Source organism: Arachis hypogaea, chromosome 2 (genome assembly GCF_003086295.3).
Source record: "Arachis hypogaea cultivar Tifrunner chromosome 2, arahy.Tifrunner.gnm2.J5K5, whole genome shotgun sequence".
In the NCBI taxonomy this organism is placed as follows: domain Eukaryota; kingdom Viridiplantae; phylum Streptophyta; class Magnoliopsida; order Fabales; family Fabaceae; genus Arachis; species Arachis hypogaea.
Window position 1 is genome coordinate 1574914 of NC_092037.1, and position 141554 is coordinate 1716467.

Sequence of the window (141554 nt, forward strand, 5' to 3'; positions counted from 1 at the left end):
TTTTTAAAAATGGTAATGAAAAATATTTTAATTACAATACATAAGTAAATAGGTAAATAAAATCTTCCATCTAACATTATATCAAAATTAAACAAAAAATACATAACAAATTTAATTATTTTAAAAATAAAAAAAGAAAAAAATTGTAAATTAAATTTCTATTATTTTATATAAACATACTATTTATATACAGATTTAATTTTTCTAGTATTTATATATAATTTTAGTTTCAAATTATAAATACTAATGTACTAATTGATTCAGTCTTTTATTATTAAAAATGTGTATAAAAAAATTAGTTAAGATAATCAGTTATCTATAATTTAATTAAAATATTTTAAGTTCAAATTTTAAAAATAATTTTTTATAAATTATATATAATGAATAGTATTTTAAGAATAAAAATATTCACTAATTATTTTTAATTTTTATATCTTCATATAATTAATAATATTTAATAAAATTTATTTTGAGTGTATATCTTTTTGCCTTTATTTAACCAGCTCAAACATATAGTGTATTAAATAAATATTTTAAAATTAACTATAACATATGATAAAAATAAAAATCAAACTAAATAGATATTACAAACATAAATACTGGCAAAATCCATTTAACCCAGCTCCAAACACAATCACAGTAAAAAAATTTCTTAATCCATCCATCATTTAACTACTTCACATACTTTTATAAATTTATCTAGCAATTCTTTTCTTTCTCTAATCAGGATCATGAAACTCATCTTAATCGGAGTTTAACTGCCACCTGTTACAACCAATTAGCTGCAAGCCCACAAATAATCCTAAACCTAAATAAGTGAACAAACCTAGCAGTCACTCAACGACATAAGGAACAAACCCGCCGCACCGTCACGTGCTCGCCATCTCCACCCACCCGTCATGCCGTCACGTGTTCGCCATCAGAGTAGATGAATAAAAACGATTAATAACTACATTAGAATTGATACACTTAACACTATATTAAAAAATTAAACAACGCATGACATGCTATTTTTTTATTAATCAAATAATTATAATTTAAATTAATTTTAACAAAATAACTTAAAACTATAATTTCAATTTTATCATATGCATGGTACGGATTATTATACTTGTAATAACAAATTATTTGATATATAATAAATTAAATTGTAATTATATCATTTATTTTTTAACAATCTTTTATTTATATTAGAATCAATTATAATAAATTAAATTTTGAACATACTAATGTTCCACTAATAAACTAAATATAATAATCTTGATTCACGGGTCGAAAATGCTATCTTACTATATATATGATCGACATATAAGGAAACAAAATAAAAAAATATATATGTTTCTTATAATAAGTCAATAAGAATCAAAAGTTATTGTTTTTCTTTATATACCACCTTTCTTAGATAATCAGAATAAATAGAGTGAATCAAACCATTTTTTATTATCATTATTATAGAATACAACTTTCACCTTTGTCATGTCCAAGCTCATCTTTAGCATTGCTCTGTTGGTATTGGTCCAAGCCATCATTTCAGTTGATGGCATTCTCCATCATTGGTATTCTGATGCCAATGCAACCTTCTATGGTGACATGGAAGGTAGAGAAACCATGGGTAAGTACATTAACATTTTGTAAAAACACTTTTTCATATTTAAACTAGAATTTTTATAAGTAAATACTATTCTATTCTCTTTAAAATAATATGCAAGTTACTTTTTCTGATATATCATATCTTAATGGGTGTTTATTTATTTCAAATTTTTAGTAGAATTTGTTGGATGATTAATTTATCTAATAAAATAAAAAAATAAAAAATTGATTTCAGGTCATTGAAATTGGTTGAAAATTTAACAAAATATTTAAAAAATAATATTATATATTACTCTTTTACTTTTCACAAAAAAATCTTTGTTTTCTAATAAAAATTAAATAAAAATCCAGACCTTCATAAAAAATAATTGCAAACTAACTACATTATTTTAAAAAAAACAAGATATAAAGTGTTTCAATTTCTTTCTTTTTTTTTTCATATAATTCGAAACCAAATTGTATAGAATAAAATTTTAAATTTAAAGATCTATTTGATACGATAATTTTTCAAATTAAAAACTTTTACGGTGACACTAATTTGTGTTTTTATTTTTAATTTTTCACATCAATATTTTAGTTTAGAATTTAGTTAATATAAGAAAATTTTTAAATTAATATTTTAATAAATATATAACAAATATCTTAAAATAAATATCGAATTAGAATCTGACACATCAGAGAGGGTAACTTACATATTATTTTAGAGAGAGTATAGTAGCATTCACTATTTTTATAATGTTAATAAATTTATTTATAAAAAAATAAAAATAATTTTGTATCTATAAAAAATGAATAAACTACCATTTTAATTTATGAAAATTTAGAACGCTAATAAAATTATGAATAAAATTCATTAATTAAGTATTTCTATATATAAAAACTTTTTTTTAAGTACAAAGCTAATTTTTTTATTTTAGAATAAATGTATTAATATTCTAAAAATTTATAGATAAAAACGATAATTTACTCTTTATAGCGTAATATTTCACCATCATTTTCTTTTTATTTATGTGTATTGTTATATTGTATAATATGAAGGGGGTGCATGTGGCTATGGTGATCTCTTTGAGCAAGGGTATGGTCTTATGACCACAGCTGTAAGCCCTGCCCTATTCAACAATGGTTACACATGTGGATCATGTTTTGAGATGAAATGTGTGAACAAGCCCAATTGGAATTATTGCAAAAAGGGCTCAAGCCCAATAAGAGTAACCGTAACAAACTTATGTCCACCAAATTATGGACAAGGTGATGGACATTGGTGCAACCCTCCATATAAGCACTTTGATTTATCAATGAAGATGTTCACAACTATGGCAGAATATAGAGCCGGGATTGTACCTGTTTTATATAGAAGAGTTCCATGCCATAAACAAGGTGGTGTCAAGTTTCAGTTGAAAGGGACACCTTATTGGTTGCTTGTGTTGGTGTTCAATGTTGGTAATGCTGGTGATGTTTCTAGTGTTAGCATCAAAGGGCAAAATGGTAAATGGCTTACTATGTCAAAAAATTGGGGACAAAATTGGTTAATTGGAGTTAACTTGGTTGGACAAAGTTTGTCTTTTAAGGTCACAACTAGTGATAGGAAAACTTTGGTATTTCATCATGTTGCTCCTTCTCATTGGCAATTTGGATCAACCTATGAGGGCAAGCTTAATTTTTAGAGTAAATACCTCACCCGACTCTGACAATTACTTTGAAAGGACAACGAGACCTCCTAAAAAAAATACTCAATTCGGCCCCTGATATTTTTTTTGGGACTGATTAGCCCCTGTGGCAAAAAAAAAACAACTTAGATTTTTTTTGGCACAAAGACTTTGTTGTCCTTTCGAGGTAATTGTTAGGGGTCAGATTAAATTTTTTTTAAGATCTCGTTGTCTTTTGAGATAATTGTCAGAGGTTATTTTGGGTTTTATTCTAATTTTTAGGATTATGTTGATTTAGAATCTCAAATGGTTTAATAATGTTATATTTAGTTTCTAGTGACAATGCTTCATTTTTTGTATTTGAACTTGTATAATTTATGGAATAATTTTCTTTCGCAAATAAAACAATAATAATGATTTATTTATCTATTATCCTAAGAATATATTTTAATAGTTTAAAAATTTTTAAATTATTTTTTATTTTTTAAATAATTTTAGTTTATATAAATATAATATTAAGAGTATGTAAATAAATTTTCATTAATATATAATTATATTAGTTTGTTAGCTTTGAAAGCAAAATTTGACTTAAAAAACGCATGGTTTTTTTATTTGTAAAACTTTTTTTTTTCAAAAAATTTTACCAACGCCAGTTTAAATATAATAATCTTGTTGCACGATTCTAATTTCTTTTTTTTTTTTTTCCAAAATTGCAATTTTACTATATATACGATCGTATATATAAGGAAGCAAAATCAAAAGATGATATGTTTTCTTATAATACATCAATAAGAATCGAAAGTTATTGTTTTTCTTTACATATCCTCTTAGATAACTAGTAACTAAATTAAAAGAGTAAGTCTAATAATTTATCTATTGTCATTATTATTGATACAACTTTTATCTTTTATTTTGATACACTAACTTTATACGTGTATTCAACCGCATAATATTACATCCTCAAAAATAATTATTATTTTTAAAATAAATATTTTTTTCGATTCCTAACTATTTTTCGATGAATTTCGCATCTCTTAACAAATATAAAAACTCAAATCGATTTCTATAACTATGTAGTAGAAAAGAGGAGCAATGGCCTCTTTAATTTTAAATTTTTACATATAAATTATATATAAATTTTAGTTTAATCCCTTTAAAATTTTATTTTAGTCTTATTTTATTGTGTAAATATTTTTTACACTTCTCTAATATTTTATCTAAGTCCGCTCCTAGTCCCTATCTACTTGGATATATGTACGTCCCTGCCATCAGAGTCATTTGCTGATGTGTCAGCAACTTATCCAAGTAGATTTCTCTCTTTTATAATTGAGACAAATCGCCCTCTAAATCTTTGTTAAAACACTGCGTTTCATAAAGAGGTGTTATCATCTGAGTATTCATAGTTGTTTAGAATTTTTTTTTTATTCTTCATTATCTGTAGAGTGAAGATAAGGATTTTTCTCCTAAAACAAAACAAAAATGAAAATTTTTTACCTTAAAACAAGAGCAACCAAAAAAAAGTATGTTCAAATTTTGTGCGGTATTAAATTCAAATAATATTGCATATGTAACATAATGACATCTAGGTGCTACAAATCTTTTCTTCCCATAGTTTGTCTTTTTTTCTATACTCCTAGTAGAACCCAGAGTCAGACTCCAGCACAAATTCTTTTCAGCTTCACTGCTTTTTTCTATGGTCTGTGAAGAAGAGTCTCTGATTTCTGTAGCCATAGTCTTCTTAAGGAGAAAAATCCTTAACTTCACTCTACACACAATGAAAATAATGAAGAATAAAAAAAAAATTCTAAACAACTGTGAATATCTAGATAATAACACATCTTTATGAAGCAGTGTTTTAACAAAAGTTAAGTGAGCAATTTGTTTCAATTATGAAGGAGGAAAAATTCATGTGGACAAGTTATCAGCAAGTGATCTACTCATAATTGGTTGTAAGAACTAGAATGTACATATATCAAAGTAGATAGGGATCGATTTGAGTTTTTATATTTGTTAGAAGGTGCAAAATTTATCAAACAAATAGTTAAAGACCAAAAAAATATTTACTCTTATTTTTACAAACTGCATACATAATTATCTAAAAAGACGGATGTGATTTTACGTCTGAATAAATATCAAAATTAAATTTTTTTTGTTCGGTCATATAACTTACACACACTCACCTACATTGTAAGACATTCTATTTAAGGATTCTTCATCTAGTGTCTTCATTGAGACTTGAATCCGAGTGTGGTCAACCACCTTAGTCATGCCTAAACCTATCTTTCTCATTGTTCTGTTGGTGTTGGTCCAAGCCTATATTATTTCATCTGGTTGGTATTCTGATGCTAATGCAACATTCTATGGTGACATGCAAGGTGGAGATACCATGGGTAATTAAATAACTAATCATCTCTTAATTTCTTTGTCTTAAATCATCGTCATCCTCATCAAATTATATCATCATCATGTATTTAATAAAATTGCAAAATTTTATTTTAAAAGACTACAATTTGTTTCCTTGAACTTTGACTTATGTAGTTGGTGACGTTTGTTGCTAGTCACGAGTTTAAGCTTTCATACTTAGAAATGAAATGCGTAGTTTACCTTTTAAAATTTCAAAATGTATAGTTTTTTCCCTATGAAATGTTTCATGTAGTGTAACTAAGATACATTTTCCCCCTTTCAAAATTACCCTTCTACTAAGGTTTTTTACTAAATAAAAAACATCACTTAAGAAAATAAGTAAAAGAAATTTTGCAGAGGGCATTTTTTCGTATTTAAACTACTATTTTTATTTATAAAAGATTTTTTATGAATGAACAAAATTAATTTTGTATTTATGAAAAATGAGTATAAAGTTTATAAAAGTTTATTCATAAATAATAAAATTAGTTTTGTATCTATAAAAGATGAATAAATTTTTATATATAAAAATTTAAAATATTGACAAATTTACCTGTAAATAAAATCAATACTCTAAATTTTTATAGTTGAAAATGATAATTTAATCTGAAAAATAACTGGAAGTCCTAATTTATTTTCTCTTTATTATCTCTATATTTTTTAAATAAAAAAAAGTTTTTACATATATATATATATATATATATATATATATATTAAAAAATAAATTATGAATCCTAATCAAGTAATCATTACTCATTTACTAATTTACTCTTTTATATAAAAGTTTGTACCTATTGTAGAAAATTCTACTATGCCAAATGAGGGTGCTAAAGCATGCGTGTCAAATTAAGAGTATATATACGTGTATTTCGTAGTATGAAGATGACTTTAAACTTTGATTAGTGATAAGCAATGGCTACAGAAGTTGGACCCACACGAATAAGCTTTATCTAATAATTAATTATAAAAAAATTATAATTTTGATGTTAAAATTTTATAATCGCAAATAATATTAAATATATTTAGAGCATTTATGGATTTTTTTATTGTATGGGCTTGGACTTATACTGAAATAAATATATAAGTGGATTTAGTATGTATGAAGTGTGCCAAATATATTGCATTAATAGATTAAAAAAAAAAACATTTCACGCAATCCATATGATGTGAATGGCGTGCCTTCGTTCCTGACCCCAAAAACAAGGAGATACTTTACTCTGAGTCTCTATCCCACTTCATGAGCCTCTCATCTCTGTCCAATACCACATCAGAGAATAGAGATATCAGCAGCTGAGGCCCAGCACAGTTGACATACCTGTCCGCCTCATACAACGCTGCACCAAATCAATCACTAAAATCAATCACTAATGTATTTACATATAAATATATATGTGGTTTAATGTAGTTTCATCGTGTATTTATATTACAACATGTATCTTATTCACATAGCTGATTTCAATGTATACAACTACACATAACATAATTCTAAGTAATTATTGTTCTGTAGAAGAGTGTACATTAAAAAATAGAAAACATGGATTGTCATTAACATATCATGTACATAGGAAAAAAATATTATTCTCTCTATAACTAATTTACAACACTTAATTATTATTTCTAACACAATAATTACTAAACATTATACATACAAATATACAATAAATACATATACATAAATTTATATTTGACTATTCTATGCTAAAATTCATAATTATTAAACATCTGAGGAAGGAATCCTCCTTCAGCATAGTAGAATTTTCCGTTTTATATAGAAGAGTTCCATGTCATAAACAAGGTGGTGTCAAGTTTCAGTTGAAAGGGACACCGTATTGGTTGCTTGTGTTGGTGTTCAATGTTGGTAATGCTGGTGATGTTTCTAGTGTTAGCATCAAAGGCTCAAATCTTAACTGGCTTACCATGTCAAAAAGTTGGGGACAAAATTGGTTAATTGGGGGTTAACTTGGTCGGACAAAGCTTGTCTTTTAAGGTCAAAACTAGTGATGGGAAAACCTTGGAGTTTGATGATGTTGCTCCTTCTAATTGGCAATTTGAACTAACTTATGAGGGCAAATATAATTTTTAGGACTATGTTGATTTAGAAATTTTTTTTTTTAACCAGAATGTTTTTTTTTTTGTTGTTTATGGTATCCCCTAACCCGACAAGTTAAGGATTAATCCATCGCGGATCTGAACTCCATTTAAAGGGATGCCGCTGGTCAATGAATTACTGCATACACAAGACAGATTCGAACTTCAGACACTTGCTAAAATTTCAGTTGGTTTGGTAATGTTATGTTAAGGTGACAATAACATTTCTTTAGCAAATAAAATAATAAATTTTTATGTTTCCAAAATATAATAATAGAAAGTTAAATTTTTGACGTATTCAATGCCTTATAAATGTAAGAAAAATTATTTTTTCAACAAATTGTAATAAATTATTTTCTATGATCGTAATCATTATTTTGATCCATAATTCATCAAACCCACCATGTCAAAGTTAAATTCATCAAATAATTTCAATTCAAGATGTTTAATTTTGGAGTGTCACAAAATCAAGAGTTAAAACTTACGTCTGAAGACACTATTATTAGATGAAAAATTCAAAGCTACAAATGAAAATGATGCTATAACAAAAAAAAACATACTCATTCAGTCATCACTTTGTTGATCCCCGTTTGGCATTTCTCAGAAATACTGAAATACTTTTTTTTTTTTTTTCCTTTTCTACTAATAAAGTAAATTACATTGATCCATCTTGAAAAATATACTCTATCCATTTCAAAATAACTTTTGCTATAATTTTTGTTTATACATTAAAAAACTAATACTCGAATACAAAATAAATCTCGACTTCAAAACTCTAATTTCTCAACATGCTTCTCAAGCATAGATATGAATGTGTTTCCCAAAATAATCAAATGGCCAATGCATCATCTCCATATATTAGTCCAACCAATCCCACCAAGAAAGAAAACACTGGGCACACTTTTTATATGGATAAAAGAAATGAAGGAATTTAAGAGTTTAAAATTGCAAGTCACATTATATATAATGAATTCTATGCTTGTCTTCTACCAACTAACAACAAAAATGAAATTCTTTAAAGAGTACAAAATGTCATCACCCGATTCACGAGTAATTTCCATAACTCTTATGCATTGTTTTCTTCGACGTCTCCATTTTCGCCACCTTCGGCAGCCGCAGCAGCCATCAGCTCGTCAAAGTTTGCAGTCTTCCCAAGTAATATTTCAATCTAAAACACCATTTATCACATGTAGCAGTCAGAAATCAATGCAGCAGATCAGAAGGATTAAGACAACAAACATAATCTAAAATCAGCAAGCATTGTATTTAGACTTTTCCACCCTTACCTTGGCCTTTTGGACAGGTCTCCCTCTCGAATCATCCTTTATGTCGACAGTTGATGTCATGATTTCTGCATCATGAATTTAACTTTTCGATCATTTGAGCCAAAAGAAAGAGGGAAGGGGGGAACAATTTCCCTCAACAACAACAACAACAATAATCATAAAATGTCTTACTCCTTTCAACAGCAAGCCCATTATTTTTCAATATTTCAGCAACAGTTACCACTGTGGCAATAGCTGCAGCGAAAAAAAGCAAATAATTCAGAAATATCAAAATTGCAATCACGGAAACAAGTTGAGAAATATTGAACTACAAAGGAACACCTTATAAATAAATCACTAAAGAAATCATGCATATATTCCTCATATTAATTTTGAAATGTAATTCTCCCATCCCAGGAAACAATGTGTTGTACTCCAAAAACAGTGAAACAACTTTACAAATATTGCATTTCCAAAACACAGTGCTGTCCAATACTTCAATTAGCTTACCAAATTTGACAACTATTACACAGATTTTTCAAGTTCCATTGTGAATCCTTGCTCAAATATGCTAGTTGCTACGAATTATTAGTAGACTTCGGAAAAACAAGCACAAAAAAGCACATATCGCAGCATAGACATTCATAACCCTTCTATAATCAGAAACTATTATACCGAGTTTATGAAAGGAGGAGATAACAAGATAATGCATCAGAGAAATGAATAACATCTAGATTCAGTGTCAAATTTTATTCTTAAATCACAATCTACTCATTATTATACCATTAGAACTAGCAAATAAAACCTTTTCTTTTCAATAAACATATAAGAGAATGGATTTGATGTAAGATGATAAACATTATAAACATTGTGCTAACAAAAACATAACATCTTTGGTTTAATGAAGCGTTTCATTATTTGTACCATTATTCATTTTGACACAATACTCAACCTCACACAAAGTTCACAAACACAATTCACAATTCACAACAACCAAAATAAACAATCCTCATTAGAAATTTCCAAAATGTTGAAACAGATTAAAGTTCCAATATACATTACCCATTCCTAGAGCAGAAAGCTCAACCTCATTGTGCTGTTGCATATACCTCTGTTAAAATAAAAAAATATAGAAACAAAATACAATAAATACATAGTAGCATCAATAAATACCGAATAAACTAATATAACCTAAAATCCTCAAAAGTTTCCAGCTTTATATAGAAAAAAGAAATTAGCCTAAAAAATAATTGATAATTGATACATATACCTTGGCGAGATTAACGTAGAAGAAAAGGGGTTTTTTGGTGTTGGAGACCTGAATGCGATTCTTCTTGTGGGATTCGGAGATGTTGATGTTGTTCACTCCTTCTGTGATTGCTTCCATTGTCTCTTTCTGTGAGCTGAAGAAGCGGTAACAGATAGATAGATTACAAAGTACAGAAGAATGAAAACCCTAATTTAATGGAAGCGTTCCCCCAAATCCAATATATATTGAGATGAAATAATTATTCTTTTTTATTTTCTGAGTATTTAAAAAGTGCAATATGCTGCTGGTTGTTTAAAATAGTATAGTGTGTTGTCGCCAACGAAAAAAACTGCATGAAACCAAACATTGATACTCTTAATTAATTAATTAATTAATCATATTAACTCTTTTATATTATATAACTTAACATGAATTGTTGCTTCAAATTAAAAATAAAAAATTTATTGTAATGCATTAGTGTGGTAACTTTTTTTATTTACTAAATGTATTTAATAATAATATAATTAATTAATATTAAATTTAATTTGTTTTTTTAGAATAGTTTAGAATACATTATAGAATCAATTGGCCTATAACATCCAAAAAGATCAAATTACAAATAATCAAATATAACTACCTTCCCCTTATATTGTATCATGAGTGATAAGGATCGATAGAAATGTTTATAGTTTGACCCAACAATTCAATTCGAATCTAATCAATTTAGATTAAAATCTAATCTTCATTAGATCTATTTGAATTATAATTCAATGACAAAAATTGATTCTTATTAGTATGTATTCATTTATTTTAATTATAATATTTAATGTGTTGCTTTTCTTAACTATGTGAATCTTTAATGGGTATATTTGATTTTTTAAATATGATGAACTAATATTGAAATTTTTTTAAAATTTTTAAAACTCTTTTTGGGTTGTTATACAAACTTAACATATTTAATATTTTAGTTTTTACTTTTTAGACTTTTTTTTTTGGTAAATTTACTTTTTAGACTTTATTTAGACTCAATTTTTTTTTTTTTTTTTTGGTTTCCCACGGTATCCCCCAACCCGGCAGGTCAAGGACTAATCCGTCGCGGTACTGAGCTCCATTTAAGGGTTTGCCGCTGGCCAATGGGTTGCTGCATGCACAAGGCGGGATTCGAACCCCCGACACTTGCTTAAGCGGACTAGTGAGCTAACCACTAGACCAACCCAACTTGGTTTATTTAGACTCAATTTTATTCAATTTAAATATGATTTTATTGTGATCCAAAAATAATAAAAAATTGAAACGGGCCGAAGTGTGTACATGTTCCAAGGCCGTAAAGACACCAATAATATCTCCTTCTAACAAAAAAAAAAAAAAAAAAGGGCAGAGACCGCCGTTCATCTCAGCCGTTTCGAGAGCAGACGGCGTCTTGAGAGACCACCGATCCAGGGACAAGTTGGAGCGCGGTTGGCAATCTCTGTGACGGCGACGGCAACTTCAGTCAGTCCTTGTGGAGGAGTCTTAGTGGTGGTTCTTTCTGTTCATATAAAGTGGTATGAAAGTTGCACTCCATCTGTTTGATGTTTTGCTTCATGTATATTATTGTCATAGTTCACCTCAGAAGTTGAATATATAATGCCATATACTTAAAGCAGCTAGGAATTCTATGATTTGCTAGGTTTTTGCATAATCCCTATAGACACAAAATGGGTAAAGCTAAAAAAGGACCAAAATTTGCTGTGAGGAAAAAGGTTATTACCACCAAAGCTATCAAAAAGTGAGTTTTTCTATTTTCTTTTTCTAAATTTCCTAGTATGTTTGGTTTAGCTTTATTTTAAGTCGTTGTTTTTAATTCATATATCAATATTGGAATTCAGCTACAAGCAGGAGGTTTTGGACCCAAGAAAGAAGGATCATGACAAGGAAAAGCTACCCAGAAACGTGTAAGGCTTCATGACTGTCAGTTAGTTCTTTCTTTTTTCAATTGTATTGATCTATTTTGACTTCTCTTTTCAATAACACATGGTCTGGATTTACTTCATTTAGGCCGCGCTATTCTTCGGCACTTTTCTTTGAATACAATACTGCATTGGGACCCCCTTACCGTGTTTTAATCGATACCAACTTCATCAATTTCTACATCCAGAATAAAGTCAGTGTGCATTACTTAAAATTTTTTATTTTATTTTTTGTTCGAATAAAGTTCAATGTGTTGATGATGATAGTCATATGAATCTGTTCTCAATTTTGCTTTACTTAGAATTTTTTATTTTTATTTTATATTTTATATTTTTTATTTTGTTCGAATGAAGTTCAATGTGTTGATGACAATAGTCATATGATTCTACATGTAATGTTGTTAACATGTGAGGGATTTAAAACCAACTACTATCAACTGTATAATTTTCATGTGAAGTTTCCTAGTTGGTCCTCACAAATCTTTGGCATCGTTTATGCAGTTGGATCTGGAGAAGGAAATGCTGAAGTGTTTATATGCAAAATGTGAGTTAGAAGACAATGGTTACTTATCTAAGTTCATGCTGTGATAGCTTTGCCATGATTATAAAATTGTTTTTCTTTTTCACTATTGGGTAGTGAACATATTAATCTCAATCCCATGTTATCTTCTAACCCTTTCTCTTTGGTATTTTGAATTTTCAGGCACCCCTTGCATCACAGATTGTGTGATGGCAGAGCTTGAAAAGTTAGGGCAGAAATATCGTGTCGCTCTGAGGTAGATGGTTTATGTTGCGCCTTGTATTGTTGGTTATGTGGCCTATATCTTCACATGCTTGTGAAGTTGTGATCCAACAAAAAAAAAAAAGCTGTCTCTGTTTCTGCAGGCCTTCATCATCACCATGTGCTTTATTAAAACTTCGGTTTACAAAGAAACAAACCATTGCTCCTCTGAAATACCTAACTTTTCAAAAGAAAAGTAGAGATACCCCATGAAATTTTATTCATTTATCAATTTTTCTTTTAAAATTGTAAGAGGCATATTGAGGCTCTGATTGAAATATATTAAATCACATTGCGTGAAACATCTCTTAAAACGATGAGGGTTGCGGGTAAAGAAATCATAAGACTCAGTGAACGTTTTCCTTTGAAACATTGTAGTTCTGGGCTACTAGCTTGCTTATGCTACTATGGATCATATTTCTCTTATAGGCCATTTCTTCGATTTAGATAAGAAAGAAACAACATTATTTTTTTCTTAGTAAACGACCTGGAAGATGTACATTCTGACACCTTAATGAGTCCTCAAAAGATTAGAGTTTAAGGTATAACGTGTTTGAACACAAATCTTTACTAGGTCTAAAGTATAGTTTTACTTTTCTTTTATTTTCTTTTTGGTGATAAAATATTATTATAGTATCATCTTAGTGTGTAAGTTTTTATTTTTGTACATGACAGGATTGCAAAGGATCCTCGATTTGAGAGAATACTCTGTACTCATAAAGGGACATATGCTGATGACTGTATTGTTGATAGAGTTACTCGGGTGTGGTTCATTTTACATTATTTTTTTAAGTATATGTTAAAAATGTTGTTTCAGAATTATTTTTAAGTAATTGATTGCAAATAACTATTTATTTTTTTCCTCCCAATTTATTTACAAAAACCATTTTCTTGTAAGCAGAATAAGTGCTACATTGTTGCAACTTGTGATCGGGACTTGAAGAGGAGGATCCGGAAGGTAAAGTCATTAATCATTTTGCTTTGCTTATCTTGTTTCTGAATGCAATTGTGTGATCAATGAAGTTGGTTTCTCTATTGCAGATTCCCGGTGTACCAATAATGTACATCACGAAACGCCAGTACTCGATTGAGCGCTTACCTGAAGCAACTATGGGTGGAGGTAAATAATCTAAATTTTATATATAGCACAGTATAATTTGTTTCATTGTCTGTTGCGAAGGGTTAATGTCTAACTTGAAAGAATATGTATACCGTCATCTATTCTTTTGGCTTAGGCTTTGTTTTGTGGACTAACTTTAACAAATTAATAAACAAAAGATAAGCAAAGTTCCTTGTTTAGCTTGTATTCCAAATCTGTTTTGTTTCTAAAATAACATCCTTGCTTGTTGATGAAATTTATAAACACAAATTGGCGTTTTGTTCCGTAAATTAGTTCAGATCATTGTCTCTCTGCCTCTCTTATATGTTTATTAATCTTTAGTAGTTAATATTCAGATTTCATCAGGTCTTGAAAGCAGTTGAATTGTTATTAGAAATACCAGGGAATAATCATTCTTCTCTTTTTTTTTTTTTGTTGTTTAACAGGACATGATTGTTTTATGTTTTAATTTTTGCTTTTGCTTTTTCCCTAACTTTTGAACACAGTCAAATCTTTTTTTCTTATTTATTTTCATATTTGGTACTAAACCAACTGAACTACGGTTCTTAATACAGCACCAAGAATATGATGGAGTGACAAAACTGGCAAAGTTCTATATACTAGTAACTCATGTTAGATCCTGCCACAGTTTTCATCCTTTTCCAGCGGCATGGAATTCAAGATGAAGCTTGACATGAATTTGAAGGAACTGTTAAGTTGTTTGATGAAATTTTTCTAGTGTAGCTTCATAGTTATACTTTATCAAATTTTTTGCTAATATATGTAAGTTAAACCTTGGAGTGTCTCACCTACTTTCATTTTCTCAGTTAATCAGTTGCAGACGATTAGAAACTGTAAAGTTGAAATTCACTGGTCTAAGCTTTACAAATTGTATGAGAAAATGGAGATAGCGTATAAGCTTCATCACGTTGTGGAATGTTGAGACAAATTGTATAAGCTTCATTTTTTTTTCTTTTCTATTTCCCTCATGTATTTCTTTTTGTTTTCATGCAGATTTCATTAGAATTATTTTTTCTAGAATAATTTCTATCTAGTTTTTTTTTTCTGGGTTTTATCCTCTGTTGTCTATAAACAAAACTTAATTCTAAATCTAAATAAATCAACTAAAATCTTAAACTTCAATTTAAATTTAAATGATATCAAATGCATTATATATCTCTAACTTCCTATACCAAAACTTATTTTTATGAGTTTATATATCCATGTTGTATTAAATAATACCTTGGAAACTTTATTTTTGGGGATTTAATGTTTGACTCTCATCCTATTTAAGAGTATTTTTTTTATTTTATTACCTTTTATTGAAAGAAAAAAAAAAGTCCTTAATGTTAAAGGAACCCAACAACTAAAAATAAAAAAAACTCTAAAAGCTTTCATAGCAGAACTGGTGCATGTTGACTGGAAAAAGCATGCACAACTCACTGTCAAAGAACTATCAAACAAAATGAATTCATAAAGTAAGTTTCTTTCCAGTCTTTTCTTTTTAAACCAAAACTTCTTATTAATTAGGATGTGGAATTGCCCTTTTCCTCAATATGAAACCATTGCACTACACATTAATATTTAACACTAACAATAATTTGGATCACTCCGATGAAGTCAAATGAGAAGAAAAATGGGGACAACTAGCTAGCAAGCTTTGTTAGATGAATGATAAATAACTCAATTCCTAATAAGGTTAAGATCAACACATGTTTATTTTTTATTTTATTTTTTTTATTTTATTACTATTATTTATTTCTTTTGAAAAAAAAAAAAAGTGGTAGTCGGAAAGTAAGTGCATCGTCTCCCACAATTTTACATATAAAAAAATATGATGATATGCATCATAGGTTCAAACATCATATATTGTACTTTATGTAAAAAAAAATAAGAATACATAGTTTACTTTTGTAAAAAAAGAAAATAGTATTATTCCATGTATTTAAACAAATTTTTTATTTTTTAAAAATATGTTACCTAAATTTCAGAAAATTAAAATTATGTTAATTTTTCAATAAATTTTTATAGACATATACATACCTAGTATTATATTATGTGCTTGTTTGGGCGCCATTATTTTGATAAAAAAAGATCTTTTTTTAATGAAAAGTTATTTTTTTTTATTTTTTAGTGTGTTTGGTAATTTTTAGTAGTAAAAGTAAAAGTATTAGAAAAATAAAAAAAACACATCTTTTTTGAGAAGCTGTAATTTATATCTTTTTTTAAAAAATCTTTTTTTTTAAAAAAATATTTTTTATATAACAAATAAATAAATAAGTATTTTTATATTATTATACCCAAATATAATTGATAAATAAAAAAATCTTTTTATATATAATACCTAAATATAAAATTATTTTTATTTTTCTATAAGATCTTCTAAAAAAAATAATTAAAAAAAATCTTTACCCAAACAAATTCTATATATGAAAAGATATATTTTGAGAGAAAAATAGATACTAACTCTTTTATATCAACTTTACATATAATAGATATCTGTGTTACACCAGAAACTTTTTCAATTTAAACAAGTTTAATATCAATTAATCCACGGATAAAGACAAGTATACCTCCATATCTTTAAGCAAGGTTTCTATTATTAATATTCGAACTCTATTATTAAAAATTTAATTAATATGTACGATTTGAAAAACTATAACTATAGATAGCATGTCTCCACATGTTTAATAAGTGCTTATTATAATTAAGAGTATCAGAGCTAAGCTATAATATAGAATGAACATTCTAATACTTAACAGAAAAAATATTTATATATATTAATTTGTAAAGATTTTGAATTCACTTAAAAATATTTGTCTAATTTTTGGTTAATACTCTTTTGATTCTCTAGTATTGCTCTATTTGTTTATATTTTAAACGTATCGGTACGTATAAATTTATCATCATATCATAACAAACACCTAAATAATTTGATTAATTTTATTAAATTTTCATCTAAAAATTGTCAGATATCAACTTCACGTGAAGTGAATTTTACATGAACTTTCACCTAATTTATATCTATATTTATTACAATTTTTATACATAAATTAATATAATTTATATCATACCGGCTAAAATTAGAATCAGGAATTTCGCAAGTGTTTATTCCCTTCCCTTGTTCGATTCTCTCTCTTTTCCCCTAATAACAATTCGAAATGTTAATTTCCCTTCGAATTTCACTCTTATCTTTACTCTTATTCTCGTCGCTCCTCTTCATTTCTTCACCGATTCTCGCCAAATCCCGTTACCCAGTTTCCGTACGCACCTTCTCCCCTCTAAATTCTTCAATTTGAATACCTTTTTTATCCTATTTATTGCTTATTTTGAATTTTGTTTGTGATTTCATATGTATATGTATATGCAGGATGCTGAAGTGAGGCAGAAGAAGCTTCAGTGCTATACTGATATTGACAGGTTGGTGTTTTCACTTTGTCTTCTTTAATTAAATTTATAAAAATATTACCAAAATAGAAAATATTTAGTTGTCAAGTAAAAGTGGAAGGTGATGTTTTGTTAGCTGTTGTATATTAATTCATATGCTATTGTAATGAAGCACAGTTGCTTTGAATTTTAGTGCTATTCTGAGATTTAACATGTGCAATTTGGTTTCTCCATTTTAGGGTAAGGGTTTCCTTTTTTACATTAGGACTAGTAATTATGTTTCATACTCACTGCTTACTTGGTCATTTGAAAGAATGAATTTGATTGGATGACAATATAAGTGTATTCCTAGTAAACTCTTTTTTTTAAAAATTATTTTCTTGAATATTTAATTAGGTTTTGTAGAATATTTGTGGAGTTTTGGTGACTATTGTTGATTTGCATTTGGTACTTGGTGACTGCCATGTTTGGTGTTAGGCATTTTTCTTTGTTTTCTTGGATGTTTGTTTTGGATTTGAGAATATATTTGATATTTGGCAACTGTTGATTCACATTTGTGGTTTTTATTTTATTTTGTGATAGTGGGATATGGGGCTGGCAATGCAAATCATCTAACATAGCAAGGGAGAATTGTGCCTTGCGATGCCTTTCGCCGTCTTGTTATGAGCTTATATACGAGAGTGACCCGGTGAGGCGAAATTCTGCATGATAACCTTTTTGAGTTTCTGATAGTATCGAGATTCATGCTTGTTCTTACGTATTGGAGATTCTTTCTATTGTGTTTTTATGTGTAGCTTGAAGAGGGAGAAAAGGACTTCATTCGAGGCCAAGAGTACAAATACTGTATGCATAGGTATGCTCAGATTCTACAACCTGATGCTGATTATATTTATTTATTTTATTTATTTTTAATTTTTTTATGAGTTAGCAAAAGAGTTGTTCTGCAATGTTGGAGCCATGGCATTATGCTTGTGGGGTCATAGACTTTTCAATTTTATGTTTAGTTACTGTCTTATTCCTTTCCATAAAATGAATATTCTGCTTTCACATTAGAAATTTTTAAGACAAAGATGCAGAAAAATAAACAGAGAATACTAGTTTATTATAAACAGTTTCTTGATTGGATGTAAGTCCTTTTAGGTTTTGGTGATTAGCCAACATTAAAAATATTTAATATGGCTGACATACGGTTGTAAAAATTATGAGTGACAAATTAGTTTTGTTGTTTTTTTTTTTTTTCATAAAAGCAACTCGTACTTTTCTTTAGGGATATTTGACCATAGTGATTGAATTAGAAAAAGCCACTGTTTCATAAGAAAAGCCACCTTATCATTCCAGAGGGAGTTATAGTTCCTAGGGAAGGCCAGATTCATAACTGATGAGAGAAATTTGAATGGTCTGTTGGAGTTTTGACCTATAGTGGGAGGTATCATTCCTTGATGCTACTTCTACATCTTTACAGGGTCTAGTTGTTACTATTCTAAGTGTTGTACCTGTTCTCCTTGTCATGGTGTATCAAAAGAAGCCGAGAACTTTAGATTTTGAACTTTTTACGTGTGTACTTCTATTTTTAAAAGCTTTTCTTTTATAAGTAGATCCTTGGTTCCTTTTTTAAGTGCATGACGTTTTGTCTTTCTTCCTTATTTCGTTGATGCTCACTATAAAGGAAATACTGATAATCAGATATGTTGTGAATAATCTGTCCCTGTATTGTATACCAATATTTTATCCCTGTATTTACACTTCTGACTGCAAGTGCATAATGCATTGGAAGGTTTTATATTTTAGCAGTATGGGTTCTAGTCACATACTACCGAGGAAAAGAGTATAAGCTTTTGGTTGTTCACTTTGAAAACTAATGGTTCTCTATTCAGTATTTATTATCATGTGTCTCTTATGCTATAGTATTTCTCAGAAGGAAATGCATTATAACAGATATCATAAATAAGAGTAGAATGCAGAAAATGTGACCTCTCTCTCAAATCTTAGTATAACTCAAAATCTTTTAGATTTATGGTTTTGCTCCCCGAAAAAAAAAACACTCTAAAGTGAGAAAAATAGTAAAGTGATAAAGTAAGAGATTAATTACTATTGAATTTGTAACTTTATTATATGTTAGTTTTACTATCTTAATTTAAGAGTGATTAAACACTTATTTTCTCATTTTACCAACTTTCTCACTTTAGAGATGGGTAGGAAAAAGATAAATAAGATTGAGAGATTTGCTTCTTAAACTCATACCTATATACTGAATACTTTAGAACCAAAAACTTATTAAACTCACTTTTATTTATTTAAGTTGGTGATTTGCTTTGTAGCTACATGGCATGTATGGAGCAAGCTTTTGTCCTAATATTTTCCCCTATATCGCAGGTTGTCCTTGGGAGAGAGCCTTGAGGGTGTCAAGGGTGCATTTGATCACTAGCCATTGTATTAATTCTGAATTGAAGGCACAAGCTACGTACGGCTTATGGCAAATTGGCGAATTCACACTAAGAAAAGAACTTCATATCATATGCTATTAAGAAGAATGTCATGGAACCTTGAGAAACTTTCTGTGATTAAATTATTAAAAAGGGAAAAAATGCAAATGCGTATTGTCATAGTTTCGGCTTATTAGTTTGTATGAAAAAGTTGTTTATTGTCAAGAATGAAAGTATATAATTATAAACTCTGGATTATTATAAATTATTGCTATGTAATTTAGTTTTATTACCATAAAACTAATATACCGTTGCTAATATTTTACAAAATAAATAAAATTCATATAATAAATAATATTATATGAAATTGTTTATCAACGCATTTATATTGTTTTATATCAATAATTTATAAACGTGTAAAACAGGTAATTGAGTGAGTTTAAAAATAATGGTGCGTGTATGGAAAATTGAGTAAAAAATAGATATGATTAATGTTAAAATATTTGAAAGACTAGCTAACAGAGTGTAAAGTTTAGAAATCATTTAGACTAGTGGTTCCAATAAGATCAACTTGTTCTTTCTATTTAGAAATCATTTAAATTTGTTTTTATATTTGAATTAATATTAATGAATTACTTAATTAATTTTATTAAAAATATTATTTCCTAAAATTTTTCTGTAATTTTTACATTGTTAATTAGTCAAACTGATGAAAGGATTAACTTGATCTACAATATAAAATTATATGATTAATTTTAAAAGGTGAAAACATTCATACCTAGTTATTTTTATCTGAATTTGATAGTTAAAAATTATTTGATAATAATTTAATTAAATATGTTAAATCATCTAAACGGTTAACTGTTAAATCAACTATTAACTTTACATGAAGATAATTATATGTGACAAAAATAATCTCAAAAAGATGCTAACGACAAATAATCTCTAAAAAATTTAAAAATACAACAAAAGATCTAGATATTAAATATATAGTCTAAAAAAATTTTAGAGATTAGATTTTGATACAATCTTTTGCAAATATTATTAAAAAAATAAAATCTTTTTATTTTAAAAGTTTAATAATTTTATATCTAGGTGATTTTGTTTAAAAACTTTTTTATTGTTAATGACAAATTTTTTTAAAAAATAAAAAAAATTAAAGATCAAATTTTACTTCAAAATTTTTTAGATACTTTTTAAATATTTATTTAAATATTACCACAATATTTCAAATCAAATAAATAAATTATTTAAAAAATACAAATAAATTTTTTTACCTAAAAAAATATAATATTTATTAGAATAATTATCCAATTCGGTCTCTAAAGATTTTAAAAACGAATATTTTAATCTCTAAAAAAAATTAATATACAGATCAATCCCTATCGTTTTTTCCGTCAGACATATCAGTCTCCAGTCTATTTTCTGGCATAACTCATCAACAAAGATTGCTGACTTGACACGTTAAGTCACGTACGTTGCCGTTAACTGTTCACGTATGCGAGTAAGACAAAACAGTCCATCGGCTTGTTAATAAAAACGTCGCCGTATCCAAAATACTTCTCCTTTATCGTTCTTCATCATTGAAGGTCTCATGAAACCCTAGTTCTTCATTTGCAGGAATTGACACATCCAGGTTCAGTTTTGATGATGCCAAATAGAGGAAGTTCGTCTTCTTCGAAATGCCATGGAGGGAGACACAGTTTTTCCAGTAGTAGTGATCTCGTACATGGTGATGTGAAGAGTCTGAGAAACGTTGAAATCACGAAAGAACAATACTCAAAATGCTTATGCAGTTTGTATATAATAATTTTTATTCCAAAAACTCATGAAAATTCGAACAGGTTATTTTTTAGATTTCCACTATATAAGGTAAACAATTGTTGACATTCTAATTAGTTAAAATAAAAAAAATTGTGTTGAATAATGTTTGTGAAATAGGCAGAAAAAAATTCTCTCGCTGTAAGTTCTTTGCATGAGCTGGCTAGATTTTTGATATCCACTTTAATGATGATGTTGTGGAGGTCATGTCTAGTGCAAAATTGGTTGCAAATGTGTCACCCATTTGTGAGATTGAAGATGTTAGTTTGGGACAGAAACTAATAAAGTTACATAGTAGAATTATATGTTAGAGGTTCATCAAAATATAATCCTAAAAATTAATTCCAAGAGTAGAGATTTTAATGTAGTATCTATTTTTATGATTTTAGCATTGTTAGTTTTGGCCATGATAGGGGTTATTATTGCCTTGTAAGAGATTTAGAGTTGGAGGTATGTGTAAGCTTGCTTTTAGTTCAATATTTAAATGCTATTTCGATGAAGTTGCAAAAAAATTTGTAACGATTTTTTGAATTACATGATAGTAAATTAAAGCAAGTTTTTGTAATATGTATGCTTGTTAAAAAAATTTTCATTGCATTATTAATCAAAGCGTAATCACCTAATGATTTCTCATCTAATGTTATTTATATGTGAAGTTGATACAAATTATAAAGATAGTTACAAATAAATGGGAACAACATAATACACCATTATTTTTAATGCGAAAAATTTGGAAACCAAAATAATTTAGTCATAATTAGCCAAAAAAATTTTATTTGACTTTATTTATATAATTTTTTTACATTTTGATTTTTTTATCTTACTCTTTTATTACTCAACTTATCACATTATATTCTTAACTATTAGACGGTAACATATCATATATTAATAAGACCTTTTATAATTTGATTTTCATATATATTATTACATTAAAGACTAATCATAATAATATACTTTAAATGTCACTAATGTTAATTGATTTTTCTTTGTAACCACTAATTTATTGTTTCCTTATTGTTTCACTGTACCTACATAATATTATAGAGGTTGGAATAATCTAAATTTTAATTGTCATTAATTTTAATTATTTTTTTTGTAGTAACTAATTTATTATCTCACTTACGTAATATTTGTTTCATATTTTTTAAAGTGAAATAATAATTTATTCTGATTTTTTAACACACATATTTTTAAAATTTATCATAATTGGATTTAAAAATATCAAATACTTAAATTAATTTATTCAATTAATAAATTTACTCATAACATCCATAATTTCATACACATAACATCCATAATTTCATATTAATAACATTAATAATTTCATACTCATAATATTTATAATTTTATAGATATGATGTTTATGATTAATAAATTTTTACAATTAATATTACTAAATTTCAAACTATGTGTCTTATTATATTTTTTAAATTATTATCTCATATGTGCACTAATGGATTATAATTTTAATTATTTTAATATTTTTTATTTAATATTCATATGTATGTTTATTAATTAATTTTAATATAGTGAGTTAATAATTATTTTAAAAAATTTATTTTTAATTTTTATTTATATTTTATATTTTATTTTTTATTTTCTAATAGTCTATATGTAAAATATAAATTGTATAGTAGAAGACTAGAAGTTGTTAAAATTTTTTAATTTAATATTCATAATTTTATATGTATAATAACATCTATAATTTTAAACATATAATATTTATAATTAATGAATTTGTGTCAATTTATTATTTATTATTTTATTTTGTAGGTTAAAAACTAATAATTTTAGACATTTTTAATAAATAGAGACTAATCAAATATAAAATATTTTTATTTTTTATAAAATGTTTAAATGTGATTTGAGATTTTTCTAGGATTAAAAATATCAAAATTTAAAATTTTTATTTGAAAAAAATTGTAGAATTATGAATGTAATAATAATGAAAGAGTATTTTTTTTAGATTTAATTCACATTAAACTTAGAATTGACTTTTAGTGTAATTAAATAAGAAATTAAAAGATAGTTATAAAAAAAATTAAATGTGTTAATTAAGTCCGAAGAGTGATTTACACTCTCTTATAAATGTAAATATTATTGATCATGTATTTTTATTTATTGTCTATAATATTTTGACTACCTAACATTATTCTTCCAATACTAAATAAACCATTGTAGATGTTGTAAAATAAATAAGGAAGAAGTAATAAAATAAAATATAAATAGAAAAATACTACTATCAGTATTTACCAATACTATTATATTACTATAAAAATAATATATTAATATTATATTAATAGTATGTAAAGAAAGAAAGTAAAAAAGTGCTTTATATAAGAAAAGAGAGAGAGAAAGTATTTACTTTATTATTGCTGTATGTAAAAAGCATCTCATGATGCCTTCTATTTATACATATAAAGTGTCTTCATTTTCAACCTTCATTTATTGGATTTTGTCTTGTAAAGTGATTCATTCAGTCTTGAGAAAAGATAGCCACCCAAGACATACGTGGTCATCTATCTTTATCACAACACTCCCCCTTAGATGACAATTTAGGATTATACCTTACTAAAGAAAAATTCACTGGGAAAAAAACCTTAGTGAAGGAAAAAGAGTACAAAATCCTTTGTGATGGGGACTGCCTCATTAAAAACTTTGTCAAGAAAAATCCAATGGAAAAAAAACCTGTTAAATATATATATCAAAGCATTTTAATAATCTGTTCATGTATTGCTAAGACATATACGAAGTATATATATTACAAATTTTTAATCAATTCTTCCTAGATTAACAATAGAAGCCTCCTTTCCAATCCTCCATTAGAGCGATAGGACTTTTAGAGTTATCATCTTCGGATTTTACAGTTTCTTTAGGAGGCACACGATCCGTTATTTTCTCATTGTAAAGCTCTAATAACGTTACTTTCATGTTGTGCTCTGCATTCTAAGCCTCCAATATATCGAACATCGGTTTCACAGCTCCGGAGATGACACCAGCATCACTCGGCAATTCGCCATTCTGCACGATGAAGAGCACATAATGATAATTGGATTTCAATATAAAATATTTGAGCAGACATAAAAAGCAGTTAAAACAAGAAAATATTGAATATCTCCTGCATCGCCGATATCTCTTGCACTATTGGTATTTCCAGTTGGGGGTGTTTTATATGAATTTCTCAAAAAGAGGAACATTTCAAGCAACGAATTTCCTGTTAAAAATAAGAATATTCATTACCAGCCAATACATGATTTCAAAAAAGGGTAAGTCAAGAGACATTATAACTACCCAGGCATCGAGTCATAAGCCTGCACCACTCTCTCATAATACATAAAGAGATTGATACACGATTTTAATGGTGGGATTAAATAATTGGTGATAGTTATTCACCAATTTATAATGTTAATATTAAAGAAAAGATAAGATTAGAGTATTTAAATCAAAATAAAGTCTTAAAAATTGAATATAGAATTTTAAAGTTAAGATAGATGAATAATAAGATAATAATTTATAAAAACGATAAGAAACTTGAAAAATGGCGTAGTACACAATTCAATCGATTGGGTAACACAACCAATCGATTAAATTGGGCAAATCTATATTGCTTTTGCTTTGATGACTTCAATCGATTGAATTGTGAGACCTCAAGTTGCTTTGGAGCATTCAATCGATTGAGTAGTATAAGAAATCGATTGAATTTTAAAAAACAATTCAATCGATTGAGTAATATGACCAATCGAATAATTTTTGCGAAAACCATGCTCCATTGCAATTTTCAATCGATTGTTTTGTGATAACCTGTAGTCCAATCGATTGAGTAATGGAAAACCTGAAATTTAATCGATTGGTTTGATAATCCAATCGATTGATTTTCAAATAAACACGATTTCACAGTCTTGACGAACGTCACGGATCAAATATAAACTTTTAATCGATTGGAATAGCCAAAAAGTTTATTACGATCAATGAAAGGTGTTATTATTTTTTATTTTGATTGTTAATAAACATAATAGATGAATGATAAAATAATAATTTATAAAATAAAAAATAGTTTTTATAATTAAATAAGATATACAGGCTTAATTTGTAATTAAAATTAGAAAAGAACTATTTAGGGTGTGTTTGGCAAACACGTTGAGGAGAAGAAAAATACGTTTGAGCTTCTTGAAAGTTTCACTTTTATGTTTGGCCATTTTTATCTTCCTAAACGCAGAATTGATTCTGCTTCTGAACGCACGTTCAGGAGAAGTTAAAATTTGTAACATCTACGTTTCACGTTCATGGTTGCTTATTATCTTTGAAAAATTAGGTGAAAATTTTATTTCTTTTTTACCAACCCTACCCTTCATTTTCTTCTATAAAAAGGATACCGGTAACTATTACCTTCACAGTAATTCTTTGCAATTCTTCCTACTTCTTCATAGTTCTTCGTTCTATTTTTTTATTAAAATAGTTCAGATTTATTTTAGTCACCAGTAAATTGAATATTTTAATTTTTTTTATTATTTTTAATACTCATTTTCATATTTTAATTTTTATATTTTTTATTGTATTTTTTAGTTGTATTTTTTATTTAATAATAAATATTTGTATATTATTTGTGTAATATTCTAATTTTTCATGTTATATTTTTATGAGTTTTTTTTTATCATTTATTATATTATTTTTTATATGTATATTTTTTATGAACTTTTTTTTTTTATTTTTGTTTGGCTTTGTTCATATGATTTTTTATTTATTTTGTTGTATTTCTTTTATTCATATGACAAATGGTGTTAACTTTTTTAGGATATTTTTATTATTTTTTTGTTCATATGAATTCTTTTTATATTTATGATGTGTATGAAATTTTTTTATATTTTTATTTGATTTTATTCACACGAATTTTATTTACTTATTATTGTATTTTTTTGTTCTTATGATATATGTTGTTGATTTTACGAAATTTTTATTATTTCTTATCTGTGTGATTTTTTTTCTATTCTTTGATGGACTCTATTTTGTTTTGTATTAATTTTTTTTATTTTTTATTCCGACTTTGTAATTGTAATTATTATATACTACGTTTATTATTAAAATTTTGTATAATATAAATTATGATTCTATAAAAAAAAGACAAAATAAATAAAAAATTAATTATAAGTAACAATAAAGCTATAAATGATAAAAATTTATAGTCCAAAATAATACTAAATTAAGGAGTACTAACAGTACTAAAAAAATATAGAATATTTTCTTTTTGTTTGTAATTATAAAATTTATAGTACTCTCTTTTTATATTTTTAATTTTTTATTGTATTTATTTATTTATATAGTAAATATTTTTTATATTATTTTTGTTAGTATTCTTATTTTGCATATATACAAAAATTATTTAAATTAATGTCTCTTTCATAATAATTTTTTATCTAAAAGTGATTATGAGTAGTATAATCCAAATATTTATTTTACTATAATCAATTTTAATATAAAGATTGCCAAACATAAATTACGTTAACCCAAACTTACTTTACATTGAAATCAATTTTACAAAATTAATTTTATACAAACTCTTATTTATAAATTGTAATCCAAACACATAATCGTTATTAAAAAAATTTAAAAAATATATTTTATTATATGACTATTTAATGGTGCAAACTTCTACGACCATCGAATCCAGCCGTGCACAACTATATAACTTGAAAAGTGACTTCAAAGATAAGACAATGGACTTAAACAATTCTTTTCCTATCTTGTTAGTTTGGCACAGAACTCAGTTGATTGGAGAATACACAGAGAGAGTGTGTGAGAGAGAGAGAATCATAAGCCATGGCCGCGTTGATGATGGTTGGTGCCACTGCTACAGTTACTCCCTGGGCGAAGGTGGTTGCTCCACCCATCATTCTCCATCACCATCGAAGAATCACCGCCACCTTCTTCCTCCGAAGAGCTTTCTCACTCAAAGCTTCTTCTCTCTCTCATCAACACCAAGAACCTTCACCCGTTCGCGTTCGTTTCGCGCCTTCTCCTACCGGTAACCTCCACGTCGGCGGCGCCAGAACTGCACTCTTCAATTACTTGTTCGCAAGGTCCCTTTTTCTTATCTTTTTCTGGATTAATTTTTCTTTTTAATTTTTATTTTTTAAGTTTATCGTCTTCTATTGGTTTTTGGGTTTGGTTAGGTTTCTTTTGTTCCTATCCAGCATTTCGTAATATTTAATCTATATCCACTTCGATATCTGCATATTTTAATGGTGAAAGAAGTTAGAAGTTAGAAATGTGACATCAATATACCAAAGCTGAAAATTGTTTCAGGATTTTTTTAATCTTGAAAGAAGTTAGAAATGTGAATTTATATTAGGTTCAATTGTCAGTGTGTCTCAAAACTATCAAACAAAGTTTAAGTCACATTGCTACCTTAAGCTCAGGAAAAAAGAGGGGGTGGGATAACCCACTCCAAATTTCTGGTGCAAATGTGGAAAAATCGTTTAAGGAGTTTTTTGTTTGTAGTAATTGTTTTGAACTTCTCCTCTTCTTAATGCAATTCTTTTTCAGTATAAAAAAGGTAGTTGTGTTTTGGACGTTTTGATTGGATTTGACTTGAAACTTGCTATAATTTTTCTGATGTTTTGTACTTTTATGAATTGCAATTTCAGGTCCAAAGGTGGGACATTTGTGTTGAGAATTGAGGATACTGACTTGGAGAGGTCTACCAAGGAATCTGAGGAAGCCCTTCTTCGGGATCTTTCATGGCTTGGCCTTGGATGGGATGAAGGTATTTTATGCTGCCTTTCATTTTTTGTTTTGTCGTCTGAAAATTTCTATTTTTCATTTTAATTTGCAATTCGATAAGATTTGTTCATGATTAATTTCTATGATTGTAATGTGGTGGACTTGTCAGGCCCTGGTGTTGGTGGGGATTATGGTCCATATAGGCAATCCGAGAGGAACTCTTTGTACAAACAATATGCTGAGAAACTCCTCGAATCTGGCCAGGTTTATCGATGCTTTTGTTCTAATGAGGTATTTATCCCCCAAGCTCTAGATGACCCGTACTTGACATAGCTCAGGGAAATGTGATGTACACTTTCCTGCCCTTGTTCATTAAGTGAGGACTTGGCCATATGCTTTAAAATGTTTGTTATGTGAAATTTTCCTTTCAATGGGCATTTTCTGTCTCTACAATAAGAAACAGGACTTCTTGAATTGTGAAATTAGATAGTTGTGTTATTACTTCGGTTCAAATTCAAAATATGGTTCATGGGGTGGGGAAGGTTCAAATGCATTTGTGCTTCTTCCCATGTTAAGTGACTTGATTGATTGTTGAAAGAAGAGTTGGTGGGAATTAAATGGCTTTGGTGTTATTGATTGACTTCATGTCATTCTTCTGCCGTATTCTCACAAGCCATAAGTTGTTTTGTTTCCATGATCATGATCTTTAGTTCACCTTTGAAAATTGCATTGACGAGGGTCTCATAGTTTTTGGGGATATATACCATTTAGAAAGAAATACAAATACTAGATTATGAGGCTGCACCATTGGAGTTTGCTCATCATTTACTCTACTAATTTTGAAGAATTCATGTCTTCGATTGAAATTGTTTTAAGGTTAGTTCTTGACCCATATTTATTTTGACAGGAACTAGAGAAAATGAAGGAGGTTGCCAAATTAAAGCAACTGCCTCCAGTGTACACAGGTAAATGGGCCAATGCAACAAATGAGGAAGTAGAAGAAGAGCTGACAAAGGGAACTCCTTATACATATCGGTTTCGTGTCCCCAAAGGAAATTTAAAAATTAATGACATAATACGTGGCGAAGTGAGTTCTTACTGCCATTTCTAGATTTTACTTTATTTAATTTAATGGTATGATGGATGATTTCCTACCCCATGTGATAAAGATAACGTACTTCACAGGCATCTTTAGTATATGCATTGTAAACTTGGTCTCCAGAAGTCAACCGATATCTTGAAAGTATTTTCATCTCAGAAACAACTATTAATGATCCCTTTAGAAACAGCAGAATGATACACCTTCATGAAATTAAAACCTTATTCTGTTAATAAACATTTGAAAATTTGTCAGTCAGTAATGAAACAATGTAAAGTGAACAATATTTCTTTTAAATAACATAGACTTCCTATTAACTTCTTTTGGTAGTGTCTTGAAGGTTAGTTGGAGCTTGGATACGCTTGGAGATTTTGTGATAATGAGGAGTAATGGTCAGCCTGTTTACAACTTTTGTGTAACAGTGGATGATGCTACCATGGCTATTTCCCATGTTATAAGGTAGTGATTATAATTTCATAGTCAGTATTCTTGAATATTATTCACTAATTCTGTTTATTTGCAACTCAGAGCAGAGGAGCATTTACCAAACACTCTAAGGCAGGCATTAATATATAAGGTAAAAGTATATACTATATATACATATTTTGTTCTAGCATTATTCTTTCCCTTAAAAAAATTTCACTGAGTCGAACCAAAAGTGAAAATCTGAGTTCAATTGAGAACATATCGTTAGTGTAAGTTGGTATTTATTTTGGGAATGAGCTGACATAGATTATGTTGAAGAAATGGAGTTATGTTGGAATTGTGAAATTTGATGTTCTGAGGGAATAGATAGACCAAGCCAGTGAGGAAATTTTGGAGCTTGGAAAATTGGAATATTTGGAAAGCAAACAGTGATCTAGGGTATAACAGACTGCTTTTAGTCAGATAACATCATTTAATGATGGTGCCAATGGTGGCAAAACTGGTTATGTGATAAAGGTAAATATGCCTTGATCCACAATCAAGGTTTTGATCCTCCTTTTTTTCCTCCCTTGTTTATAAATGCTTGATCCATGATACATGATAGACATGATAGGGCTAAATGACGTTGTTTGGTTCATGTAGCTAACCCCACCTAGTGGGATAAGACTTTGTTGTTTTGTTGTTTAATGAAATAAACGAGCACACTGTATCTGGTTCTCTGCCTTAGAACCAGCAATGAGAGAATTTATGATTGATGTCAATTTTCTGAAACCCTAGAGAGAATGTTCACCACTCCGAGGAAGATAGATATCAACACATGGAGAACCCGTCCCTCCCCCCAAAAAAAAAACCGATATCGCTTACTAATCCCCTTGTTGCTTTACAGACATTACTTGTTCTAGTTAACTGATTTTCTTGTCACCGTTCATGAATGTGTTTGCAGGCTTTAGGTTTTCCCATGCCTTATTTTGCACATGTTTCCTTGATTTTGGCTCCTGATCGGAGTAAATTATCAAAACGACATGGTGCAACATCAGTGGGTCAGGTGAGATTGATTCTTCTTCATTTACACAATGTATTTGTCATAGAAGTTATGATTTGCGATCTCACTTGATCCCCCCCCCCCCCTTTCTCTCTCTTCTATTAATATCATGTTTCACCCCAATATGTACTAGTAAAGCTAGTAAAGCTTCTCTTACATGGATAATTAGTCCAAACTCTAATACCTGCTGTCTCACAGTTCAGGGAGATGGGATACCTACCTGAAGCAATGGTGAATTACCTTGCATTATTAGGCTGGGGTGATGGAACTGAAAATGAGTTTTTCACCCTTAATCAACTCGGTTAGTGGTTTTTTGTTTTTAATTCCACTATTGTAGTACTGTAAAGACAGTATGCTATTGAGAGTTGAGACTGATTGCTTACCAAACAGGAATTTATTTGAACATGTCTTTACGGATATCTTTTTTTTTTTTGTCTAACAGTTGAAAAATTCACTATTGAACGTGTTAACAAAAGTGGTGCTGTTTTTGATTCCACGAAGTTAAGGTAACTTTTGTTTTGATTTGCTTTGTATTTTGAGATGAGATGAAAACTTACGGTTGCTAATTTTATGTTCTGAATGTCAAGTTCCTGTTTTCTTACTCAAAGGATATACATGGTGTTTTATATGCATATAGTTGTTGAATGCATTATTAGTTAGTGTTGACTAAATCAAATCAAAATCAGATTTCTAATTTATTTCATGAATCTTTTCTGTAAATAGAATTAATTATAATATCTTTTCCGGTTTTAGTTTAGCTTATTTTTAGGGACTTTATGATTAGAAATCTTTTCTTATTTTAGGCTAGTATTTTTTCCATTTTCTAGTTATTTTTATTTCTGTAATTCCTCTATAAAGAGATGATTTCCTGTACATTTGAATATACATAATATTCAGACACTTCAAGTTGGTATCAGAGCAGAATCTCTGCACTGTGCCTCTGATTTATAGACATGGCTGACAGTTCGTCAGTCATTAATCATGAACAAAAGGAGAACACCACTCTTACTCCGTCAGATTTAAAATCTGAGCAATGGGTACTAGTTAGTGGTGACTCCCATTCAGTTCAGATCACCACATTTCGACTCAATGGGTCAAACTACCTTAGGTGGTCTCAATCAGTTCAGATGGACATTCGTGGAAGAGGAAAGATTGGATATCTCACCGGTGAGCGAAGCCAGCCTAACGTCACTGACACACAATATAATGTGTGGGATACCGAAAATTCCATGGTGATGACATGGCTGGTGAACTCAATGGAGGAGGATATCAGTAGTAACTATATGTACTATACCACTGCCAAACAATTGTGGGATAGTGTCAAGGAGATGTACTCTGATCTTGGGAATAAATCTCAAATTTATGAACTTACTCTAAAAGCTAGAGAAATTCAACAAGGGAGTGACAATGTCACCAAATATTTTCACACATTAAAGCGGGTGTGGCAGGACCTTGACCACTTCAATAACTACAAGTGGATTTCAGCCGCTGATGCCAAACACCACCAACAAACAGTGGAAGAAGGGAGAATATTTTAATTTCTTGCAGGCCTCAATGTGGAGCTAGATGAAGTTCGTGGCAGAATTATTGGAAGAGCAATCCTACCCTCAATTGGAGAAGTTTTTGCGGAGGTTAGAAGAGAGGAAACTCGTAGAGCTGTGATGATGGGGAAAGGCAAGACTGAACAGACTTTTTTGGAGTCTACTGCACTCTTAGTGGCACCTGCTGCACTTAAAAGTTCATCAAATCAGAAGCATCCCTCCAATCTTTGGTGTGACCACTGCAATAAACCTCGTCACACCCGAGAAACCTGCTGGAAGATTCATGGAAAACCAGCACATCTTAAAGGCAGTAAACCTGGTCCCAAAATACGTTCTACGCCAACTGCTCATGAGGTTGAAAAATCATCCTTGAGTAAGGAACAGGTTGAGCAGTTCATAAGGCTGTTAAATTCCAGTTCTGTATCTAGTACTCCTAGTGGTTCTTTGGCTCAAACAGGTAATTTTAGTATTTCTATGTCCCTTAAATGCATCTCAAACTTGAATGCACCATGGATTGTCGATTCAGGTGCATCTGACCATATGACCAGCCTCTCTCCTTTATTTAAAACTTATTCTCCTTCTTTTGAAAATGAGAAAATTAGAGTTGCTGATGGTAGTTTTTCATCCGTTGCTGGAAAAGGTACAATTAAATTGTCCAAAAACATTGACCTAAGAAATGTCCTACATGTACCAAATTTTTCTTGTAATCTTCTCTCTATTAGTAAAATCTGCAAGGATTCCAATTGTGCTGTTACATTCTTTGACACTCATGGTATTTTTCAGGACCGGACCTCGGGGAAGATGATTGGCAGTGCTAAGATGATGGACGGATTCTATCATTTTGAGGATATTTCGGAAGATAAAGTAGCTCAAGGATTTAGTGGTATAAGTTCTATGCCTATAAATGACCAAATAATGCTCTGGCACAATAGATTAGGACACCCTAATTTTCCATATCTCAAACATTTGTTTCCAAGTTTGTTTAAGAATATTGATTATTCCATATCTCAAACATTTGTTTCCAAGTTTGTTTAAGAATATTGATTATTCCTTACTTAAATGTGAAAGTTTGTTTAAGAATATTGATTATTCCTTACTTAAATGTGAAAGTTGTATTCGTGCAAAGAGCCAGAGTTTTTTATTACTCTCAACCTTATCATGCATCTAAACCTTTCCAGTTGATTCATAGTGATGTATGGGGTCCATCGAAAATAACAACTCAATTTGGAAAGAAATGGTTTGTGACTTTTATCGATGACCACACACGACTATGTTGGATCTATCTCATGCATGAAAAATCTGAGGTTTCTAAAATTTTTTAGTATTTTTCAAAAATAGTAGAAACTCAATTTGACACAAAAATTTCAATATTATTTCAATATTAAGAAGTGATAATGGTACTGAATTCTTTAACAAAAATCTTGGTGAATTTCTTCAAAAAAAAGGTATTCAACATTAATCTACATGTCCCAATACACCCTAACAAAATGGCATTGCTGAAAGGAAGAATAAACATCTCTTGAAGTAGCACGTGCCATTATGTTTGAGGGTAATATTCCAAAGTATTTATGGGGAGATGCTGTCCTAACAGCAGCCTATCTCGAATCGAATGCCTACGCGTGTGTTAAATTACTGCACACCGTTGGATACTGCACACCGTTGGATACTTTCAAAAAGAATTTTCCAGCATGTAGGTTGCATTCTGATTTACTTTTAAAAGTACTTGGTTGTACTGTATTTTTGTATACACCTTCACCCCGAAGTAAACTTGATCCAAGGGCAGAAAAATGCATTTTTATTGGCTATTCCCCAAGTCAAAAGGGTTATAAATGTTTCAATCCACACACAAAGAAATGTCATGTAAGCATGGATGTTACTCTTTTGGAACATGAAACATTTTTACAGAAAAATTTTCTTCAGGGGGAGAGTCTAAGTGAAGAAAATTTTTTGCATGAACCTTTATCCACTCCTATCTTACATATTGAGGATACAACTTTCACTGATCAAACAAATTCTAAAATAATTGCAAAAAAAGATGTGGAAATCAATTCTGAAATTGTGCCAGAATTAGTTGGAACACAAACAGAAAAAGAAATACCACAATCAGAAAAGGAGCTTCGATGTTATGTTCGGAAATATCCCAAGAAGAATAGAGACCAGCCATCATCTCTGTACCAACCCAATCTGAAAACCCGGAAGACGGCCCAACTGTAGTACCTGAGGATCTTCCAGATAAATCTGAAATTGCTACTTCTAATAATAATTTGCCAATAGCCCTTAGGAAAGAAACCAGAATCTGCACCAAAAAGGTACTCAAAACCAGCACCAATCATCCTATTTCCAATTATGTCTCTTACCAAAATCTCTCTCAAAAACATCGAGCTTTTACTTCTAAAATTACAAATCTGTTTGAGCCTAGGAATATAGAGGAAGCACTAGATGATCCCAATTGGAAATTAGCAGTGATGGAAGAGTGGCATGCACTCAAGAAGAATGAAACTTGGGAGATTATAGATCTGCCACAGAATGCAAAATTGGTTGGCTGCAGGTAGGTTTTCAACATCAAGTGCAATGCTGATGGAAGTATAGAGAGGTATAAGGCTAGGTTAGTAGCTAGGGGATTTACATAAACCTATGGAGTAGATTATTGAGAGACCTTTGCTCCGGTTGCTAAACTCAACTCTGTGTGGATTCTCTTATCTCTTGCTGCGAATTACAATTGACCTTTACATCAATTGGATGTAAAGAATGCTTTCCTGAATGGGGAGCTAGAGGAAGAGGTGTTCATGAAACTTTCACCTAGATTTGAGGTTGAACTAGGGAGGAATAAAGTGTGCAAACTAAAGAAATCTCTCTATGGATTGAAACAATCCCCAAGAGCTTGGTTTGAACGACTTGGAATGGTGGTGAAGGGACTTGGTTATATTCAAAGCCAAGCTGACCATACGCTTTTCTATAAACATTCAGCAGTTAATAAAACTGCCATCTTAATTGTATATGTAGATGACATTATTCTGACAGGTGATGATAGCTTGGAGCTAAAAGACTTGAAAGAAAAGCTTGCCAAAGCTTTTGAAATCAAAGAACTTGGCTCATTAAAATATTTCCTTGGAATTGAATCTGCAATGTCTAAGGAAGGCATTTTTATGAACCAACGAAAGTACATCCTAGATCTTTTAAAAGAGACGGGATTACTTGGTTATAAAGCTGCTGAAACACCTATAGAGCCTAACTTAAAATTTAAGCCAGCTGAACCAGAAAATGTAATGGACAAAGGGAGATATCAGCGGTTAGTGGGGAGGCTAATCTATTTATCCCATACACACCCGGATATAGCCTTTGCTGTAAGCATGGTAAGCCAGTTTATGCATTCACCTGGCCGAGAACACATGGATGCTGTCTTTAGAATCCTAAGGTACTTGAAGGGGTTGCCTGGGAAAGGGTTACTCTACAAAAACTATGGACATCTTCAAGTAGAAGCCTATACAGATGCAGATTGGGTTGGGAATGTCATGGATAGAAGGTCAACATCTAGGTATTGCACCTTTGTTGGAGGAAACCTGGTTAGTTGGAGGAGTAAAAAGCAGAGTGTTGTGCCACGAAGTAGTGCAGAAGCTGAGTTTAGAGCAGTGGCTCATGGAATATGTGAAACACTATGGGTAGAGAAAATCCTACAAGGACTAAGGTTCCCATTTCTCCACCAATAAGGTTGTATTGTGATAACAAATCTGCAATTTTTATTGCCCATAATTCAGTTCTGCATGATAGAAATAAACATGTTGAAGTTGACAAGCATTTTATAAAGGAAAAGATTGAGAGAGGACAGATTTGTATCCCATATGTTCCGACCACGGAACAATTGGCAGATGTTCTAACTAAAGGATTACCCAAGAAGACCTTTGATAGCATAATAAGCAAGCTGTCAATGAAGGATATCTTCAAGCCAGCTTGAGGGGGAGTGTTGACTAGATCAAATCAAAATCAGATTCCTAATTTATTTCATGAATCTTTTCTGTAAATAGAATTAATTATAATATCCTTTCCAGTTTAGTTTAGCTTATTTTTAGGGATTTTATGATTAGAAATCTTTCCTTATTTTAGGCTAGTATTTTTTCCATTTTCTAGTTATTTCTATTTCTGTAATTCCTCTATAAAGAGATGATTTCCTGTACATTTGAATATACATAATATTCGGACACTTCAAGTGTTAGTTTATTCATATTGGGAATTTTGAGTTATATATTCTTACTCCTAAAAAGCATTGTTGCTAAAAGTATATAATAAATATCTATTTAGGTTTCTTACATTTATTCCTTGTCTTCTATTCAGGTGGATGAATGGTCAGCATTTAAGGGCACGGCCATTACAGGAAGTGGCCCAACTTATTGGAGACCACTGGAAGGCATCTGGCTTACTCACAGTATCAACAGGGCCTTTTGTTGATGTGAGATTTGATTCCATATGTTCTTGATTCAGTCTCATTCTAAGTAGAATTCTATTTAATCATTTTCCAAGGCACTTGAATTTATTTAGTATGATTTTGTTGTGTCGTAAACCATTAGACTCAAGTAAATTAACTATCTAATTGATATGTGGTTGACTAACAGGAGGCAATTGAGCTGCTTAAGGATGGAATTGACTTGATACCTGATGCAGATACGGCGCTTTCTAACTTGCTTTCTTATCCAATACATTCTACTTTACAAAGGTATAGCCTAATAATGTATGTGATATGACTTCTTTAGTGAATCTAGCTTTGCTAATATTTAAGGTCAACATCCTTCAGCTAATCGACGTTGTCTATAAATTATATCTATTTTTTAGATGTAAAGTATGATGCATAGATTGAGATTCCTGATTGCAACTTTGTACATGTTGCTGGCAGCCATGAAGCAGAATCAGTCATACAAGACGATCTCTCCAATTTTTTTGTCAGCCTGTTGGCTGCCTATGATAATGGTGAGCTGGTAGCTGCACTTGAAGAAGGCCATGATGGTTGGAAAAAGTGGGTGAAAGCATTCGGTAAATCCCTTAAGCGCAAGGTAAGCTGAATTGAATGCATATTTGTATAAATAAAAGGATGAAGTTAGAGGAATAGCTCTTCATGAGAGAGATAAACTACTTTGGGTTATTGGATCGTATATCAGTTGACAGGATTAAAACATAAAATCATGTGATTTTACCTTTTAAATTGTGCCATATACGTATAGTTATATGGATTACATTCACTTATCTAACTCTTGAAATAAATATCAATGCTAAAATAAAGGTTTTTCTTAATGTTCCAGGGGAAATCTCTTTTCATGCCTCTCCGACTTCTGTTGACTGGAAAACTCCATGGACCGGATATGGGAGCTAGTGTGGTATTGCTCTATAAAGCTGGAACTACTAGCATTGTTGCTCCTGAAGCTGGCTTTGTGACACTCGATGAAAGATTTAAAATACTTAGGCAGATTGACTGGGAAACATTGTCTAAGGATCATCCTGTCAAAGAGACTGCTGGTTCTGTATCTAACTGAGAACTCAGTTCTGAGGTCTGTTTAACTAATAACACCATGGTTTCATTTATTCATTTTTTTTTTGCAAGTTAGTTTTTGTTATTTTATCTCTATATATTCTCTAGTTAGAACATATCTACAATCATTTCCTAGATATCGTCCGTTTTTTGTTGAAACATGTTCCATTTATTTCCAAATCATGAATATTTACGAGTAGGTAATTGTTGGTATTTATTAGTTAAAGTCTAAACGTCAAGTCTTGCAGTTGAAAAACTTGATTTAGTTTTACTAAATATAATATTCTATACACATATCCTATTTTTTTGCAAAATTTTCTTGTTCTGTACCCTATGTATTGTGCTCATGCCTATGCAAGGTAGGATTCAACCAAGTTAGATGTGTATTGTTGGATTAACCTTAGGTTAACATGGTCTGATATCCAGTATGAGTGAGATGGAAATTTTTCTTCGTTCCTGTTGCTCATGGAATTTTTTCTACATGGTGTTAACGTACAGGAGAGATTAAACTTGAAGCGACACGAGTAACCTGATGGTAGATTTAGATCAATTGAGGGAATGAGATGATTCAGATTGTTTCATAAAACGAGTTGGTTAGGAAGGGCTTATGACTATTGGTTCTTCTGCAGGTCATCTGGTTTTTGCTTTTATTGCTTCTGTTTATTTAAGGAGATGCAAATACATGTCTTTTGTTTCCTTTTTTGTTTTCTCTTTTTTTAACAATTATTACCAATATTGGTGTGAAATTTTCTAAGTGGTTTTAAGAATTTGCTTGTTATTTTGATATGTTAAACTGAATTGATTGAGTTCTCTAATTATGAAATAATGATTCTACCAGACGACCTACTAATACTATAATAATAATTGGTGCTTTGAAGCCTTCCAAAAGTTAGCCAAGTCAATGAAAACGTCTTTCTTCTTTGCTAGATATCTTACATGGCTTTGTTGGGAAAATTTTTTGATATTTTAACCTTGATGGAGGGTTACCTTTAAGGAATAAAGTGATCTATTGTCATTGTAGCTGTTTATTGTGTGGAATGTAAATTTAGGTGTAACTGTGCAAGAGTGAGAACATTTGCTGGCTTGAAAACTAGTATCATAGCTTGTTTAAGAAAGCCAAAGTATTAGAACTTATTTCAGTACAATTGTTTGTGTATAAATTATCTTAAGAGTTAAGAGTGGTTTGTTGAGTACATTGGCTCAACAGTTGTTTTAAGCTAATCAAATTTGTTTACATAGTACAAAACTGTTCTTTTTTAATATAAAATATTAAAAATGGTATAGAATGTCGGGGTATGCAAGATTCCATCTCGTCCATGTTCAAAATATATTTTGGTGGCTTTGGGTTTGTAACATTTGTTATTTTTATTCAATGTCATTTTGGACTTAGATTTAGGTTGTGCTTTGAATAGTTTATTTTATAACCAAGTTGGGTTGGTTTAGTGGTTAGTTTACTAGTCCGTTTAAATAAGTGTCGAGGATTCGAATTTTGCCTTATGCATACAATAATCCATTGGCCAATGACAAATTCTTAAATGTAGCTTAGATTCACAATGAATTAGTTCTTAATCTGTCAGGTTAAGCGATACTGTAAAAAAAAAAAAACTAAAATGGTAAATTAGCAAAATGATATTTGAAAGTTCATAGCTTACTTCAAAAGATGACTGATAAGGGAAAGATTTAAGTGTGATAAAAATAATTTTTTAAAAAGTAGTAACGAGTTTTATATTTGACAAAATATTTGTATATTTGATTCGAATTTTTATGGAAATGTTTAGATAAGTATTTAAGATGTATGTAAACAATTGAAGCAAAATTTAATTACCAATTTTTCTATTTTTATAAAAAGTTCGGCCATTTATGAAAAAAATAAAAATCTATTTAATGTAAAATCATTAAATTTAAAACATGAGAAATATTTTATTTTTTAATTATATTTGTAATTAATAATTATAGTTGGGACTTGGGGTCAGGGTGTTTAACATATTTTTACAGATCTTTATGTTGAGTTTCCTCTTATGACAATAAAGATATGGATAACCCACTTGTATGATATTATTGTCTGTTGGAAAGAATGCCATGGTTAGCACTTATCCCGGACATGTTATTTCAACTGCTATTTTTCCACTAGCGGGAAGGTAGAATTATAATTTGGTATATACCATGTTTATATGATTAGACTATTAGAATAGTATTTAATTACAAAGTTTAAACTTTCAACTGAAATTATTGGAGTCAAGAATACCATTATAGACAAATAAAGGTGACGCAAATAAGGCAAATGCTACATCATATGAAAAAATGAGACGGTATTCTCTCAAACTCAAATTATATTTGTTGTATTATTTTATTATTATGGTTAATATCACCTCAAATTAATATAAATTATTTTTTTTTATTATTAATACTTTCATGGTTATTATTATTATTGTGGTTGTTGTTGTTGTTCAAATTCTAGTGTGAATGGTGAAATATAAAGTATTTTAGATCCATTGATATTAGGGTAGTGCTAGGGAGCCAATGGTCTAAACGTACAATGTGTACAATGGGCTAAATTTTTTGTCCATGAATAAAATGAACATCATCCGTACTATTCAGAATAACCATCCCGATAAACATCTCATGTCATAAAATCACTCATCCAAAAACTTAAGTTGATTTTAGAGTTCACTAAAGATCAAACATTTGACCTTTCAGATCTAGAACTCTAATACTATGTCATGAACCCACTCATCCCAAAAGCATAACTTGATAGAACAATGTAACACTAATGATCATATCTCTAATACTTCCTAAACCTCAATTATACACATTGTACACTTAGGCTATTGGCTCCCTGCACTTTCTCAACTATTAAATGTGTCCAATAATATTTACGATTTTTTTTACGATATTGAACATTTATATCATTTTGGTTAAATATACATTTACTTTCTTGAAATTCGCTTTCTCTATTCATACATAAGTGTCCTTTAAGTCACCAAAAAATACATAAGTGTCCTTTACGTTCCACCCATTAAAATATCTGCAATCTAAAATAGATGTCATTATTATTATACTTGAAAAAAGATAATTCGATCGTAAAAATAAAATAAAAGTGCATTTTACCTAGAATAAATATTTATTTTATTTGTCAAACTGTTACGACAAATAGAGGAAAGGATTTGAAGACTCAGCTGGTAAAACGGCACACTAAAGCGGCATGGACGCGGGCCTCATTTTGAACATTGTATTTAACTATTTATTTTGCGAAATGTTCTTGTCCAATTTATTAACTTGTATATTCAAACACTTGGGTGATGATTAGTTCATTAGGTCGTTTAAGTAAATGTTAGAGTTTAAATCACGTATATTATTAATAGAAGAATGCTACATATACAAGTAATTTTTATTTACAAGTCTTACAAGTTGGGCCTAACACGCGCGTTACTGAATCATCTTCGCGTGTTTCATCTTCGTTTCCTTTTTTACGAAAAAGAAGAAGAAGAGACACAGAGAAAGAAGAAGAAGAAGAAGAAAAAGAGGAAGTACGAAGAAACAAGAAGAAAAAGAGGCACACAAAAAAACGTAAAAACAGCGTGAATATAAATGACTTGTATGATTTGTATGGAAAAGCGTTCTCTCTTTGCCTTCGATCGATCTCTTTCTGTTTTTTTCGATTTTCATGGTTTCTGAAATCAAACTTTGAAATTGTTTTGAAGATGATGGAATTACAGAAATACACCCAAAGGATTTAAGAAATACACACAAAGGATTTAAGAAATACACCCAATATAGGGGGAGACAATATAGGGGGAGACAGTATATTTCTTCTTGAAATCTTTTAATGTTTTGCTGGTTAAGGATGAGGCACATGACAGAGATAATCTAAAAAAAATCTAGAAAAACAGTAAAATAGTACCTTGAATAATGTTTCTTCGTTTTTTCTGGTGATTTTGATGAAGGAGAAAGAGAAAACGAAAAGAGGAGAAGAAATTTCAATAAAAAAAAGAGGGAGGAAGAGGTGGTGTTGATAGCGATGATAACGAGAGGGAAAAATTACGAAAAAAAAGAAAAAGAGACACGGAAAAAGAAGAAGAGGAAGAGGGAGCACGGAGAAAGAAGAAAAAGAAAAAAAGACAAAAAAAAAATATAAAACGGCGTGAATATAAATAATTTGTATAATTTATATTGAAAATCACTTGTATGTAAAGAATTACTCTTATTAATAAAATTCAAACTATTACAACATTCACTTAGAGGGGAAAAGGCTTGAGATACATAATTCCCTTTGTACAAGTGGGTCAAGACAATTTTCTTTAAAGAAAACTTTTAAAAATCAATTTAAAAAATTATTATATCAAACTTTTTTCAAGACAAATGAATTCCTAACAAATAAAGTATCTGAATAATTTGACGTCAAAACGTAACATTTAATGCGCCAGCTCATCACTCAAACGTGCCACTTAAACAATTTCTGTTACGGAAAAGTCGCATTGTCCTAAAACGTTAAGGGGCAAGGACCGAATTGAGCTCTTTTTTTTTTTTTTCTAGTTAGAAGGCACTTTGTCCTTCGAGGTAATATTCAGGACTGGTTAGGTGTTCACTACTTCACTCTTAATTTAAGTTCCCTTTTTATGCTTCAAGACAATTAAAAAAAAAAAAACTTTAATTTTAGTAAATCCCACATGAATAGACTGTATTTTTTTCTGCTTTTCTTGCACCGGCTAGAGAAGATTTATATTTGAATCACAACGCTGACAGCAGTTTATTAGTTACGCATAACAAAGAACCTTAAATCTACAATGAGCTGCCGAGTCAAAACATCTATCCTCAAGGCAAAATCATTTTTCCAAGGCCGCATGTCCTCATCGAATATATGGGAACCCCTTAACTAACAAAAGAATGATGTTATTTAAATGAGAGCAATAACAAGTTTGCAGCAGCAATGGCACGATAGATACTAAGGTCAAGGACAAGCTTTGTTCCACAAACATAAATATTTCAGGAGCAAGGAAACAAAACAACCGAAGTCTTCAAGCAGCAACTTGTCCAAAGAGCAGCTTTCGGATCTGCAATAAGGAGCAAGAAATTTCACTAATTTAATGATTTTACATGGTTAAACCTAGGACTAACTCCCCATTTACTCCAATAACTTCACAACCAGTTCATCACTTCATCAAACATACGATATTTGAGGGCAGAGCCAAAACTATCCCAAGACTAGAATATCATATAAGAAGATCATATAATTAGCTTTTTAGAGAAGGACAACTTTATGATACTACCCTGCCATGTGCTACAATCAAAAGGCATAACTAGGAGGTCACATACTTAAATTTAATGTGTAGAGAAAGAAAGGAATCATTATTTCTAAAATTTAGTGTCAATCTAAGAGTAAGTACAGAAGCTACTTCTTAGAAAGCTTTGTTTGAAGAGCTTAACCCTACAGTACCTCCCAGTTCCAAGCCTCATTCAATTTCCAGTAATTGACCTAGTTGTCCATCACTAGGTAATATTAACCTAACTTGTTTTATTTCAATGTCAAAGTTTCAAATTCCAATATCTTGAAAATAAACTAAATTTCTAGTTAGAGTAAATCGAAGTATTCACAATACAGATACTTCAGAGCAAAGCATTCAACAAAGACAGCACAAGTCACAGAAAAAGAAAATTGCTATGCATCAAAAAATTACCTCAGGAAGCTTTTTACGGAACACCACATCCAGTCGTGCATCAAGTGTATTTTCACACACAATCTTTCCATCTCGGGAAGCCAATACAACCCCACCAGAGCTGAACATCAACATATACAATCAAGTTTACTGAAACTGATATCTTAATATGGAGCAGCAAAATAGCTAATACACTTTCAGGAAACACATTCTGTCAAGTACAATTCTATAAACTAAAAGCATGCCTGAATGTATTGTATCAGCTAATCAAGAGAAGGAACAGTATGGAAAAGAAGCGAGGGCCTGACTACCAGAGGAAGACAGTTATTTAGGGATTTAAAATTAAACCAAACATTACCAGTAAGGTTCATGATCGTTGTGATGGCTGGGTGCAGGTGGAAGATACACCTCGCGGTCAACAATGATCTCTGGTGGATGAACATTTGCTTTGTCAGCATACTCCTGTGCAGCTGAGTCCAATACATGCTCTACCGAGTGTACATCTTCTTTCCGACATCTCAGTAAGACGGAAGGTTCTTTCAGCCTTAGCAAACTCTGTCAACAATGCTTATGTTATGTTCGCCCTCCACAAACTTACAAATAAGGTAGTCAATGAAATAACATCTGAATGGAATAAGATAATGAACCTATGATGACACTGACAGACACCATAAAAGACCATGGTTGCTTTCATATGAGCAATTGACTATGATATAGATTTTATAAAATAATTAACATCAGTTTCTTGATGTCAAAATGTAATTGCAAAAACATATACATAGAATAATAGCATCATTGGCTAAACAAATTTAATGTATAGAATTACTTATCAAAACTGCAAGATCAAACCACACTTAGTTTGATTTGCAATATTTGATTCTTAACTGACCTGAACAATGAGTTCTTTCAGAAGGTTTCTGTACACATGGTGATGATGGTTCACATTCAAAAGCTCCTTGGCCGCAGCTTCTTTCATGGAACCAACCACCTCATCTTGAGCTTGAAGAACTTTTATGCGAGAAGCATTCAACTGCATCGAGTACTCACTGCAACAAAAAATTATGCCATGAATCTTATACTGAGGAACTAGCACCATTTTGGAAGTCAAAATAAGATCAATACTGGAGGCAGACTAGCTTCACATCCCCAAATAAATTAATTAATTGTGCCTCCAAACTAAAACTCCGGATCTCACCCATTTCATTAGAATTTCTTATACATGATATGTTGGCAACAACATCATATTCAAGTAATTGTCACCGAAAACACACCACACCAAAAGTTAGAAAACAATTGAGCATCAAAACCAAGATCAATCAAAATCAAGCACAAAATGCAGGTAACAATTGTTATGGATTTCAGTGAACAGAACCACAAGGATGAAGAATCCACTAGACCATGACTATAAGCCTGGTGCAAAGATCATGACATACAAGGATCAAGAATAATGCAAATAGCCTTAATGTCCGCAGATCTAAAATTGAGTGCGAATCATGCCAATAGATGAAAAAATTCACAGGAATTTCTAGCGGTGTAAAAGGTGTATAGTATAGTGAGTTACATCTTCTTGCGAACTTCGACTTGCTTCTGTTTACGCTCGTACTCCTGCCTGATCTTCTTCTTCTCTGCTTCAACCAACTGCAGCTTCTCGATGTTGAATTCCTGCAAGGAAGAGAAGGCTTAGAAATTGCGATGCAGAGAAATAGTGAAAGTGATGAAATGGCAGTTAGCGGTTACTTCTTCAGCGGAGACGGAGATCTCGTTGGCTTTCTCCTCCGCTTCCTGGCGGATGAAGTTAACCATCTGCTGGATCTGCTTGGAGACATCTGCGTCGTTCATTTTCGCTGAGAGAGGAAGATCGATCGATCTCAACCTGATACTTCTTCGATGATTCACAATTGATGCGTCCCACACCTCTGCTTATTTCTGAATTTTGATCAAGACAAATTATACAGCGTGTACTCTACTCTCTCTCACGCCTATAAGTCTATAACGTTTTTTTAGTTTTTACTGGCCTAAATGAATCTTTTCTCGTTGTTAATCAAGTATAATTCTAGAGTGAAAACAAACTTACATCCATAGTGAAATTGATAACCGAGATATTTAGATAATACGGTAAATATCCAATTTAGTCCTGTTTATTCTAAATTAGGACAAAATTATTTTTTAAAAAAATATTTATACTGGTTTATGTTTTTTCTTAAAATAAATTATTGTGATTTCTTTATCATATTTTCTGATTAAAATTGAAGAAAAAAATTTATATGACAATTACCGGTACTGATATGATATTTGTTTAGAGTGAAATGTTAAGTTAGATTAAAAGAATTAGACTGAACTCAATTTATTCCCTGCCTTTTTTAAAAACGTTATTTTTAAATTAACAAGAAATTAAATGTGCTATCACTCACATAACTCCAAAACCCCTACCCTTATTTACAGAATAATTAAATTCTTGTAATTTTCTTTGCGTGAAAGAACAAACAGTGGATAAAGTAGCTAGTGGTAGTGCTGACAAGGGTGCTAACTAGACGATGCTTCTAAATGCGTAATTGATGGAGTCACTAACGTCGTAGAGTGGAGGTAGTTCTTGTCGCTATTCAGGTTAGTGACAAATTTTATGGTCTCAAAAATTAACAATATTTAATCTCTACTCCTAAATTGTACGTTGGTGTTGGAGTGTTCAATGATGTTGATGTTAGAATATTCAATGATTGTGCTTTTAAAAAAAAGTTTTCGTAAATGACATTTTAAGTTGTTTAATTAATTTGTTAAATAAATAATATTGCTTTTGAATGATTTAGATCACTAGCACAATCAGATAAAATGTCATAAACTGAATTTTTATTAGTAGTTATTTGTAGATGGACGAATTTAAAATAGTTCATATTTTTCATCATGGAGGATATTTTAAGAGGAATTCATAGCATAAATTGGATTATGTTAATGAAAAAGTGAAGAAATGACCATATTTAGATATTGATTTGGTGAACTTCTTTGATTTTGAAGCGTTACTGAAAGAGCTTGGTTACACAGATTACAAGACTATGTTTTAGTTTGATAGTATAGCACCTGACTTAGAATTTGACTTATATGTAATGAGGGGTGATTCTTAGATAAATGACATGAGAAATAACAAGAGTAAAAACAAGGAGACAAATGAAAGTTACATCTACTTTGATCATCCGGTTAGTATGACTGAAATTGTAGATGAGGAAAAGCAAGCTGAGAATTTTATTTTGAGTGACTTATCATCCACAAATGATGGGTATGAAATAACTGAGGACGAGTCCTACAAACCTCCTCCTCCGAGATATGATGATACAAATAGTAATGAAGATAGTGAGGAGCCGAAGGAAGAAAAGGTTGAAGAAAAAGAAGAAAAAAATGGTATCACCAAGGAATAAAGCTACTTGACGAATGGATTTTTGACGGTTTAGAATTTCACTAATGAAATCTCGTTGCAAGTATAGTTTCTAAACCAAACAATAATCCTTTCATACAAAAAGTTATTTGTCACTAAAACAAACCCCTAAATTTATAAACCGAAGTATTGGACCTCGGGTCGTTCTCCCTAGGAATTACAATAAAGTGTCTTGTTATTGGTTGTGAGTTATTTTGGGGTTTTTTTGAGATTATAGACAAGAATTATAAATGGCAAAGGAAATAAACTAACAACTAACAAAGCTCTTGGCAAGATATGAGAACTAGAAGTCCTATCCTAGTTATCCTTCTCAATTGTGATGAGAATTGTGTATTGCTCCCACTTAGTTAACCTCTAACCATGGAGGAAAGTCAAGTGGATGAATCAATTTGATTCCTCAAGTCCTAATCAACTCCTAAAGGAAAGACTAGCTTTAGAGGCATTCAAATCAATTAGCAACTTCTAATTATCAACCAACAAAAGAGTTAGATAACTCAAGAGTCACTAGTTACTCTACCTAGGCCAAGAGGAACAAAACCTACACTAAAATCCAACCAAGCATTTCATCAAGCACTTGGAAGGCACAAAAGAAAAGCAAAGCAAATTGACAACAAGAAGAGAATCTAACAACAATTATTGAAAGAAATTAACAACAACAATTAAAAGAGACACATTTATTATGAATTACCTTTATTGAATTGAAAGAGAGTAGAAGGAACAATACTAGATCTACAACAAAATATAAGAACAACATAAAAGAGACTACACCAAAAGAATAGGAGAAGAATGAATGTAACTACAAGGAATTGAGAAGATAGAAGTAGAAGAAGATGAATCTAAATCTAGATCTAAGAACTAAACCTAATCCTAATCCTAATTCTAGAGAGAAGTGAGAGCTTCTCTCTCTAGAAAACTAGTTCTAAAACTAAACTAAAACTAATGGTAACTAACATGTAAAGTATGAAAAGTATCTTGATTCCCCTTCAATCCTTGGCTTAAATAGCATCAGAAATGAGTTGGATTGGGCCCACAAGGCTTCTAAAATCGCTGGCCACATGTTGCTTTAAGTGAACTAGGTGGCAGCAACGGCGCGTGCGCGTACTTTGCGCGTGCGCGCCACCATACGTGTAGCAACTATGGCAAATCTTATATCGTTTCGAAGCCCCGGATGTTAGCTTTCTAACCCAACTGGAACCGCATCATTTGGACCTCTGTAGCTCAAGTTATGGTCGTTTAAGTGCGAAGAGGTCGGCTTGACAGCTTTCCGGTTCTTTCATTTCTTCATGAGTTCTCCAACTTTTCATGCTTCTTTCTTCATTCCCTTGATCCAATCTTTGCCTCCTAAACCTTAAATCACTCAACAAACATATCAAGGCATCTAATGGAATCAAGGTGAATTAAATTTAACTATTTTAAGTCCTAAAAAGCATGTTTTCACTCTTAAGCACAATTAAAGGAGAATATACAAAACCATGCTATTTCATTGAATAAATGTGGGTAAGAGGTGTTAAAATCCCCTAAATTCAATACAAAACAAACCGTCAAATTGGGGTTTGTCAACCTCCCCACACTTAAACCAAGCATGTCCTCATGCTTAAGCCAAGAGAAAGCAAAGGGATCAACATTTATTCAATGAAAACTAACTAAATGCATCCTAAACTATATGCAACTAAAATGCAAAATGGTTTTACCTACTTGGTTAAAAATAAATCAATCCTCTAAGTCATACATGCACAAGTAGGGTCAAGATCATATAACGATTCATGAATCCTACCACTTCGAATATCAAAATGAGGTTCAAGTAGACTTGCGAGAAGAACGCTCATGAAAGCCGGGAATCAAGGAATTGAGCATCGAACCCTCACCGAAAGTGTTTGCACTCTAGTCGCTCGGTGTTTGGGGTCGATTCTCTCAATTCTCCCCTAATCATGCTTTCCAAGATTTGTTTTTCTTCTAACAATCAACAATTATTCAATGCATGCATACATGTATCATGAGGTCTTTTCTTTAGGTTGTAATGGGGCTAGGGTCAAGGTAGGATCATATATGGCTAGTGGACTTAGGATTTGAATCTTTGATTAACCTAGACTTTTACACCTAACCTATATAATAACCTATACAATTAAGTACTACCCTAACTACCCATTCCTCACTTTTTCACATACTCATGCATTTTCTTTTCATTTCACAACACTTATGCATTGATTCTTATTGAGCTTCACTTTGGGACATTTTGTCCCCTTTTTATTCTTTCTTTTTCTTCTTTTTCTTTCTTTTTCTATTTATTTTTTTTCATATTGTTTTTTTTCTTTTTCTTTTTTTTTGTTTTTCTCATTTTTTTCTTTCTATATACAAGAGCATCAATGCATAAGGTTTTACATTTGATCAATACATGAGTATGTACCCAATTCTCAATATTTTCAACAAAATACAAAATACACCCCTTTTATTTACCCAATGTCCCAAGATTCCCACGCTTGAATGATACTCACACACACTAGCCTAAGCTAATCAAAGATCTAAATTAAGGACATTTATTGTTTTTCACTTTAAGGCTTGTAATGTGCTAAAATAAAAACAAGTGGGTTAAGCGTAGGCTCAAATTGGCTAACAAAGGAAGATAAAAGGTAAGGCCATTTGGGTAAGTGAGCTAATGGAATGATGGCCTCAATCATATAAATGCATGAATACACAAAATAATGGATATAAAGAATCAAACAAATCAAAGATTACATTCATAGAAAGAGAATAATACACACAAGAAGGAAAAATAAGTGGTTATAAGATGTAACCACACAATTAGGCTCAAAACTCACATGCTTGTGTGTTCTTAGCTCAAAAACCATGTTCCAAAATAAATTCTTTCAAGCAAGTTCCACAAATTTTCTTTTTCAAATTGGTAGGTTACCCTAAAATGGTTTCTTGGGAGAGAAATCATCACTCTAACCAAGTAGTCCTAATAGGAAGAAGGTAGTAAAATATGTACAAATTCTAACTAACATGCGACCTATTATGCAGTGCAATAACTAATCTAACAAAGAAAACTAAGAATTGGTGTTGAAAAGGAAATTGTTACCCATGGAGATCGGTCGGACGACCTCCCCACACTTGAAGATTGCACCGTCCTCGGTGCATGCAAAGAAGAGCAAGGTGGATGGGTTGCTATAATTGATGAGCTCCTTCAAAAAGTTGTGCGGATGACTTGTTTGTTGCCCCATTTAAAAACTTTCCCTTTCTCCCTCCTTGGTGGCCAACCTAAAAGGATAGAAAAGGAAAGGAATATTAAGCCTATGACAAAGATATCAAAGCAAATAGAACATAGGCGGGGGTTAATGCCAAGTAGGAGTATGGTCCTCTACTACATGGTAGCTACAACATGTAGAGGAGGAAACAATAAGAGAAAATGGCATATCAATGATACTTGATGCAAGAGTAAGGTCAAAGCATGAAGAGCATGATGAGCATCAAGTTCGAACAAGATAGAGTGGGCCATGAAAGACAATATAAGGCATATCAATGCACAAAGAACACAAGTGCATAAAAGATTGAGCATTGATTTGAAGAGAAACATCACCCAACAATATGAAACAAGTCAAGAAGCACCAAAGTAATGCAATGAATCCTCAACAATTGAGTAGGAAGATGCAACACCATTATTAAAATGACTAAAAAAACGAAAACATGCTACCCAAAACTAAATGAAAATGGGAAGAGTAGGAGTATGCGAATGTGATAAGCAAAAGAAAATGGAAAGGGAGAAAAAAAACACTTTTTTTTTTACCGATGCGTGCGCGTCATGCACGTTTACGCGTCAATGGGCATATTGGTTGAAGGATGCGTACGTGCCAGGTGCGCGCACGCGTGCATCGAGTTAGGCCGGAGGCATAATGGTGGCCCAAGTCTGGCACAACTCTCGGGTAAAAGTACCAGGAGTGCAGATTGTGCAATCGACGCGCGCGCGCACAGTGTGCGTGCGCGCGCATTGCGAATTTAAGATCATGTGCGCGTACGCGCCAGGTGCGCGTACGCGCCAGGTGCGCGCACGCGTGCATAGACTTGTGCCTTAGGCCCAATGTTTGCACAGTGCAGGCTTAACTCTCGGGTTTTTGGCTGGAGGTGAAATTTTGCATCCACGCGTACGCGTACAGTGCACGTCCGCGTGGGTGGTCGAAAAATGCTCAGGTGCGCGTACGCGTCATGTGCGCGCACGCGTGGATGGTGTTCTGTTTTTCAAAAAAATATTTTTCTAAGTTCTTACACCGATCCAAGCCTTTCAATCCTCCAAACAGCTACCAAAACGCCCTAGAACCTTATTCAACATACTATACTACTAACTAAACTTGATAAAACAATAAAAACAAGAAATTAAACGAATTCTACCAATATTTACAAAAGATAAAAATGAAAATGAGAATCTACCTACAATGGCAACTCAATTCACTTATTAACAAAACTAAAAGAGTGTGGAAAGAGTTTACCATGGTGGGGTGTCTCCCACCTAGCACTTTTATTTATTGTCCTTAAGTTGGACTTATGGGGAGCTTCTTATCAAGGTGGCTTGTGCTTGTATTCATCTTGGAACTCCCACCAATGCTTGGTTCTCCATTGTGCCCCAAGATTTCTTATGGATTGAGCCAAGTGTTGATGGAGTTCTTCACAAGCTTGGGGCTCCCAAAGTTGAGCATCTTCTTGTGATCCGGGGTCCCACACTTTATTTTCACACCCGTCTTGAGGTTGATCATCATTATTAGTCCAACCGGGTGGTGAGTAAGGTGAATTCTCTATGAAGTGCCCAACAATCCTTCTAGACCCATCTATTTGAGCACTACTCCATCCTTTATATCTCATGTTTGATGCATCAACCATTATGAGCCTTGATTTGCAACGCCCACCACAAAACCTTTTTCGCTTACGCTTCATCCCACAAACTTCCCTAAGTTGGCCATCCGTTTCAAGCAACCCATATTCAAGTGGGATAATAAAGCTAATAGAAATGAATTTCACCCACTCAAATGAAGGTGTAGATGGCAACCTAGGCAAAGTTGCTTCCAACGATCTTGACAAAGCGTATTCCACTCCCATCCTTCTATTTCTAAGGATTTCCACCTCTTCACAAGATTTCTCTAATTCAATCCTTTGTTCATTAATACTATCTAAGCCTTTTCCCTTAATCAAACTATAATTGGGAGAGTGAAAGAAGTTTACCTCCACAACATTTTCAAATGCACCGGGAGAAGGTTCTTCAAGTTCAAAGGATTCTCCACCATTAGGACTTGATGCTTGCTCTTCATTGCCATGGGAAGTCAATTCTTGCTCTATCCCATCCAAGTCTTCATATGGAATATGCCTTGGAAGGTGTGCACTTTCCTCCCTAGCATCAACTTCAATCATCTTGGAGGGGTTTTCTTCAATTCTATGTTCCCATGGAGGCTCTGCATCTCCTAAGTCTTCTACCGCTTCTTCCTTGTCTTCAACAATTAAAGCTTCCTCCAATTGTTCCAATACAAAGCAACTTCCTTCATTTCCCACCGGAGTTTCCAATCTCTCCTTCATGCTATGTTCTTCATTCGATTCTCCACATGTAGCCATGGGAGTTCCTTGAGTGTTCAAGCACTGGGAGGCTAATTGATTTGTTACCGCATCCAAGGCGGCCATAAAATTTTGCACATCCCTTTTCATCTCTTCTTGCCCTTGAACAAGAACACCAAGGGTTTCATCCATTAGAGATTGGGGTGGGTGGAAGGGTTCGTCATTTTGGGGGAAGGGTTCATAGTAGGAAGGTGGTTCTTCTTGGTAGAGTTGTGGTGGTTCAATGTTTTCCATTCTTTCCACTTGTTGCACAACACACTCCATGGTTGCTTGAAATTGATCCAATGCTTCCTTGAGATGATCCCTTGACTCTTGTTCCTCTTGGATAATATGATTAGGATCATGTGGCTCTTGGATCAATGGATATGAGTATTCTTCCATGGGAGGTTGTGGTGGAAAGTAGTATTCATCTTGTGGTTGAAAATTTTTGTATATTGGAGGTGGTTCATCTTGGTAATAATATGGAGGGGGTGGCTCTTGAAAATGTTGATGTTGGGGTGGTGGTGGCTCTATGTGTGGTTGATATGGCTCATATGGTTGTTGGTAGGATGGATATGGATTAGGGTCATATGAAGGTGGTTGTTGAAAATAGGCTTGTGAGTGTGGTTGAGAGTTATGTTGAGGATATGGTTCATAGGCATATGGTGGTGGTTCTTGAAAGTCACAAGGTGATTCACCATAGCCATTGGATTGGTATGCATCATGGAATGGCTCTTCTTCATAGTGCATTGGTGGGGGTTGTTGCCATGAGGATTGATCATATGCATATGGCTCCTCCCACCTTTGGTTATTCCATCCTTGATACATCTCTTCATTGTAATCTCCACTTCCTACAACATAGTTGTAATCGCACTCAAAGCCAAAGTGAGAATTCATGCTAGCAAGAGAGGGCAAAAACAAAAATAGCAACAAATAAAGAGAACAAACTAAAAACTAACAAAGAAGAAAAAAGCAAACATATTCACAATATTCACATATATACAATAACCAATAACACAACACCATTGCAACTCCCCGGCAACGGCGCCATTTTGACGAATGGATTTTTGACGGTTTAGAATTTCACTAATGAAATCTCGTTGCAAGTATAGTTTCTAAACCAAACAATAATCCTTTCATACAAAAAGTTGTTTGTCACTAAAACAAACCCCTAAATTTATAAACCGAAGTATTGGACCTCGGGTCGTTCTCCCTAGGAATTACAATAAAGTGTCTTGTTATTGGTTGTGAGTTATTTTGGGGTTTTTTTGAGATTATAGACAAGAATTATAAATGGCAAAGGAAATAAACTAACAACTAACAAAGCTCTTGGCAAGATATGAGAACTAGAAGTCCTATCCTAGTTATCCTTCTCAATTGTGATGAGAATTGTGTATTGCTCCCACTTAGTTAACCTCTAACCATGGAGGAAAGTCAAGTGGATGAATCAATTTGATTCCTCAAGTCCTAATCAACTCCTAAAGGAAAGACTAGCTTTAGAGGCATTCAAATCAATTAGCAACTTCTAATTATCAACCAACAAAAGAGTTAGATAACTCAAGAGTCACTAGTTACTCTACCTAGGCCAAGAGGAACAAAACCTACACTAAAATCCAACCAAGCATTTCATCAAACACTTGGAAGGCACAAAAGAAAAGCAAAGCAAATTGACAACAAGAAGAGAATCTAACAACAATTATTGAAAGAAATTAACAACAACAATTAAAAGAGACACATTTATTATGAATTACCTTTATTGAATTGAAAGAGAGTAGAAGGAACAATACTAGATCTACAACAAAATATAAGAACAACATAAAAGAGACTACACCAAAAGAATAGGAGAAGAATGAATGTAACTACAAGGAATTGAGAAGATAGAAGTAGAAGAAGATGAATCTAAATCTAGATCTAAGAACTAAACCTAATCCTAATCCTAATTCTAGAGAGAAGTGAGAGCTTCTCTCTCTAGAAAACTAGTTCTAAAACTAAACTAAAACTAATGGTAACTAACATGTAAAGTATGAAAAGTATCTTGATTCCCCTTCAATCCTTGGCTTAAATAGCATCAGAAATGAGTTGGATTGGGCCCACAAGGCTTCTAAAATCGCTGGCCACATGTTGCTTTAAGTGAACTAGGTGGCAGCAACGGCGCGTGCGCGTACTTTGCGCGTGCGCGCCACCATACGTGTAGCAACTATGGCAAATCTTATATCGTTTCGAAGCCCCGGATGTTAGCTTTCTAACCCAACTGGAACCGCATCATTTGGACCTCTGTAGCTCAAGTTATGGTCGTTTAAGTGCGAAGAGGTCGGCTTGACAGCTTTCCGGTTCTTTCATTTCTTCATGAGTTCTCCAACTTTTCATGCTTCTTTCTTCATTCCCTTGATCCAATCTTTGCCTCCTAAACCTTAAATCACTCAACAAACATATCAAGGCATCTAATGGAATCAAGGTGAATTAAATTTAACTATTTTAAGTCCTAAAAAGCATGTTTTCACTCTTAAGCACAATTAAAGGAGAATATACAAAACCATGCTATTTCATTGAATAAATGTGGGTAAGAGGTGTTAAAATCCCCTAAATTCAATACAAAACAAACCGTCAAATTGGGGTTTGTCACTACTCAAGGCCCAGATGGTGAGGTAAAATCTGACTCAAATAGTGAATTAATTAAGGGTGACCCACATATTGTGGATAAGGCTGGACCAAGTAAGAGTGGTCCAAGTTATTCTCCGAAGACAGCCAAGAAAAGGGCTTCAAAAAAATATTCAGATAGGAGGAGGACACATATTCTTAGGATGGAACAAGTGGGTGAGAGGTGATAGAGGTAATGGACTTCAAGCAGGGGATGGTGAGGGATCTGAAAATGGTTTAACTGGAAATACAGTGGATTCAAATTCTAAAATAGTTAAAAAAGAGTTAGACTCTAATTATGACGAGTCTTATGAGTATGAGAGTGAAGCATTTAACAGCCCAGTGTCAGATAATGATGAAGGCAAGACTATATTTGATGCATTTAATGAGGAGACAGAGTATAAAGAGGTTGAGTTTAAAGTTGGACAAACATTCATTACAATAGAAAGTTTCAATAAAGGATTATTTTGTGTATGAAAGGAAGGATATAGTATATCTAAAGAATGAAAAGAAGAGGGTAACGGCTGCATGTGCAGGAGAAGACTGTCCTTGGTTGATTCTGACATCTTGAACCAATGCAGGGGGTTCTTATCAGGTGAAGACTTTGGTGAATGAGTATAATTATACTAGCAATTTTGGTAGTAATCTAGCTGACAGGCAATAGATAACATCAAAGTTGGTCAAGAGGTTACGTACTTAGCCTGACTTAAAACCTAAGCAAGCTATAAAGTACATGATGAATATTATAACGTGCGCCTAAGTGGTAAAAATAATAAGTACGTCACTGAAGGCTGCTAGAAAGATAGTTATAGACAATGAACAAGTTCAATGTGAAAAAATTCGTGATTATCTGATAAACTTCATAGGAGTAATCCTGAAAGTACAACATTGATGAATGTGATACCTCAGCCAGAGTCATTGTCATTGTTTGATAGATTATTATGGTGGACAACTATTATCTGCAGTGGAAAAAGATGCCAATAACCATTTTTTGTTATTGTGTATGCTATAGTTCCTAACGAATATAAAGATACATGGAAGTAGTTCTTGTCAATACTTCAACAAGATCTAGGAGATTGCATTGAGTTAGGTCTGAATTTCTTCTCGGATCAACAAAAGGTAACCTCTAACTATTAATTTTGGTTTTAGAAAAACATATATCCTGTCTTGTTAAAATTTTTAATGTCATATACTCTTGTTTGTTTTTAATTTCGTATTTTCATGTAATCTGCTTGGTTACTTGTTGATGATTTGATACCTTGTACTCTGTTTGGTTACTTATTGTTGATTTTAATACCTTGTACTTTGCTTGGTTACTTGTCAATTTTTTAATGTCATATTTTGATGGAGCTTGATGATTTTGGTATCATGTATCATGGTCTATTAGTGTTTTTTTTAATAACCATTGATGAGTTTGATATCATATACTATTATATTCTACCATGTTAGTTTTTTTTTAAATCATTTATGAGTTTAATATCATATACTATTATACTATGCGATGTTAGTTTTTTTTAAGTCATTAATGAGTTTGATATTATATACTATTATACTCTGATATGTTAGTTATTTTTTAATGTCATGTATTTTGCTTAAATGGAACTACTGATATATTATCTTGGGACTAATTTAGGGATTGACATTGGCTTTGAAAGATATTTTTTCAAGAGCTCATCACAGGAACTGTGTTCTACATATCTAGAAGAACTTCATCATGCACTTTAAAGATGAAGAGACAAAGCAATTGAAATACCACACACAATGAATTTAGTGCTACAATGGAGAAACTGAAACAAGTATGTGCTTCAGCATGGGAATATATGCAGAAATTTGAGTTAGCTATTTGGTGTAAGACGCATTTTAGTCATAGGACCAAAGTGGACAATATCACTAACAACATGTATGAAGTTTGGAATGCAAAGCATAAAATAGAGGAAAAAGCCAATTATGACGATGTGTGAAGAGTTGTGGTACTACATAATGGGAAAGATGGAAATACATAAGAAGAAGTTAGAGACTTATATTGGACCTCTTGCTCCAGTACAACATAAGAAGTTGGATCAATTCATCAAACCTAAGAACCAAGATGAAGAGTTATTTGGGCTGGTGATTCACAAAGGATCTTTTTTTAGGTGCATTCCCAAAATCATAAGGTTGGTGTTAATATTCAGGAGAGAACATGCACATGCAATGTTTGATAATTGACCAATAAGTTTGATTTTATAATGATTGGTTTGTTGACTGGTAAGTTCGTTTTTATAATTATTGGTTTGTTACTAATTGTCTAACATCTGATTTTGATTAAATTGGACATTGTCAATAGGAATGCTTTGTAGACATGAAATTGCAGCATTGGCTAAAATGGGCTTTAAGGCTGAGGACTTTGTCCATAAGTGGCTAGCCATAGATGCTATCAAATCAATATATTCATATTGCATTAAACCTGTCAATAGTGAAGAGTACTAGACATTTACTAATGCCCCAAGGTCACTACCTCCCATAATCAAGAGAGTTTCTCATAGACCCAAATTGAATAGAAGAGTTAACCCAGTTGAGAGAGAGATGAGCACAACCAAGGCAAAGAAGACATTCATTATTACCTGCTCTAAGTGTGACAAAAAATATCATTACTACAAGACATGTACAAATGCACCACAAGATCTCAATTAGAAGTCTATGACTAAAAAGGAGAGAAGAGCACAGAAAAGGACAATAAATCAGAATTCATCAACCACTCCAGCAATAAACACTAATTAAGTACATCTGTCTACTACAATGTCTCTAGATTAGAGATTGAATTGTCCAAAAAAAATGTTCAGAAATTTATGTCTTAAATAGGTTTAGATATACTCTTAATTGTGCATTTTTTTAACTTTATTGAGTAGACATAAGAAGGTAGCAGCACCATCAATGTCAATGAAAATGTCACTAGAAGAGAGACAATATTAGATTCTGTGGTGAGTCCAATATATAAGAATATATATATTATATTGTTTTGTTGCTTGCTTTCTGTAACACATTAATGTGTCATAGACCAATGTAAGAAAAGCTAAGAAAAAAACTATCTAAAAAGTCTATGAGGGTTAAAGCAATAGCCCAAATTTAGAGTGAAAAAATTCTACTGTTACAATCTGCACTACAAACTGAAAAGGTCATTTTTTTATTTTTTTTTAGAAAAAATAAAAACCTGTTTGATGCTGTATATTATTACATATCAATTTCATAGAAACGTTTAGTTAATTAATTTAATAAATTTATAACAAACTGTAGGAAAAAACTCCAATAGCAATCCTAGATCATTTAGAGAGAAATACCAGATTGTTAGGTCTACAACTCCATGTATTGTACCCCTACCCGTATCAGGACTAGGGCCAACCTTATGGTTCAAATCTCAACTTTCACAAGGTCTAAACTTGATGCTTCACAACTCACAAAATCAATGCATTGGTCTAGTAGCTAGTATGACAACTCCAAGAAACACAAATGATGCAATTTCTATAGAGACGATGGCTACTACAACTTCAACTACTGCATCAAAACTTCTGAAATTTATACCAACACTTGACTTTAGGCTTCCAGGACTTAAGCCTCTTAAACAACATTGATAATGTTAATAGGGTTATACAAATGTGAACAGTTGTTTTGGTATTTTGGCTGTTTAGGTTGCATCTTTAAGACTTGAAATGATACAATGGTTCCAACATACATATTAGTTTTTTTTATTTAGGGCCATGTTGTTGTCCTTGCTCTGTCTGAACTATAAACAGATGAATTGCTTGTTAAGTATCAATATGAATATAATATATGAACTTCTATAATTTATATAAAATTAGTTGAATCCATGTTGCATGTATAAATATTTGTTGCACGAATTTGGATTAAGTTCAGGGAAATACCTTTGAATAATGATAACAGTAATTCATCTTCATTTAATTTCAAGAGTGTTTAAATACATGATTTCATCTTGTGACACAAAACCAAAATTATTCATCAAGTTTTCTATAAAGTTGTCCTGAACAAGTAGGCAACCACAATCTCACTAAAAAATGCAAAAATACAACAATCTAAACCCAAGCATTTACTTTCACGCATTTTTTATCTACTCTTCTCTAATTGATTTTCTAATCCAATCAACTTATTCTCTAGTTTTTTTACTTTATCATCCACCGCATCACTTAGGCCTTCAAATAGATTCTACTTCTACGACAATATCCCCTTTGAGATTGTCTTCACATCATACTCATTAAACGAAGAAACATAATCATCTAGCCATGCAAAAAATGAGCAATGAGCTTCTGCAATTTATAATTTGAATTAATTTTGTGAGACTAATAGTAAATACAGAATTGAACCAACTAAAACATTAATACCATGAACATACCTCGAAGTAAGGTAAACGAAAGAATAACCTATCTTATTTTTTGTCTCAGACATGAATAGAATAGCGTGAGACCCGCAATAGTACTTTAGCGAGACCCGTCTCTTCTTCCTTTGAGCTCGAACACTCTCACTAAAGTTTATGCTACAATTTGAATTATCACCTCCAATTTGCAAGTTCGAGGATGAGCAATGTACTCCACTCCCAATCATGGTACCCTAGGATTTGCTCTTGTTGTATCGAATACGAGTGAGTGTGGAGAGGTTAGGAATGCAGAGGACCATCCAAATTAGGTTTTATTTCTTCTTTAACAAAAAAAATGTCGTTTTTGAAGGAGGCATGGGGACAAATCGATCCTTATTTATTTTTCTTAATCCAACTTGGCACTTCACTCTAAACAAACGTCCACATCAGCATCAGTAACTACCACATAAGATTTTTTCGTCAACTTTGGTTAAGGGATACGGCGGAGGGGTCGCGATGACTCATTTTAGGGAGGGACAGGAACCGGTGTGGGTGTCTTTTTTAGACAAGGGTCGCCTTGTCCTAATTTGGAATGGACAGGGACCAAGTTAGGTGTTCACTCTGATAATTTAGTTAAATATGTCAAATGTCTAACCATTGTCAGCTATTAATAGGGGTGGCAATGGGACGGGTAGAGACAGATTTTTGCTCTATCCGATGCCATCCCACCCTACAATAACCCGGATAGAACTCTCATACTCGAAGGTAGTAAAAAATTGAACTCTAACTCGTTTTCGTGGGTACCTATCCCTATAGTTATTAAAATCCAACAAATAAAATTAAATCTCAAAATTTATATATATCAGAGCAAGCATTACCTAAATCCGATCTCATTCCTCCCCACTCAAGACTCGCCCTGCTAAAAACCTGCTCCACACTGGGACAGGTGAATCCGAATAGATAGGGGAGGAGTGGATACCCTGAGTTCGGATAATGTTACCATCCTTAGCTATCAACTTCATGTGCATTTTCACCTAATTCTAGCGTTCATGACAAAATATGAAAATCAATCGGCAAATGTAAAAGTTAGGAATAAGGATTGAAAGATTTGTTGCATAGTAGGATAAATTAAATATCAAAAAATTTAACCACTAAATTAGTTAGTGGTATAAATTATATGTTAAAATATAAAATATACAAATTTAAATAATATATATTTATACATAATAATTGATTAGATAACTATTTTTTTAAGGCAAAATGCGCATTTAAGCCAATTGGAGACACAAATTTAACAATTCAGCTAAAAGGAAAAACAAGACGTGAATCAACCAAAGCATATCTATATGTAATTCGAATCAGACTAGCTCGAAATATAAAAGAGAGTAATTCGAATCAGAGCTATTCAAATTATAGGGAGGGTAATTCGAAGCTGACCAATTCGAATTATGAATGCATGATTTCGTACATAGTTCGAACAGAGCTGATTCAAATTATTCATAGAGTAGTTCGAATCACCCTAACTCGAATTATATAGGGAGCAAATCATTAGGTAATTCGAATCAAGCTGATTTGAATTACTATGGGTATAATTCAAAATAGGCTGTTTCGAATTATGAAGGGGCAGACGTGTATAAGTATGGTGTGAACATGAATTCCTCTCATTAGAGTGACAAAATGGCTAGTGAAGAGAGTTTTGTAGTGTTGGTGCATTACAGAGGGTCAATTAAGAGAAAAACACGATCTGGTGTGAAGTTCACTGATAAGGATCCTCTGAGTATTTTTATGAGACCTATGACGAGATTTGATGAGTTCGTGAATTCTGTAATACAGAAACTTGGGCTGCAAGGCGTGAAACGGGTTCAGAAGTTATTCTATCGCATTCCGATTTTAATGCTGTGAGATGACGTGAAGTACGATTGTTTCATCATAGGGAGTGATGAGGATTTGCAGGTCCTCTTCCATTGTCGTTGGCAGTTTTTCGAGGTCAAGACACCTGAGTTGTTGGCAAAGTTGGTTGATGTGGTATCTAGTTCAGGGGGTTCGAACCAAAATACCCACACTATAGGCACGGTAGTCGGTTCTAGCTCGAGACCTATTGATGCGTCTTCGTCTGTGCCTGTGAATGCACCTCGGGACGAGCCTGTCGCCTCCCCATCATTCGTCGTTGATCTCAACTGCAGTGGTGACGGAGAGGTTGGTATCGTGGATAGGGTGCCAACTTCTTTACTGTGTGGGGCACCGCCTGGTATAGGTGATGCATTGCTGGATGATGATGACGATGATGATGTGGAGCCGGACCTCATTGCTGATGACAGTGGCGATGACATTGCAGCGAGTAATCCAGCTGGGGTTGGCGGTGGTTCTAGCTCTGGAACACAGCAGTACACTCCGCACTTTTCATCTTTAGACTTGTATGCCATGAGACAGGAGGGGATTCCTAGAGAACCCACTGGATTTGGTGCTAGAGATGCCCAGGGGACTGGGGTCTTACAGAGTTTCAAGTTGGTCAACAGTTTAAGGATAAAGAGGAGGCTGTGTTAAGCGTGAAGACGTATAGCATCCGACACGGGGTACAGTACAAAGTGGTGGAGTCCGATTATCGCCGGTACGTAGGGAAGTGTTCTGAGTTTGGAAATGGGCATACATGGTTGATTAGGCTAAGTTTCCGGCATCACAATAAGGGTATTTGGGAGGTAAAACGGTACAACGGACCTCATACCTATCTCGCAACGTCAATCTCGAGCGACCACAGGAGTCTTGATTATCATGTGATCTCGGTTTTCATCATGCCGATGGTTAGAGCTAATGCATCCGTCTGTATCAAGGTACTGCTAAATGCGACGGAGGCACACTTCGGGTTCGGCCGACTTATAGGAGGGTCTGATTGGTGAAGCAGAAGGCCGTCGCCTATATTTACGGTGATTGGGATGAGTCATACAACGAGCTGCCGTGGTGGGTCTTAGGAGTTCAGATGACGATGCCTGACAAAACCACTAACAAAAATCGCTAACAAAATCACTAACAAAACCACTAACAAAATCGCTAACAAAATCACTTACAAAATCGCTTACAAAATCACTAACATCATTCACTAACAAAACCACTAACATCATTCACTAACAAAACCAATACCAAAATCAATGACAAAACCACTAACAACATTCACCCCCTAAACCACTAACAAAACTCCTAACAAAACCACTAACATCATTCACTACCAAAATCACTAATAGAACCCCTAAAATCATTCACTAACAATGCCACTAACATCATTCACTATCAAAACCAATAACAAAAAACATATAAAAAAATTTAATTTATTCGCTCCTATTTTAAAAGAACAGGTTCGCACTGACCTCTTCGTTGATGACACCAGCTATATGGGTTACTCCATCCAAACGATAAAGTCTGTCCGGATTATCCTCCATCGGCTAAATATTCTGCTCAAGTCTTTGTTGGAGTCGTTTTGGGTCGTTTTCTCTGGGATTTGATGGGATATGGATTTGGAAAAGTGGTCCGAATGAGATTAGTTTGAACTACTTATATAGGCAAAACATGAAGTAATTCGAAACAGCCTGTTTCGAATTACTATGGACACGAAAACTAGAGTAATTCGAACCTAGCCCATTCGAATTAGTGTGAATTTGTGTGTGTAATTCGAATCACCTTGATTCGAATTAGTGCTTGAGTGTGTGTGTAATTCGAATCAGTATGATTCGAATTATTATGAATATGTCATTCGAATTGCACTAATTCGAACTATATAAAAATGTCCTCTTGGTAGAACCTTGTAACGTTTTTTTTCTTTAGCGGAATCATGTAAATTTTTCCAATGCATGGTTTATATAGGTCATTTGTCCTTTTTTTATGTACACATAATATTTTTATTATTTTATATATTTTTATGTTAACTTATATGTTCAAATTTTAATTATATTATTTAAATTTTTATTATATTTCTTTGTTTCCAAAATATTTTTCAATTTAATTAGATTTGTCTTTAGCTAATAAATTATTACACACCTAAAAAAGAAATATTAAGTCAGTCAACAAAATTTATTGTTTTTGACATTTACTTAACCATCAACTTAATTCATTTAATCTAATTTCTTTAATCTTATAATCCAACAACATACTTTATCATATACTTTTAAATATTGATAAGCTAACTAATAACCAAAAATAATAAATTATAATAATCCTTATCATTCTTCGTCATAAAGTGTGATTCGAACCTCCCAACTTGATTATTATCATAAATACTATGCTACAAGAAATGATAGTTCCTAGGTACAGCCCTATCAAACTTCTTGACTTTCTTGTTCACGTGCTGGCCATTTAACGACAACGAATTGCAACACAAATCAAGTGTTTGCTTGTAAAAACTCAAAAGCACAACATAATTTGTTTCATGCTCAAAAACTGTTTCAACACCAATATTGTACTCAAGTTCTAGGAAATCGCACGGCCAAACAAGAATAGAGATTCACTTTTGATTTCTACTATACAAAGAAACAGTATACACTAAGCTGTTGAAGTGAAGCTTTCGCTTATCTTCACAAGAGTCTACAACTCCAGATTTGTTTGTGTTTTGTCAGCAAGATCATCCTCTGAGAAGACAAAATACTTAGTTGCACCGAAAATTCCGGCGAGTTGCAGAATTACATTCTGATAGGAATAATTCGGTGGCAGGACAGGCGTTGGAAGAGAAGGGACGCATGAAGGAAGGAACTCACTTTTGTCTTGAGCTGGAGCGTACAAGGTCAATACTGCCTCACAAAACATGAATCTGTACCAAATCGGAGATGAAAAGGTTGGCTTGATTAGTCAATCAAAGCAAACATGAGCTTGTCAAGAGAAGCAAAAGAAAGTATGTTCCATAATATCTGGGTAACATTCTTAGTATTTCACAAAGGAATATGTTTCAGATATATTGAACGTAACTGTATATTTGAATTATCTCCTGTTTAAAGGCTAACATCCTCGGTTTATTCTAATTATATTTAGCATATGATTTGTTTTGACCCTGATACTTTTTTGTCCTCATTTTTTTGTTTCCTATAGTTAGGGAATGTTATTGTCTTATGTATTTATAAATTCAGCCTGAGGATTTTTACTTCTCAAGCATTTCAGAAGAACCTTATTCAAGTTGGGGACAGGAACATTAATGAAGAGAGAAGCTTTACCTTAAAAGAATTCTCCTTATAAAGGGATCACCTAAAACCTGTCCCCATACAGGATTGAGTGTGTCCGTGGTTGCCAACACAGCTCCCCAGTTGTTTAATGAAGATGAGAGCAGCATTTCAGCTTTGTTATATTTGTCCTGAAATTAAATTTAAGTTGATGAGGGACCAAGTATAGAAATTTCTGGATCCCAGAAAATAAAAGATGTTTAAGGAAAACAGTTGCTTAGAACGGACCAAATCAATATCAGTGCCTGAAAATCCTAGCAGCAGACAGAAAGCTTGCAGGGGAGCAGTAAGAAACATGGTGAATATACTACCATTTGAAATATGAGAGGAAGAATCAGATGCAATTGGAGGTGAACAGCTTGGAGAAAGGAGCATAGCAATCGATTCTCCCTTTTCGGCTCCGGATATAACCTGCACATTATCAATTGCCTGCTTTTTTTAAATGCTCTAAAGTAATCAGTAAGGCCAAAGAATTTAAAGACGGAAAATACTAGTTGTGATTACGTCAATAATTCCAACACTATTTTCCATTATGCAAAATGTTGAAATAAAATCTAGTTCAAAATAGATAGATTTTATGTATGTACGACCCTTTGGGACGTCGAATCATTCTAATTCAATCTTGGCTGCCCAGCATACTTAAATTTCCAAGAAAAATGGATACAATAGTTAACATTTACGCTCAATATTTTCATTAACAAGTATGCTATTGCAGCAACATTACTTCCCTCCAAATTATTAGCTCAATCGGAAAAGCAAGCCTTTATAAACTACTATAGACAATGGCAATAAATCCAAGAAACAACATTATTATTTAAAAATAAAATAAAATTGTGATATAAAAAAAAAAGGCAGGCTTGCCTTAAATGCTTTGCTGTTATCATTATCGATGACCAGAAGAAGTGGTCTTCTTGTAAATGGTAGAAAGTCAGATGGGTATACACAGTTTGGTCCTGAAAAGGGATGATCAAGTTGAAGTAATCTGGAGTTCCAACAGAACTATGTCTAATGTAACCATTCTATCATCATTATATAAATTGATGAGCAAGAGAGAATCATTAACATATTACAAAAGCTTTTCAATATATACCTATGACCATAATAAATGTTAAATCTTCATCTTGCTTGGACCTATTTCAGAAAATATGACAGTGAGAATGACTTAAAACAATTTACAGAAGGTACTAATTGTGGACAAGTTAGAGATAATACACTGCACAGTTCAAATTCTAAAGGTTCATGATGATCCACTACCCATGAACAACCTTAAAGGTCATGTTACTATTCATTATTCTCTTTCCTTATTAGCAGCAGCATCACATTCTAGTGTTCTCCATTATTATTATATTTTTGTGCTGTTTTCCAGACAGTTAAATATTATTCTACTAAAATATCCATTAAAATAAGTTCATTTAATGGATTTTGGTCCAGTGTAAGAATTAAATATAAGGGCTTTTCTTCACACAATAGCATCTGATGTAGCTGACAACTCCACCCACTAAGAAAAAGGATTATCAGGTGAGAGGATGGACAATGAGCACTGTCAATTGAAAGGGCTATGAACCCATTAAAGGAGCTGTGGAAAGTGCAGAAAATAATATGCAGCAAGCAATACAAGATTGAAAGAAAAAGTGTACCTCCATCTCCACGGGGAGGTATACAACCAGATTCATTCTTTGCAGCAGTGCAAGATCCTGCATTTGATGTAGAAAATAGAGTTCACATTCCTCTCAATCAATTCAACTAATAGAGTTTACATGGATATATTACTAGTTTATAGAGGATAACTAACCTGAAGCCGACAAGTATACAAGGAGAATACCATCAGAAGGAAGCTCCTCACAAATTGTGGCAAGAACCTAACCATTGAAAGGAAAAACGATAATGAAATAAATACTCACTATAACTTTGAACTGATAATTAAGAACCGTTTTTTCTTCAAGTTGGAGTGAAGTCAAAAACACATTTTACATAGAATGGACGGTCCAATTCGAAGCTTTTTTAAAATATCCTCTCTCTCTCTCTCTCTTTCATTTGAGTGGTCATTGTTAAGTAAAAAACAGCGTCCCACTGCCCATTGCAAAAGACAAACATCCAGTGGTGGTTCTGGGGAGAATAGATATAGGCAGTGTTAACCCAACAAGGGGAAAGGCTATTCCTAGGATTTGAACCTATAACCTATAGGCCACAAGACATCAATATTATCATTGAGGCTTACTCTGTAGAAGTATCATTAGGTAACACAGTGAAATAGTAGACATGAGATGGCTTCATGAATTTCACATATGCTTTGCTTAGGAATCCCAAGAAAGAAATCACCATAAAATCAATTAAATCCCATAAACTTTAGCATGAAATCAAACCCAATTTGATCCAACGATTAGTGGATAATGGGCTCTTGGAAAACTATTTAAAGGAAAGAAAAAGTAAAATATATTGTTTCATACTTACAGCTACAAAATGGGTTAATGATGGACGGTATAACACAGCTTTCCGTGGATTTGCAGGTAAGGTAGGATCAGCAATTTCTTGGGAGTAACTAATACGACTAGCCCCAGTGGCTCCATTCTGACCAAGTTTTGAACCAGTAGACTGGTAAAATGAGCCACTAGGTTCCCACTCCAGGCATTGAAGCATCCGAAAAGTGTCAAGAGTAATATCTGAAAACTTAACCTGTTCGGAAATAACATTTATATAAATAATGAAATATTATTCTATGATAACAAACATCCTTTTAGCAGTAATACCTAAATTGGTTATATGAATTTTGAGGTAAGAAGCAAAAGTAATCCTGGTACTTACCTCATTTTGATGGGAACTACTTAAGACAGCATCTCTTAATTTTAAACTTCGTTTTGTGATAGCTGCAGCAACATGTGGTAAAGTATCTGGATGAGGGTCCAAAACTAGACTGTATCTCAAGGGTCTGATATTGATAAAAGCTGTGTCAGCTTTTAAAAATTTGACTATTTCTTGAAGCACCAGCTTCCATTCTTTAAAGTCACTTTCCTGTAGTCAAAGTATATGAAGGTCATTTCCAAAAATGATATTCTATCATCACATATTCTGGACAGCACCATGTCATGCCTGGATATAAAACCCTACTTTGTTGTCTATCAGCTTCATCATACTAAAAATGCAGAATACATCAGAAATTCATCAATATTAGGTATGTAAGCCTTCAATGAATTACTTATGCTTCAAGAATAGTTGAATTCATATCAATGCATGTTTGATCAAGATGTTACAGTTTTAATCCTTAACAGTCCCATCCTTCAAAATTAAATTGAATTTCTGCACAAGATCAAATTGACCTGTTCATTATCCACTTTTACGCCCAAATCAGTGTTTCTTCAGGGGAAAGTCCAAATTAATCTCTCAATAGCTGTGCTGGTCCTTGAAACTTGGAACAACATAATTTACACTCATGCACTCACTCTCCCCTTCTCTTCCTCTCACTTTGTCTCATGCGCACGCACACTGCGGATAGTTTTCATGAACAATCAACCCCTTCACACACAATTACCAAAACATGAATGGCTAAACACAATTTTTAAATTTGGTACCTTTTTATCATAGTCAATTATGGCATGTAGATTATGTTTTAAGTGAACTGTCAATTGTCAAAAATGTAAAGATGTATCATTTATATTCTAGACAGCAATAATTTTGTTTTTTGGAGATGCTTAACATTATCAACAAATCAGAAATTCAAAATGCTACAAGAAAATGCGACAAAAATTAGCATATATAAACCTGGAATGTCCTCTTGCATTCATCTACTAATACTTTAAGCTGATTAACCAATTGCTGCACCATTTCCCTTCGGTTTAAGACCAAACACACCATCAGGAACCGTGCAAGAAACCTTAATTGTTTGTTTGCAATATTCACATCTTGAAACAGCCCCTCCTTAAAATACTCCCTCGTCAATATGGCTTCATAGAATATGTATGACTCTGATAGATAATTCGCCTCACTTGTGCGCATATACTGCCCAAAATATAGCTGTCCAATGCGAGATGCAATGTCACCAATCTCCCATCTTTTTAGCCCTGCTTCTACCAGCTTCTGCCGGTTCTCCTGTTGAAACTTCCACAATTGTGTGTACACCTTGAACACCTTATAAAAGTATGTATCATGCCTACAACAAAGTTAATTCACAGAAATTTCGCTTTCATAGATCAACCAATACCAATAATAACTGACCTGTCAATATTTAATTCTTTCCAGGAAAACTTACTAAAGTTATTAATCTACACCATTGTCATTTAGCAATGTAATAATCAAAGCAGCAAAATATTAACTACCCAAATAGATTGTCTCAAACTTCACTAAATCCAAGTTTTATTCTCTAATGAGTCAAAATAGTTCTTCCTTGTTGAGCAAAATTAATGCCATTCTGATTTTTAACCATTAAACTAGAGTAAAATATTAATAATTATTGCTTTATATGCCAAAAAACTAAATAAATTAATAAACTACACCAATATCAACTCCCAAAACTAATCTAAATAAAAGAATCCTTGCAGCAGTGCTGTGCAAAATACACCCTATAATATGCTAAATGTAAGGCTTAGATCACAGATGGGTCAATCTCCTTACTTTATACCATTAACCTGAATCTTTGACAATAATGCGTACACCTTCAACACCTTATAAAAGAATGTATCATATCTCAAACGAGGCTATAAGAAGGGTTTGTCTAATAAAGGTGAACCTATAAGTATCCTTTCAATATTGCTTTGCATACTGCAAACTAGAATACTAGATAGTCCCTTTTAGAGTCACTTCCTAACATGGTTTAGCTTTAGCCATTCTACTCCATACACCATACTACTCCCTCCAATTTTACTCTTCCAAACTTAGAAGTCCCTTACCTTCAATGATTAATCTTCACATCATTCCTCTTCATCAGAACATTAAAAGTAACCGAATTTCCATCATCATTTGTTAGTATAAGCCAAAAAAATAAACAACAAAGACTTATCTCATTAGGTGAGATCAACTACATGAATCAAATGATGTTATTGTATCCTATCATTTATTAATTATTATGTTTGCATGTTTGCAATAAAGTCATTTATACTTAATCTCTCTTGACCACCTCATTCAGAGACTTTTTAGGTCTTCTTTTCCCCCTCAAACCACTTGTTTATCTTCTATTTGATCAACCCTCCTGATCGGATGCTTCGTCGTCTTTTCCCCACAGCTCCAAACCACCTAAGACAAGATTCCACCATCTTCTCAACAATAGGCGCCACTCCAACTTTCTCTATCATATCCTCGTTCCTTATTCTATTCAATTGCTTATGACAACTCATCCATGCATACTCGTTTCAACCACACTAACCTTATGTTTGTTTCACCCTTTGGCACCTTTGCCACCCAACACTCAGTTTTACTGAACATTTTTCTGTTAAACCAAATGATAAACCACGGAACAACCTACACAGTACTTATTCTCCTAAATTACACAAAATTGAAAGCCCTATTCTCAAATGAATCAGCAAAGAATTCTTCACTATGACACAACAATTAAACCAATTGATAATTGTCATTCACTGTGCACCAAAAGACTTAAAATCAACCAACAAACTTACAAACTTATTTCAATTCACGAATTCCCTAATTTTTGGGGGAACCAACAAAACAAAAAATTTATTGAAAAAGGAAAAAGGGAGGAAGAAGGGAACCTAGAGCGCTGGTAATAAGGCAAGTCTCTGATGTTGGAGAACTTCTTGTCGGCTTTATCAGCGAGAGTCCAGAAAACCTCGCTCACTGGTATGTTGCTGTTCTGCTGTTGCTGCGACATCTTCTTCTTCCACCTTCACAAGCTCACTCAACGACGTCGGTTTAGTGACACCCAACAATGCTCAAGAAAAAATGAGCTGATTGCTGAGAACAGGGGAAGAGGGATCTACCACCTTTTCCAAACATTTTCTGGCTTTAAAAGATTTTATTGTTATTTTTTAAAAAATTAATATGTGCCAAGTATAAATTTTTAAATACTTATTTAAAAAGTCACCAAAAAAATACTTATTTAAAAAAATAAATAAATTTTTGACCTTTTGTATAAGTATATACATATATTTTACTATTTTAGTGTAAAGATATCGAATAGAATTATTAATTTAATTTAAAAAGATAAAAAATTAAATTTATTATTATTCAAAAAAAATTTATTATATATTAAATAATGTGTTCATTAATTATTACTTTATTATAAAAATTATCTAAATCATAATACGAATAGTATATTATAGGGTTATTATTATTAATGTATTAATCGTATTTTAATATTTATTATTTATATATTTAAAAATTATATTTGAGAATTATTTATTTAGTTTCATAATAAATAATATCTTTAAAGAGTAAAATATCGTTTTTGTCCCCAACGTTTGGGGTAAGTCCTATTTGTGTCCCTAACGTTTAAATAGTCCGATTTGTATTCATAACGTTTATAAAAATGATTCAATGTTATCCTACTATCAATTATACTAACAAATCAGCTTATATTTTTCAATTATTCTCACTTGGATGTATTCATTCTCAATTAAGTCTTACTTGGATGTGTTCGATTTTAATATTATACTCACTATTTGTGTTTAGATTCAATTATATCCCTAGAAAAGTGAATTATGTAAATGTTGTAGAAATTAGTTTCAATTTTTGATGAGCTATTTTTCGGAGTGGATTATCGATTCTATTCCAGATATTTGTATTCTAATTTCAAAAAGAGATTTTTAAAACTCAAACTAAAACGTTCATGATGTGTAATTGATAGCAGGATAACATTGAATTACTTTTACAAACATTAGGGATACAAATAGGACGATTTAAACGTTAGGGACACAAATAGGATTTACCCTAAACGTTGGGGACAAAAACGATACTTTACTCTATCTTTAAATTTGAATAATTTATTAGTTAGTTTGTACTTATTATACTATATATTCAATAATTTATTGAGAAAAAAAATATTAATATAATGAATAAAAAATAATTTGAAAAAGATATTGTTTAAAGAATAGAGACAAATAAACTGTAAATCAATTTAACTTTAGAGACAATTAAATTTCTATTTATTTTTAAATCTGATATGTCAATATTTTTCGTTTAGAATTGACAGAAAAATATCCACAAAAATCATGTTGTATCAAAGAAATAAAGAACAAGGATCGAAATAAATCATTTTTATTTTAAAAAATTGCGTTATCATTCTAAAAAATGAATAAAAATTAAATTAATAGTTCACCCATATTTAAAAAATTTGCTAAAAGAAGTGAGATAAATGTCAACTTGAAAACGGCAACAATGCAGTAACACCATAACTTAAGAGAGATGAATAAATAAAAATTTAACTACAGTTAATTTTATGTAAAGTTGATAGTTAATAATTATTAAATGATTTGATAAATTTAACTAAATTTTTGTCTAAGAACTCTTATTTATTAACTTTACATGAAATTTATGAAGTATGGATACTTCGTTGAGTTGTTGTGTCTGCGTGTCGGACACATTTTAGACACGACACTCACCGACACTTGTCCGACACATTTTGAACACGACACTCACCGACACTCATCCGACACGCATGTTTGCTTTGTCCAAACCATGTCTTAATAAAAAATAAAAAAAATTTTCATCAGACACGCTTGTACACACTTAAATACCATCACGTATGCTTGTCCAATCTTATTCTTAACATATATTCTTAAAATAAATTTAGATATAGTATAAATTATTATTTATTAAAATAAAAAATATTTTAAATACTTGATATAATTAAAATAAGATATTAAAAATGATTACAAAAATTAATTTATATTTTAATATCAATAAAATATCAAAATATCATTACGATTTATCTAAAAAATACTTTATATTTTATATATACGCGTGTCTCCATGTCTTATAAGATTTTAAAATTCACGTGTCGGCCTGTCTCGTGTCGTATCGTGTCCTGTGCATTATAGCATGAAATTAATTGCACCTAAATTTTCACACTTTTTTATTTTACATATTAGGGAGGACATGGTGTATAACCACGTTATGGGTGTCTATGGTGCTTCACCAAACAGTGACGGCTGGGCTGAAGAAATCGGACGGACCGATTTCACCACGGTAATCGGACGGTCCGATTTAGAGGCTAGGAAGAAACACAAATCGGACCGTCCGATTTGTGCCCCCGCCAGGTGTCACGCATGCAAGCAGCCCCGCACCCCTTGTATGTAGAGTTTCGTGATTGCCGAACCCCCCTCCCATTCTCTTTCACTTTCAGCAACCCAAAGTTTCTTCTTCTCTAACCTCTCTCCAACCCCACCAGCAACATATCCATGGCCCTCCATTGATAAAGTTTAAAATAAAAAAAATTGGACCACTCTCTAACAATGCCTAGAAGAAGAAGAAGAATAAAAGATGTTAATCGTCCAGAGCTTCACATTGTAAATTATCTTGATCATCTTAACTATGTAAGTTTTTATTGTAAAAAATTTTATTTTAAGTAAAATAATAATTATTATTAAGTTAGAGATTAGTAAATTATTATGATGATAATGTTAGAAATTAGTGTAATAGTAGTAATAGTAGTAGTGTCTGAGTATTTTAATCTGATTAATTAAATTTTAGGAATTAATAATGTTAGAGTATAATAATACAGAGATTAGAGATTAGTGTAAAGATTATTTAGAAGAAAGAATTATGATACATTATAATAAAATAATAAATTAATTATTGTTGTTAACAAAATAATTAAATTAATGATAATAATAATAATACTGTTATTAAAAATGGAGATATAATAAATAAAATAATTAATATTAATTATTATTACTGAATTTATTGGAATAATAATAATAATAATAATAATAATAATAATAATAATAAGTCATACTGATTGTTTTATTATTTTTATTAGGATACGGCCCTAATAGAATAGAATAGATAGATACCAATGTGTGATAATAAATCGTTTAGTTAGCATTAGTTGTTAGTAATAAATAAATTTTTGTAGTAATAATATTTATTTATGATTAAACGTTGGTAGGATAGTAAAATAATTATTATGATTTAAATATTATTAAATTAATTATTTTTGTTATAAGTAAAATATAAATATTTAATAAAGGATTATTGATTAATTTATTGTTGTATGTATATTGTTAGAACATAATTGAATAGTTACTTGAATATTAGTATATAATATGATAGTTATTTATTTAACAGTATTGTTATTATTATTATTTTTATTGGTTGTGGTTGTGGATACGTTTTACTGGTTATTTGGTAATGAAAGTTTGATTTGATCAATTTAATTTGATAATTAATTAATATTATGTTTGTGTTTAGGGTTCTCGAATGTTGCAATGTGACCACTACATGCCGTCGGATCGGTACAATCCAATAGTGGAGGGGTATTTACGGGACACCGGCTTTTATCATGTTTCACAGATTGGAGTTGTCCAATGTCAGTCGGCATTGATTAATGCTCTGGTCGAGAGATGGCGCCTTGAGACGCATACTTTTCACTTTCCGGTTGGTGAGTGTGCCGTGACACTGGAGGATGTGGCGCTAATTCTTGGTCTTCCGACAAATAGTTTGCCAGTTACGGGACCGACACTGAGCAGTTATGAGGCTTTAGAGGCCGAATGCTTAGATCAGTTTGGTGTTGCACCTATGAAGACAGATTGTAGGGGAAGTTTCATTAAGTTGGTTTGGTTTCGAGCATTGAAAAATTGATTAGTGTTGGTTGATGAGGTCCAGATTCATAGGTACGTGAAGTGCCATATAATGTTATTGTTTGGGACCGTTATGTTTGGAGATAAGTCTGCAGCAGGGGTGCACTGAAAGTTTCTGCCGTTACTCCGTAACTTTGGCGGGATCATACAGTTCAGTTGGGGATCGGCCTGCCTGGCACACCTGTATAGATCGTTGTATAGAACAACTCGTCTCGACTGTAAGGAGATTGATGGTCCGCTGACACTGTTGCTTGCTTGGGCATGGATCCGTCTACCATTCATTGCGCCGATTCCAAACAAACCAGACGGCTTGGTCGAACTGGCCGGTCAGGTCGAAACGGCCGGTCAGGTCGAACCATCCGGTCTGGTCAAACCGGTCAGTCCAAACGAACCGGACGGCTCGGTCGAACCGAACGGCTTGGTTGAACCGGCCGGTCAGGTCGAACTGATCCGGTCCTATCAAACCGACCAGTCAAGTCGACCTGTCCGGTTTGGTCAAACTGGTCAGGTAGAACTGGCCGGTTCAAACGAACCGGTCGGCTCGTTCGAACTGGCCGGTCCAAATAAACCGGACGGCTTGGTCGAACCGGCCGGTCAGGTCGAAATGATCCGGTCCTATGAAACCGGCCGGTCAGGTAGGCTCGTCTGGTCTGGTCAAATCGGTCCGGTCGAACCGGCCAGTTCACACGAATCGGCCATTTCGGTCTCCTTTTTCCAACACAGACGTAAAACAGTGCATTTCTCAGCCTACATGTACACTTCATAATTCAACGTTAAAGAATTACTAATTACATGCTATATTTTGTTAATTACCATTGTCTTAACAATTTCTCCTAAACTTATAACCCATGTACAAATCATACTTTTACAAATCTTAATTTAAATTAATGGCGCACCTGCATTTACATATTGAGGAAACTCCGGTGCATGCATGGCCTCCAAATTCAACGACCGCATGAAACTCGGCTCCACAAACGGCTGCTGATTTGCTAGTGCATTTGCCACATCCGCTACATCTGCCACCATAGCCTCGTCAGCTTGATCTTCGTCTACACCCGGTTCAACGACCACGTAGTTACTTTCGAACTCTTCTTCACTATCACTGTTGTAATCCTCCAATTCAATATCTCGGTCCGCTGCAGATTGCTCAAACTCGATATACAGTTCGATAAACGATATTCGTGACCGACTTCCGAGATACACTGAAAACATTTCTTACATGCTCGCTTCGTCTGTCACGTATTTCATTTGAAATTGCACGAACCCACCAAAGACAGATATAGGATATTTGTACAGAATACACGATACTATCCTTGTTGTTTGAGAATCTATCTTCTCACAAATGATACCTTTTAATTCTTCAAACGACAGTGTGAATGGAATAATAATATCTAACGGATTGTCACACACAAATTTCACTCCTTCTGATGTTTGTAATAAAATTTGGCCATGATAATACACTTTTAATCTTACTCTATCATCCATGATAATAGAGAAGAAGAGATCTACAAAAAAAGAAGAAAAAGAGATCTACAGAGAAAAAATTTGGAGAGTTGAAGCAGCGAAGAAGAAGAATGAAATTGGCTGCTGAGCTAGAGTAGATAAATCTATATATATATATATATATATATATATATATATATATATATATATATATATATATATATATATATATATATATATATATGACACTCAAATCGGACCATCCGACCGCATGCATGATCATTCGATATTTTTAGAACAAACAAATCGGACGGTCCGATTACTAAACAGCCCACCAAAAAGTTTTTGAACCCAGAAATCGGTGAGTCCGATTTGGGTTATTTTTTGAATTCATCCCTTAAATCGCATGGTTCGACTTCCATGCACGAAGCAACACTTACCACAAATCGGACGGTCCGATTTGTGTCCCCTCACCCCTGCAAGAAATCGGACCGTCCGATTTCCGTCTGTTAACTAAACGCTGTCACACTCTTGTTAAACACCTATGAACTCCATAAACCAGCGTTACACCAAACTAAGCATCATATGCAAAAAAATTAGCCAAATTTTTACTTTAAATATATATATATAGACAATGAAAATAAAAGTATATTATTATTTTTTTTTTTAAATACATTAATAATTTAATATGAAAAGGCAAGGGCGTTATTAATTGTAAATGCAGTGAGATATGGATCATTATAAGTTCCGGCATTAATTCCCCCTTCAAAGTTCTTTCCTTGCTTGAAACTTGAAGCTCAAGCTTTTTTTTTTTACTGCAATACCCTAAGACATTTTCATTTAAAGCAAAATGCTATAAAGTTTTAGAACATATCAAATATTTTTAAAATTTATATCCTACACTAAAACTTATATAAATAAAAATTTTTAATTAAAATAAAGGCTTCAATATTTTTATCCCGTACCTTTCACCCAACTAAAATTATTCAGAGTATCAATCCTCATAAAAGCTAAGAAAAGTTAATTTAGAACAACATACACTTCAGCTCACAAAAATATTTTAGTAAAATTATTATGGTACAATAAATTTTTGATATCTTAGACAATTTTTAATATTATTACATAAATATTCTAATAAAATTATTATTTTATAATTTTTTTATTATCATATTATTTTTTATTCTTCTTATATAGTATTTAACATTATTTTTTATTTTTTTACTCTTTATTCCTATGTAAGTTACTCAATATATTTTTAATAATAATATTAATTTTTTAATAGATATAAATTAGTTAATAAAATATAATTTATTTGTTTTATTCTCACTTATATTCATATTTACTATATAAATTAATATTCTCTTCAACATCTTTTTTATCTCTTCGCACATAATTTTATGCATTTTATTTTTATTCTCTTTTCTAGCTAATATTTTTCACAATTATTTAAAAAATTTAGTTGATGACCATAACTTTTTATTTTAGTTTACTAAACAATTTGCTCATTATAAGTTCAGTGATGAACTCTGATCCTAAAATACTATCATATATGATATTTTTATAATATTTATAATTTTTTAATTTAATATTATTTTTGAGGTAAAACGCAAAAATAAATCAAATCCAATCAAAAATTACATAATTCATCCACCCAAACTTAAAAATGTTACATAGATCTCCCTAATTCAAATTACTAAGATAATATGCAAGCTGGCTGAGTCGATTTATGTATGCATGCATGAAACATTCCCTGATAAATCAAATCACTATAGTTTGATTTATCTATGTATGTGACTTCTACAATAATTTATCTTTGTTTTGATTTACCTATGATTTTCTATCTTTACTAATTCGAATTGGAGTGATTGGAATTATATACAATGTGTGCACATGGTAAGCTGCTATTTGAAATACATTATGCTAAGCCATTATTTTGAGAATTACATCATATTTCTTTAGAGTTAATAGTCAATTTGGTCTTTAAAAGATACCTCGATCTCCATTTTCGTTCCTGAAAGTCAAAATTAATCGAAATCGTCCTCCAAAAATACCTTACCTGATCACGTTCGTCCTTCCGTCATCTCTGTAGCTGAGTTGGCAGACGTCCGCTAACGTGGGCCGTTAACTACCAAGGTGGCGGAGAACAAAAACGACGTCGTTTCGGTAAAAACCCATTTTCCTCAGCTCCACCAACACCACTCCCCCTATTCACCATAAACGCTCCAAGAAATCCACCATCGCCTTTGCTCACTCCCACAACCATTCCAGAGCTTCATCATCTTCTTCTTTGTCCCGGCTTTCAAGGGCTCTAGTTGATATTGTGTCATCTGGGTCTATACAACATGCACTCTCTCTATTCGACAAAATGTCTCACTCAAACACCTTTCATTGGAACCTCATGATAAGAGGCTATACGGATAACGGCTTCTTTCTACATGCTCTCAACTTGTATCTCACAATGCGCTTTCAAGGGGTTTACATACCTTTTTGTCCTCAAAGCTTGTGGTGGCTTGTTGGATTTTCGAGAAGGCGAAAAGGTTCATGGGAGCTTGTTTAAAATGGGTTTGGCTGAGGATCTTTATGTTTGTAATTCACTCATTGGGATGTATGGCAAGTTCAGTCACATTGATTCTGCAGTCAAGTTGTTTGAGGAAATGCCTCTTCCAAACTTGGTTTTTTGAAATTCAATGGTTGGCGTGTATTTGATGGTCCAACAATATTTCACCTCTTTGAAGTGGTTTAGGACGATGCTCCAGGCTAGGATTCGCCCCAATAAGTTCAGCTTAATCAATGCGCTGAAGGCATGTTCTCACTGTTTTTATAATTTATGGGGAAGAGAAGTGCATTGCTATGCGCTCAAGATGGGTTTTGAATCAGATGTTATGGTCCAGACATCGCTTCTTGACATGTACAACAAGTGTAGGTTGTTAAGTTATGCAGAGAGAATTTTCGATAGTATATCTTCAAGGAACATTGTTGCTTGGAATGCAATGATTAGTGCTTATGCTCTGAACGGTCAACCAATTCAGGCTTTTGATTCTTTGGAGAATATACTCAAGGATGATAAATTGGCTGTTGATAATGTCACACTCATAAACCTGCTTCCTTCCTGTGCACAACTAGGAGTTGTTTTGCAGGATAAGACTATCCATGGACTTGCCATAAGGAAAGGCTTTCTACCTCATCCGGTATTGGAAACAGCTCTGCTCGACATGTATGGCGAGTTTGGAATACTGAAGTTGGCAGAGGTAACCTTCGATCAAATGATCCGTCATGAGAATTCACCTTCCTCCTTCGCATCGAAGCACTAGATCTATAACTGTCGTGCGATGTATGTGACAAACCGCCATCACAACTACCATTTCCAATCTCCATCCAGTCAGCCAGCCAGGGATTACGGCTCCTACTTACCTCTACTGCCACCGAAAGTGTTCATGGCCATGTATTTATCGTTCAAATTGGGATTAGGGTTTATCCACTCCAAGGACTAATTTGACGTCTTAAACAAGACTTATCTTGTTATCAACAACATACTACAGCCTGGCATTTACCACCTTGGCAGTTAACGGCCTACGTCAGCGGACGTTTGCCAACTCAGTTACGGAGATGACGGAAGGACGAACGTGATTAGGTAAGGTATCTTTAGAGGACGATTTTGATTAATTTTGACTTTCGGAGACGAAAATGGAGATCGAGGTATCTTTTAGGGACGAAATTGACTATTAACTCTATTTCTTTACAAAGAATTAACTTTAGAATTTTTTTATTAATTAACACAATAGAATTTAAAGTTATACATTTTATATACAAAATTATCTATTAATATTCAATAGACAATATAGTTGAATATTAGCAAATAAGATATAATAAATATGAATATTAAATATGAATATTATGGTAATAATTAGTATTAAATTTCTAATAAAAAAAATCAAAATATTAGTAGTAAAATTTATATTGACCATATATCAACAAGAAATAAAAAGTTTCTAAAGAAAAAAAAATTGGTTGACAAAATTATTTAAATTAAAAAAAATCAAAATTTTTAAATTATTAGTTACTTAGATTATTTTATTAGTTAAATATTGATGGTAATTAATTATAACAGGAATACATATAGAATACAAAATGTTAATGGACAATATGAAGTTTACTACTAATATCTTTGATTTTTTTTATTAGAAATTTAATACTAATTATCACTATATTTATTATATCTTATTTGCTAATATTCAATCATGTCATCTATTGAATATTAATAGATAATTTTGTATATATCACAATGTATAACTATATACACTATTTTGTTAATTAATAGGGTATTTTAGACACCAAAAAAAATTAATAGGGTATTTTAAGGTTAATTCTTTGTAAAGAAATATGATGTAATTCTCAAAATAATAGCTTAACATAATGTATTGATGCACATCGTATATAATTCGAATTACTCCAATTCAAACTAGTAAGTGTGAAAAACTATGCCAATGAGTTATAACTCAAATGATATAATCTCCTCATATTCGTTTAAGATATTGCAAATTCGAATCTCTCTATTTTCAAGAAAAAAAGAAATGTGGAAAATTATGAGAAAATCAAAACAGCTTGCATGTTTCCTTAATAATTTGAGTTAGACTGATTCTATTTAACAATTAGACTCCTTGAGTTGTGATTTCAAAAGCCCGGGATGCATGCAATGTTTCAACGTATATATAATAAAGAAGCTAATTCTTGTGCATAAATTTGTGAACTCTTGTGGTTAGGCTTCCCAAAACGGATGCTGGTTATGTGTACGAGGAGTACAAGGTGGGAAGACTTTTCCGATAAAACTTCCACTGTATTAAAATAAGGGAAAAAGATCTGACTTTTTAAACTTTTGACAAATATATCTCTGACAAAATTTAAATACAAAAAAGTTCCTGATTTTAACAAACGGAGGACAATTTAGTCCTTCCGTCTATTTGCCTCTCATACACCTAATGGAACTGGCTGACGTGGCTGAAACGGTGTACAGGTGTCCGTTACAGTGCCACGTTGGAAGGGGAAAAAAGTTCGAAGGACAAATAAGTCATTGACGTCATTTTACAAATAAAGTTCGAAAGACAAATAGATCATTGAGAATTTTTTTTTCAATATACTTCTATTATGCTTCTATTATGAGAATTTAGTTTATAAAATTAGGCTAATTTTTTTTTGTATAGAAAAAATATTGGTGTTTTTGTTGAAAATGGGAGAATGTGGTGTAATTATAGATGGATGGATTTTTTTGTGGGAAATCAACACGTGGGGGGCGTGGTGCAACACGTGGGAGGCGTGGTGAACACGTGGCATCATTCTGGTCAACACGTGGCAGCATCTTAGCCAACACGTGGGGGCGTGTTGAATAATTTTCACAATACTGTAATACACTTCAAATGTCAATATTCAACCAAAACACCAATTTTCTTTCCATATTAAAAATAATTTCTGATAAAATTATGCTTATATTTTGAAATCTAGTTAACTTATTTTATTCTACAATTTAAATTATTTGTATTAAAATTGTAGAAATTGGGCTTGTTATGTTTCTACTCTTTTTCTTAAATTGCATTAGTTTAGTTTTAGTACATTTGTGTATTATATTAGAATTTGTTAAATTGCATTAGTTCAATTTTCATCATATCAGTGGCATTAGTTAGCATCAATTCATTTATGCATCAAGTTAGCATTAGTTCATTTGTGCATCATTCATGTATTAAGTTAGCATTAGTGCATTTGTGTATTATATTAGAACTAGTATTTTTATGCATAATAACATTACGAGAATATTTTTTTTTAAATTATAGTTTACTTTGTTCTAACAGTATAAATTATGCATGACACAAAAGATTTATAAAATAAAACTACTTTTACAAAAAAGTTGTAAGTTGACAAAAGTTTCTGACTAAGAAGACCAAGATATCTGCAAATAAAAAATTAAATAATAAGATTTTTAGTTATTATTTTTATATAAAAAGTCTAATTTTTTATTAGTAATTAATTTTAACATTCGTTATCTAAAATTTAAAATAATTTAATGTGTATAATTTTATATTTAAAATATTTTAATTGTAAAAAAATATCGAATGACATATTTTGATTTGTCAAATTACTAATATAAAATATAATTATATATAGAGTAAAAATAGTAGAGAGAAATATAAAAATGGAGAGAGGTAGATGAGAGAATTTAGGAAATGAGTTTATTAATTTTGAAAAAAAAATTCTCAAGGACCTATTTGTCCTTCGAACTTTATTTGTAAAATGACGTCAATGACTTATTTGTCCTTCGAACTTTTTCCCCTTCCAACGTGGCACCGTAACGGACACCTGGACACCGTTTCAGCCACGTCAGCAAGTTCCGTTAGGTATATGAGAGGCAAATAGACGGAAGGACTAAATTGTCCTTCGTTTGTTAAAGTCAGGGACTTTTTTGTATTTAAATTTTGTCAGGGATATATTTGTCAAAAGTTTGAAAAGTCAGGGACCTATTTGTCTTTTTCCCTTAAAACAATTCTCAAATATTTAACAAAACAACTCTTAAAATTATACTTTAAGGTTGGAGATTTATCCTATCTAAATAATGATGCTACATATTCAGAACATAAATCTAAGTGAAAAACAAATTAAAGAACCCTAACGGAACACTAAAAACTAAAAAGGAAGAGTTCCTTCATTGGCAGATTTCACGCCCTTCACGACTTAGAATTGTTCTTGCAGTTTCACGCATTTCAGGTAAAATTTGGTCCAATAACTGAGAGGATATAGGCACAGGATCGAAACTCTTGACCTTTCGGATCTAGAACTCTAATACTATGTCATGAACCCATTCATCCTAAAAGCATAATCTGACAGGATAATGTAACACTAATGGTTATATCTCTAATACTTACTAAACCTCTATTGTACACATTGTAAGCCATTGACTCCCTATACTTTCTCTTTAATTAAATATCTTTTGAAAGAATTCAGCTAAATATTTTAATACATAAATCAAATATTACGATTTGAAAGTTGGCTTGGATTATTATTGTTGTTTAATTGTATTAAAAATTAAACTTTGAATTTGATCTTAAAAAGATTCAAGTATTTGTACTTAATTTTAAAAATACTAATATACTTAAGGAGCAAGAGGTTAATTTGTTATTTCCAAACAAAAACGAAAAGCCGTTGTTAATGCAAGATTAGGTTCGAAATTATCACACAATGTGCTTAATTTCTACCCAATTTATAACGGCCAAAATTTATTTATTTGTTCATCTGCATTAACATTAGCCTTGCTGGTGGTTCTTTAATTTTATAGAATACATTCTCTAACATGGACGTTATAGGAAGAAACATGATATTAAGAAAAAGGACTATTACCCAATTGGCAAGTTTTATGGTCCACTGGAATATTTACCCTATATATATATATATATATATATATATATATATATATATATATATATATATATATATATGATAATAATTAGAATAAAAAATGCTATGTGGACATAAAAAATTAATTATTAAATTAATCATTATATATGTGTTATATTTATTTATAAATACATATATAATTTAATTTATTTTATAGATTTAATTATTTTATTAGTCTCTAATTTTACTAAATTTATAATTATATATATATATAATTAAATCTCTATACTATTTTTAATTTTTTTAATTAGGAAGCAGAAGATGGAAGAGGATTGTTTGGTTGTGAATTCTCATTTGGTTGTCACTAGGCTTGCTTTCGGTTTGCTCCAATTTGGAGATGAAGGATTTGAGGCATATGAACTTAACTGGATTAGGATGAGCTGTTTCAATTTCAGTTTTCGGTTAACTTGGAACTACATTGTTTGTGTTGAATTTGTCATAGTTGAGTATTAACAATGAAGAACTCTCTTATTTCACAGAATTGTTACAACTTAAAAGAACCATAAATTTGTTGGATTGTGAAAGAGTGTCTTGTTATAGTATTGGCAAGGCCTTTGTTGAGGAAAATAACACCACCTAGATTTTCTCTTCCTAAGTCATGGATGCTTTGTTGTACTTGTACCTAATATATCATTTTTAATGAAGGTAAAAACTCATGTGAAGTTAAAAATTGACAATAGTTAAATGACAAATTATTTAACCGCTCTTAACTATCATCACATGAAATTAACTGAGTTTCCACCAATAAATATAATTTGTCCATAGCAAATGGCAGAAAAAGGAAAACGCTTTCTTCAAAAAATTAAAAAAGAAAAATAAAAAATGTAATACGTTGCCATTAACTGGAATCAAATTAGAAAAACACAAATTACATATCTCTCTGAGTCAAACCACGGACCTTTAGCAAAAACAACACCATAATCGAATACATCTACAGACAATATAAACATTAAATGAAAGACATGAGGCCAGTAACTCAACGATCTACGAAATAAACTCTTATAAATGCATTTCTTTCTCTTTATCTCTGTAAATATATTCTCTTATCCTGAATTGGCAGTTCGATGGGCTTCTGTGCAGCATGAGGATGATCTGGACCCTCATAAACCTTCAGGTGGGTGAATAGCCTCCTCCCAAGCTGCATACACAAAACCTTCATTATTATACATTTTATAAAAGAGAGATAATCTTTTGTCTAAGAAAAATTGAATATTTCTCCAACACGAGTTCTCCTGTCCTACTAAACCACTTACAAGGCTGCATTTGGTAGGTTTGTTAAGAGAGAAAATATAGAAACAGAGACACTACAGAAGAGCTGTGTCTCCAGTTTTTTTTGGACAGAAAATCAAAGATACTTATCTCAAATTAAAAGAAGTTCAATTTTGATGTTCTAAAAGTGTAAATTTACAATCATCCAATCAAATTCATTTAGATGACCTTTTAAGTAGTGGGATGTGGGTTTGAAAATTAGTTACTTTTGTTGAAGTGACAATACAAGATTGGTTGTCTGTGTAAAATTATTTTACACTAACAGGACATGAAAATTAAATTCAACTAAAAATACTTTTGGCTGTTTCTGTATTTATGTCCTCCAAACAATTTTGTTTCTCAGAATCTGTGTGTTTTTGTCCTAAAACAAATACTCAATGGACCCGAAAAGATTATCCAATCCCAAAGTATGACCATGAAGGTATTTTCTTCAAAGATCTGAGCCTGGCTTTCAAAATTCAAACCAAAACTTAGATTCCTAAGTCAATTAGTGAACCTTTTTCGGTTATGGTGACATATCTTTCATGAGATATGTTGTGAAAGTTAATATTTTAGAATTATATCGACAACAGCATAGTATGTGTATGTGACCTACCCTCCCCTTCGGAAGCATGCCACGAACAGCATGTTCGATAATTCTTTCAGGAATTCTGTTCTGCAGTTGAGCAAATGTCTCTACTTTCATACCACCAGGTCTACCAGAGTGCCTCCTGTAAAGCTTTTGGGTTCTCTTTCTCCCAGATACAGCAACCTTTTCAGCATTCACCTTTTGAATCCCAAATCAAAATAGAAGAGATTCAGACCTTAGCTTGTAGGGCAATAATTTTATTTTTATATATTTTTGCATAGCACGAGACTATGCTTAGCCATATACGTCAATTAAAATAAAAGAAAATAAGATTCAAGTAGAAATTCCATAGACCAAAACTTCAAGAAGAAGGGTCAGGGTGGTAAAATGGATAATTATATTATGAGTGAGTATGGCCACAATATAAAGGATTCCCCATGAAGCAGAAGCTATTTCCATTACAGGTTATTGAAACATCGGAAAATACCATTGGCTCATAAGTCATGTACCAGTAACTATAATTTAAGCAAAAATTCAAATGCATAAAAATTTCCTCGCAATAAATATAAACGGAGGGTCAATGTAAAAGAGTATGACCACAATACAGGGGTTCCCTATGATTATGAAGAAGAGCATGTTTCCTCTTTTTTCCCTTTCTTATAATAAGTAAGGATTATTGAAATATTGGAATATATCATTGCACCACAAGTCATCCTCATACCTAATAAGTAATAACGCGTGTCAAACTTAAAAGGCATACAAAAATTTTCTCAGAATATATATATACAGGAAGAAAGAAAATGTAGACGAGTTCCTATCTTCAGATTTACATATTGCAGACCAAGGAGGATATTGCAGCAACCAAAACTATCCAAAACAAGATACATAACTATATTCAGGGCTTAATTAAGAGATTTCCAATTATGACTTAAAACCATACATTGGCATGAAAAAAGAAATGTCAAGGTAATCCAAGGTTCATTTATAAATGACATGAGAAATGTTTAGGGAAGTCGAATATTCATTCTCAGCTACTACTTCATTCTCACTGTAACTTCAACCCCAAAAATAAAAGAGGAACAGAAAAAAAAGTTTTCAAAGAAGAGTTTAACCAACAAGGTTATTTTAGCATACGTATTAAAATCTTGGACTGAGAGCTTCTACTGCAAATAGCATAAAAATTTATGCTGCAATACATACCACAATTACAAATGCACCCATGTCCACGCTGGGAGTATAGGTTTCTAGATTTTTCCCTCGGATATGAATAGCAATCGTTGATGCCAGTCTGCCAAGAACTTTGTCTGTAGCATCAACAACATACCATGTTTTCTCCGTATTAACATGATCGGCAGCTTTTGGATACCAGGTCTTGTTCCAAATGTCCTGCAATTTTGTTTACATATTAGAACCGTTTAAACTTCATTACGAAAAGACTCTACAGACAGCAACAGCTTTACTCAAATGGAAAAAAAAAAAAAGTAGAAAATGCATGCATCTTTTAACAGAAACCGGATGCATCACTTACTCAGTTTACCAAGTTTTTTGAATTTTCAGTGACAGTGTAGGGCTGATATAACACAAACCACAAGTATAACAACTAAAGACAGAGATGAAGAAGAAATTACGAATACAATTTGAAGCTGATTAGGTTATGATAAAGCAAAGATAGGCTAAATTACAATTATATCTGCAGTTCTATAGGGTATTGTCCTTCAATTACAAGCTGATTAGGTTATGACAAAGCACAATTGTAAAAACACAAAAATTTGAAACTTCCACACTAACTTTTCGGCTCTTTTTTGCAGGTTTTGGATTCCAGCAATGAATTTCACTAAAACTATCCAAACAATATACAGTATGACAAATCAAGTCTTAATTTACAAAACCTGTTACTAACCAGTGCTTTTACTAACAACTCATTGGAGTTTGTGCACAACATTGAGAAAGCTTATTCCATAGAAACCTACTAAGAAGCTAAAACAAAAGAGTAGAGAAAGAAGTGGCACCGGGCCTTTGAATCGGGGTTCGGGTTCGACGCAGAGGAAGCGTGGATCTTGTTCTGGAGGAACGAGGGAAGAATCTTGCTGCTGAGAATGGATACGGAGGATCCTTGCATTGGTGTTGGAAGAAGAAGAAGAGGGAGATAATGATAAGGATACCAGCTTGTGCAATGGAAATTGTAACCCAACCAATGAGGAAGAGGTATTCCTGTGGCTGTGACGTGGGAAAGAAGATGAAGGGAACGTCACCGACGCGGAACCACACACCAGAGCCATGCTTGCCTCGCTTAATGCCGTATGCTCCTCTTCACTATCTATTCTATCCGCTTCAGCGACTTGGAATTGGGATAATGTTATGTTATGCACATTGCACAGTCAAATAGATAGTAGCTAAATTTTCCATTTATTCCTTACAATTTTTTTGATATTATCATTTAAAAATTTATATTAGGTTTGAAAATTTTATAATTTAAATCTTATTCTAATTTTATATTTTATGTATTTAATTTATTTTTTAAAAATTGCATAAAATTTTAACTTTTTTCACTTTTAATATTAAGCATTAATTGTGAAATAGATAGTAGTATTAATTTATTTTTTATTTATTGAATATATAAAATAATAATAAATATGAGGTCAGTTTAGAGGATAAATAATTTAAATGTAAATTAAAAAGTTTTAGGTTTAAATTTAAAAAAATGGAAAAATATTTTTTAAAAACAATTGTATATAATGCAAAAATATTTTAGAAAATAATTTTTTATACTAAATTTCTTCTAATTTCCATTATATATATATACACTAGATAATAGATAATATATTAATTATAAATATTTAATTTTATATTCTATACAATTTAAAAAAATAATACAGAACTATGGTTTTAACGTAATAAAATTAATTCTATTAAGGCCCAACCCAAGAGGCACGCTGACCGATCCGACCCACAGAGCACTCGACCCGTACGGCCCGACAGACGGACATGGGACGCCCGGGAGCCAACCCGAACACACATCCCTCTACAGCTCACCACTACAGCTGTATTAGGAAACTTCGAGGAAGGTGGATCTGTCTTTGTGGGACCCACTCCTGACAGGGTATATATGGGGAAGGACCTACCCTTCCCCCAAAGTACGTCACCGTTATTCTACTAACACATCACCTATACACTCTCCTGACTTGGGCGTCGGAGTGTCTTTGCAGGTGACCCCCCACTCCGCTCGAAGTTTTCGGGAAGTCGGCCGCTCCTACCCTCGCTCCCACACCTCACTACCAGGCGGGATCCCACACTCAAACTCGAGACCTCCACGAACCGTCTAGTACCCGACGACCTACCGTACAAATTCTATTAAAAAATATAATAAATTTTAAATAAGAGCCAAAAATTAGAATAATATATTGATTACATATAGATAATTTATTTTGTCGGGTATACAATAAATATAAAAGACAGTATAACTCGCTCTTAAAAAAAAATATAAAGCTAGTCACCAAAAAAAAAGAAAAGAATATAAAGCTAATAACTTGGAAAAATCAAATTCCACTCTTCACAATACAATAACCAAAGCAACTAATTTAAATTAATTCCCTTATCCGCTTAAACAAATGTAGCACATTATGACATTACTATATAAGAGTCCACACAATTCATAGTACATTACTACATAGCTGAGGAGGACGAGTGCAAATGCAATACAAATTTTGTTACACTCCATCATCCACCAAAAAGAGAAAGAACTTAAAAACAAGCATATGTCTATATTCAAGAGAAATATAAGGACACTATCAAAATTTATTATTTTTTATTCTCATTTAGCTATTAATTTAATTTTGTTAGTCTAATAATCTAACAACATATTTTATCATATACCTTTAAACATTGATGGCTAATTGATAGTCAAAAATAATAAATTCTGATGACCCACTAATATTCCTGTATCTTTAAACCATCTGTGTTAAGCATATGTTTTTATTCAGGAGCAACAAGAAGCACTTGTTTTCCGAAATTGCGACCGCTAAAAAGGCCAACCAAGGCTGCAGGGCCGTTCTCAAGACCTTCAGCTATGTCTTCCACATAAACAATCTTCCCTTCTTTGAGATGAGAGAGGACAAACTCCAAGAATTTTGGATACAGGTTAACATAATCGAAGAAATTAAAACCCTGCATACGAATCTTCTTATATACAATGTTAGCCAAATTCGTTACACCTTCCGGTTGAGTTAGATTATACTGCGATATCATTCCACAAGCCGGTATGCGACCCTGGACTCTCATGTTGAGCAGCACGGCATCAAGCGTCTTTCCTCCCACATTCTCAAAGTAAACATCAATGCCTTCCGGAAAATACCTGACCCCATAATCGTATCAGTAGCTAGAATTTCGATTTAACTCTTAAAATTTTTTGATATTACGATTTTAAACGAGTCAATAGATTTGATAAGATTTGTACTAAGTGTGTTACGATTTCATGTTTTACGTACTTAATTTACTTTTCTCTACACGGCTTGAACCCATGATGTTGAGGTTACACGGCTTGAACCCATGATGTTGAGGTTACACGGTCTAAAACTCCCTTTCCATGGTTTTAAATATAACGGTTCCGCTACGTTACAACAGCATATCTGCCAACTTCTCCCAACTCTTATTTATAATTGTGTTTCATGGGAGTGTGTTTGTGGATGTGTCTAATAAAAATGTCTTTTTATAATTGTGTTTAATAGAAGTGTCTTTATAGATATATTTTATAGATGTGTCTCTTTATATATGTATTTAAAATATATTAATTATTAGACACATCTACGAACACACTTCCATGAAACACAAATATAAATAAGAGTTGGCAGAAGTTGGCAGATAATATGTTGGTACCCTGTACTTTTCCTAAATATAATTAAACTAAAATTTAACTTTCTAAAGTTGTTATGAACTCACCTCTTTAAAGCTGCATTGAGGTCAGGCTCTTCTTTATAGTTAAAACCTTCATCAAATCCAAATTTATTCTTTAACAGATCCACCTGATATCAATTAGTAACAGACATGAATTTGAGGAGGAAGTTTACTTTTACTAGGTAAACAAATGAAACAAAAACTCCTTACAAGTTAGGCTAGTTATCCAAATCATTTATCATGACAGAACCTTAGCTTATTCCTAATTAACATATATCAAGACAAAAGCATACTTAATTGATATTTTTAGGCTCAAATTTTCCTTTAATCAGATATAAATGCAATAATTAAAGCAATACCTTGTCTTTACTTCCAGCACTTCCCACAACATAACAATCTGTAAGTTTAGCGAATTGTCCGACAAGTTGGCCGACTGCGCCGGAAGCAGCCGAAACGAAAACTCTCTCCCCTTTTTGGAGAGAGCCTACTTCAAAGAGACCTGCATAAGCAGTCACTCCAGGCATGCCTGCATTAAATCATTGTAAAACAATGAAGGTGTCTAATACTCTAATATTAAAACTACAAAGCAATGATTTTTATGAAGAAAACAAATGAAAAGAAAAAATGTGGCAGCAAAAGAGAATTTAGCTACCAGTAACATAATTTTTCTATAAATAATAGAATGTTAATGATACATGATTGTCAAAAGCAAATTTACAATCATGTGAAAACTTCATAGTTGAGAAATAATCACTTAACAACAAACACAGAAGATTGCATTCATGATTTCTCAACATTCAATCTGCCGAAACCAAATCTCTAGCCAAAAAAATTAAAATATATGTACACTATCATAAATCATAAATAGTACTAAACAGACATATAAAAGCAGTAAGATTTCAATTATACAATAATTGAGTGAACCTAACTCAACTCAAAATGTTATATAAGGTAGCGTTTGGTGGAGAGACAGAGATGAAAAGATTGAGACTGAGAGACAGAGACTAAGAGACAGGGATTGAAATAAATCTCAGTATTCTGTTTGGTGCAAAATGGGAGACATGAATTGAAACAAGAGTGAAACTCTAATTTAATTTGCACAAAGGATAAAATTGGAATTAATTAATTGAAATGAAAGTATTTTAGGTATAAATTGTTATTAAAGTTTCAGTCTCCATCTCTAAAAATTTCAGTCTCTTGTGTCCCTACTTTTTAGAGGTACTGAAATACTGAAATTTTAAAGACAGAGACAGAAATTTTAGTACTAGTCTCTGAACAAACAAACACGATACTGAGTTCTGTCTCAGTACCTCAAAACATACGGTACCTAATATATGTTCACCTCCAAAATGAAATGCCAAAAAGAAAAAGGAAAGAAGAAAGAAGGAAAACTAAAAGTGTTATTGCCTTCACCTTAACCAAAATTGAGATTGGAATATGAATGGGCTACAAACAGCCACCAAGACAATAGATTATTTTAATACCGGATGAAAATTTAATAAGTTTCAAGCTTCAGTTCATGTCAGTAATCAAGCATATGATTCATTCAAAATCAAAGTTAGATTGAATTTTTCAATACATACCAAGAATTCCAGTATAGTAAGAAAGTGGAACACCATCAGTGTGCTGAATTTTGGAAATTATTTGAGATGAAGGGACCAAGCTGTACTCCTCCCATTTAGTAAGCCCCCATACTAAATCCCCATACTTATAATCTGGGCTTCCAGAATCTATCACCTTGGACACACCAAACCCACCTATTGCCTGCAAATTGCACACACATCAACATTGCAACTGATAGTAATAGCAGAATCCACCATACTAAGTGGTCACTGAATCAGCCACCTTTTATAGAATACACATTGAAATACAAAATAAACATTGAAAATGAGTTAGACAATTCATGTATTTATACACAAATACATAGTGACTAATTTGGTGTGCATATAGTATTTTCATAACTGAATATACATGGCTAAAATGTGCTACCTCCATTTTTAGTTAATTGTTCACTTCACTTTTTATTTTGAAAAAAAAAATGTACAAGTCAATGTAATGTCCATGTATATTGATTTTTCAGGATCAAAGAGAGAAGTGGTTAGTTAATTAAGAACGGAAGTATTAGTATTTATTTTCAATGCTTAAGTGCCTTCATTCATGAGTTTTTTTTTTTTTTTTTTTTTTTTTTTTTTTAGGTGTGTAGCAAATACACTTTCACACTTTTGATAGCAAGTTAAAACCCATATTTTTTAAAATATTAACCAGTTCCCTAAACATATTTATTAAGGTTTTAAAATCGATCAAGAATAATTTTTGATAAACAACTCTCTATGCACAATCATTGTACAAAACTTAAAAGAAGTTTTCAGATTTGCAATAGCAACACAAAATGATTAAATGTGAACCTCCCAAGCTTTAGTTGCACAAAAAGGATTGTCCATCTAGCATTATTGATGAGTAAATTTTGAAGTTCTTAATCCATTTAATACATTAAAAATTTCAGAAGTTCATTTCTACTTACAGATCCAGAAGTATAGGTAAGGCCACTGCTGGTCTCGGTGCCTTGGGGCTTGTTCATGAGATTCCTCATGAAGGGATCACATGACAAGTAGAGGTTCTTGAGCAGCACCTCCTTGGAACCTTCTGGAACCTTCAAAGTTATGGTTCCTTCCAGAATTTCCATGTCTGATTCTTTGGGGAAACCAGTGACATAGTTCCTCAGAACAACCCTCTTGTTCCTCACTACTTCAGCCATGTTTATGTTAGTTAAGTTTGGTTCAATTCTTCAAAATTTGAGAGATTTTTATAGAAATGGAAAGAAGTGATGAGATTACGATGAGGATTCAAGAAAGATTATTAGATGACATGTATTAAGCTGATAATGGAGTTGCATGCGTGGGACCTCATTTTCTTTCTTTCAATCGTGTCATTGCTTTTGAAAAAGAATTTATATGCTGTCGTAAGGTATATTTTAAAAAATATAATAATAGAAATTTTAAAATTATAGTAAATAAAACAATAATTAGTCTTTAACATTTATAAAAGAGTAATAAGTTAGGCTTTGATTTCTAAAACATATGATTGAAGATTTATACTTTTAAAATTTTTTTAAAAATTAAAGGAATAACTTTTTCATTTATCTTTTAGAAATTAATTTGTCTCATATTCTAAACCGTTCAGCTACACACATCTAAGTGTTTTTAGCAATCAAATCCAATTAAGTTAGTCTAAATTCAACAAAAATCACTTTCATCACACCAGTGTATACATACGCACATTTCAATAACACAAAATTTCAATAACACAAAACATATCATTCTTCATCTTCGTCTTCTCATTTTTCTTCTCTTTCTCCTCCTCCTCCTCCTCCTCCTTTCAAACATGTAGGTTCTTCTTCTTCCCTCCTTCTTTTTCTTTTTTGTTATTGTCATCACCAACAACATCAATATTTTGCTAACATCTTTATTAGTTCTGATTTTCTCGGGTGCCATCATTAAATAATTTTGGTTCATATTTTAGTTTATTTCGGTTCATTTGTGAATTAATTTTGGTTCATTTGTGTGTTAATTGAGGTTCATCTGATGCTGTAATAAATATTGACTAAATTTTTTATTCCTTAAGTAATTTCGATTCATTTCTTAGTTTATTTGGATCCAGAAATGAATTCGATGTGTTTGTGTTAATTGATGTTTATTTGAGGCTGTTGATAAGTATTGACCAAATTTTTTAGCAAAGAAGAATGAAATTATTCATTATCACTTTATTCAATTGCATTAGATTCCATTCAATTAGTTAAGATTTGAACAAACAGTAAAAAAAACTCAATCATCAATAAAAACACATCAAATTCATTTCTGAATCCAAATGTACCTCAATTAAAACTAAGAAATGAACCGAAATTACTTAATGAATAAAAAATTTAGTCAATACTTATAAGCAGCATCAAGTGAACCTCAATTAGCACACAAATGTACCAAAATTAGTTCAGATTTAAACAAATAGTCAAAAAGACTCAATCATTAAAAAAACATATCGAATTCATTTCTGGATTCAAATGAACCCCAATTAACCTAAGAAATAAATCTAAATTATTTAAGGAATAAAAAATTTGGTTAATATTTATCAGCAGCATCAAGTGAATCTCAATTAACACACAAATAAACCGAAATTATTTAATGATGGTAATGGAGAAAATCAAAACTAATAAAGATGTTTGCAAAATGTTAGTGTTATTGGTGATGAGATAACGAAAAAGAAAAAAAGAAGACGCAACATTAGAGCAGAAGAACACGCATCCGCAAATTTGGAAAGAAGAAGAGGAGGAGCTTAATTTAAAAAGTTGTTATAACAACTTAGTTAGATTTGATTAAGTATTTTGCTTTAATGTAGAGTTTTATTGTATTCTAAAAGACCAAAAAAACAATTTGTTACATATTTTTTGTCAAAGACAAATTAAATTTGTCCAAAATATATTTATAACATTTAAAATTTTAATATATATAATGATATTTTTAATTGAGAAAAACTCAACAACTACCAGAATTTATTATTTTTGGTTAGCACTTTTAATCATCAGTGTAATTAATTTAATTTAATAATCTAATACTCTAACACTTCATTTTTAATTTCCTGGTCACTAGTTGATAATATATATAATTACTCTTTCATGTTTTTTCTTTCTCTCTCTTTTATTTTTGTCTTATCTTTTTTGGGGCAATCCAACTTGGTTTCAGGAAGAGAGAATAGGGTGGGTGCATGGGTGATTTAGGTTATGGGTATGGGGTATTATTATTAATGTCATTGTGTTATGTGACTCTTTAATTCCTCATATGATCTTAAGTCTTAACAACTTTATTTTGATCCAATAATCACATAAAATTATTCTTCTAACTTTTCATTCAGGACTAGTGAATTGTTTCGTGCACGGGTATGATAAATTTAATGAAAATTATTCATTATGAAAGTATTTTTATATTAATAATATATATATGAATGTTCTATAATAAATTGGATTATTTAGTAAGATTGATTACAATTTTAAGATTCTGATCTTTATCCTGTAATTTTGACTTTTGTTAATAGTTTTAAAATTCTTTAGCAAGTTAAAAAATGAAGCTATTGTTTAAAATTAAAAAAAAAGACAATAAAAAAAATATAATCACACTAATTTGGTGATGGTGTTGAAAAAGTTATTTTGGTATAGTAAAATAAATTGAAGAAGGACAATATTTATAATGTGAACAACCATCATGACTTGCACAAAAAAATCAATAATAATGAGAAAGAATATAAAGATAATTATAGTGTACAATTAAGATGATTGATTAAAAAAAATCATAATAAATACATTGCTAATAGATTGGCATTGAATCCAAAAGGTTTCATTAGAAGAATAGAGACAGTGAAACAATTTTTCTTTTTTCTTTTAATCAGAAATTTGGAAATATCCTCATATGTAGTCCCTTCTGCTTATTGTCTTATAAATAAGTTGTCCAAGTTCTTCACCACAATCTTCTTGCACATGATGCCCTGCCTGCAAAGTTGCAACAAAGTCAATCCTTGATTGCACCATTTCTGGACATAAAATGTGCTTAACATACTATGATTCTTAAGCTAACACCTGTGTTATGAAAACATAACTGTTTTTCGAATAAGAAATTTGAAAAATACAATCAAAGATTCTCTAGATTTTTACCTAAACTCTAGAAAATCGCAAAAACTAATGTTAGGGAGACAATATCTAAAATTATTTTATTGTTGCAATATACAAAAGACAATATTATTATTCCAAAGATAATTGGTTAAAGAGATGAATTTTAAGAGCATATTATATAACAAAGGGTAAAGAATAATTTTTGTCCTAAAAGTTTGTTAAAAATTTTGAAATACTCTTAAATTTTATTTTGTTTCAATTTTGTCTTAGAAATTTTTTATTTGCATCAAATATACCTTTGACATATAAGTTTTCAAAAAGCTTAGAGTCAATCCAGCAATAATGCATCCAACTATGTTCGACTTGCTTGTATTGAAGTTGTTCTTTGTGAAATTGTTACTGAATTTGTCCTAAATTTTTTGGAAAATTAGCCGCTAGGAGTATATTTGATGCAAAGAAAAAACTTTCGAGACAAAATTGTAACAAAATAAAATTTAGTAAACTTCAATGACAAAAAATTATTTGGAGACAATGCAACCTGAGATTTATGCTTTCTATAACAAGTTTCAGATTCAAAACTAAAATAGTATTTATTATTTTTACCTTTGGAACTTCAACAAGTGTATGATTGGAATCCTTACAGAAATTTTCCACTCCATCATAACTAAACCAACGGTCCCTTTGTCCCCAGCATATTGTTGTTTTCACTTTCCAACTTTGGTCTTTGAGTATTCTCTGCATATCCTCCACATACCGCTGAAGGAAAAGTGAAGCATACAAACCACCATCTTATCAATTCAAAAGAACAATAATAATGCAATCAATCTAGCGTGTACATAAAAATCAATTATCAATTAGCCACTGTATATAGAAATACGTGTTTGATATCTTATAAAAAATTTTTGTTATTCTGCTGTAACAAGATTATGATAGGTTTGATTTTTCTAGTAGTTGATTGTTTAGTTGCAGAAATGTGTGAATCAATATGTATAAATATACACAAATACATAGTGGTTAATTTTTAGTGTACATAAAACCATTCTAAACAAATCTAAAGTGGATGACGAGGTTGTTATACCAACTTATCTACTTCCTAGAGTCTAATATCATCATATGTGATAAAAATTTGAGATTCATAAGAAACATGCAGATATTTGATGCACAAATTGAAATTTTGAACCGGAGGGAGTATAAAGAGTTGTTCAATGTTCACCTTGAGGTCTTTCTTCATGGTCCTGCTAAGTGCATTTAGTGCAAAACCTGAGGAGCCAGATGTGAGATAGGGTCTTCTATAAACCATTGCATCTTCTTCTTTCATTTTATAGGGGCCACAGCTTGTTAGAGCTTTGTCACTGGCTCTTAATGGATCCTATTCACAATTGAAACATAGTATGTAGAACCCTTGGGACCAACCTAACTATAAATTTCATTAGGCCGATTTCCGTAGAGGTTAGACGATTTTACATAGACATTGTTTTGTAAAATGTGATACTAACTTCCTCTGTAAACATGAAACTATGGAGATTATTGTAAGGGTATGTGTGTAATATCACCTTAACCTCGGAGGAGACTAGTGTAATCTACTCAGGTGCAATTAATTTCATGTGAAGTTGATAGCTGAAAGCCGCTAGATGACAATTTAGTCAAACATGTCAAATTATTTAACCACTCTCAGCTATTAACTTCACATGAAGTTAACTGTACCTGAGTTTCTACCATATGTTTTACTTGAGATTGAACAGGACATTATGAACATAAAACTATATACCTGTGAAAATATTTCACCTAGCAGAAAGTTGCTGAAAATGGATAATGTAGGAGGAAGCTTGGCATGTTGGGCTGTTAGCTTATAAAGTGAGAAGAGAAACTGAAGTTAGCAGTTGCTATGAAAAAGACTATCAAAATAAGAATATACTTTACATGCAGAACATGGTGTCCATGCTAAGGCACAGGCACTTATTCAGGGAGAAGCTCTCTTTATATTATTGATGATGTTATTAATACTTAATAGGATAAGTTTTGAAAGAAATATTCGATATTGAAAAGTGAAATAAACGTACAGGTGGATTAAGGAGCATTAAGTTCTTGATCTTTTCCTGATTAGAGTTGGCATACTTAACTACAACTGGTGCAAAATATCCCTGAAAAGAAAAAAGAGAAAAAGAAAAAGAAGAAAGAGATTAGGGAGTTTCCTATCATTTGTCAAAGAATAAATATTTTTAGTTTAGCTGGTGGATCCAAGCTTCTTAAGATCATAGGCAAACATACTTGAACAACAAGTGAGACTTTAGTAACAGCAAGTTCATCGATAAGCGATTCCAGTGATGACACATATTCTGAAGAGAAGGCAAATACTAAGTCTAGTGGAGTAAATTTAATAAAACTTTATTTGTATAAAATTATACTGAAGTCTATACCACCTAGATTGTCATAGTGCATGATGTACCGATGTATCGAGATAAGAAATTAATATTACTTAGAAATTTGAAAGGAATTACCATCCAGTGTGTAGTCAAATCCATATCTTGGTTGAGGCTTATCAGAGAACCCAAATCCTGAAAGAGGAGACTAAACGGAATGAATTTCGATAGCACAGCATTGGTTATTTGTGAAATCAGTAAAATTTTCAAAATGTTAGAAACTTATAAATAAAAACATTGTGATCTTACCTAACCAGTCAAAAGCTATGGCATGATAGTCCTTGGAGAGAATTGGAAGAACTTTGCGATATGAATATGCCTGCAGAAGCATAAATTTGCCAGATGTTCTTCCTGATCAGAATATAATAATAATAATAATATCTTATACTATCTTAAAAATAAAATCACAGAATCATTTAATCAACTTATTGATGAAGTAATCTTAGGAGTGGTCTTGTCTCTTCAATGTGTCAAATGTTGCACTATTACTTTATTCCAACTACTGGTTTCAAGAACCATTGAGTCAGTATGTTTTAACAAAGTTACAAAACAATATTACATCAACCTAAAGTTTCATTCTAGCTTTGTTCTACCTTTTTCCCTCATTCCCTGCCTTAATCCTATAATTTTAACAGATTATGAGAGTATGTCCTGTAAAAACACTGCTATCTTTTTCCCTAACATTCTGTCCACTATTCAATAGTACATAAAGAAAATTCAAAATGAACTCAAATCAGATCATTCGTGATTGTGGATACAGGCTTGCGACGGATAAAATTACCTAATGAACAACAATGTGGATTTAGGATTATGAGAGCAACCATTAAAGTTTTGTACAGTAACATAATTTTGCAGATCAGTCTAGAAATTATTGACAAATAAAGCTGACCTGTGAAGGGAAACCATGGATTAGTATCACTGATGGATTATCTGCACTTCCAACTTCAACACAAAACCATCTATTGTATACATTTTGACAAAAATATGATTCAATCAGTTACCCTCAAAATAATACCATTCCACATTTTTTCTTGAAGCAAAGTTCAATAAATTCTAACAAGTCTTTTATCTATACTGTGGGATTGGTCAACATGGCAAATATTTTGTTCTCTTAACCAATGATCACGGGTGTCATAAAACCACTTACACCAATAATTTAAACTGTTAGATAGAGGCACATGAATGGTTATATATTTAACCATGGATTCAAGCCTTGGCAACGGAAAAAAAAGTATTTTATAATATTTTAACCACTTTTGCCTACATGGCAGCACTTGGTCGGATATTCGTGTATATTAGAGATATAACCATTAATGTTGCCTTCTCGTATCAGCTTAAGCTTTTGAGATGAGTGGTTTTATGATAGTGTAAACTCTTCTACATCAAAGCTTCTTTTACCTGAAAAAATCGCTACTAGCTTGAGAACCAGCACCCATAGTGAGCCCGAAAATTGGATCTTTTGCCTTTTCGCCACTGCCAGAACTTGAATAGGCTTTAACCTGAGAGCATCAGAATACTGATAAGGCCACAACAAATGTGACTTGAAATTACAACAATATTGCATGCAACACAAGGAAATGAAATAAATCAAGTACTTAACTTTACAACCAATATTCCTTCTTTCAATAAGTGTATATCCTAAAGTAATGAGCACTATACTTCAACAATATTTTTCTAAAAGGCACAACATTGCTATAGAATATTATAAAAATGCCCAGTTAAGAGCCTATTTTAGAGATAACAGGAAAAGGAAAAATTAAGCAGCAGCAAGAACAAGAACAAAGCCTTCAATCTTTTTCCAAAAGGTGGCATTCATTTCTAGATCAAACAATGATGCTGTATACATATTACATAGTCATTCATCCACCTCTACCCGAAAAACTCAAGCTTAGTATTTGACAACGAATGATTCATGACATGATATTAAAGACTATATAACTAACTAGCCTATAATCTAATTTATCTACCCCTATCATAAACTATGTGTCCATGTAAGGAATGGATGAAAAACAAATATTAGTTACCATTTTCCCTTGTTTAAACCACTCATCACTTGGACTTGGCTCATCTGAATATTTTCCTGTCAAAAACAAGAGACCACAAAAACTCACCAATAAACTTCTCAAATAGTTTCGTTGCATAAAACCCACATGCATGTGTGTGTGTGTTTTTCCAACACATGCATTGAAATTTAAAAAAAAAAAAAATACAGAAGTACCTCCACTAAAAGAGAAGCCATCTCCAACAGATTCTGGAGCATCAAGGAGATAATCCTGCACTACAACCAAACCACACGATTGGGAAATCATTTTAATATCTGTGCACAAATTAATCATGAACTGATCACGAAGTTATTTACCAAAATATCCTTATTTGATGATAACTACTATAGTATAAAACATAAATGTCTCATTGATTTTTTTTTTGTTGCGCAGGGTATCTCCCAATCTATCAGATGAAGGACCGGATTGCTGCCTGCATGCATAAGGCTGAATCCGAACCCTGGCATTTGCTTAAGCGAACGAGAGAGCTAACTACTCAGCCAATCCAAGTTGGTTATAAATGTCTCATTGATGATTATGCTTTAACATTGACATTGCATGGAGAGTGGAGATTAAAGCAGAAAATGCTTACTAGTTATCAAATAAGTGTCCATCTAATAATTATAACATTATTATTATATATTTTTTCTTTTGTCAAAGGTAATTTTACAACAGCAATTTTTTAACCCTAACACATTTCAACCTAATTCAAAAGTGAACATTTATTTGAGAACATAAAGAGTAATAAATATCAGAATGAACAGATATATTGAACAAAGAAAAAATGTTGTGAAGCTACTACAGATACCGCAAAAAGTTAAAAAGTAAGAACGTTACTTGGTCCGGAGTGCTGTCGTTTGAAGTGGAATTGAACTTGAGAAGAGGATTTCTTGAAGGGAATGGAACGAAGGGGAGAAAGCGTTTAGCAAGGAATGGTGAGGATGATGAAGAAGAGCAAGAAAGGTGTGAGTGGAAGCTAGAAAAGCCATGGAAGGTTGGGCTGGAATGAAGTGTTTGAATGATCATGGCGTCAAGTGAAGGAGTGGTTGGTGTTGGAGAGTGAAACAAAACAGCTTTAACGGAATGAATTAAGGACGGTTATTTTTTTTTTTTTGGTTTTTGTTGAGTTCACTTCATAAGGGGATAGGGATTCTCTGGTTGTTATTCTCACTACTCTACACTTATTATGGCCTTAATTATATAGGTTTTTTTTCTTTCTTCTTTTATTTTAAGCCAACATTACAATAATACAATTAACATATCATTAAATTTTATTTTTTATACTGTCATTTAATCATTAACTCAATTCTTTTACAGTGTATTTAGAAAATTTTAAAAAAATTCTAATTCTGTTAAAAAAATAATTCAATTCTATTTTTAATTTAAATCCATAATTTAAAATGATACATAACTTTAATAGAATTGAATTCTTATTGATTTTGTGCTTGTTTGGGCACCATTATTTTGATAAAAAAGATCTTTTTTCAATGAAAAAAATCTTTTTTATTTTTTAACGTATTTAGTAAATTTCTAGTAGTAAAAATAAAAGTATTAGAAAAATTAAAAAAAATATATCTTTTTTAAGAAGCTGTAATTTACATCTTTTTTTAAAGATATTTTTTTTTAAAAAAAAGATATTTTTCATATAATAAATAAACAAAAAAGTACTTTTATATTGTTACCCAAACATAATTGATAGATGAAAAAATCTTTTTACATGAGATATCCAAACATAAAATTACTTTTACTTTTCTATAGGATCTTTTAAAAAAAGATAACTCAACAAAAAATATTTTCTTAGAAGCTCACCTAAATAAACTCTTGATTTTTACTAATTTATCTTTAACTAAAAAAAATCGAATACTTCTGTAAAAAAATTTTAGGTTTTCCAATTTTTAAAACTATAATCATGAAAATGGAATTAAAAATCAGACTAAAAATAATCTGATTTGTAAATAGAGTAAATGTGGGAATTAGAATTTTTGTTAGAATTAAAATGATTAACTTTTATATTTCAAAACATGAAAAAAAAAATTTAATTCTTGAATGAATTCTAATAGTTAGCTTTTCAAATAAGTTTTTAATTTAATTTTTTGTCTAATCATCTAATAATATATTTTATCTCATACTTTTAAATATTAATAACTAATTATTAACAAAAAAATAATAAATCTTGATGAGACTCTCTTATTACAATACTTCCATGAAACATTTCTCTCTTGTCTCCAGGAATAATGCATGCTTGTGATTTTTTTTGTATAAAAGTAATTTAATTTTTTTATGCAGCTGCCATTTGAATAAATGATTGGTGTTGTAGTATCTATTCTATTTATTTTATTATATAAAAAATTAAAAATCGAATTTCTGTACTTAATGATAGAGCTGACATGGCATGTTTTTGAGAGTATTTCTCGATTTATTTTTTTAATTTAATAAACCAAATCAATTATAACTAATTAATGATATCAATTAATTAATTTAATTATACATTCAAATCTCACAATTTATTATCATTTATATAAACCGATAAATTATAATTATTAATTATATTAATTATATTAATTATTTGATTTGATTTTATTAGAGTAAATATCATATTATTTCAGTAAATAATAAATATGATAACGAGATATATTAATTAATTTAATTAGTTTATTTTTTTAAATATCATCTATTTATACGAGATCATAATGTATTTTTTATTCATTTGTTCTTTTTTCTCTCTTTCTCTCTCTTGTGTTTAGGATACAATATTTGTAATATATTTAATTTATTTTTTTAATTTAATTATATATTTTATTTTTATATTTTTTAAATATTTTTATCTATTTTAGTTGCTCATTATTAGGCGCATATTTTTTCTTTCTACCTTTTGATTAACAAAAGAGATATATCTTTTTTACGGTGTTTTAAAATAAAATGCATTATAATTTTAGATTATTTCACAATTAACAATAATGTTTGATTATTTCTTTAAAATAAATTACATTATGGTTTTAGGTTATTTCACAATACATAATTAATGTTCATAATACTAAATTACTCTAAATTTTCTATTTTGGATGGTTAGTAGTTAATTCCAAATTGAAAAGATTATGTTAAATTGTTGAATAGTCCAAGTATAATTAAGGTAGTTAATTTAATTTATTTGTTTATTAATATATTTGATCGAAAGCATAAATGATAAATAAGACAAGAAAATAATTTGAAAAATAAAATGTTAATAATTACTTAAAATAAATAAAAAAATAAGTTATAGGGTATTATTTTATTTAAATTATTAATATTCAGAAGAATAGAAGGTCAGATAATTATTTTTAATAGACATTAAACTTAGTTTTATGGTACTAATTTATTTAAATTGTTAATAAACTTTTATAATTTTCAGATTTATATCTATTTAATTTATGTATTTTATTTTATTTTACTTTAACAAAAAATTAAAACGTGTCTTTTTAATTATTTTTTTAGAAAATATAGTGAAATAAGTTATATCAATTATAATTAATTATCTATAATTAAACTAATTGATTGTGTTAATTTATAAGATGAATAACATATAATAAATGATGTGAAATTAATTATAATAAGTTAAAAATTAATAAATAAAAAACTAAAAAAACTTTTTTTATTATCTTTTTATAGCCACACATTTTTATTCATTCTCTTTTTTTTTTCTCTTTCTTTCACATTTATTTCTTTTAATTTATTGAACTAAATCAAGTATACTAATTATTTGTATTAACTAATTAAATTTTTTCTTAATGAGTTCTGCTAAGTGTGTCCTTAGAGCATAGGCTAGAAACATTATAAAAAGAAATATTTTATAAAAATTATTAAAAAATAAATATTTTTAAAATGTGTCTTGAGAGATAAATTAGCTAAATTATTTTTTAATTTAACATGTTTAATTCATTCAACTATATTAATTATAACTAATTAATTATATTTAATTTGATTTTATTAGAATAAATAATATTCCATCATTTAATATTTTATTTGATTCTTTAAATCACATCAATCATAACTAATTAAATATTTAATTTAATTAGAATATATATTAAATTATTTAAAATTTTGTTTGATTCATTAAACCACATAAATATTAAATGATTTAATAAATAATATATAAGGCAATGAAATAAATGAATTCATTTAAAGTTTAATTACTCTATTGGTCTTTATAGTTTCGCAAAATTTTTAATTTAGGTCCCTATATTTTTTTCCTTTTTAATTGAGTCCTTGCACCAATTTTTTTTATTTGAGTCTCTACATTTTTTTTCCTTTCATTTGGGTCCTTACACCAATTATTTTTTTTAGTTAGGTCCTTAAAAAAATAAGCTAATTACTGTCAAGAGAGACCTAATTGAAATAAAAAATGGTGCAAGGACCCAATTAAAAAGAAAAAAAGTATAGGGACCTAATTAAAAATTTTACGAAACTATAGGGACCAACAGAATAATTCAACCTTCATTTAATTTAATTTATTATCTTATTATTATTTTATATATTAAAAATAAAGATTTAATTATTCTATTGGTCCCTATAGTTTCGCAAAATTTTTAATTAGTTTCCTATACTTTTTTTTCTTTTAATTGAGTCCTTGAACCAAATTTTTTATAATTCGATCCCTATACTTCTTTTTCTTATTAAAAAAATTATAGAATATTTTTTTGCTTAACATTATAAAATTTATAGTGCTCTCTTTATATTTTTTATTATATTTATTTATTTATATAATAAATATTTTTTATATTATTTTTGTTAGATTCTGTTTTTGCATGTATATAAAAAAATAATTTAAAATAATTTTTATAATGTAAAATTTCGGACAATCAATATTTCTAAATTTCGATTTCTCTTATATTTGGGTTTTTTTAGTTGAGGGAGAAAGAAGATGAAGGCTTCGAAGTTGACTAGAAAAAAAAAAAAAAAAAAGTAAAATCCCTGATACGCATGCAATAGAGGAGATTGAGTGTGTTAAATGAACACCATCTCTAGAGAGCACCTGGCCAACGACATGTGGGTACGGTCCAAATTCTATTTTCCTGACACCACTCTAATATAAAGTACTCCTCTTCTCCATATAACATCTAGCACCAACCATACTTCCATATTAAAATTCAAAAGCGTAGAAAGTTGTTCCAATAAAAAAAAATTGAATTTTAAAAATTAAAGTTTTAATAATTTTTTTATTTTATAATAAAAATAATCCACAAGAGTGGAGAAACCATGAAAACCAAACAACAATGACTTTTGAAATTGAACAGATGTAGGGGTGTCTATGGATCGAATCGGATATGGCCAAAAATTCGATCCGATCCGCATTAAAATCATTGGATCGGATCGAATCCAATATCCGCAACTTTTAAGGTTGGATCCAATCCGATTTGCGGATCGAATCGGATATCTGATATATCCGCAAAACATAAAAATATTTTTAAAAGTATATTTTTATTAAAAAATATCAATAAAATTCATTTTTTCTATTCTTTTAAATATGTTTACTCTTAAAATAATATTTAACATACTTTTTTCAAATAATAAATTAAAATAATATAACATATATGATAATTATTAATTAAAATAAAACATAAAAAAATATTTACTTATTTATTTCTTTAATTTTGCAGATACGCAGATATGCGGATCGAATATGCGGATACTAACACAAAATCCGCAATCCGATCCTATTAGTGTGCAGATCCGATCCGATCCGATCCGAAAGCCTTGCGGATCAGATTCATATCCGCAATTTTCGAATCAAATTCGAATAAACATCGCGAATATGCATAAACATATATGAATCAAATCAGATTGAATCCCATCCATAGACATCCCTAAACAGATGTATCAAATTCAACTATTCATGTCAAATTCATTAATTCATTCATACTTTCTTAAATCAATTCACCCTTGGAAAAAAACATCAATTCACCCTAAACCCTCACCAGTCCAACCAAACCTATTTAAGAGTTATTTTGATAAAATTTTTTAAAAAAATATTTGTATTTTTTAAAAATTTAAACTCCTCATTTTATATTTAATAAATTAAAAAATCATATATTTATTCTTATAATTTTTAAAAAATTATATGTTTGAACTTACAATTTTTAAAAAATCCAAATATTTTTAAAAATAACTAAAGTAAAATTTTTTAAAGTTAACTTATACTTTACAAAATTTAAAAATCCAATATAATTTTATATGTTAATTAACATTTAAATTTAATGTTTATATTTTTTTGACTAAATTTAATGTTTGTATTTATATTTATTATAATATTTTAAATTTTAAAAATTATTTTATCAAACATAATTATTGTTATTTATATTTATTAAAAATTATTTTTAATTTAATTTACTAAACATAAATAATATAATTTAAAAAAATTATATTTTAAAAATTAATTTTTGTAAACTACTTTTAAAAAATATTAATCCTTCTTCTCATTCCTAAACAGAATGATCAATCTAACACCCTAAAATTCTCAAGTGGCCTAAAACAAAGAAAATTGATCAACCCATCATAATACAAATACAATTAAGAAGCCTAAAACTTATCGAGCTTATCTGCTTTCACAACAGGATTAGCCTTGGAAATCGCGTCACGTCCAACGCCCTTGAAATCAAACGGACAATCGTGCCTCTCTGGATAACGGTGAACCCCGCAGAACGTCGCTCCACACTTGCAAACGAAACCCGTCAGCCCAACCTTCTTGTTGCAACCACGGCACCGGTTCGAGGGCTTCACGGGACCGGAAGGCGCTGCTGCGGCAGCGGAGGAAGAAGGAGGCTCCGCCGCAGGAACGACAGAGGAGTCGGTGGTGTCCGAAGAAGGAGAGGACCCGGAAGCAACGCAGCCATTGAGAAGGGTTTTCTCAACGACGACTTTGGCTGAAGCGGCACGCTGTTCTTCAAGGAAGAGATCTCTGAAGCACTTGGAGCAGAGGTTTCTGTTGCCGGCGGTGCCGAAGAAGCCGCAACCGTTGGCGCATGGTCTTGGCTCCGAAGGTTGGTAGCTTGTGCTGTTGTCGTTGTTATGCTCAGAAGCCATTCGATGAAATGCTTCAGTGACCCAGAAAGCGAAAAAGGTGGTTGTTTATGTTTCACTTGTTTGTGTTTTGTGTTAGGGTTTCAGAAAAAAAGAGAGAGATATTTGAAGAGTGGGAATTACGTGACGGTAGTTCTAAGTTTGATAGCTTTATAATGGCGTATCGGAAGAATCTACCCCAGATTTTCGTGTGGAATTGAGATAAAGATGTTGCTGATTTGCTTCCTACTCTGCTTTCCTTTTTTATATTTTAAATGTTTTAATTTATATTATAATTTTTTGTTAATAGGGAAAGATTTTAATGCCGGGTTCGGTATTCTACGTAGAGATTACTATTGTGTCGTTCATTAAGTCGGTTGTGCTAGGAATATTTTATTCGTTAAATTTTGAAATCTTTAATGTGCACGAATAATTATCTTACAGATACATTAGGATCACTTCCGCGAACTTTTAGTGGTAAGATTTTATTGAAGATTTTATTTTAATTTATTGTACTATGAATAATACTTTCATTTATAACGGTCAAATATCTAATCCAATAAACAATTACGGATTTTCTTTGTATCCAATCACAATTATATACTAAAGAATAAATTTGAGTACATAACCATTCATAATTTTCGTAAATGTATCAAAATAAAATCGTATACTATTATAATTATGAATGTATCTTTACTCAACTACTTATTAATTATGTGTTGATATATAGATAAAATTTTTTTTTTAAAGATATTAATTTCATATAAAATTATTTTGGAATCAAACTATATTTACTAGAGACTCAACAGTCGCTTTTTTATTGAGTTAAAAAATTATTTTTATATTTTTATTTTTAAAATTATAAATTTAATATCAATAATTAAAAAATAAATTATAAAAAATAAAATATTTTAAGTTATTTAATATATGTATAAAATATAAAATAAATAAATTTAAATTAAAAAATTAAAAAAAGAATTTTATTTTTATTATATATAACAAAATTAAAGATAAAAATTTATTAACATTATTTATAAATTAGTTATTTATATATTAAATTTATTTATTTTCTCAATCCTATTTAATTTGAAGTAAATTTAAATAGAATTTAGATTTACGAAGAACTAATTCTCAATTGGAGATGCTTTGGCCAACAAAATAAAAATTTATTTTTTAAGTGCTTATTTAGATGGTATTATTTAGATAAAAAAATATTTTTTTAATAAAAAATATATTTTTTTTTATTTTTTAACGTGTTTGACAAATTTTTAGTAGTAAAAATAAAAATAATAAAAAATAAAAAATATTTTTTAAAAAATTGCAATATTTTAAATTTTTTTAAAAAATTATCTTTTATATAATAAATAAATAAAAAAATATTTTTTTATTTTATATCCAATCATAATTAATAAATAAAAAAATGTTTTACATAAAATATCTAAACATAAAATTATTTTTATTTTTTTATAAAATTCTCTAAAAAAATAATTAAAATTTTTTTTTTTAAATTCACCCAAACAAAACCTTAATTTATTAGAGATTATTTTTTGGTCTTGCAGCAGGTTCCAATCCTCAAACTGAAAAGCAAGAGGAATGAGAAAGAAAGAGAAAGAGACAATAGAAGAATAACGCGATAAACAGAAATGGTGTTACAGTTTCTGAAGCATCCTTTCACCATCTCTCGAGGTTTCCACAGTGACACAACCTTAACTATCCTTTCGCGTTTCCCAACTTTCAATTCTCCAGGTACACCCACGCATAAGCCATATATTGCAACTTACACATATTTTTTTTCATTTTTTTTCTTTTTTTTTTCCTTTTCAGTTAGATGTGTCAGCGCTCAAATTCCAACTCCATTTAAGGGATATGCTACTGCGAATTCAGAAAAGGTTTTACCTGTGAAGAAGTAAATAAGCTTTCTTTGCTTTTAAACCCTTGTGTTAAATTTTCAAATTTCATGGCTTAATAGTTATTCTTCTTTATGTGATTTGTTCATTTGTGTGTGATGATGTTGAAATATTGGCAACTACAACGGTGGTAGTGGATGTTTTATATAATAGTGACATGGTGTTTTTCATTTTTGATCAACTTTGTAGAGCAAATAAATTTGAATTTATTATATTTATACAGCACTATGCTTATTATAAGGCATATAAATTTGAATTTTCCTTTCTTTTCTCAGGGGTTTGAGAAATGATTATTGGCTGAATTTTGAATTTCTCTTTTTTTTTTTTTTATATAATAAAATAAAATAAAAGTCGGAAAAATTAGTTATGTGGGCCCTGGCCAAGGTAATTGTGCTTTGTGAATTGAGTTGTAGGTTGAAAGCAATTTATTGTGATTCATCCTTCATCTATTTGGCAGTATCTCTGTTTTCCTATGCTGTGAACCATTATTTTTCTTTCTGTTTTTTAAATCTTAAGATTGAATTAATAGTTAGGATTATAGATCATGTGCATCAACATTAAGTAAAAATGAAGAGAACATTGTATGTAAAAGAAAAGGAAAAGCCTTGGTATTCAGTGGAATCATATCATATCACTAAACACTAGTTTCTTTTTCTTTAATGTGATGGGATATCTTAGGATTGCTTTAACCATATATTAGTTACTAATCAACTTCCCCCCTCCCCACATCCCTGCTGAAAGGAATAGGAAAAATAATATAATAAAATAAAGTGCTGATGAAATGTTCTGCTTCCTGTTGTTTTGTAGGAAAAAGAGGCTTGATGAAATATGTCTTGAAAAATATCAGCAATATAGCAGATCCATCATCCAGTCATGGATTTTGCAAGGTAACTAGTTTCAATTTTTAGTTCCAGTACAATATATAGATGCTCTGTTAGGAAGCTTAATAGAGCTGTACTAATTGGTTGAATTTAAATAATGTGACACCTAGATATGTTACACTTCTTCAATTCCTAAGTCTTTTGTGATTTCAAAGTTCACTAGTGATGAAAGATTTTCTTGGTTGATGAATTGGAGTCTTCTATTTTGTAAACATTTGTTCTAAACTAAGTGATCAAGTCACCTTATGATTGCAAAGATATCAAGTTTCAGACGATACTTCACTCCGTCTTTTGGTGTGTTGCATATCTTCAAAATCCTTCTTTTTCTTTTTTCATTTTTTGGTCATTCTGTGTTCTTCATTGTGTGTTATCCATGACTTCATATACTCAAACATCTATATGAATAAGTTGAATTTAAATAATGTGACACCTAGATATGTTACACTTCTTCAATTCCTAAGTCTTTTGTGATTTCAAAGTTCACTAGTGATGAAAGATTTTCTTGGTTGATGAATTGGAGTCTTCTATTTTGTAAACATTTGTTCTAAACTAAGTGATCAAGTCACCTTATGATTGCAAAGATATCAAGTTTCAGACGATACTTCACTCCGTCTTTTGGTGTGTTGCATATATTCAAAATCCTTCTTTTTCTTTTTTCATTTTTTGGTCATTCTGTGTTCTTCATTGTGTGTTATCCATGACTTCATATACTCAAACATCTATATGAATAAGTTGAATTTAAATAATGTGACACCTAGATATGTTACACTTCTTCAATTCCTAAGTCTTTTGTGATTTCAAAGTTCACTAGTGATGAAAGATTTTCTTGGTTGATGAATTGGAGTCTTCTATTTTGTAAACATTTGTTCTAAACTAAGTGATCAAGTCACCTTATGATTGCAAAGATATCAAGTTTCAGACGATACTTCACTCCGTCTTTTGGTGTGTTGCATATCTTCAAAATCCTTCTTTTTCTTTTTTCATTTTTTGGTCATTCTGTGTTCTTCATTGTGTGTTATCCATGACTTCATATACTCAAACATCTATATGAATAAGTTGAATTTAAATAATGTGACACCTAGATATGTTACACTTCTTCAATTCCTAAGTCTTTTGTGATTTCAAAGTTCACTAGTGATGAAAGATTTTCTTGGTTGATGAATTGGAGTCTTCTATTTTGTAAACATTTGTTCTAAACTAAGTGATCAAGTCACCTTATGATTGCAAAGATATCAAGTTTCAGACGATACTTCACTCCGTCTTTTGGTGTGTTGCATATATTCAAAATCCTTCTTTTTCTTTTTTCATTTTTTGGTCATTCTGTGTTCTTCATTGTGTGTTATCCATGACTTCATATACTCAAACATCTATATGAATAAGTTGAATTTAAATAATGTGACACCTAGATATGTTACACTTCTTCAATTCCTAAGTCTTTTGTGATTTCAAAGTTCACTAGTGATGAAAGATTTTCTTGGTTGATGAATTGGAGTCTTCTATTTTGTAAACATTTGTTCTAAACTAAGTGATCAAGTCACCTTATGATTGCAAAGATATCAAGTTTCAGACGATACTTCACTCCGTCTTTTGGTGTGTTGCATATCTTCAAAATCCTTCTTTTTCTTTTTTCATTTTTTGGTCATTCTGTGTTCTTCATTTTGTGTTATCCATGACTTCATATACTCAAACATCTATATGAATAAGTTGAATTTAAATAATGTGACACCTAGATATGTTACACTTCTTCAATTCCTAAGTCTTTTGTGATTTCAAAGTTCACTAGTGATGAAAGATTTTCTTGGTTGATGAATTGGAGTCTTCTATTTTGTAAACATTTGTTCTAAACTAAGTGATCAAGTCACCTTATGATTGCAAAGATATCAAGTTTCAGACGATACTTCACTCCGTCTTTTGGTGTGTTGCATATCTTCAAAATCCTTCTTTTTCTTTTTTCATTTTTTGGTCATTCTGTGTTCTTCATTTTGTGTTATCCATGACTTCATATACTCAAACATCTATATGAATAACATTGTCATAGTGAAAATGAAACTATACAATATACTACTAAATAGAAACTAAATCATATGTTATGTAGGCAAAGTATATGTCAATGGGAAGGTGATAAATAAAGCTGGTACTCCTGTGTCTGAGAAAGCTGTTGTGGAGATAATTGCTGAAGTTCCGAAATATGTATGTAGGTGAAGCCATCATGCTCTGCTTACTTGTAATAATATCTTTACAGCAACTTTGGTGAAACTGTATTTTCGTTCTTTCTTTCTTTTTTATTTCCTTTTTATTTTTGGCTTTAACAACACAGGGCGGGACATAAGTTGGAAGCTGCCATTGAACAACTTGATGTCAATGTTGCTGGTAAAGTTGCTCTTGATTCTGGGCTGTCAACTGGAGGATTTACTGACTGCTTACTTCAGTATGGCGCATCACATGTTTATGGAGTTGATGTAGGCTATGGACAGGTAACTCATCCTATGTTATAAGTTCTGTGAATGTGGAAACTGGTTATTGGAGTCTACATTATTACTGGAGTACGCTGTTTCATTTTCCCTTTAGAAGTTCTATGCACTCTTCTTATTTTTCATATGACCTACAGCTATTGCATATCAATCTGCTTGGTGATTTTCTACTGTTCATGATTGTTAACTTATTTAGGTGGCTGAGAAAATTCGTAGAGATGATCGAGTATCTATTATAGAGCGGACAAATTTAAGATATCTTACAGAACTCCCCCAAAATGTTGATTTGGTGACTTTAGACCTTTCATTCATCTCTATTCTCTTGGTAAGCTCTGAAAACAGATCAAACGTAACTCAATTTCTCCTATTACGGGGTATAGCATTTCTGTTTTGGGAAATTGGATTGGTCCAGCCAGTTGAAACAGGAAGTAGCCAGTTTACTGGTCTGTTTCATCCCTTCTTCTGAGTTTTGGATATAACCAAAACTGTTAAATATTTGGCTCAGACGTATGGTTTTTGGTAGACTGGTGACTGCTTCATGTCATTCTGATTTTGTTGTTGGACAGTAAACTGGTCAGACATGTTATGATGCTATGTTATAAAGTTGAAAATGGTATGGAAGCTAAATCTTGCACACACTTTGAAAGTAGACAAGCCATCAGCCATCAAGTCAAAATTGCTTGTTTTTAAAGCAGGAACTTGTACATTTACATATGTTGTTTAAAACTACTTTAGAAAAATGGAGATTCCAAATTTTGCTGTGGTTGATGCACCAATTGTTAATTATTATAACTCTTCCAGTTCAATTATCACATTGGTAATCAAAGCTGTTCTCTGCTCCTAAATTTCCAGAATTTGAAATTGCCTTGTTGATTTGTATTTGGCTTCTTAGATTTTTGCATCACTAATGACTTGATGTTAACTCTTGTTATGTAAATCCTATGAATAGTTTGAGTATGTGTATTTGCACAAGAATGACATTAGGCTGGTTTCTTATTGATGGACCACTAGACTTTTTTGTGGCTGACGACTTCACTCTCTCAACTAGAAAATCAAGTGAAGCATGGATCATCTATGATAATTTTTAGTCGTCTACTGATCTTTTTGAGAATAACCTGCATGGTTGCCCTTCTTGACCCACTAACATTCTTTTATTCTCTTCATAGGTCATGCCTGCTGTGGTTAATGTCATGAAGGAGGATGCAGCCTTAGTAACCTTAGTTAAACCACAATTTGAAGCTCGTAGGTCTCAGGTGATTTTTTTGTGTTGCCAACTGTAATTTTTATGGCTAAATATTCTCAACTTGGTTAAACTAAAATGGAGTTAGGGTCGAAGTAGGATCTTGCAGGCGAACAAAAATGTAACTACAGTTTTGCATTTTCTTCACCCACATTTTCCTCTTATCCTTTTATCTCTACTCGTCGTGTTACTGTTGTCTATTTGGTGAATTAAGATATGCCTCACAGTTTGGAACAGTTTATTTAGATAATTTCAGGGATTTTGGTAGGAGCAAGGAGTGTAAAGTGTTACTTAGATATGGCTTGCATGGTCTCTTTAGATTGAGTCGAATGTTCTAATTTGTAAGGGAATATCTTTCCTTAGATTTGTTATTATGATGACATTTCTTTGGTAGTTAGCATATGGATTAATTGGATTCTGTTAAGGTTTCCTTTTTAGACATCTTGGAGTAAATGCAGGAGCCCGTGGTCTATTTGATCCTTCAATAATAATATTTTCAAAGAAATTGATTAAAATTTCACACTTTTCAAAACATGTTACCAGTATTATGTTGAGTTAGCTCCATTGTATCAGTGTATGTAGAATACAGGAATTAAAAATACATGCCAAATGTACACAGGTGTCAACAGATCTCCTATCTAGAATTGATGGAGCATTACAATTACTGAGCCAATTAATGCCCCCTTTTTTATTTCAATGTCTGTAAAATAGTAAACAAATGTTATATTGATCTTGGTAAGTACTTTGGTCTGTTGACCAATGGTGTTGGTTCAAGTCTTGGGTATACAAAGAAGGGATATTTTAGGGGGGAAAAAATTGGACACAACTTCCCCCAATCCTCCTTATATATAGAAAATTAGATGCAAGCAACCGAATTATGCTTTTAATAAGATAACTATCATTGTTGACTCAATCTCATGAATAAAGTGGAAACAAATATTTCTATTTTTAAAATTGCAATATCATTTACTTTGCAGGTAGGAAAAGGGGGGATAGTGAAAGATCCTAGTATCCATCAAGAGGTATGTGATTTCTGGGTATCTTGTTAAATTTAATGTTCTCAACATTGTTCAAGTTAGGATAAAGAGAACTAGTTCAAAGACAAATGCTTAAGTACAGTGCTTTATATCTTCCATTCATAACTCCATTCCCTTATGTTCCATCTAATTACAAATTGCTAAATAAAAACTCAAACCGATTAATGCACCAAATAGGTTGGCTACATTATGGGTTTCTGCTCATGTTTTAACAAATTCTCCGTGGACAGTTATTCAAAGGTGATTGGACAGTTCTTTTTTGAGCTAAAAATGTAATTTCCTTTTAGTTATTTTGGTATTCTTTTGCTCTGGGGTTGTTATGACGATTATTCCTTGTCGTTTTCTGGCTTTTTGTCATTCTCTTTGCAAGTCAATTCCAGTGACAGAAAGAATTCAAACCTTGTTTAATAAAAGTCAAGCAACAACCTTTTTGGAAGAAGATATAATTGGACGCAAGATCAACTTTACCTTTCCACATCACTGCACTCTTCACATGATGTGATTCATATGTTATATTGTCATTTTCTCTCTCTCTGAAATTTTTTTTTATAATAAACTGAAAGAAGGATTTGACTGTCGTGTCATTCATCTGACATGTGCATCTGCATCACATCAACTGTCTAAGATTTGTGTCTATAATACTGCAATAAATTTAGAATGGCAAACATTAGGATTGCATGTATAAATGATTCTGAATTCTCTACAAAACTGGTGATGCCTGCTTTGGAAGCAAGCTAGGAAAGGGAAAAGAATACAATATTAAGAACTTAGGAGAACTAATTGAACTAATTATCATTCTCAGTCCCCAGCCAGCGCACTGTTGAGAAAACATATAATCCATAAGTTTCTAAGATTTGCAGTTCTCTTCTCATGTTAAATTGTTAATTCACCCTGCATTGAACCATAAATAGTATGACAATCTGAAAGTGTTGGTTTTTTGGTTATTTCAGGTTCTTGACAGGATTATAAAGGGAGTAGAGGATTTTGGTTTCTGCAGTAAGGGTTGGATTGAGTCCCCTCTCAAAGGTGCTGAGGGTAACACAGAATTCCTTGTTCACTTCACTAGAACCTCAAAATAAAAGGTTCTTGAAAGAATTATAAGATTTGGTCATATTGCAACTTGGAAGGTGCAATATTGTTGTAGAGTGATGGGTTTATGCCATGTAAGGGTGAAATTTTGCATGATCCATTGAAGAAACGACCATTGATTAGTGAAACAAAATGTGATGAACAATACAATCATTGTATTAATGAATGAATTGCGTAAAGTTTTTCGCCCACGAACATCCTTTTGGTTAATTAAGAATCATTGTTCACGTAATTACTAATTAGTACCAAAATAAAGGTTCCTGACAAAATTAAATTACTGATACCTGTTGCATTTCTTGAATGATTTTAAATGAAATAGATCCAATGCAATCATCAATAAATTATACTATTTGGAACAACTTGATAAAATTGATTTTTCATTCAAAACCAATCAAAACTAAACCGTGAACACCCTTACATATCTCATGCCACATTCACTTGGTAACTTCTAAAAGTAAATTTGATGTGCTGTGCAGAGACTTTTTATTCTTTACCCTCATTTCATCAATTACATTTTAAGCATCACTGACCACCTTACTTAGCAACTCACAGTCTCCAACATTCCCAAAGGGATTTTAAGACCAACCACTTGTCCAATGACAGAGAACCATGAAACCAGATAGTGTTCAATAACAAAACCATTTTTATTCAAAGCTGTATCGCCAAGGAATAGCAGCTTCATCCACTCACTTGTCCCACATGGATGTAACTTGTACCAAGGTCTGTTCAAATATGGGTGTTCCTACAAGATATATGACATTGAAATCATTTAATATGTATATGTACAAAAATAGTGCAAGGTTTGAAGACAAGTTTGTGTTATTTTTAAATAATGTGATTACAAACTGGAGAAAATATTTTTGCTACTTCCACATATCTGGAAATATCCCTTGCATTCTTTCTGAATTTTCCATGTATATTCATAAAAATGCTTCTTGTCACAGTGCAAAGAATCAGATGGACCAAAAATTGATATAGCTGTCAGAATATTTTCACGAGGAACACAATTATGGATAAAAATGGAAATTTAAATTTAAAAGAAATGACAACTAAAGTCTAAAAAGTATTAGAAATTAGGGTGAGTTAGGCCCACTTAGTTTCTAATATAGTATCAGAGTAAAGTTGAAAATTGTTAGTGGCCACCCTCACACTACACACAAGTCCAAGTTGTCATCAAATTTCTCAGTTTATCTAAAAATGAAAGCCTAATAGCCTTGAGTGTTAAGCAAGTCTTACCTCTCAACTTAGTTTTGGGGTGAACCACTTAATTTCAAATAGAAAGAAAGAGATGGAAAAGAGTTGTTTACCTCCTGAGTTATAAAAGTCCATTTAGATTCTGAGCGTATCTTTGCAGAGTGATCAGGAAGGTCCTTTTCAATTTCACCAAACGGCAAAGGTTGCCCATCTATATAAATAGTATCACCAAATCAAATATATTGTGAAAGTGAAAATCATTTATTTCAATAAGAAAACTTACTTGGCATAGTAATGTATAAAAAGGAAATATGCCTATAATGACCATTCATCATGTAGAGAATAACAGTTGTTTTTACAATGCGACCCTCTCTATTTCATATTGAAAAATTGTTTTGACTTTTATCCATAATTTGATGAAATATGGATCGAGATATAAATTGCTTCCAGATATATTAATTTATGAATGTATCAAAAGTTTAAAATAACATATTAATATTGAATGGAAAGAGTATTATGCAAACTGATACAGACAAAATTTAGAACGGTTGTTTTTCAAGAAAGTCAAGACCATTAACCTAGATGATACAATTGAAAATTGTATTTCCCTCCATTTCCTAATAAAATTTCTTTTTCCAATCACAGCTTCAATTACAATGGCATTGTGGGTTCCCTCAAACCTAATAAATATAAAATGAGGTGCAGGATTCTTAATTTAGACAGCATTTCTTGATTTGCCGAAATACAACCCAATTCCCCTTTATTTCTAAACATATATATTGATTTTCCTTGATATACAGAAAATGATACACTTGGTACCATTGTAGATTTTTAAATGTAACATTAAACACCTTTATAAACATAACATTAAGCTCCCATAAAGGGTGGTCATTGTCACCTAGACAAATAGAGGGGAATCACAATGAATTTCATCAAACCTCATAGGACATCAATATCATTTGTCATAGATGTTAAAACAGGAGCAGGTGCAGGGTCGCTTAAAGTAACCAGTCCAAAATCCCAACATCAATATGAAAAGGTAATGTTGGTTTTCAAACTTATGTTTTATGAAGAACATAATTATAATCCATTAAGATATTTATCACACAAACTCCATAGATTGAAAAGTGAACATACCACTATGGTAAGAACGAAAATACAACACCGGAACTCTATATGAAGGGCTGTAAACAATGTGAAAATCATAGTGGTTTACTTCATCACAACTGCTCTGGACCTAATATTTAAAATATTATTGTGAGTAATCAGGAACAGTAGTGAAACTGTAATGAGGTGATAGTAACCATATTTGTGTAGTGTATGCTGTAAAAATGAGCTAGATTATGAATACCAATTCATACATACTAAAGTGGCATTTTCTACAGCTTCTTCTTCTTGAGAGATGCTGCTCTCTTCTTTCCATGTTTGACTTCTACAACTCTCTTGCTCCTGTAATGGCAATTATAATCCACAAACTTACATCGACTCGGCTATTATGAATTTATACTATATTGAATTGCTGACAGACCTCACTTGATTTGATAAGGCACATGCCCTCTAGTGATAAGTATCCTTCCTCCTGACATAGAGACAAAAAAGACATACAACTAAAACAATAATGCAGTGGACAAAGAAAAATATAATGATGGAAAACTCACCTTATGAGAAGATAATAAATGATGCTTTCGAGATGGTACCCAAAGCCATGGAGGAACAGAAGCATTGAACCTTTTCCACTTCTCAGAAAAGGCACAAGCAGCACTAAAAAAGTCACTTGAAGAAAGAGTCCCATCCCAAGGAGTTATGTCCCTAACAGATTCTTTCTGGTCCATACCTACAAAGATGACAAGAAGCACGTTTTATAATCAAGTAGGAATTAACTAAGCTGACATTTTTCTTTTCCCAGAGCATCTTAACTTCAATCCAATAGGTTATATGAAGAGATTGTTGTAGAAATGAGTGCATATGTTGCTTAGTCTACATATAATGATATTAACCAATCAAAGAAACATCTATCTTCATAGATCATACATCAAATTCTCAACTTCTAATGTAGACAAGAAGAACAATTATTTAGCATTTTTGCATTAGGACAGGTTGCTTCTGGGGATTGAATAACATTATTGAATCCTTTCAAAACCATGTTCTAGACAACCATTCCTCCATCCACCATGCAAGGTTAACTGATCATTAAACCAATGGAACAGACAGTTGATTTGACTAAAACAAAACGGTGATACCAAATCCGGAAATATTAAATCAACAGGTTTGGAGAAGATTAGTGCAAGCAGGGATGTTCAAAAGAGAACAAAATTGCAATATAACCCTCATCTCAAAGTTATCTCAGGAATTCAATTCATAGATTAAAATTGAATTCCCATAAATATCAGAAGCTTACACTACAGAAATTAGCATAACTGCTGTAACTAACTCTACCAACTGAATTCCCAATTCAGGTAACAGTGTTTATCTATGGTTGCTCAAATCAAAACAAGAATTTTGATTAACGGTAACACATCAAATTCTATCAATTTCAACTAATCCATTCAATTTCATCACCTGAAGCTTGCATAAGAAATAATCAAAAGAGAAAAACTGAATATTGCTATAAACAAAACTAACATGCATATAAGAGCGCGTTTTCTTTATATTTTGAAACAAACCTGCGAGTGCTTCTTCAAATTGGTGAACAGCTGAAGGAACAGGAGGCGGCGGAAACTCAGATCGGCGGTGGACAGTTAAAACCGTTGGCGGCTATGGATCGGAGGCAGTGATGACTGATGAGAGGAGGAGATTGGAGTTTTTTAGTAGGTAATGGAATCAAGAATCATTTCCGGTTATCAGTACAAGTCACTTTTTTTTTTTATGAAACTAAATTTACTGTTCAGTTTAATAAAATAAATTTACTGTTCAAATCTATTTTTTTTTCTTACCCCTTGATTTAAAAAGTTTAAAAAAAATAATAATAATAGTAAATAATATTTCTTATAAATTAATACGGTAATACCTAACAAAGAAAATCAACAAATTAATTTTTAATTGTAAATGTTAATACGTGTTTAAAAAATTAAATAGGAAGTGCAAGTGTAACCCTCTCTAAAACATGACATAACAAATAAATCAGTAGATTTTATGCATTTATTTTTTTATAGTTTTATAAAAAAAAATACTACCCATTCAAATTTTTTTATTAATCAAATTTAAATAAATTAGTCTAACATAACAAAAATTAGTTATAATTAATATTGTTCTAAGTTTTATTATTTAACTTGGTTCGACTTGGTTCATAAAAAGACTTGAATTTGTAGCATTACTCTAAAAAAATAATTAACCTCACAAGTAGGTTAAGGATTTTTTTTTTCAGAGATTCGAACCCGGCTTGTTTAAAGTCCGACAAACCCACAAACCTATTTGAAAAACTACTTGTTTCTAAATTATAATTCATAAATTGATATTAAATACATTCTAAAATTTATAATTCATAAGTTATAAAACATAATTCATTCATATATCAATCATTAGTCACATATTATTACCATACTTATAATTCATAAATTTTTTGAATAAATTATCATCTTAACTAATTTTGACTATTAACTTTTTTTAATTTTATTGTGTTTAATATAAATAAAAAGTTAAAAATCTAAAGTAAGAACAATTTATTTTTACAAAATAAAATTAATGAATTGGTCTAATAAGTTTCATAGTTTTTTTTTAATCTATGGCCTAACTTTTTTAATTAATAGGCTTTATAAAAAAGTCTAAACCTGACATGAGTCTCCATCGAATAAAACGAGTCGAGTCATGAGCCTCTATCGAATAGCCCAGTCCACTTTTATCTCCTATTAATACCTAATAAAGAAAATAAAAAAATTAATTTTTAATGATAAATGTTAATATGTGTTTAAAAAAACAAAGAAGAAGTGTAAGGGTAACACTCTCTAGAACATGACCTAACAAATAAATTTGTAGATTTTATGCATTTTTTTATAGTTTTGTAAAAAAAATAGTTAACCTAATGAGTAGGTTATAATTTGAATCTAATTATTAATATAAAATTAACAATCATATTTGCATATACATAAAAAAAATTAACTATTAAATTAATTATCAACATAAAAGACATAAAAAAATACAATATATATTAAAATTAAAACAAATTAAATAATACATATTTATATATAAATATATAATATTTATTTGATATTGATTTTTTATGTGTACGCATAAATTTTTATAAAATTTAACATTTTTACAATACATGATAACAAAAACAATATTTTGCTTTGAAAAGCTTTTTGAAAAGGTGTTTATGCTTTTTAAAAGGTCAAGCTCCACATTATATATTTGATAAATAAAAAAGATTATGTGTTTGTGCTTGCAACTTTTAAAAGATAGGAATACTTTTGAAAGCTCTTAAGATAGAACTTTTTAAAATTGGCTTGTACTTTTCAAAATTTAAAAGTCTAATATAATCTCATATATTAACTATTTTCAAATTTAATACTTACATTTATGTCTATTATAATATTTTTAAATTTTAAAAGCTATTTTATCAAACGCAATGGATGTTGCTTGTGTTTATTAAAAGTTAGTTTTGATTTGATTTACCAAACATAAATGCTACAACTTTAAAAAGTTATCTTTTAAAAATTAATTTTTATAAACTACTTTTAAAAAGTAAAAATTTTACCAAATTAAGCATTAATTAATATTATTGGATATTATTATACATTCATCCAAACACATACCTAACATATTCAAGTTATTTTAGCATATTCAATTGTCATCTTTCCATCATGAGCTTTCCTAAAGAAATGTTTCACATAATCTGAATACAAAACATTTTTGTACTTTGCCTTCTCCCCATCACTAGCAAGAACTTCAAGAAAAGGACCAATAACATCTGAAGGTCTAGGGTTTACAAAAATTGGCACAGAAACCCTAGTCTTGCTCCCATTGGCTGTAACTCTATGCTCAATGCTCTTGTATCTACCATTGCTCATTATTTGTAGTGCATCACCAATGTTGATCACTAGGGCTCCGGGGATCGGCGGCACATGGATCCATCCACGCCGATCCTCGGTCCGAACAAATAGACCGCCGGTTTGGTCCTGAAGGAGAATGGTTAGAGTTGAGACGTCCGAATGGCGCCCTATTGCGACGGTTAGGTCATGGTTAGGGCAAACTGGATAGTAATTGAGGTTGATCCTCTTTGAACCCATTAAGACTGCTTCTTTTGTTTCATCAATTTCCTTCACGTTTAGTCTCTTCATCAAAATATTTAGAAGCCGTTTGATTAAAGCTTCGGATTTCTTCATGTATTCTAGTGCTTCATTCCTACAAATTATTTATAGTTCATGCATGCAACAAAATTAAGTTAGAATTAAGTAATGGAGTAATTTTTAGGTAAAGACTCACGTACAATTATATTTATTTATATAAATTTAATAGATGATAATTATTAAATTTGTCAAAAATTATGTAATGATTTTTAAATATTGGCTTCATCATATAAAAATAATTATATGTAAATTTTCACCCAATTTTTAAAGTTTATTGGCTTCTAAAATTATACATAAATAATTAATATAATAATTCAATTAACAATAGAAGAGAGACAACAGTTTTCTTAGTTTGAGTTGTGTAATAAATTTCATTTTTTTTTGGTGTATACTTTTTTCTTTAGGTAATAAAAATTATTAGATTTTTTTAATATTCACCACTTCTAATTGCTTTTATCAAAAAAATGGTGTACTATGTTTTAAACATACACAAGAGTAGCAGTGTATATAAAATACAACTCACCAAACTTGTTATACACATATGATGACTCAGTAGTTATATTATTATTCATCATATTTATATATAAATTTAATTTAGGTAAAATTTATATTTCATACATAAATTAAATAATATATTATTTTAACTCATCAAATACAATTAGATAATAATAAAATTATGCTTTTGACAAACATATAGTCAATATCTTATTAGAAAGTAGCATGCACTTGTGGCTAAAAAGAAGGTGTTATACTATATTGTTAATTAATTAAACAAGAAACAATAATAATGTATTAAATTAAGTAACTAACTATACCTGCATGCATAAGGCCATGTAGCTATAGCCTCATCCTCAGAAACATAGAAGAGACTAAGATAATCTTTCCACTCCAAAGCCTTCTCAGCTTGAGGGCTAAAGCTTGATCCATACCTCACATGCTTAGTTGGTGAATTCTCTTTTGTGTACTTCACTTTCTCCTCTGCTGCCAACTCATAGAATCTATAAGTTGCATCCTTCACATTCTCAAGAACTTGTGTGGGGACACCATGGTTGATTACTTGAAAGAATCCCCATTTTTCAGCGGCATCACAAATTGCATCTTCCACATCACAATTATTATTATTATTGGACATGTCAATTATGGGAATTGATTCTTGAGGCACAACTTTATTGGTCTCATGCTCATTCTCTCCTCTAGTGGTTGGATGTATTGTTTTGGAAGGGTTTTTAGGCCCATTTCATAGAGACCCTTTACTCCATTTCCTTGGATCATAACAAATTCATTTAGATCTGAGGGGCTATCCATCATCATAGACCTTGTTGGTGCCATAGCTTGATGAGGATTAAGAAATAATAGCTCAGTGCGTGCAATTATTTTGGTTATTTTGGGAATTGGTGTGACTTTGTTGCTTGGAAAACTCATTTCATGCACAAGTATTTATATGCAAGAATTTGGATACTACGTTAACAGCTTGACCGTACAGTAGAGTTAACTAACCATAGTCTAACACACACTCTAATTTTATTTTTTATTATTAAATTTTACTTACCAAAATACCCTTTAATAAATTATTCTTTTATTAATTAAATTATATTTTAAATAATGTAATAATTATATTTTTTTCTAAAATATCCTTCAATAATTTTTTAATTATTAAATTATAATCTTACCAAAATTTTCGTTAATATTTTTTTATATTTTACTATTAATTTTTCGATATCTATATATATTATTTTAACATTAAATAAAAGTTTTAGTAAGATTATTTTTCAATATCAATATATATTAATTGTTATATATATTAACAGTGGTAAGATTTTTTATTTAATATTAAAATAATATATATTGATATCGAAAAATTAATAATAAAATATAAAAATAATTGTTAACACAAATTTTGATAAAATCACAATTTAATAATTAAAAAATTATTGAAGAGTAGGTATCTTAGAAAAAAATAATTTAATTATTAATTTTTTTAAAAGTATTTTGATAAAAATACAATTTAAGCAATAAAAAAATAATTTATTAAAGAGTGTTTTGATAAGCAAATTTTAATGATAAAAAATAAAATTTTGCTAATAGGTATTTTTTCAAAAAATAATTTATTTTTTTAAAAAAATAGATAAAGTTAATATTAGTTAACACAAAAAATTTAAAATGGACTAAAGAGGAGGTTTTTTAAAAATTAGAAAGGAGGAAAATGTACATTTATAAAATAGAAGAGAGATGAGTGTTATTTTAGCATCTCGCAGAGAAGGAGAGTGAAATTTTTTCTTATATTCATAGTGGAAGACTCAAGTGTCAATTCAGTCACATTTAGAAATTATAAAAAATTTTACACATTAGAATTTACGTGAAAATAACCAACTTCACCTAAATCGTTAGAATCTCTCACAAATTATCTATACCAACATTTTTTATAAACCGCTATAACTAATAACGGTTTATTTTTAAATAGTGGTTTTTTTTGTGACTTCTAGATAGTGATTTTTGTTCAGCATTTTTTTCCATGTAATTTGCATTAACTTGTAGTAAATTACGTTTAAGTTAAAACCGCTATAGCCCGTAACAATTTATATAAAAGAAAAAAAGTTACAAACATATCTTCTATTTCAAAAAGTTATAATTAAATTAAGGTAGAAACTCACCTGCAGTCGACTGCAGGTGAAGTTGCTTCTGAATCATTGACACGTGTTACTGTATGGTTTAAAAAAATCGATTTATTTTATACAAATGGTTTATTTAAAAAAATCGGTTTGAATAGATCAAATAACTACTTTTAAAATAATTTAAATTCTTTCTGCGTGTTATGCCTAAATTCCTAATAGATGAATTTGATATGTTCTTTTTCTTCATTTATATTGACCAATTTTTCTTTAAATTTATCTGAAACTTTTTTTTATTTAATTTTTGTCAAATATATGTATACAAATTGTTTGAAAAAGTAAAATTTAGTATTCTGAAAAAGAAACAAAATTCACGGTTTTTTTATAAGAATGGCATAAATGATATCATCTATCTTTTTTTTGTGTCTCTATTTCTATTTGCTTTTAAATTAAGCTGTAAAAATATGTTCAATTATAAATTTATCGTTAAATTAAATTTTATGGTAATCAATCAATTAACTTTTATTTTACTAATAAACTATTTTCATGCAAATTATTGTTGATTTTTCAATATTATTCTATAAATAAATTATTTTTTTAAGATAATAAGACTATAATTTACTTGTCTAAAAATTATGATTTCACTGTCATGCACATTTTTGTATTTTTACTTATCAACTATAATTTATTTTTTAATGAAATTAGAATTTATTTTCAATAAAACAAAAGTATCTAATCAAAATATTAATTTGAAATCCTTAAATAATTGAACATAATATTATTAATTTTGTCTACAACAAAAATTTTTAATAAATTTTTTCAAAATAAAATTGATTCAAAAATAGAGAAAAAAAAGAACAACTAATGAAAATATTTATTTTGACATTGCCATCAAGAATAGGATAGCCATAGAAAAAATTCAACCAAATAAAAAAGACCTAACTCATACAATTAAACTACCATCATATCGTCACAATAAACTATAACATCATCAACTAAAGAGACATATAACAAATATGAAAGAGATCATACCAAAATTTCAACAATGCTCATGCTATCAACTAGTCTACGTTATACCATAATTACATTTTTGTCTTCCATCACATGAAATTGCCATGAATTATCTTGGCATTTATGATCCTGAACATCAAAATGGTGTGATGACATAAATATGTACGTATTTATTAAATAATTTTCATCATTTAAGAGGAATGAATAAAAATATAAATTAAGAAATACATTTGAAATAATAAATTTGATTAAGAAATATAAATAAAAGGAACATACCTAATTGAAAGTTTCATATTAGTTCTGAAAAAGGGATTGAAAGAGAACGAATTTTACGTGCGAAACGAAGAAGAAGGGAATAAAAGTAACTGCTTGGTTCAATTCAAATCGATTTTTTTAAATAAACTATTTATATAAAATAAACCGATTTTTTTAAATCATATAGTAACACGTGTCAGCCATCCAAAAGCAACTTCACCTGCAGTCGACTGCAGGTGAGATTGCAGGTGAGTTTCTGCCTTAAATTAATTTCAAACCATTTCATTTTAATTAAGTAATTCGCCCCGAAAATTATCTTTTCACCACGCATAATGTGCAGATCCACTGCTAGTTTTATTAAAACTCCGAAAATGACTCACAATAACCGCCGCTAATTAATTTGGTTCAACTCGTTTCATTATAAACAGCATATATATAATCAGATAATTCATATATACTTCATTGTTCAGGTACATATACGAAAATAAAAGTTCATACCGTTTAAGGGGACCAACTACTTTATTGTTTGTTATTAACTACTGACTGAAAACTACTAGACTTTATTCTTTATTCTTTAAGGGATAAATTTAATGCAAATAAAATTTTTTTAAGATAAAATTAAAATAAAATAAAATTTAATGATATTTTTTAAAATTTTAATAAATTTTAAAAACAAAAAATATACTTTATCTTGTAATAATATTTTATAGTTACACAATTTTTTTAATACTTTCTCTTTATTTATGTACACTGTTTAGTATATTATTTTACATATCGATTTATGAATACATATCAATTCAAGAATTGCTGAAAAAAAAAAATTGTTTATCCAGTTTTTTCCTAAAACGTAAAGGAATATAGTAGCCTGTAAAAAAATTTAGTATTCCCCCTTAATGTTGTTCTTTTTGTAATTGTTTAGATTTCATACAAAAAGGAAAAAGAAGTTATTCTTTTAAGAATATAAGAGATAAATTTATCTTTTTTAAATCATACACAACAACTTCTTTTAATACGATTTTTTAAAAAATGTTTTAGTGTATACCAATGTGCCGCATCTTTCATTAAAAATATGAATTAATTTGATTTAATTTTAAGAATGAATCTAGTTTGATTATATTTTTTATTCACAAGCTCTCCCACATTTTTTTTTCTTCTTTTTTTTCTTGGTTTTCTATCGTTTATATATATATATATATATATATATATATATATATATATATATATATATATATATATATATATCAAATCAAATCAAATTCAAAGTCATAATCAAACTAAATTTATATTTATAATAAAACATTTGTATGGCTACTAACAGTGATTGATTTTGGTTCACCAACTCATATGGCAAGATACACGTATAATTGGTATCATCATGAAAAAAAAGCATGGAACATGTCATTAGAGTGAGGGAAATGGTACTCGAGGGTTTTGTTAATTGACTTCATCAATGATCCAATTTTTTAATTAAATCCTTTTTGTTTGAAATACCAATATTCCTAGTAAAATGTATGAGGATGTTTGGTCCACCAACTCAGGGGCAACATTATATGTTCTGCTCATTTTCTTCATCAATGATCCAACTTTTTAATTAGATATTTTTTTCATATTTTGTTGGACATATTAGAATTCCACGTAGTAAAATGTAAAATCGCAAGTTAAACATCATTAGATCATTTAGATAGCCTCACATGCATCACCTTCAAAGTTATTTTTTAATGACTTTTTTAATATATATATATATATATATATATATATATATATATATATATATATATATATATATATATATGTATGTATACACACCTTACAAAATCTTATAAAGGGTGGTTTAATAGAGAGCATATATAAGTAGGTCTTGTTCGTCAATGACCTTCAACTAAATCTCGTTAAGTATGTCTTGACCTAGTTTTTTTTGTTAAACAAGTTAAGCTAAGACTTAAACCTATTAGGTCTAAGAAATTAACCAAATTACATTATCTTGACTAATCCAACAATAATGCTTGATATTTAGAAGTTAGTGACAACTTTATTGTTGAATTGTTCTTAAGCTTTTTAAAAATTTAGTCGTTAGAAATACATTTGATACAAATGAAAAAATTTTAAGACAAAAAACAAATTAAAATTTAAAAATATTTTTAAAATTTTTAACAAATTTTAAGAGAAAAAATGTACTTTACTTTTAAATATAAATTGTCTAACATTAACTAATCAAAACAAAAGAATTTAATTCAGGCAAAACATAAAAGAAGGCTAAAACAAGGAAAAAATTAAATTATATCAGGCAAAATAGTAATAAAGTAATAAACCGTACTCAAATTGCATATTTGAAATTCAAGCCAGACTTTTTTAGCGTCTCTTTCCAACTAATTTTTTAGCTTGATTATTAAAAATCACTTCTATTGTTATTTGTCAAATTACATTTTTTAAAAAAACTATACTTGAAAAATTAACTTTAATAAACTATTTTTTAAGAAAAAATTAAAAAATTTATACTAGAACTTAACCTAGCTTACTCCTAGCCCTACTCGATGCTGTCCCCACTCCTTTTAAATCCATTACTTTAAACAAAATTTTGATAAGATAGGCCTACACCTTTTCTTAGTTCTTACCAGTTACCAATCATACCCTCAACTCTAATTATTAATCGTACCATCCATATCTTCAATAAAAATCACATCTAACTTTTATTCACAACTTATGGAGAAAAGAAGGCACAGAAATTTGCATAAAATCTTTCGGGTTATATATAAGGAATTAAAGATGAAAACTCGTAACTCAATGGAGATATATGAAGCAATTTTATGAAATTGGCACTTTTTGCTTTCTCAGCAAAACAAAACAATACAAGGTCTGAACTTCACACAACCCCAATGAGCTTGTTAGCTTTTTCTTTTTTTCTTCTACCAAAATGATGTCAATCTATCCATAATTGGTTAATGGAAAACAATCACAGATCTGAGACACAACAAAAATATACTAGAAAAGGCATTAAGGTAACCTTGTACAGAACGAGGAGTTCATACATTAGAGGATCAGAATATCTTCTAGTGCAGAAGTTAAACTTTAGCATATCACATTTTATAAACGCTACACATAAGAAGTGCAACATACAACATAAGGTTAAGACTTGAGACTAAATATTAAAAGGAAAGGATCATAATCTGGTCACATCACCTAATGGAGATATGTTGGCTGGTACTGATATCCATTTCCAAAGTAGTTGCTGTGACTCGGGGTGAAGTTATAGGTCGTCGACCCCATGAGAGGGGGGCAATGATTGTCAGTTGGTCCAGGGTACACATAAGGCCGGTCGAATACGTACTGTGGGTACCTGTCAGCAGCTCTAGGATAGGAGGCTTTGTCAGAAGGGAAGTTAGAAACACGCAGACCATATCCCACACCATTAGCACGGGGTCTCTTCGGTTGAGGCTTTGTTGCTTCAGTTTCCCTCTTCTTGTCTGCTTTGGCCTTCTCGAGTTGGACCACCCGTTTCATGAGAGGATCTAGAGGATACTGCTCCTCGAGTTTATGTTCTTCGATGCACTTGATTATGGACTTAAGGGCAACCAGTTCTCGCTCATTAACCTCAACCTGAGACAATTTCACAACGAATATTAATTAAAAGGGAAAAAAAGAATTATCACTGCATAAACAAATTGAGAATGAAACATACAGATATATTCTGTACAGGATCTTGAAGCATACAAATAAATACCAGATGAAGACACAAAACAAATGCAACCTTAGAGCCATAAAGACAGTGATGCCTTCCATCAATATCTTTTTTCATTAAATTCATAATCAAGCAATTTGTCCCAATTGTTCAATCGCATGGACAAAACTAGAGTAAAATTCACCATATCAATTAAGGCAAATCCCTTAATTGCCATTATACCTATTCACACAAGGATATGTTCTGTTCATTTTTCTTGAGTTTGCATGATATAGATGACTCAGGAAAACAAATGATGAGTAGGATTAATCACATAATCCTGTCAGCATCATAAGTATTCTAAAATATTCTTTGTTAGAACATAATGAAATCTTCAGATTATCTTATCATACCTCTAGAACATATGGTTGAATCAACTATCCATGTAATTGTGTACTTGCAAAACAAAACAATCTCAGGAATTGTTTGATGATTCAATTAAGCTTATACTAGTAGTTTTAGTTATCATGAACATTTTGTATATGCAATTATCAGTCGTTCCTTTTGCCTAACTTTTATTCTTTCCTTAATATATTGCAAATAATAAGTTTTAGAAAAGAAAACAATTGCATGTCACAACTGGCTTCTGCTCAGTCAAGGGTGGCAGACTGGCAGACTTGCAAATTGTCAGGCAACCCAGTGGTAGATGAGTTGAGAAGTAGTAGTTGGCCCGGCAGTGATATTACAGTGGATCCAAATATTGGAGGTACTGGATTGAATTTACTAATTTAGTCTGTGCGGACATACTACAGGACATATTTATGGCTGGGGCCAATGAGAAACCAGCAACTTCACAGAGCTCTTGTGACATCTTCAGCGAGACCCATATCAGAGATTCAGAGGGAAATTCGGAACCTGGATGTGTGTTTTTTCTGTTTATAAGTTTAGCTTCTGTCTGAGTCATGTATAGTGTGCCTCTCTATGAAGCCTTGAGGAAATTTCAGAGGCTTCTGTGTTCATTGAAGGTTCTAGCTTGACTAGAGGTATAAAAGGGTTGGACGAGTTGGGTTTAACACATGGTTTCTACTGCATCAATTTGGGAACCTCAATTAAAAGTGATCATAACATCAGAATAACTCACCAATAATTCAGAATTCAGATCACTAATTCAAATCGTTAAAAGGAAATAAAGAGAGGGAACGATTAATGGTTTAAATATAGTTTTGGTCCCTACAGTTGTCTTTTCTTTTTTCCTTTGGCAAAGGTGGTTATAATTTCTACCAAAATATTTTTATCCATAATATAGCAGAGACTCAACAACATACCTGTGTAGTGGGAGATGAGTTAACACATCTGGAAGGAGATGCAGCTTTTTTGGCATCCTTCAAGTAAGACTTCAATAAATCCGTGGGAGAAAACTGTTCCGTAAGATTGAATGCAAAAGACAAATTAACTGCATCAATTTGCCGCCCGCTGTTCACCAATACTTCAATTACGCCTGCACATCCAAAAAGTGAATGCAGCATTAGAACAAATAGGTGCAATAGTTTAGTTGCTGGACTCTCTTATTGATACAAATGCTAGATTCATGCAAGAGACTCGCATGTTAAAATCCATAAGCTCTTTGTTCACATAAAAAGGGTTGATCACTGCTGCTCCGTAATACATTAATTTACGGAGAAAGCCTTGTGACACATATATCAGATTAATAACTTGTATCAAACTTGAGAATCAGTTAGGTATCAAATTTGAGAATTTGCATCCATCATTTTGTCAATGAACATCCAAGATACCCGCATATTCCATTCAATTAACTTCAGTCAATTTTCAGGGAAGCAGAAGAGTCATCAAGACATCAACTAATCACAATTCATGTTTCCTTTAGATTTTCATTTCAATAATTCAGCAAGGGAACATCCATCAAGATTGTCATAATAATAAAATAAAAAAATAAACAGAAAATTACTAAATGCAGAGTTCTAGGAAAGAAAATCATATTATCACCGTGATTGTGGGTTATACTGACTTCATTCTCCTTAAAGGACCAAAATAGTTTTAGAATTTTTTGATCGAGACTAAATTGATTATCAATTTTTTTTAGAAGACTGACTGATTTCACCAATATATTTGGGACACAAAAGTACCTTTTGCCAGAAATCCTACATATTAGCACCAAAAATATTTGAGGAGTTTCCATCATTCATGTAACATATCTAATACTGATATGAAGACAATCTTTAGAGGTTCCATTCTTCATATATGAGAATTAGCAGAGTGTCAAAAACTTAGGTGATTTTATAAGATTTTAAACAATATTGAACATTATCAATGAACGAATACACACCAGGCATTTTCTCAGACAACCCAAGGCAACGGCACAAATCAGCAGTTTGGCGACGCCGAGAAACCATTGGAATGAACCTGGAAAACTCCTCCTCATTAAAATCAGAGGCAATATCAAAACTTGCTAGAAGTTGCAAAAATGCATGAGCCTCTAAGGAATTCCCATTGCCAGCATCCGCATCTAGAGCATCCAATCTGGGTTTCCACTCTTCAGCAACTGCTTTTGCCCTGTCCTTGATATCTTCTAAAAGTTCATTATAGACACCATCTGAGTTGTTCAAGAAAACGTACAAACATTCCATCAACATGATACAGGTTCGACGAAGGCCCAATAAGTTAGCATCCTTCTTTACATCCTGATTTGAAGCTTCTGCACAGTAAAATCCTTCCAAAGAATCTAAAACTAAACAGGCAGCATTAGGAGCAGCTCCTAATGCATGTGGTATTTCATCCCTTATAGCAGCAAGATTCTTACGGTTATCAGATATGAATTTGTGAAGACCTCTAGCATCCATTTCTTTACATAGCTTTACCAACTCTGGATAAGATAATAGATCCACATTTCCACCTTCAGGAGAAAGTTTTACATCTTCCAAGTTACCTTCAGCAGGAGTGGACACAGAATCCACTGGTTTCTCCACCACTCCAGGTGTCCGTTGCCTCCCACCGGGGAAAATGTCCAGATCTTTTGATGAAACCTTCCTGTGCTTTTCTCGGGCGTTAAAAATGGCAAATACAGCAGCATCTCTTTTATCTTGAAGTTTCTGCAAAGAAGCTTGCTCCTTGGCACAAACAGTCGCTTCCCGCTTCTCCAATATTTCACGAGACTTCACCACTTTGTTTTCAAACTCTTTCTCTTGGTCCTCCAATTCATGAAAGCGTCTCTTCAACGATTTCTCAAGTCCATGGAAATGTTCCTCAAGCTCTTTCCATTTCAAGTTAAGTGTAACAGCTCGATAGCTTTCAAGTTCAGCAAATGCCTTTTGGAGCTGTTTTATCTTAGAACTTGTTGAATCTATCAGTGTAGCAACTGAATCCGTGTCTTCCATGGCAAAGAAGCTGAATGCAGCACAAAAACAAAATTAAGCTACGTATAGTTGATTAATTGGGAGCCACTAAAATGAAGCATAAAACAATCTCAGCAAGTGTGTAATTATAGCGCTTTCAGTTTGAATTTTATAAATAACATCCAAGTGAAGGCTGAAAATCAGACAATGAACTAGAACTTAAGGCACTTCTCCATAATTCAGTTGTTCATATAAAACTGCATAATCATTTCATTGCAAAGTGCCCACACAAGATATCAAGAAATTAAAAATTAAATTAATTAAATTAAATAAAAAAACCCAGCAGATTTCAACAATTTCTATTACATATTATATAGAACTGAGTAAACATATAATAGGTTTATTCTAGATTCTAGAACATACAAACAACATATCGGAGGTATAGGATCGAATGAGTCACAAAAAGAAGCAAACCCTAAATTTAGAAACAAGAGAAAAATCGTCCTCAGACAGTTACGTTCAACAATTAGCACAACACAAAAAAAGAAGGGACAATACTCCAAAATTTGAACAATAAACATACTTCAAAAATAATAAAATTAAAAGCAAGGTATGAATTTCAGAATTTTAAAACCATAAAAAAAAAAGAAGAAAGCCAACTGCAATGTCGACGAAATAACTCTAGCAGAAAACGAAAACGATAGAATAGAAGAGTAGATTGTTGTTACAGAGAAGCAAAGAAAGCCGATCTAAGCTGATAGCAAGAAAATCAAACAAGAAATTAAAATGCTACTTTTTAAATAAAATAATAATAATTAAAATAAAAAATAAGGAGAAAAAGCAAGTAAGATTGAGCTCACCTGATTGATCTGTGAAGGAAGATGAATTAAGAAAGTGAGTGAGAGAATTCTCTATCCATGCTTTCTCTCTTCAAAGAAGAAGAAGAAGAAGAAGAAGGAAGAGAGGGTAGTGTGGTGTATGGTTTAATGAAAAGAGTTTTCAGCACTCTCACTGTGTCTGCCACACTGTGAGGTCTTTGTCTTATTTTTTTTATTTTTCTTTCTTTTCTTTTTCTTTTTTTTTTTCGCAGTCCATGACAAAAACATTTTTGAGTTACTTCGTTTTCCGTTCCGTTTTAGTTTTGGCGTTTAGCTGCTGCTCCTTACTAGTGAGTAGTGACTACTGAGTCCTGAGTCCTGACTAGTCACAACGGAGTGTTGTCTGAGCTGCACGTCTTCTTCGACAAACATTCCTCTGATTATTCTCATCACGTACGTAATCCAATCATAAGTTTCTTTTATTATGGATTAAATTTATAAAAAATAAATATTCCAAATTATTTTCTAAATAAATTCTAGTAGAATATTTTAATTTTTAACAAATTTTAATTATTACATTAATTTCTTTTTTATTAGACGCATCAATTTTTATGTCAAATTAAGAAAAATACCAATTTAAGTTCATCTTACCTTCATGTTTATAAATCTAAAGATACATTTTAAAATTGTCAATTAAAAATAATTTTATAGGAAAAAATTTTTAAGCTAAAGATTTTATTAAGGGAGGTGAAGTAATGAATAATTAATATTAAGGGAGAATATACAATTGTTTAAGTGAGTAAATTTGGATCATAATATATACAAAACCAAAAGAGAAAATTTAGTATAACTTAATTATATTTAGTTAAGCCGACGACTGAATTGAGGATTCGCCCAACCCAAATTAGTTTTACATATATAATTAAATATCAAATAATACCAATGTCAATTTAAGTAAATATTACACCGTTAAATATACATCCTATAAAAAAATATGTACTCATAGTGGCTCAATAGTATTTAAGGCTGATCTATACTTTCGAACTGAAAAAAAGCAACAGTAGTGACAAAAATCACAAAATTGTTCCTCCGAAAAATTTTAAGAAAATTGAATCATCAAAAAATGAAAAAGAAGATAATTTCTGTACTTTAAACTGGAAAGACACGAGAAACATGTTCCAGACAAAAATGATTTAAAGCCAATTTTAGTAACCTTACAAAATAATAATAATATAATTAAACACGAGAGACATTTTTAGGTTTTTACCATCACACTATCTCCATCTTTTTCAGTCCAAGAACAGAAACGAAACGCTTTCTTAGAAACAGTGACAAACTAAGAAATAACAAATAAGAAAGATTTACAAGTCAACAAGGAGTCTTTTACAAAAATTAAACAGAGTGCATACATTAGAGGATCAGATTTCAGAATATGTTCTACTGCGAAGTTAAATTTTAACATGTCATTTTATCTCGTTTTCAGGATCCTTAAATATTACATTGATAAAGTACAACATACAATACAACAGCTGCTTAAGGGTTAAGACTTAAGGCTACAACATTAAAGGGAAGGATCAAAGTCATGCATTCACCATCTCTGCTTGCTAACTTAGTGGAGATATGTAGCTTGATACTGATACCCATTTCCAAAGTAGTTTCCATGGCTAGGAGAGATGTTATACGTGGCAGAACCGAAGAGAGGAGGACAATGATTGTCAGTTGGTGCAGGATACATGTAAGGTCGGTCATAAACATACTGTGGTGGGTACCTGTCAGCAACTCTAGCATAGGAGGTTTTGTCAGAAGGGAAGTTAGTAACTCGGGGACCATATCCCACGCCATTGGCGCGGGGTCTCTTAGGTTGAGGCTTTGTAGCTTCAGTTTCCCTCTTCTTGTCCGCTTTGGCCCTCTCTAGTTGAAGAACTCGCTTCTGGAGAGGGTCAAGAGGATACTGCTCTTCAAGTTTATGCTCTTCAATGCACTTGATTACAGCCTTAAGAGCAACTAGCTCTCGCTCGTTAACCTCAATCTGAATTAACAGCAGGTTGTTAACAATATTTAAAAACAAAAACAAATTAGATCCACAAAACCAAATAAAACTCAAACATCAAGTGGGTAACCAAAGGATCTAAAAAAAACAACATATATATGCTTTTGTGCATCAAGTGGGTAACTTAGGGATCTAAAAGAAACAACATATATATGCTTTTGTTCATTCAGGGACAACCATTAGGCAACTCAAGAAAGCAAGCAGTTATAGGTTGCCAATTGGTATTTACTATTTAAGGTCAATCACAATCAAGGTGAAATTCCAGAATGATATAAAGGGCATTTGGTGACAAGGTTTCCCACAGATCTATGGCATAAAAGAAATCAAGAAACCTCTGCAAGTTGCAGGTACACTCAACACAGTGATATAGGCTTGCTGAAACACCAATGAACCAAATCAGAGGTTTCGATATGGTGGAAAAACCATCTCTATTGAGAGTACAAGATATAAAAACGGAATGTTAAGGCCAGAATTATGCATAAGCTGTATTCAGAGCCGTGAGACATGGGATATTTGAAGTGTTGTGGCTGAAATGAGTGCTAGAAGAACTTAGAAGACCAACTGAAGGGACACTGAACCTATACTTTGTTAACATGCGCTATCATTGTGTCAAGGGATTGTGGGAAGAATAAGTTACACTCTTCCGGAAATTTGGGAGGCAGGGGCACCTCTAATAGCCCCATGGTATTTTACTTTCTATTTGCTATATTCCACACTGTACTAGCCTCACGCTCGTTTTCCACTGAAACTTCAGCAATATTAACTGAATATACAGAGAATTAATCACTATTTTGTATATGAATAAGAGTTGTTTGTGGAGGAATAACTGACTCAACATATACCGTGAAGATAATCTAAAACAATTTATATGATTCCTCTACATCTGCCAACTAGTAAAGTCAATATTTCATTAGAACAACAAAACTATTATGTATCTCCATTAAAGATGGACATAAAATTGGATGTACTCAACAATATTTCAGATAACTAATTCAAATTGTTAAAGGAATACATCAGAGGGATAGTAACTTAATACAGCTGAGACTTAACAACACACCTGTGCAGCAGGAGAAGAGTTAACACTTCTGACTGGTGAAGAAACTTTTCTGGAATCTTTTAAGTAAGATTTCAGTAAAGGAACTGGCAAAAACTGTCCTGTAAGATCAAATGCAAAAGCCAGGTTAACTGCATCAATTTGTCGCCCAATATTCGCCAAAACTTCAATTACACCTGCACACAAATAATAAATAAATAAAACAGAATAAAAATAAGTATCAAAATGAAAAGATTTAATGTTTCCTTCTTTAATTGATACAAATGGTAAATCCATGCATGCCTTTCACATGAGCAATTTTGGGACAATTCCTAACAATTTTGTTATCTAATTTAAGTCCATCACTGCAGCACTATAATCTGCTCAGTTCCATTAGTTCTCTCAGCATATAACTTATATAATATATATTGTCATTGATCAACTTCCTTGACCATCCCAGAATACTAGTACACACCACTCAAATGTTCAGTCACACGCAGGAATCCTGCGGCAGGATGGCATAAGAGACATTATATATGGGTAAAAAAAAATACACACCAGGCATCTTGTCTGATAACCCAAGGCTGCGGCATAAATCAGCAGTTTGGCGACGGCGAGACACCATTGGAATTAGCCTGGATAACTCATCAACATCAAAATCAGAGGCAATACCAAAGCTGGCAATAAGTTGCAAAAAGGCATGAGCCTCCAAGGAATTCCCATTGCTGGCATCCATGTCAAGAGCCTCCAATCTAGGCTTCCAGTCTTCAGCAACTGCCTTTGCCCTCTCTTTGATATCTTCTGAAATTACATTAGAAGCGAAATCTGAGTTGGCCAAGAAAGCACTTAGACATTCCATCAGCATGATACAGGTTCGACGAAGACCCAACAAGTTAGCATCCTTCTTTACATCCTGATTTGACAGTTCTGTACAGTAAAACCCTTCCAGAGAATCCAGGACTAAACGGGCAGCATTAGGGGCAACTTGTAATGCATGTAGTATTTCCTCCCTTACAGCAGCAAGGTTCTTACGATTATCCGAGATGAATTTGTGAAGACCTCCAGCATCCATCTCTTTACACAGTTTAACCAACTCTGGATAGGTCATAAGTTCCACGTTCCATTTCATATCTCCAAAGTTCCCTTCCCCCGCAACAGATGCAGCTTCCACTGGTTTTTCCTCCACTCCCAGTGCCCCCTGACTCACACTAGAGACAATAGCTGATTCTTTTGATGAAACCTTCCTGTGCTTTTCTCGGGCATTAACAATAGCGAATAAAGCATCATCTCTTTTCTCTTGAAGTTTCTCCAAAGAAGCTTGCTCCTTGGCAAATACAGCAGCTTCGCGCTTCTCCAGCATTTCCCGAGATTTCACCACTTTGTTCTCAAACTCTTTCTCTTGGTCCTCCAATTCATGAAAACGCCTCTTCAGGGACTTCTCAAGACCATGAAAATGCTCCTCAAGCTCTTTCCATTTCAAGTTGAGCGTGACAGCTCGATAGCTTTCAAGTTCAGCAAAGGCCTTCTGGAGCTGTTGTATCTTAGAAGTTGTAGAGTCTATCAGTGTGGCAACTGACTCAGGGTCTTCCATAGCTACAAAGCTAAACAAGATTAAATCAATGAACAAATACAAAACTTTCAATTGAGCAACATCCTACCACCAAGTCTAGACGTATATTACAAAATAAGGAAAAAGAAAATTCAGAACTAGAATCTAGTCTAGTACATAATCCCACATCGATAATCCATTATAGCAAAATTGGTTGAAACCGTTCAGGATCTAAATTTTGGAGCCACCATGACGAAAACCCTAAAAGAGGGAGCAGAATTTGCATAAAATTTCCACTAACAATTGAGGCAAGAAATTGAAACGCGAAAGGGAAAAAAATAAGACTGCAACAAATAAGAAATTAAAACTTAGAACGTTTCTTATGAATAACTAAATTTCCATTTTTTTCCAATGAATACTAATAATGAATTTCCCCAAAAAAATAAAAGAAAAAGAAAACGAAAATTAAGAAATTCCATTTACAGCAGCTACACGAGTGATTTTTTGAGTGCAATGTCTATGAAATTAGTTGAACACGAAATCGAATTCATGAACGGGATAACTGGATTGCTGTTCCAGATAACCAAACAAAGCCGATCTAAGAAAAATCTAGAGCAAGAAGGAAAAAAAAAGTGAACCAAAAATAAGAAAAATGAAGCGACAATAGAGTGGAAAAGAGTTACCTGAATGATCGAAAGAGAAATAAGTAGACGAAAGATGAGTTCTTCTCAATCCATTTGGTGTGCGCAGGTGCAGCAACCCTCGGAGAGAGAGAGAGAGAAGAAAGAAAGAGGACGAGCCTTGTGTGCTGTTCTGCTTTAATACTCCCACGAGAGAGACACTAATTTTTTGTTAACTAAGCCCGGTTTGGTACTTAAGATAAAATATGACAATAAGACATCAACAATAAAGACATAAAAATTAAATTTTTATATTTTATTTAATAATAAATTAGAATAAATTATAAAAATATAATTTATTTTTTTATTTAAAAAAATTTGAGAAAAAATATAAAAATAAAAAAAATTGTATTTTTTATTTGTATCTTTATTTTCTTTATGTTAAAATGGATATAAAATATATTAACTTAGTGTGTTCAGACCAAGAGTGACAAATGAGCCGTAATTTGTCGCCAAAAAAATGGGTCCGACTTGAAAATTTGAAATTGTTTAAAAGGCTGCCTAACCGGTACAGCCTAATTTGCGGGGTGGGACGGGCTTTTTCCACGGGTTCATCTTTTTTTAATTGATGATAATTAAAAATGTTTTAAGTTATAATTTTGATTATGTTTTATATTTGATAGATTAGAGACTTGAAGATTATGTTTTAATTTGATTATGTTCTTTTTTTTTATATTTTGATTATGTTTTAATTATATGTTTTGGGCAATATTTATTTTATTTTATAAATAATTTTATTATTTTGTTTTAAAAAACTTAATTGATGATTATGTTTATTACATATTTAGAATTATAAAGATTTTAATGTTTATAAATTTATAAATTATAAATTTTTTATATAGTTAGAAATTATAAATTTATTGAAATAGTTGTGAAATTATATATATTATTTAATATTTAATAGTTTATTAATAAAATATTTTAAAAATTAATTAAAAAAATAATTTGCGGGATTAGTCTGCCAACCTGCTGTTAGGCGGGGCAGGAAAAAAATTCGGAATCACTTTACTAGGCAGAGTGGAGAGAGCTAGCTTATTTGTCACTCTTATTCTAAACACAATATTTTTATTTATGTCTTATCAGTCAAACACAATTTTATATTTTTGTATCTCTATTTGAGTATCTTGTGTCAATAAACAAACGTAACTGAAAGAGTGAAGAGTAAGGATTGCTATATTTTTTAATTAAATAAATTTTAATTTTTTATTTATTATATTTTATATTAATAATTTAAATTTATAAATTATAATTTAATTTAGTGTAATTTTTTTATTTATAATAGTAAGTTAATGTTTAGAAATAATAATGCTAGATGACTAAATTATTTTAATAATTAAACTCAATTAAATTTATCTAAATATCTAATAATTTAAATATTTTTAAATAATAATTTTAGAAGAAAAAAAAGAAACAAAAGACATTAAAAAATTAATTAAATTTAATTAAAAAATAATTTATTTATCTAATATTTTTTTTATTTTAGAACATATTATTTCTTTAAAAAAATGAATTAACATTTGTCATTTTTGGACAGAAAATTAAACTGGTACTCGTTAATAATTTTATATGTCATAAATTCATATAAGTTATATTATTATTATTTAAATAACGAAAGAATTAATTTAACTTATGATTATATTCTTTTAGAATAAATTGAAGGTTCGATTCAAGACTTAATTAATGTAAGATCCATAATTTTTAAATAAATCTTATTGTGAATTAATTTCAATTCATTTATTCATTAGAAATTTTATTTTTAGAAATTATTTTATTAAAGCTAATTAAATAAAAAATTAAATCAGGTTTTGATAATTAATTAGAATTTTACTTAATTTTATAATTATTGAATTATTTTTTATATTTAAATCATAAAATTAGTAGTTACGGAATGACCAGAATATTTATGTGACTTAATTCAAATAATTGATATTTTTATGATTTAATACTTCAAGTTTTAAGAATAAAGAAAATTAATCTTATTATCTTATAAATTCAATTAGAGAATTTAATTTCAAACCAATTAGTATTTTAATATAACAAATAATATTTTAAAATAATTTTAAAAATTAAATTAGATTTCAA

General features: G+C 31.1%; 18 protein-coding genes across 24 annotated transcripts; 7 read left to right on the forward strand and 11 right to left on the reverse strand.

The window, feature by feature from the left end:
- Positions 1-1476: 1476 nt before the first annotated feature.
- Positions 1477-3254, forward strand: LOC112761870 (expansin-A23-like). The gene is made up of 2 exons (XM_025808212.1): positions 1477-1612; positions 2629-3254. Exons 1-2 carry the CDS (start codon positions 1477-1479, stop codon positions 3252-3254), a joined length of 762 nt encoding a protein of 253 aa, XP_025663997.1.
- A 5354-nt stretch (positions 3255-8608) lies between these two features.
- LOC112731815 (uncharacterized protein At2g34160) lies at positions 8609-10602 on the reverse strand. The gene is made up of 5 exons (XM_025780888.2): positions 10263-10602; positions 10055-10103; positions 9185-9247; positions 9014-9078; positions 8609-8895 (listed from the first exon to the last, which is right to left on the reverse strand). The coding sequence occupies exons 1-5, from the start codon at positions 10377-10379 to the stop codon at positions 8794-8796; spliced, it is 396 nt and encodes a 131-aa protein (XP_025636673.1). The 5' UTR covers positions 10380-10602; the 3' UTR covers positions 8609-8793.
- Positions 10603-11520: 918 nt separating this feature from the next.
- Positions 11521-15050, forward strand: LOC112731831 (uncharacterized). Its single transcript, XM_025780889.3, has 10 exons — positions 11521-11785; positions 11911-12009; positions 12110-12175; positions 12279-12384; positions 12692-12734; positions 12894-12966; positions 13647-13734; positions 13873-13929; positions 14013-14091; positions 14646-15050. The coding sequence occupies exons 2-10, from the start codon at positions 11939-11941 to the stop codon at positions 14657-14659; spliced, it is 597 nt and encodes a 198-aa protein (XP_025636674.1). The 5' UTR covers positions 11521-11785; positions 11911-11938; the 3' UTR covers positions 14660-15050.
- A 2070-nt stretch (positions 15051-17120) lies between these two features.
- Positions 17121-20145, forward strand: LOC112731847 (uncharacterized). Its single transcript, XM_025780890.2, has 5 exons — positions 17121-17333; positions 17441-17490; positions 18040-18145; positions 18252-18310; positions 19831-20145. Exons 1-5 carry the CDS (start codon positions 17232-17234, stop codon positions 19880-19882), a joined length of 369 nt encoding a protein of 122 aa, XP_025636675.1. The 5' UTR covers positions 17121-17231; the 3' UTR covers positions 19883-20145.
- A 7257-nt stretch (positions 20146-27402) lies between these two features.
- LOC112731864 (glutamate--tRNA ligase, chloroplastic/mitochondrial) lies at positions 27403-38878 on the forward strand. Its single transcript, XM_025780891.2, has 14 exons — positions 27403-27775; positions 28343-28461; positions 28588-28709; positions 29326-29505; positions 29858-29976; positions 30046-30094; positions 30887-30988; positions 31184-31286; positions 31428-31491; positions 36856-36970; positions 37134-37234; positions 37412-37568; positions 37815-38060; positions 38540-38878. The coding sequence occupies exons 1-13, from the start codon at positions 27516-27518 to the stop codon at positions 38043-38045; spliced, it is 1722 nt and encodes a 573-aa protein (XP_025636676.1). The 5' UTR covers positions 27403-27515; the 3' UTR covers positions 38046-38060; positions 38540-38878.
- LOC140178032 (uncharacterized) lies at positions 32505-33651 on the forward strand. The gene is made up of 2 exons (XM_072212796.1): positions 32505-32983; positions 33310-33651. Exons 1-2 carry the CDS (start codon positions 32647-32649, stop codon positions 33342-33344), a joined length of 372 nt encoding a protein of 123 aa, XP_072068897.1. The 5' UTR covers positions 32505-32646; the 3' UTR covers positions 33345-33651.
- Positions 38879-42763: 3885 nt separating the features above from the next.
- Positions 42764-45775, reverse strand: LOC112731880 (V-type proton ATPase subunit E). Of its 2 annotated transcripts, XM_025780892.3 has the most exons (6): positions 45433-45775; positions 45257-45357; positions 44585-44741; positions 44054-44250; positions 43717-43816; positions 42764-43092 (listed from the first exon to the last, which is right to left on the reverse strand). In XM_025780892.3, exons 1-6 carry the CDS (start codon positions 45532-45534, stop codon positions 43057-43059), a joined length of 693 nt encoding a protein of 230 aa, XP_025636677.1. In that variant the 5' UTR covers positions 45535-45775; the 3' UTR covers positions 42764-43056. The 2 variants fall into 2 exon arrangements, with proteins under 2 accessions (XP_025636677.1, XP_072068914.1); XM_072212813.1 differs by lacking the exon at positions 43717-43816 and having other exon boundaries at positions 42764-43117; positions 44007-44250; positions 45433-45716.
- Positions 45776-63894: 18119 nt separating this feature from the next.
- Positions 63895-70828, reverse strand: LOC112731896 (uncharacterized). The gene is made up of 10 exons (XM_025780893.3): positions 70558-70828; positions 68618-69005; positions 67664-67870; positions 67313-67534; positions 66654-66720; positions 66499-66555; positions 65723-65814; positions 65090-65272; positions 64856-64992; positions 63895-64458 (listed from the first exon to the last, which is right to left on the reverse strand). Exons 1-10 carry the CDS (start codon positions 70674-70676, stop codon positions 64236-64238), a joined length of 1695 nt encoding a protein of 564 aa, XP_025636678.1. The 5' UTR covers positions 70677-70828; the 3' UTR covers positions 63895-64235.
- A 7966-nt stretch (positions 70829-78794) lies between these two features.
- Positions 78795-79358, forward strand: LOC140180902 (pentatricopeptide repeat-containing protein At4g35130, chloroplastic-like). Its single transcript, XM_072222478.1, has one exon. It carries the CDS (start codon positions 78795-78797, stop codon positions 79356-79358), a length of 564 nt encoding a protein of 187 aa, XP_072078579.1.
- Positions 79359-84302: 4944 nt separating this feature from the next.
- On the reverse strand, positions 84303-87741 carry LOC112731912 (uncharacterized). The gene is made up of 4 exons (XM_025780895.3): positions 87331-87741; positions 86522-86707; positions 85349-85519; positions 84303-84622 (listed from the first exon to the last, which is right to left on the reverse strand). Exons 1-4 carry the CDS (start codon positions 87598-87600, stop codon positions 84506-84508), a joined length of 744 nt encoding a protein of 247 aa, XP_025636680.1. The 5' UTR covers positions 87601-87741; the 3' UTR covers positions 84303-84505.
- A 1180-nt stretch (positions 87742-88921) lies between these two features.
- LOC112731928 (2-alkenal reductase (NADP(+)-dependent)) lies at positions 88922-93134 on the reverse strand. 2 transcript variants are annotated; one of them, XM_025780896.3, is made up of 5 exons: positions 92733-93134; positions 91795-91975; positions 90571-90737; positions 90257-90339; positions 88922-89672 (listed from the first exon to the last, which is right to left on the reverse strand). In XM_025780896.3, the coding sequence occupies exons 1-5, from the start codon at positions 92964-92966 to the stop codon at positions 89294-89296; spliced, it is 1044 nt and encodes a 347-aa protein (XP_025636681.1). In that variant the 5' UTR covers positions 92967-93134; the 3' UTR covers positions 88922-89293. The 2 variants fall into 2 exon arrangements, with proteins under 2 accessions (XP_025636681.1, XP_029146589.1); XM_029290756.2 differs by having other exon boundaries at positions 90571-90710; positions 92733-93130.
- A 2378-nt stretch (positions 93135-95512) lies between these two features.
- Positions 95513-101498, reverse strand: LOC112731944 (uncharacterized hydrolase YNR064C). Of its 2 annotated transcripts, none has more exons than XM_025780897.3 (13): positions 101164-101498; positions 100503-100557; positions 100309-100364; positions 99683-99783; positions 99174-99243; positions 98534-98603; positions 98363-98419; positions 98133-98200; positions 97925-98005; positions 97633-97710; positions 97078-97233; positions 96468-96620; positions 95513-95744 (listed from the first exon to the last, which is right to left on the reverse strand). In XM_025780897.3, the coding sequence occupies exons 1-13, from the start codon at positions 101350-101352 to the stop codon at positions 95661-95663; spliced, it is 1218 nt and encodes a 405-aa protein (XP_025636682.1). In that variant the 5' UTR covers positions 101353-101498; the 3' UTR covers positions 95513-95660. The 2 variants fall into 2 exon arrangements, with proteins under 2 accessions (XP_025636682.1, XP_025636683.1); XM_025780898.3 differs by having other exon boundaries at positions 100503-100562; positions 101164-101496.
- A 5252-nt stretch (positions 101499-106750) lies between these two features.
- Positions 106751-107382, reverse strand: LOC112731970 (zinc finger A20 and AN1 domain-containing stress-associated protein 1). The gene has a single exon (XM_025780899.3). The coding sequence runs from the start codon at positions 107380-107382 to the stop codon at positions 106879-106881; it is 504 nt and encodes a 167-aa protein (XP_025636684.1). The 3' UTR covers positions 106751-106878.
- Positions 107383-107930: 548 nt separating this feature from the next.
- Positions 107931-116174, forward strand: LOC112731986 (uncharacterized). 2 transcript variants are annotated; one of them, XM_025780900.3, is made up of 10 exons: positions 107931-109104; positions 109183-109264; positions 110073-110152; positions 112242-112344; positions 112464-112620; positions 112814-112942; positions 113784-113870; positions 114835-114879; positions 115072-115134; positions 115845-116174. In XM_025780900.3, the coding sequence occupies exons 1-10, from the start codon at positions 109002-109004 to the stop codon at positions 115971-115973; spliced, it is 978 nt and encodes a 325-aa protein (XP_025636685.1). In that variant the 5' UTR covers positions 107931-109001; the 3' UTR covers positions 115974-116174. The 2 variants fall into 2 exon arrangements, with proteins under 2 accessions (XP_025636685.1, XP_025636686.1); XM_025780901.3 differs by having other exon boundaries at positions 108899-109044.
- A 169-nt stretch (positions 116175-116343) lies between these two features.
- LOC112732043 (ubiquitin-like-conjugating enzyme ATG10) lies at positions 116344-121019 on the reverse strand. 2 transcript variants are annotated; one of them, XM_025780905.3, is made up of 8 exons: positions 120945-121019; positions 119841-119954; positions 118836-119011; positions 118706-118756; positions 118543-118626; positions 118315-118414; positions 117291-117388; positions 116344-116725 (listed from the first exon to the last, which is right to left on the reverse strand). In XM_025780905.3, exons 3-8 carry the CDS (start codon positions 119007-119009, stop codon positions 116522-116524), a joined length of 711 nt encoding a protein of 236 aa, XP_025636690.1. In that variant the 5' UTR covers positions 119010-119011; positions 119841-119954; positions 120945-121019; the 3' UTR covers positions 116344-116521. The 2 variants fall into 2 exon arrangements, with proteins under 2 accessions (XP_025636690.1, XP_025636691.1); XM_025780906.3 differs by lacking the exons at positions 118315-118414; positions 120945-121019 and having other exon boundaries at positions 118539-118626; positions 119841-120033.
- Positions 121020-121934: 915 nt separating this feature from the next.
- LOC112717830 (feruloyl CoA ortho-hydroxylase F6H1-3-like) lies at positions 121935-123861 on the reverse strand. Its single transcript, XM_025769767.3, is given in 3 exon segments — positions 121935-122517; positions 123278-123626; positions 123629-123861. Coding segments are annotated over 3 exon segments (1092 nt in total). The 5' UTR covers positions 123792-123861; the 3' UTR covers positions 121935-121937.
- Positions 123862-129296: 5435 nt separating this feature from the next.
- On the reverse strand, positions 129297-134416 carry LOC112732069 (FRIGIDA-like protein 3). The gene is made up of 4 exons (XM_025780908.2): positions 134203-134416; positions 132337-133394; positions 131318-131490; positions 129297-129931 (listed from the first exon to the last, which is right to left on the reverse strand). The coding sequence occupies exons 2-4, from the start codon at positions 133382-133384 to the stop codon at positions 129515-129517; spliced, it is 1638 nt and encodes a 545-aa protein (XP_025636693.1). The 5' UTR covers positions 133385-133394; positions 134203-134416; the 3' UTR covers positions 129297-129514.
- Positions 134417-135520: 1104 nt separating this feature from the next.
- On the reverse strand, positions 135521-139689 carry LOC112732085 (FRIGIDA-like protein 3). 2 transcript variants are annotated; one of them, XM_025780910.3, is made up of 4 exons: positions 139476-139689; positions 137802-138844; positions 137268-137440; positions 135521-136189 (listed from the first exon to the last, which is right to left on the reverse strand). In XM_025780910.3, exons 2-4 carry the CDS (start codon positions 138832-138834, stop codon positions 135770-135772), a joined length of 1626 nt encoding a protein of 541 aa, XP_025636695.1. In that variant the 5' UTR covers positions 138835-138844; positions 139476-139689; the 3' UTR covers positions 135521-135769. The 2 variants fall into 2 exon arrangements, with proteins under 2 accessions (XP_025636695.1, XP_025636694.1); XM_025780909.3 differs by having other exon boundaries at positions 137802-138836; positions 139476-139683.
- Between the last annotated feature and the right edge of the window lie 1865 nt (positions 139690-141554).

What these genes read in the sequence shown, in the direction of transcription:
- LOC112761870 (XM_025808212.1), top strand. Translation starts at nt 1,477, where the DNA reads ATGTCCAAGCTCATCTTTAGCATTGCTCTGTTGGTATTGGTCCAAGCC. An exon ending in GGAAGGTAGAGAAACCATGG is followed by an intron (nt 1,613 to 2,628) that starts GTAAGTACATTA and finishes TATAATATGAAG; the next exon opens with GGGGTGCATGTGGCTATGGT.
- LOC112731815 (XM_025780888.2), bottom strand. Translation starts at nt 10,379, where the DNA reads ATGGAAGCAATCACAGAAGGAGTGAACAACATCAACATCTCCGAATCC. An exon ending in GCTTTCTGCTCTAGGAATGG is followed by an intron (nt 9,248 to 10,054) that starts GTAATGTATATT and finishes TTTTCGCTGCAG; the next exon opens with CTATTGCCACAGTGGTAACT. An exon ending in TGGGCTTGCTGTTGAAAGGA is followed by an intron (nt 9,079 to 9,184) that starts GTAAGACATTTT and finishes TTCATGATGCAG; the next exon opens with AAATCATGACATCAACTGTC.
- LOC112731831 (XM_025780889.3), top strand. Translation starts at nt 11,939, where the DNA reads ATGGGTAAAGCTAAAAAAGGACCAAAATTTGCTGTGAGGAAAAAGGTT. An exon ending in GAAAAGCTACCCAGAAACGT is followed by an intron (nt 12,176 to 12,278) that starts GTAAGGCTTCAT and finishes TACTTCATTTAG; the next exon opens with GCCGCGCTATTCTTCGGCAC. An exon ending in TTGTTGATAGAGTTACTCGG is followed by an intron (nt 13,735 to 13,872) that starts GTGTGGTTCATT and finishes TCTTGTAAGCAG; the next exon opens with AATAAGTGCTACATTGTTGC.
- LOC112731847 (XM_025780890.2), top strand. Translation starts at nt 17,232, where the DNA reads ATGTTAATTTCCCTTCGAATTTCACTCTTATCTTTACTCTTATTCTCG. An exon ending in TTATATACGAGAGTGACCCG is followed by an intron (nt 18,146 to 18,251) that starts GTGAGGCGAAAT and finishes TTTTATGTGTAG; the next exon opens with CTTGAAGAGGGAGAAAAGGA. An exon ending in TACAAATACTGTATGCATAG is followed by an intron (nt 18,311 to 19,830) that starts GTATGCTCAGAT and finishes CCTATATCGCAG; the next exon opens with GTTGTCCTTGGGAGAGAGCC.
- LOC112731864 (XM_025780891.2), top strand. Translation starts at nt 27,516, where the DNA reads ATGGCCGCGTTGATGATGGTTGGTGCCACTGCTACAGTTACTCCCTGG. An exon ending in TTCAATTACTTGTTCGCAAG is followed by an intron (nt 27,776 to 28,342) that starts GTCCCTTTTTCT and finishes TTGCAATTTCAG; the next exon opens with GTCCAAAGGTGGGACATTTG. An exon ending in GGCAGGCATTAATATATAAG is followed by an intron (nt 30,095 to 30,886) that starts GTAAAAGTATAT and finishes ATGTGTTTGCAG; the next exon opens with GCTTTAGGTTTTCCCATGCC.
- LOC140178032 (XM_072212796.1), top strand. Translation starts at nt 32,647, where the DNA reads ATGATGGGGAAAGGCAAGACTGAACAGACTTTTTTGGAGTCTACTGCA. An exon ending in TGGTTCTTTGGCTCAAACAG is followed by an intron (nt 32,984 to 33,309) that starts GTAATTTTAGTA and finishes GGTATTTTTCAG; the next exon opens with GACCGGACCTCGGGGAAGAT.
- LOC112731880 (XM_025780892.3), bottom strand. Translation starts at nt 45,534, where the DNA reads ATGAACGACGCAGATGTCTCCAAGCAGATCCAGCAGATGGTTAACTTC. An exon ending in GTCGAAGTTCGCAAGAAGAT is followed by an intron (nt 44,742 to 45,256) that starts GTAACTCACTAT and finishes TTTTTGTTGCAG; the next exon opens with TGAGTACTCGATGCAGTTGA. An exon ending in AACGATCATGAACCTTACTG is followed by an intron (nt 43,817 to 44,053) that starts GTAATGTTTGGT and finishes GTTGATGTTCAG; the next exon opens with CTCTGGTGGGGTTGTATTGG.
- LOC112731896 (XM_025780893.3), bottom strand. Translation starts at nt 70,676, where the DNA reads ATGTCGCAGCAACAGCAGAACAGCAACATACCAGTGAGCGAGGTTTTC. An exon ending in ATAACAGCAAAGCATTTAAG is followed by an intron (nt 65,273 to 65,722) that starts GCAAGCCTGCCT and finishes GATAATGTGCAG; the next exon opens with GTTATATCCGGAGCCGAAAA. An exon ending in ATAAGGAGAATTCTTTTAAG is followed by an intron (nt 64,459 to 64,855) that starts GTAAAGCTTCTC and finishes GATTTGGTACAG; the next exon opens with ATTCATGTTTTGTGAGGCAG.
- LOC140180902 (XM_072222478.1), top strand. Translation starts at nt 78,795, where the DNA reads ATGCTCCAGGCTAGGATTCGCCCCAATAAGTTCAGCTTAATCAATGCG.
- LOC112731912 (XM_025780895.3), bottom strand. Translation starts at nt 87,600, where the DNA reads ATGGCTCTGGTGTGTGGTTCCGCGTCGGTGACGTTCCCTTCATCTTCT. An exon ending in AACCCCGATTCAAAGGCCCG is followed by an intron (nt 86,708 to 87,330) that starts GTGCCACTTCTT and finishes ACAAAATTGCAG; the next exon opens with GACATTTGGAACAAGACCTG. An exon ending in TGGGTGCATTTGTAATTGTG is followed by an intron (nt 85,520 to 86,521) that starts GTATGTATTGCA and finishes GGGATTCAAAAG; the next exon opens with GTGAATGCTGAAAAGGTTGC.
- LOC112731928 (XM_025780896.3), bottom strand. Translation starts at nt 92,966, where the DNA reads ATGGCTGAAGTAGTGAGGAACAAGAGGGTTGTTCTGAGGAACTATGTC. An exon ending in GTGCTGGAAGTAAAGACAAG is followed by an intron (nt 90,340 to 90,570) that starts GTATTGCTTTAA and finishes AATTGATATCAG; the next exon opens with GTGGATCTGTTAAAGAATAA. An exon ending in CTCAATGCAGCTTTAAAGAG is followed by an intron (nt 89,673 to 90,256) that starts GTGAGTTCATAA and finishes TTATGGGGTCAG; the next exon opens with GTATTTTCCGGAAGGCATTG.
- LOC112731944 (XM_025780897.3), bottom strand. Translation starts at nt 101,352, where the DNA reads ATGATCATTCAAACACTTCATTCCAGCCCAACCTTCCATGGCTTTTCT. An exon ending in GGTTTAAACAAGGGAAAATG is followed by an intron (nt 99,784 to 100,308) that starts GTAACTAATATT and finishes TGATGCTCTCAG; the next exon opens with GTTAAAGCCTATTCAAGTTC. An exon ending in TCCATGGTTTCCCTTCACAG is followed by an intron (nt 98,604 to 99,173) that starts GTCAGCTTTATT and finishes ATGCTTCTGCAG; the next exon opens with GCATATTCATATCGCAAAGT.
- LOC112731970 (XM_025780899.3), bottom strand. Translation starts at nt 107,382, where the DNA reads ATGGCTTCTGAGCATAACAACGACAACAGCACAAGCTACCAACCTTCG.
- LOC112731986 (XM_025780900.3), top strand. Translation starts at nt 109,002, where the DNA reads ATGGTGTTACAGTTTCTGAAGCATCCTTTCACCATCTCTCGAGGTTTC. An exon ending in CCCAACTTTCAATTCTCCAG is followed by an intron (nt 109,105 to 109,182) that starts GTACACCCACGC and finishes TTTCCTTTTCAG; the next exon opens with TTAGATGTGTCAGCGCTCAA. An exon ending in ATCCTAGTATCCATCAAGAG is followed by an intron (nt 114,880 to 115,071) that starts GTATGTGATTTC and finishes TGCACCAAATAG; the next exon opens with GTTGGCTACATTATGGGTTT.
- LOC112732043 (XM_025780905.3), bottom strand. Translation starts at nt 119,009, where the DNA reads ATGGACCAGAAAGAATCTGTTAGGGACATAACTCCTTGGGATGGGACT. An exon ending in ATTTATTATCTTCTCATAAG is followed by an intron (nt 118,757 to 118,835) that starts GTGAGTTTTCCA and finishes TCTCTATGTCAG; the next exon opens with GAGGAAGGATACTTATCACT. An exon ending in GCCTTATCAAATCAAGTGAG is followed by an intron (nt 118,627 to 118,705) that starts GTCTGTCAGCAA and finishes TTGCCATTACAG; the next exon opens with GAGCAAGAGAGTTGTAGAAG.
- LOC112732069 (XM_025780908.2), bottom strand. Translation starts at nt 133,384, where the DNA reads ATGGAAGACACGGATTCAGTTGCTACACTGATAGATTCAACAAGTTCT. An exon ending in GTTGTCTGAGAAAATGCCTG is followed by an intron (nt 131,491 to 132,336) that starts GTGTGTATTCGT and finishes TTGGATGTGCAG; the next exon opens with GCGTAATTGAAGTATTGGTG. An exon ending in ACTCATCTCCCACTACACAG is followed by an intron (nt 129,932 to 131,317) that starts GTATGTTGTTGA and finishes AAATTGTCTCAG; the next exon opens with GTTGAGGTTAATGAGCGAGA.
- LOC112732085 (XM_025780910.3), bottom strand. Translation starts at nt 138,834, where the DNA reads ATGGAAGACCCTGAGTCAGTTGCCACACTGATAGACTCTACAACTTCT. An exon ending in GTTATCAGACAAGATGCCTG is followed by an intron (nt 137,441 to 137,801) that starts GTGTGTATTTTT and finishes ATTTGTGTGCAG; the next exon opens with GTGTAATTGAAGTTTTGGCG. An exon ending in ACTCTTCTCCTGCTGCACAG is followed by an intron (nt 136,190 to 137,267) that starts GTGTGTTGTTAA and finishes CTGTTAATTCAG; the next exon opens with ATTGAGGTTAACGAGCGAGA.